The sequence below is a fragment of the Phacochoerus africanus genome, chromosome 7 (genome assembly GCF_016906955.1).
Source record: "Phacochoerus africanus isolate WHEZ1 chromosome 7, ROS_Pafr_v1, whole genome shotgun sequence".
NCBI classification, from domain to species: domain Eukaryota; kingdom Metazoa; phylum Chordata; class Mammalia; order Artiodactyla; family Suidae; genus Phacochoerus; species Phacochoerus africanus.
Genome location: NC_062550.1, coordinates 63,590,179 through 63,712,074, shown reverse-complemented (window position 1 = coordinate 63,712,074; position 121,896 = coordinate 63,590,179). Strand labels below are relative to the sequence as shown.

General features: G+C 43.9%; 1 protein-coding gene across 4 annotated transcripts; it reads right to left on the bottom strand.

The window, feature by feature from the left end:
• Positions 1-1,489: 1,489 nt before the first annotated feature.
• On the bottom strand, positions 1,490-93,780 carry DUSP16 (dual specificity phosphatase 16). 4 transcript variants are annotated; one of them, XM_047787518.1, is made up of 7 exons: positions 93,653-93,780; positions 48,049-48,639; positions 46,920-47,058; positions 27,771-27,934; positions 13,036-13,195; positions 7,437-7,560; positions 1,490-5,249 (listed from the first exon to the last, which is right to left on the bottom strand). In XM_047787518.1, the coding sequence occupies exons 2-7, from the start codon at positions 48,274-48,276 to the stop codon at positions 4,109-4,111; spliced, it is 1,956 nt and encodes a 651-aa protein (XP_047643474.1). In that variant the 5' UTR covers positions 48,277-48,639; positions 93,653-93,780; the 3' UTR covers positions 1,490-4,108. The 4 variants fall into 4 exon arrangements, with proteins under 4 accessions (XP_047643474.1, XP_047643476.1, XP_047643475.1 ...); XM_047787520.1 differs by lacking the exon at positions 93,653-93,780 and adding an exon at positions 92,574-93,218; XM_047787519.1 differs by lacking the exon at positions 93,653-93,780 and adding an exon at positions 92,371-92,566.
• Between the last annotated feature and the right edge of the window lie 28,116 nt (positions 93,781-121,896).

Here is a 121,896-nt window from a genome sequence, read left to right as displayed (position 1 = left end):
GGAAAACCCAGGCCACGGCTGAGCTAACCGTCCCCTATTTATCCTGTTTGCCTCCAACTACAGGGTCACATTCGGTATTTCCTATGGGAAAGCATTTCGGACTGACTCTAGTGTGTTAGCCAAAACCAAAGGAATGAAACTGGTGTTTACGTAAACCCAGTGTGACATCTGTACATAAACTGCAACAATAAGACTGACTGACGTGTAAACATCTTCCAACATGATGCTGTAATTCTCCAGTTGATCTTGCATCATTTTACAGATATAACCAAGTGTAATTTTGCTGTACAGGGATGAATGGTCCCCAGAGACTGCTAGAAATAGCTAGCTTCCCTCTTGCATTGATAGAGGCAGAAGGGGAAGTCAGAGAAGAGCACCTAGCCCGTGATTTTATTTACCAGACCTACAACATTTCAGCCTAGTGTCAGAAAACCAAAACCACCAGACGGGCAGGCGTATGTATAAGCTAAAATGACAGTGAGGGTTCCGAGGAGAACAAGCTCCCGTCCACTAGTCCCAGCACACACGCCCCACCTCGGCCTCCACACCGTCCCTGTGTCCCCTTAGCCTGAGCCCTGGTCTGATGGTGTCAGATCCAAATGAGTCCTCTGGCACCCGCCTGCTGTGGCTGGTGGTCCCCAGAAGGCCCTCAGACCTATGTTTTCGTAACTGGCTTGACGGGAAGGCCTTCCAGTGTCTACAGCTTCTCATCCAGGAGCTCTCACTGAGATTCCTGGTCCCTCCTGCCACCTTTCAGCTTGAGGCAAATTTATTTAACACGCCCTTTATTTCTCTATCCCATCCCACCTCCACATTTCTGGCAAGGTCCTAGCCAAGACACGTGTTTGGTCTTGACTCGCCCAGTCCAATCCTGCTTGCTTTTAAAGTTCTTTAAATCTAACTTCAACTCAGAAGCCTTTCACAACCAAACAGCGTCACCTGTGATTCGGTTTCTTGTCCCTATTCCATCTGCTTGTACAGAAGGTAAACTTTTTATTCCTTTACTGCATGATTCTTTATGAACAGCCTGATGAGGCTAAGTTTCTAGCCTCATATGTCATCATGGGCAGTGTCATTTATAAGCAGAGCGGTGTTAGGATGTACTTGGCAGGGATGGAGAGGAGATTTTGGAATGACTCTTCCTTCCTTGGTTTTTCCTACAAGAATTAATAACCACCCACACACTACAATATACTGTGGATGTTTATGTGGTTTTTCTTCTTCCTACCTTGTACCTATTTTGCATTCAATCCATCAAGAGACCTTTACCTGAGGTTGCCTGAGGTGCTACACAGCAGTGTGCATCTGGCATTCGAGCTAAGATGTGTGTTCCCTGCGAATGACGGTAACACAGCTGACAACCTCAGCGCTTCGCTTTGAGCTGGATCCTCAGTCGGGCAGACAGAACAGGCCCCACCACTGCCTCCTTTCCCGCTTGGACGTGCTGCTCCCACCAGGTTTACTGCTGCAGAGAGAGGGCCTTTTCATGTTTATGTATAAACAGGTACCAGTTTTGATTTTATTTCATCGTATTAACATTCATGACACATCAAAATGAGAAATGCACGATTTAACCATTCAGCAGCTTGCCTTGCTCCAAAAGAACACTCTATTCATAATAAACATTTACACACTGCCACCAAACTTTACAAATGTCCTAAACCATTTCCCAGCATTTCTCACAGAGAAGTCTAGTTCTGCTCTTTCCGATCACCATTCTGTATCATCTGGTATCATCCAGGGCTCCCCTCTCTGACCCCACCCTGCAGAGGGCCAGCCACCAACCCGCCAGCGCTGTCCCTGCTGCGCCGGGGCCGGCCTGAAGCTGCCCGTTGGGCAGGGCCGTCTGGACTCCAAGGACTGCTCATTCGCTGTTAGCCGTCAAAGACTAAAGGCTGTCATGACCCCATCAGTCACAGGAAGGAAGGGGACCACGGCCAAGAGAAATCCCAAATGTTGAAAGGCCGGTTTTCCCCCAAACATCTCTTTAAAACCAAGTCCCGCCACCGTCCTGAAACATCCACTGGAGCCACTGCTTTCATTGCTGAAAAATGTTCCACGGTTGTGACCAGACTCTGGAAGTACATTCGGTGCATGTGTACAAAACACATCAAAAATTACTGTCAAACCTGGATAACGTCTGATGACATCCAAACTTAAATGCATTTAGAAAAACGAAATCACCGAACAGAACTTTTCCCACATGGTAGTGACGCACTCCCGCCACAGTTGACTCCCCCATTTCATACCCCGTCACTGCCCGTCATAAATTTATGAGTAACCAGTTATGTTCTATGAAGCGTGTAATCGTCACGATCAAGTCAGTTTTGAATCATGTCATTCTATGCTGGTTTTAGCTGTCACCATAGGAAACATGAAGTCACATCCTACTCAAAGGACTGTCCATTTCTCACACATAGAAAAACCTGAGATATGAGTCAGCAACTAGCTACACTTACAGTAAAGAACAACGCCGACACCCACCCGCCACCCTAAAAAAAAAAAAAAGCTGCTGACGTGAATTAAGGCTTCAAAACAGGACCAGACTGTAGCTGACAAAACTCAAGCCAATAAGTTTCAAAGCAGGTAAGTACGGCCACTTGTGTACTGGTTCTAATCACCTCCTATTTTCAGCTGCCAGGATTGATTCCATACAGTGATTGTAGGTCACAGACGGAGACCCCTTGGTCCCGCTCCATTTTGATATGTCCCTTCTACTAAAAAAAAAAAAAAAAAAAAATGCTGAGGATAGTTTCTGAGAAGAGCTTGGCTGTGTCTTTCCCTGTGCGTGCCACGCAACAGAATCCACCGTCTTCTCCTCCCCTTCCTGGCTGGTTCCGACCAGGCCTTGCTTCCTCACCCAGGCCTCTCTCAGCCCTAACGGGGACTCTGGAAATCCAAGGAAATCAGAGAAAGACCACCCTCATCGCGTGCTGACGGGAAAAGCCACTGAGAAAAGAGCAGTTTCCTGCTTCTCCTCAGCAGTCTGACCGTCTCTAATCCTTGCAGTTTTCTCCCTCTTGGTCATTTCCTATAAAATTCTACCTCATCGGTCCATTTTCACAAAACACATCTGTGCAGGGGAACCGAAACAGAAAACTCGTGTGTCTGGTGTGGCTAAGAACTCGAGGGTGCTGCTGCTCTGCTACCCCATAAATTCACATCTGGCTTGAAAGCTAGTTAATCCTTATTGAAAGGATTAACAATCCCAGCTCGAACAATTCTTTGATTTATAAAGAGGGAGGTAGACTTGTTTAGCCTCCCGACCTTAGCTTAGATCACGCCGCCAAGACTCCCGGCTGTCACCTTGAATCCTAGAGAGCATCCCTTTCTTCACAAAGAGAAGGAAGGAAGGAAGAATGAGCGACCTCCATCCAGGCCCGGCTGGAAATGTGTGCCCAGACGGTCGGAACTGGTCTGAAAGGTGTGACTAGCTACTCACCTACTCACAATGCCTAGAAACCGGGCCGCTGGACCTGGTAGTGGTGAACGCCCCCACTTTCTGCCTGAGGTACTGGGTTTGCTCTAAAGTTAATGTTAGCAAGGCCCCTGACGGTCGGTCAGCAGAACGATGCTCGCATCGCTTGGCTATCTTAAGGTGAGCTTGGATTTGTGAATCAGCTTGGGAGATGCTCGCTGCTCTCAGATTTACCATTAGGTTCTGGTCCTAGTAGGGTCTCCCCACCTGACCCACAGGCTGGCTCAGTCTCAGCGCTAAGGTGCACTGCGGAAGGGACTGGACAGGACTAGTGTCTGAGATCGCTCTGTAGCACGACAAGAAGACAGTGGGGGCTTCTGTCCCCTCACACCCCAACACAACTCGATTCACTACGACCAGCAGGATGTGCAACCCGCTGCACAGAAGTGTGTCACCTGTCGGGGGAGAGCGAGCACCTGCCCTTCCGCTGGCGTTGAGAGGAATACCAGCTGCGCTCTCAAATGCAGATGTTGGAAAGGACAACGGTGCTGATCCATCTTTTGCTTTTACACCAGAGCTCCATTTTCCAAAAATATATATGTATGTACATATATATATTTCAGATTTACAGGGAATAAGTTTTGTGAACAAGGACAGAACGGTCCAGAGAAGTCGCAGGTGCCTTGCTTCTCAGGAGACCTCGATGATCTCCATGCTGCCTGAGAAGCTCGACTGGCTGCCCACCTTCCCCAGCTCCTCCCGGGACCGCTTGTCTGACAGGATGCTCTCTCCAAACTCCATCTGGCAGCTTCTGCGTTTGAACTGCTTTTCAAAGGGGCTCTCCTCGTGCCAGCTGCGCCGGGAGTCGGCCCTGTCGCCGGGCTTCTGCCGCCTGCGCACGGAGTGGCCTGGGTCACCGCCGGTGGGCAGCTGGCTGCAGCTGTAGGCGGGGTAGCCGGTGGGGCCCCCGTAGACGGCCGAGGTGGAGTAGAAGCGAGAGGGCTCCGCGGCGAAATACCAGCTGCTGCTCAAGGCAGGGGTGGAGGTCGGGGCGGCCAGGATGTCGGAGTGCCAGCCCTTGAGGCCCAGCCCGGCGGCCGACGAGGCGAGGTGCTGCTGGCTGGCCGAGAGGCCGAGGAGGAAGCCGGCGTGGCAGTTGTCCTCCACGCTCCCGCTGCGGTGCAGGGGCGAGAAGAGGGGCCGCACCGGGTGCAGCCGCTTGCCGGGACCGTCGGCGGGCCTGGGGGGCTGCGGCTCCTGGGGGAGGCCGGCCTCCTCCTTGTCGGGGCTGGCCTCTGGCGTCTGTTCCGACACCTCCTGCACTGGGGAGAACTGGCACGGCTTGCCCGCCCCGTCCAGCGCAGAGGGCGGCTTGTAGTACTCCAGGACCTCCTCCGTCGAGGGGAAGCCGTGCAGGGACGCGGCCACGCCGGCTGAGTACGACAACGACTTGATGTCCAGGGAGAAGGAGCGCTTGAGCCGCCCGCTGTCCTCTGGCCGGTCCGCGGGCAGGTGGAGCCCGTTGAGCGCCTGGACCAGAGGACTGTCCTCGGACGGTGGGGGCTGGCTGAGGGTGGGGAGCCCAGGCCGAGGCCCGGCCGCCTCTGAGGTAGTGGGGTGGGTGCAGGGCGGCCCAGGGGTGGGCTCGCCTCTCTGCCCACTGTCCGGGGGCGCGGGGCCGGGCTCGCTGGGCTTCTCCAGGTGCAGCAGCTTCAGTCTGCTCTTGGACCCCGACGTGCCCGGCTGGGTCTTAATCTTCTTCTCGTAGTCCAGGAGCTGGCCCAGAAAGTTGAAGTTCGGGGATATAGTCGGTCTTTTTTCTTTCACAAATCTGTGACGAGAGGGAAAAAACAAAGACTTGAATTTGATAGCCACCTTTTATCTTTAAGGATGGATGTTACTAGAGTTTGGCGGCAGGGGGTGGGGTGGGGTGGGGTGGGCAGTTCAAGAGCTGCCCTTGTCGCTGCTGTGGTGTGGGGTCGATCCCTGGAGGGGCAACTTCTGGATCCCATGGGTGCCCCCCACCCCCAAAAGTTATTAAGCTATATCAAGTGAATGGATGACATGGGGATTATTAGATCCTCCCAAGACCTTTGGAAGATGACTGGTTTGAAAGTCCAGGGAAACCATCAAGGAGGAGAGAAGGGCCTCTGCATGGGGGGAGAGCTTTAGAGCGTGTCCCTGGAGATGCCAGAAAGAGGGGAGCCAGGCCCCTGAAGTTCTAAGGTTAGCCCCACTATTTTCAAGGACCCAAACTTCCGATGCAACTGGTAAGAGATGATTCTTTCCTCCCTACCTGGGACATCCCCACCCCCACCGACACTCCCATCACAAGGACAGTTGAAAGAGTTCCCTGGTGGCTGAATGGGTTGAGGAGCCTCCATTGTCACTGCTGTGGCTCAGGTCGCTGCCGTGGCATGGGTTCGATCCCTGGCCCAGGAATTTCTGCATACCATGGGCACAGTGAAACAAAAAAAAAAAAAAAAAAAAAAGTAGAGCTGAACAGCCATGCCCCACCTTCAACTTGCCAGTGTCAAAGTCCCGTGTGTCACTTCAAGACAGCTCACATTTTAAGTTAATGACCCAAAGAGAGGGTATCAGGTGGCCAGAGCATCAAAGCATACCCTTCTGAGTTCTTTCTCTATGCATTCAATGTGACAGCCAGCTAGGTACAAAGTGGCCTCTGTCTGCTAAGCATTATGCTAATGAGGCAACTGCAGTGTTTTCTCATTCGACCTTCAAAACTATCCTCTCTGTCCGGTGGGTGTAACTATCCCCATCAGAGAGGTACCCAAAGTCCTTAAGTGACTTGCCCAAATCACAGAGCTACTAAAGGATGGGGATGGGATTCAAAACCAGCTCTAATGCCTGGGTTCCTTTCTGTAACCACCACGTTACACAAGAGTCATCAAGGGATCAAAACTAGTAATAAACAACTTCTTATGCTTCATGGTGGCAACAAAGACCCTGAGAACCAGTAGATTAATTCTTTAGTGGCCCCTGACCCTCGTGGACACTCCTCAGCAGATGTAGGTGTGAAAATATACTGAAAATTTGTATTTGAATAAGGAAGGAAAGAGAAAAATCAAAAATAAGCTTCCTGGAAATCAAAGTAACCTGAAGCAAATGAACAAAGCCAGAAATAACAGGCTCAACTATGACGAATGTAAATACAGGGCCCTCGTGATAAGACCTTGTAACAGGATAAACGGGTGCCTTTGTGCTGGTCTACAGGGCAGGGGGACCTTGGGGATGGGAGCCGGGGTGGAGGAGGCGGAGTGATGCAGGCACGGAGGACCTCCTTCCTCGAGGGAGAAGCTGTTCAGGTAGCTCGTTTCTTTTGTCCAAATTTTCCAACTTGAGAAAAAAGTCCATTTGTTACAACAAGCCTCCGTGTGCCTCTATTATTGATGCTTTATCACAGGTGAACTAACCACCCCTATCCAAGGAGACACAGAGGGCTCGGATTCAATGAATCCCTGAGTAAACCCAGCGCCTGGTGCTGCTGTCACTGCCACCTTCTAGTGGGGCGACCCCAGGAAACTGAGACGCTGTGAAAACCTGGCATGCAGGAAATTCTCCTTCACAAATGGAGTTCAACAATGATTTGGGCTTTTTCCTCACAGTAAAAGAGACTCAAGGTTTAAAGCACAGTAGGAATTCTATCATGAGTATTCTGCAGCATTTTTTTCTCATAGATAAAAGCAGAACAAATGATATTTCCCCAGCTAGGGAAAGATATAAACTCACCTAACAGGATGGAGAGCTCCAGATTTGTTCCTAAACTTAAAAAGCAGCTGAGGATGAATGTGATACATGTGAAGGGACAATTAGTGCTAAGTTACAAAAATGCATGTTTCTCCAACCTTGGAAACACCTTTTAAAAAATCCCCAGTACCTATAAAGCCTGTAACTAAAATCATCACAGTCTGCTTTCACGTGGTGACCCAGCCTCACGTCTCCTGGTGTCTCAGGTCCAATGAGAAGCTGGTCGCACAGGACGCGTGCCTGTCCTCACCTGTAAGCTTCATCCAAGGACATGTCCATCCTCTTCATGATGTAGGCAATGGCGATGGTGGCGGAGCGAGAGATCCCTGCCAAGCAGTGCACCAGCACGCACCCGTTGGAGGCTTTTGCTTTCTCTGTATGAGTCCAATTCAGAAAGGATGGCTAAGCACAACATTTCTCAGCAGTGAAATCTTGTTTCCATTTACTCACACAGTTTCTTTCAGCTGTCAACTCAAAGCCCGACTCTGTACGTGGTGTTCCTTTCAATACTCGTTTAAGGAGGGAGGGGGAGATGAGTTTCCCACCATTTCCACAGAGAACTATCAAAGTCCAAATGTAGGAATAAGAAGCCATTTGTCCCTAACTCAGGTTGCCTCTTGTTCAGTACTTCCACTGCATATGTTCTTACATTATGTATTATTACTTTAATACTGTACATTGTGATAACATGATTCTACTTGTTTAATGTAGAAAACCTTAGAAATAAAAAATATTGTAAAGAAAGTAACATCCCAAATCCTAAGACTCAGCTAATATTTTGTTTACCCAGTTGTCTTTTTTTTCTCTTTTTTCTTTTTTCGCTTTTAGGGCCACAATGTGGCATATGAAAGTTCCCAGGCTAGGGGTCAAATTGGAGCTGCAGCTGCCAGCCTACACCACAGCCACAGCAATAGGGATCCCAGCCACCTCTGTGATCTACACCACAGCTCATGGCAAGGTCGGATCCTTACCCAGTGAGCAAGGCCAGGGATTGAACCCGCATCCTCATGGATACTAGTTGGGTCCTTAACCCATTGAGCCACAACGGGAACTCCTCCCATGTTGTCTTTCTCATTACGTAAGAGATATTAATTTTTTTTCCAGTTTTGAGATATCATTGACATATACATTGTATTTTAGGTGCATAAAAATGATTTGACATATATGAGATATTAAATTTCTTTCATTTAAACATGTGACACACATCACTATGTAAAAAGCATGGGGGCGGGGAGGGAGAGAGACCTAAACACAGTGACACCACCTTAGGACACAGCAAAAGCCAAGTCGAGCTACCTTTAAAATGCCAACTCACAAACCTGTCTACCGTTTGCCTATTTTTCTTCGGGAGAACTTCTGGATGTGAAACGTCAGTACTATGACGGCATCAATTCTGAAGAGTCACAGGTGTGCTCACCGGCTCTGCTTCCATGAGCTACATGCTTCCCTTCTCGTCTTGTTTTTGTGGACAGCTACCAAAAGTCTACCCTACCCAGCCTTATGTTAAAAGGTTTGCAGTGAAGAGATATCCCAGGAGTCTGTTCTGGCAGCTGAATAATAACAAGGTGACTCCGATGTCACCACCTCTGTCACACTTACTACAAATTTCTAACGTGTAAGGCTTACTGTTTGTTTTGTACAGAAGACCGCAGGGCTTTGAGGCACTATGTGAACAATCAAGCAGCCTCCCTTTGGACAGGGAAATCAAACACAATAAAACAATAGCAAATGAATACCAAACAACACTGAAACAAAGAAAGAAGGACACACTACACAACACGACAGCACATGAACATATGTAGATCAAGTCCATGCCTTCCTGGGCCCACATACCTCTCCTCTTCCTCTCACCCATCTGCACTTAGCACTTCAGCCTTGGCTGTGAACAAGCTCAAAGCTGAGTTTTTCATCAATCCCAATTGATAACTGTAATTCAGATTTTACAGTACCTTTCCAAGCCCCACATTACGTGGTTCCTGCCCTTTTATCCCGTTTAACGGGTATGGGTGTGGATGTGTGTTACCTTTTGAGTCCAACCTCTTAGGGTCAGCTGCTTCAAATTCTTTTTTTTTTTTTGTCTTTTTAGGGGATGCACCTGCGGCACATGGAGGTTCCCAGTCTAGGGGTTGAACCAAGGCCATAGCCGCTGGCCTACACCACAGCCACAGCAACGCCAGATCCGAGCCGAGTCTCTGACCTACACCATAGTTCAGGGCAATGCTATAGACACTTAACCCACTGACTGAGGCCAGGGATCGGAACCTGCGTCCTCATGGATACTAGTCAGATTCATTTCTGCTGAGCCACGACGGGAATGCCTCCCTCAAATTCCTATTGGAAGTAGGCTGGATTTAAATATTTTTCAATGTTGACAGTATTCTCTCATTATTTTTAATAATTATCTCAAATCTAGACTCTCGAGACCTAGAAGGATCTTGCTTCTAACATTCCTCCAAGGGTTTAACCCTGGGCACACAGTCTGAACTCAGTAAATGCAGGCTGGCTGACCCATACATATTTTTTTAAAGGTAGTCTTTATAAAAAAAATCTGAAAAAGCCTGGAAGGAAATAGAGCAATGATGATAACAGATGTGTTAGGATGTTGAGGTTTTCTCTGTTTTTCAAATTTTCTGTCTGATACTTAGACTGTTTTTACAATTACAACTGTCTTCATGATGTATTTCAAAAACCGAATTAAAAAGGGATTATACTGAAGTGGCGTTCGTTAGAACACATTTCTTGGCAGAAGCAAGTGCTAAGCTGAGTCTCTGAAGACAGAGGAAGTAATATACCTGTAGGCTGGTGGAGAGAAGAGGGGAAACATTTGAGAAAGCCCCGCAGTGGGGCTGCACAACTGCTCAGAAAGCAGTTGGCCGTGGCTGGTGGGCGCTGGGCAGGAAGTGACCAGGAAGGAGGTTTCAGAGATGCCGAGCAGGTGCTGGAGAGTCTGAGAATGTCAGGCTAAGGACTCGAGGCAATTAAGGAGCCTCTGCAGGTTCCTAAACAAGGGACAACAGGAAGGCAATGATTGTCAGAGTTCCCTGGTGGTCTAGTGGTTAGGATTTGGTGTTCTCGCTGCTGTGGCCTGGGTTCAATCCCTGGTCTGGGAAGTGAGATCCCAAATCAAGCCTCTCCAAGCCATAGCCAAAAAAAAAAAAAAAAAGACATTGATTGTGAAAACTGGAAATTTAAAAAGCAGTTCCTGTGGCTCAGCAGCAATGAACCCTACAAGAAGTCATGAGGACTCAGGTTCGATCCCTGGCCTCGCTCAGTGGATTAATTATCTGGCGTTGCTGTGAGCTGCAGTGTAAGTCACAGACATGGCTTGGATCTGGCGTTGCTGTGGCTGGCATGTGACCCCTAGTCTGGGGACTTCCATATGCCACACCTGCAAACCCACCCCCCCAAAAAAGGCAGGCTGCCACTGCAATGATTCAGGGATTAAAAAAGATGTAGCTACTCTTTCCATTTTATGTATCTTTCAGTTTTTTTATATTTTACCAATTCTGGTTAAAAGAGAGGATAACAAACAAAATGGGTAGGAAGGAGCCAGTGAGAGAGAGAGACGTTACAAAGGCTAAAAAAAAGGAAGTAATAACTGAGGTGACAGAGTACAGCTCTAAGAAAAAAAGAAAAAAAGGCTTCTTGGATAATTTTTAAAACAGCTACTATTTATTTGCATTTGCAAGAGTATTTTGCATACATCATCTATTTTAAGCCTGACACTATCCCTAGAAGGCAGATACATTATCTTCAGTCTCCAGATCAGGAAACTGAGGAAGAGACAAGTTTTAGGCAACTCACCCAGCATCACTTAACTGATAACCAAGGGAGGAACGACTCATACACAGTTTGGCTCCAAAGTACATCCTCTTAATTACCTCCCCATACTGCCTACAAAAGCCCTGAGGCTGACGTGGCTGAGGTGGGGCAGGAGGCCAGGCCAGCAGCCGGCTGGGCCCAGGGCCCTCGTCAGTGACCCACAGCACAAACAGGCCAATGCGCTGACGCTTGCTGCCGACATCAGCTATAAGGAAAGGCAACACTCCCTGAAAACCTGAGTCCTTCCAACAGACCCAGAAACTTAATGAAATGAAATATGAATAATAAAAAACGTGAACCTATTAAGTCCTGGTTTGAGGATATGTTTTCAAACGCTCTTCTCGGCCATGACTAACCATGGCTTAAAAGGGCAGGCACCGCGAGTGAACACAGGCCGAATTCCCGTGGCTGCAGGTGTTGCCCTGAATTGTCTGGGTGGGGCAGGGACGGTGTGGCCCTAACAGTAAACAGGGCCGAGCAAGGGACCGACTGATAAGTAAAAATATCTTCAGCTATACAAACAAATTACGCTATATATTTGGGTGTGTGTTTCACCAACTCAGAACATGGGAGAATTCCTTCTGTATGAATTCAAAGTGGCCAATACCTCCCATGAAAGAAAAAAGAAAGCTGGGGGCAAAGTTATTCATACTCTGTCTTTCCTACCAACCCTCCTAAAGCTTAGACATTGTCATGACTTAACAGGTTCTCTTCTAAACAGGTTCTGGAATTGCACTTTAAGCTGAAATTAGAGCCGGTGATCTCTCATTGATGTGACATGCAATGCGAACATTAACCATAACTGTCACCTTTCAAAGGGGCAAATACTGAATGATATACCGACTATTTCCTAGGAGGAGCGTTGTGGGAAGGATTAATTTGGGGAGTTTTGTTTGTGGTTATTTTAATGTGAATTATCTAAGCCATTTATCTTCAGATGTTCCATAGAATGCGTCCTAATTAAAGAGAAAAAGTCTTCACAACCTAGAATCTTGAAAAAAAAAAAAAGAGAACTGTTTCTGAATTACCCAAAGTTTCAAAAGCCCTGTCTAGAAAATTCCCCTGCCAGATGAAAGGATATAGTGAGGTCTCCATTTACATAATTTCACTGTAAAAAGGAACTAGTTCTTTTCTTTAAACTGTCGATAACCAATTCAGAGTATTATGGATAAGGGTGCTCTAACCTGGGTGACTAGGGACAAAAACAACGAATACTCCTCACACGCACATCAAGAGTCACACCTTCTTATGTTGCTCAAAGCACAACACATGCATCTCCTCCATTCTGCCACCTTCCACTAAAATATATTTCACATACGTGCCATCGACTTCCTTCCAGCAGAGCTGATCTTGAGATACCAAAATGTCACAACAGCACCCAGGGCTGGGAGTCGGGGAGGCTCCAGGGCTGACGGACCCAGCGAGCAGAACCAAGTCTGCTCCAGACCAGATCCTGTCATGGCCAACATCAAGGAAATGACCACACGAGCGTGTGTGGGGGGGGGAATTTCATTAGATCTACCACTGCTGGAAATCACTGGCAAGTGGACTGAGGCTTAGGAACCTTGTGACATAAAGACTTTAACGGGATTTGTTTTCACAGGATGTGACTTTTCTCTGGGGAAAGCATAGCAGCAAGGCAGAAGCAGTTTTAAGGAATGCCACCACCTTTTCCAAATCTTTTATAGGATTTGAAAAAAATGGGTAAAAATTTAATCCCCCCAATTTAACTGATTCTCAAACACTTGTGCATACGTACTCACAGGCTCACCCTTGGTAGTGTTAAAGTTTGCCAGAATGTCACAAGGCTCGCACCTTGGAGACAACATGGCACACACACGTCACCTTGGCCACTAAAGGAGATACGCAGCACCACGTGTTGTTTTCAGACTTTGCAGTCTGTGAAATAGGTTCCTTTTCTCTAATGGAAAAAAAAGGGGGGGAGGGTGGTGGGGAGGAGAGGGAGGGGCACACCTATACATAAGACCGTAACCCCAAGAACGTGTAACAGTACTTGACCTACTTACCAATGAAATCTACGGATTTGTCCAGCCACGGCAAAATTTTCTCACAAAAGTTATCATTCACAGGCACTCGCAGGAAATGAGACTCGGGGATAAAGTCAGGCTTGGGACAGGTATTGCTGGCATTTAACACATAACCAATCCCGTTCTGTTGCATCAGCTCCTAGGGAGGGAAAGAACAAATAAGGTGATTAATAATATACCAGCATGATCATTTTCAAAGAGAAAAGTTTAACATGATGATTTAAAACAACTAGTTTCCTTGAAGTAATCAGAGTTCATTCAATGGGTGAAATCCAAAAACCTAGCACAATGACATGTAAAGACCAGTTTAAAGCAGAACTTTTTTAAAACAGAAAACCTTTTTATTCAAGTCTAGTTGATTGACAGTGTTGAGCCAATTTCTGCTGTATGGCAAAGTGACCCAGTCATATATATATACACATTCCCTTTCTTATGTTATCTTCCATCATGCTGTCGCCCAAGAGGCGGATGTAGTTCCCTGTGCTGTACAGCAGAATCTCGTTGCTTATCCATTCTAAACGTAATAGTTTGCATCTACTAACCCCAAACTTCTAGTCCTCCCCACTCTCTCCCCCCGGCAACCACAAATCTGTTCTCTATGTCTGTGAGTCTGTTTGTTTTGTGGATAGGTTCACTTGTGCCGTATTTTAGATTCCACATGTAAATGATATCATGTGGTATTTGTCTTTCTCACTTCTCTTAGTATGATACTCTCTAGTTGCATCCATGGCATTATTTCATCTTTTTTTTCTTTTTTCTTTTTCTTTTTTTTTTTTTTTTTTGGTATTTTGCCTTTTCTAGAGCCGCTCCCATGGCATATGGAGGTTCCCAGGCTAGGGGTCGAATCGGAGCTGTAGCTGCCAGCCTTCTCCAGAACCACAGCAACTCAGGATCCGAGCAGCATCTGTGACCTACACCACAGCTCACGGCAACATTGGATCCTTAACCCACTGAGCAGGGCCAGGGATTGAGCCCGCAACCTCATGGTTCCTAGCTGGATTCGTTAACCACTGAGCCACGACGGGAACTCCTTTTTTTCATTTTTTTAAGTTTTATTGAAGTATAGTTAATTAACAATGTTGTGCCCTTTTCTCCTGTACAGCAAAGTGACCTCATTATACATACAAATACACATTCCCTGTCTTATATTATCTTCCATCATGGTCTATCCCAAGAGACTGGATATAGTTCCTGTGCTTTTATGGCTGAGTAGTATTCCATTGTATGTATGTACCGCATCTTCCAAACTCATTCATCTGTCAGTGGACGTTTAGGTAGTAAAGCAGAAAATTTTTAAATTCAAGTATAGTTAATTTACAATACTGTTAGTTCAAGTGTTTTGACTACTTAGGGTCTTTTGTGTTTCAAATTAAAAATTAAATTTGAAACACAAATTTGTATTTCAAATACAAATTTAAATAAGTTTGTTCTAGTTCTGTGAAAAATGCCACTGGTAATTTAATAGGTAAAATTAATTGGTAATGTAATGCCACTGGATCTGGAGACTGCCTTGGGTAGTGTGGTCATTTTAACCATATTTAATATTGACTCTTCCAATCCAAGAAGATGGTATATCTTTCCACTGTTTGTGTCCTCTTTAGTTTCTTTCATCGGCATCTGATAGTTTTCAGAGTACAGGTCTTTTGCCTCCTAAGTACGTCTATGCCTGGGTATTTTATTCTTTTTTGATAAATGGTAAATGGGATTGTTTCCTTAGTTTCTATTTCTGATATCTCATTGTTAGTGCTAGATTTCTGTATGTTAATTTTGTGTACAGCAACTTGGCCAAATTCACTAATGAGCTGTAGTAGTTTTCTGGTAACACCTTCTCCAGATTTTCTATGTATAGTATCATGTCATCTGCAAACAGTGACAGGTTTACTTCTTTTCCAATTTGGATTCCTTTTTTTTTTTTTTTCCTTCTCTGATTGCTGTGGCAAGGACTTCCAAAACTATGCTGAATGAAAGTGATGAGATTGAGCACCCTTGTCTTATTCCTTATAAGAAATGCTTCCATCTTTTCACCACTGAGTATAATATTAACTATGGGTTTATCATATACTGTCTTTACTATGTTGAGGTATGTTCCCTCTATATCCACTTTCTGAAGTTTTTATCATAAATAGATGTTTAACTTCATCAAAAACTTCTTCTGCATCTACTGAGACATTCATATGGTTTTTATTCTTCAATTTGTTAATGTGCTGATTCATAATGACTTGAAGGTATTGAAAAATCCTTGCATTCCCTGGGATAAATCCCACTTTATCATGGTGTAGGATCCTTTTAATGTACTGTTGGAGTCGATTTGTTAGTATTTTTTTTTTTTCTTTTTGGGCCATCCTATGGAGTTCCCAGGATGCAACATGAGCTGGAGCTGCAACCTATGCCACGGCTGTGGCCACCCACTGCACCAGGCCGGGGATCAAACCCACATCCTTGCAGCTGCAGAGACACTGTCAATCCCACTGCACCACAGCGGGAACTCCGATTAGTTAGTATTTTGTTGAGGATTTTTGCATCTATGTTCATCAGTGATCCTGGTCTATGATTTTCTTTTTTTGTGATACTTTTGTCTGGTGTTGATATCAAAGTGATGGGGGCCTCACACAATTACTTTGGAGGTCCTCCTTCCTCTGCAATATTGTGGAATAGTTTCAGAAGGATGGGAGCGTGTGCACACACAATGAGAACATTTTCTTCCCAAACTGAACATGCCGGCTGTTCTCTAAGATACAGTCCATCTTCTCACTCTAAATACTCTCTCTGAAAGTTGACTCTATTTCACACACACACACACATCCACCTCTCTTCAATTTTCAACCCCTGTTTGCAGCTGCTTCCTAGATATCCCTAATTTGAATGTTCCTCGGGACCTTCAAACTCAAAATGTCTGAAACAGCACATTCTCTATCTCCCTTCTCTGCTCCAAATTCGTGTTTCTTCTCTATAATCCAAAATTGGTTTCTGGTAATAATATCCACCTAGAAAGAAGACCTAGAAAATGGGATCATTTCACCCTGTTTCTCCTCCTCACGACCCCATCCAAATGTTGCCACATCCTTCTGGTATCACCCCTCCTGTTCACCTTTTCTCTCTATTCCCAGAGGCTGCCCAGTGGTCAGCCTGCACGACGGCCACAAAAAAGCCAGCAGGGAGCTCTTGAAGTTTGCAGTGTTTTCCCCTCCAAACCTTATGGTGAACAAAAACTAGAGTAATCTTCCTTGTCATTAAACACGTGCTAACTGCTTCATCCACACACAGTTTCATCGAGTCTCACTGCTCCCTCCTGTCTCCTACAACCTCCAAATCCCCCATGCCAGGTACATGTCCCCTTCCTCAAAGCTCTTCACACCATTTCTGGGCTCAGGGGGCCTGTTCCTCTTCCTGATGACTCTTTCACTTTTTTTTTACCTTAAGTTAATCTTCCTATGAACCCCTCCTGCTGGAGCATAATTAACCATTCCATTCCCTGCCCTTCCAAAGGACTTTGGTCATGCTCCTAGCATACTGTGTTATCACTAGCAGTTAATTCTTGTTCCTCCTATTATTAAGTAGCGAAGCAGTGAGATCTCGGGCTGATTCGTGCTTGTTTTTCCACTTTCGACACCAGGTACATAGTTGTCCTCTGTACGTGTTTGTTCAACTAACATCCCGTCTACCATTTTCCAGGCAAGCCTATACAACCCGTTTTCATTTAGTCATCCGTTGCGGCCTCTCAGGAAATGTTCTAAGCCTGAAATCATTCTCATCTAAGCCACTCTGGTCGCTTCCTCCTTTTCTTGGAATGCTACCTCCCCTACAAATCTTTTCCAACTTCAACTATCTGAAAGACAGCTGGTCATTTTCTTCCTCTTTTAGCCTCCTGCCAACTCCCTAATCCCTTCGTTTACCACACTTGGCACAATAGATACATTTCGTTTTACAAATGTAGACCTAGCAACTCCAGATCACGCATGCAGCCCTCTCAACTCCACATCATGTGTTCAGACCATGAGAGGGCAACGTCAAGAAAGAGTTTTTGGAACTAGGTGAGTGTCTTCGGATGAGCACCCTCCTCTTCTGATGGTCCCGTGGGCTCCTGTTAGGCTTGAAGATCTTGGCAGCGTTTACTCTGACAGCTTTGAAACTCTTATGAGCAAAGGTCACATTGTTTTTATGCTGCAGTTGTCTTCCACTGTCTGGTCACCCGAGTGTCTCTCATACAAAAATAGCACCGCCACTGGTGGTTAAGTCTTTCAAGCCTTTCTCACCAATGCTCCTTTAAGAAAGAAACCTTTTTTATCTTTTCTTCTCCTTTCCATCAATGGTGCTACAAAGACTTATTCAATTAAAAGTAAAAGGAAGTAGCAACATCTCTTTCCATTCAGTTCAAAGATAATAAGATGCAGAAGTTTCTGAGAAGAGACACTTCCAGTGTTATACACACCACGCAATCAAAAGACAACAGGCAAATCTAAGAACAACATGTGTTACAAGCCAGTGGTGAGTGTCCAAAGAGATTTCCCCATAGAACGACTAGAACAATGGACATGTCTGACAAATAGCCTAGTAGCCTACATTTTGTAGAAATGACCACTTCACCTAAATTCAATTTAAAAAATTTGTTGGGTACCTTTGCTTATAGGCCTATTAACAACACACTCTGATGACACCAGGTACACATTAATAAAACCACATCTAACATTCACTGACTGCCTACTATGCACCTGGTATGGTGCTAGGCATTTAAATGGACTATCTCATTTAATCCTTACAACCGCCCTTGGCCATAGGTACTGTGATCCTCCTTTTAAAAATGAGACAACTGAGGCTAGGAGGGTTTATGTGATGTTTCCAAAGTGACACAGCTAACAAGTGGTCCAGAGTCAAAATACAAAGCCAAGTATCTTTGTTTCCAGAATCTGCTGAACTGCTCTATTGAAGTTCGTATTAAAGCAAATTTGATGGAGCAATAAAGTAACTGGCTTACATACACACTTTTTTTTTTTTTTTTTTTGCTTTTTAGGGCTGTACCCATGGCATATGGAAGTTCCCAGGCTAGGGGTCGAATTGGAGCTACAGCCACTGGCCTACACCACAGCCACAGCCACACGGGATCTGAGCCGCATCTGCAACCTACACCACAGCTCATGGCAATGCCAGACCCTTAACCCACTGAGTGAGTCCAGGGATTGACCCCGAGTCCTCATGGATACTAGTCGGATTCATTTCCACTGCGCCACTACAGGAACTCCTAGACACTTTTTAATCTAATGAAGTAACAGAATATGAAGTTTTAATTTCCTCTTTTTTCTTCCTTTCTAACTGTAACAAATGTGAAGGTAAAGAAGCTCCACTCTGGGTATGGACTTCTCTGAGGAGCACCTCAGAGCAACTCAGAAAAGTGGTAGTTATTATTACAACAGTGGAAAAAATAATATAAGGAGGAAATTGTTAAAAAATTTTACATATATACATAAAACATTTTAACTTAAAACAAATGTACATTAATTCACTAATTTCTTTTTTTTCTTTTCTTTTTTTTTTTTTTTGCCTTTTAGGGCCATACCTGCGGCACATGGAAGTTCCCAGGCTAGGGGTCGAATCGGGGCTGCTGCCAACACGGTTCAAACCTCAGTTGTTCAAGGGTTGACTGTTTCACACCTGACCACAGAATTGAAGTTGGGCCAGGAAGGAAGGACAGATGTCATGGGGATGCAGGACAGAGCCAAGGCAGCTGGAGGGGCTCCAGGAGTGGGGGGCAGTGTGAGAGAGGGAGCTGCAGGGAAGGACGCGGGTCCTCGAGTGGGTTTGGGGGGCGGTGAGGGCAGGGCTGTGGTTCTGGGCAATGGCAGAGACCAGACCAGGCTCCTGGGAGTAAGTGCTTAAGGTGAGGAGTCCAGAGCACTCAGAGGCCCAGATGTCGGAAGGATATTTGAAGGCCAGAGACGAGTGATTATTTTATCGCTAGAAAACATGTATTAGCTGACGGGGCACAGAGTTGAGCTAAATATTAAACAGTATAGGATGCCTGCTTTCTGGAAGCTTAAGGATGATGATGTTTAATTATGGGACATGTGATAGTCAGTGTGTGTTTTACGCAACACACTGAAACAGAACTGAATGAATAACATACGTTTCTGTTTATAATTTAGTAGGAAGTCACAGACATCTATCTCTGAGTAAAAGCTATCATTATCCTGTGCAGCAAAGCCATTCTTCACCCTTGTAGTTCCATGCCAGGTCCCCTGTCAGAAACATTGACATAGATGCCCTCCTAGCCACTTACATGCAGGGTCATAAAAATAATCAGGAAAGCAAGGTAACAGAAGAGTCATGTGACACCTTGGCCAACGTCATCTGCCCCCCTCACCCCCACCCCTCTGCTGTGCTGCCCTCGGCAGGTGGACACCTGGCCCCTCAGTAGTGGGCACCTGGCCATCCCCAGGCTGCTTCCCCCATTTGAATAGTTGCTCACCAGGAAGCAATTGTGTTTGTTCTCAGACCTGTTTAGGCCAATGTACTTGTTATCATAATGATGCACATTAATTAAAATATTGCAGACACTGATGAAATATGAATGAGGGAAGAGAGTTGTTTTTCTATGACCTAAGCTAAATGTTTTCGAGAGCTTCAGGAAGGACAAGTTGTGCTCCATTTTTTCCTGTCTAAATGAGGTAGGGGAAGGCAGCGGTAGAATATTTAGGGGACAGTTATAATCTAGAAGAGTCTCTGCCGATATTTCACTAGTTCTTGCTCTTTAAAGAATGGACACTATAAGTGGCTGGTGCATTTGGCTGTGATTTAAGAACTCTAATCAGCTTGCCTATTTAAAAAAAAAAAATATATATATATATATGTATATACACACACACACCATAGTCCTGCACCAGAAAATACTACAGTATTACAGGGTCTGTGGCTGGTTGGATCCATGGATGCAGAGGCTCTGCAGAGAAGGAGGGCCAAGCATGAATTACACAAGGATCAGCCCCCGCCTTTTGGAGGGTCAACTGGAATTGCTCCCTCGCTCCCGCCCTCAATTCCTGTGTCCCTCTGTCGATTCTTCACATTCTTGTGGCAGGATCACAGCCCTGGAGAAACTGGTTCGCCACGAGGCTGCATCTGCACCTGGACAGCTGAACACGGCTCGAGAAAAGCACTCAACAACGTGCGGGACCACCTCCCTGTCAGGCTCCCTCGGCGTCACTTCCTTCCCCTGGGCTTCACCTGGCCTCTCACCTAGACGCCACTCCACCCAGTCCTTTTTCTCCGAGTTCTCTGTCTCTCCTAGACCCTTGTCTCTGCTCAGAGATGACCCTGTTTTCTACCACACTGAGAGACAGAAACCACCAGAGGCAGGTTTTGATAGACTTCCTCCACCACGTCACCCTTCTGCCAGCACAGTATCTTGAAATGCCACCTCCGTCCTGTTAGCTGTGGATGAACCCTGTGCAGGACAAGCACACAGGAACCAGCCCGGGAAACAGAGAGCGTGTGTGTGGCTGAGCACATGGCTATTCCTTACCTGAATGACCTGGGGGGGTCACCTAGCCTCCCTCAGCTATGGTTTCCTTCCTTGTGAATGAGGGCTAATGAGGTCTATCGTATAAAGCTATCATGCAAATAAAGCGACTAGAGCATGAGTCTCATTAAATGTTGGTTCCCTTACTTTGTTTTTAAGAGTCGGCGGTCCTACATAGATATTTCTCCAAAGACGACATACAGTCGGACAACAGGTGCATGAAAAGATGCTCAACATCAGTAATGATTAGAGAAATGCAAATCCAAACTACATTCAAGTTCCACCTCACACTATGGAAAACAGTATGGAAGTTCCTCAAAAAAATAAAAATACAACTACTGTATGATCCAGCAATCCACTCTGGGGCATGCTTCCAGACAAAACTGCAATTCAAAAAGATACATGCACCCTCATGTTCACAGCAGCACTGTTGACAACAGCTAAAGCATGGAAGCAACCTAAACGTCCATTGATAATGATAAGGAAAATGACATATATATATACATAAATATATATATGAATATGACTCAGCCATAAAAAGAATGAAATAATGCCATTTGCAGTAACATGGATGGACCAAGAGGTTAACATACTAAGTGAAGTCAGTCGGCAAGAGAAAGACAAATACCGTATGATATCACATAGATGGAATCTAAAAAAAAAAGATACAAATGAACTTACAAAACAGAGACTCACAGACATAGACAACAAACTTACGGCTACCAAAGTGGATGGTGGAAGGGGGGGTAAATTAGGGATTTGGGATGAACAGATACCTATTACTATACATAAAATAGGTAAACATCAAGAACCTACTGTACAGCGCAGGGAACTACACTATTTGTAATAACCTATGTTGGAAAAGAATCTGAAAAAGAATATATAGAATGGAATCACTCTGATGTACACTTGAAACCCATACAACATTGTCAATTAACTATACTTCAATTTAAATAATTAAGAAAAAACAGTTTGTGGGAATGTAAACTAGTATAGCCAGTATGGAAAACAATACGGAGGTTCCTCAAAAAACTAAAAATAGAACTATCACATGATCCAGCAATTCCACTTTTGATTATTTATCCAAAGGAAATAAAAACACCAACTCCAAAAGACATATCCACCCCCATGTTCCCTGCAGCACTATTTACAAAAGTCAAGACAGGGAAACAACTTATATGCCCAATGACAGGTGAATGGATAAAGGCGGCACGGTATTTATACAATTTATACAATGGAATTTTATTCAGCTTTTCAAAGGGAAATCTTGGTGTTCCTGTCGTGACGCAGTGGAAATGAATCCGTCAGGGAACCATGAGGTTGCAGGTTCAATCCCTGGCCTTGCTCAGTGGGTTAAGGATCTGGTGTTGCCATGGCTGTGGTGTAGGCCAATAGCTGTAGCCCCAATAAGACCCTTAGCCTGGGAACCTCCATATGCTGTGGGTGCAGCCCTCAAAAGCAAAAAAAAACCCTAAAAAATAAAAAAGGAAATCTTGCCACTTGTGACAAGACAGATAAACCTTGAGAGCATCAGGCTAACTGAAGTCAGACAGAGAAAGATAAATACAGAAGAAATAAAAACTGAACTCATAGATGCAGAGAACAGACTGGTGACTGCCAGAGGTAATGGGAGGAGGCAGGTAAAGGTGGCCAAAAGGTGCAAACTTCCAGTTATAAAAAAGTTACAGAAATGTAATATACAGCATGGTGACAACAGATAATATTACTACTGTACTGTATATCTGAAAGTGGCTAGGAGAGCAAATCTTAAAATCTCTCATCACAAGAAAAAAAATTCTAACTATGTGTGGTGAATATTAACTAGATTTATTTCAGTGACTATTCAGCAATATATACACATACTGAATCACTATGTTATATACTTGAAACTAATATAGTGTTTGTTATACGTCGATTATATCTCAATAAAAATAGCTTGTAAATCATATGGTACATGAATTATCTCTCAATAAAGTTGCTGCTCACCTTGCCCCCAAAGCCTGTAATGTGTATTTTGCACTAATACAAACTGTCCTTTCTCCTAATTGGCCTTATGGAGGGAAATTACACTGAATGCAGCAGGCTGGGTATAAAAAAGGGTTCAGCTGTGAAGTAGAAAAGAGCCCCTCCCCCAAGAATTTTAAAAATAGATTCTAGTTTCAATATACAACTAAGAAAATATTAACAACATGGTATTTGTGAAGAAAAAATAAATCTTAATTTTAGCATTACGACTTGGCATTCATTCTTTTCCCCTTTAAGTTTCTTTCTCCTAAACCATGAAATAAACTTTCCCTTGTAGTTGGGCTAGTTTCTAAATATGGTCTCTATGCCCTGTTGATAGACTGGGGAGTAATATGTGGAATCCAGGTTAATATATGGCCTTAATAAAACTCTCTTTGGTCAAATTTCCCACGTTTGCCCAGGCTGAGGACAGAGATCCCATTAAAGCATGTAGGTACCGCAAATCTGGATTAATGGACTTGTCACATTTTTCTTTCTGAAGTCGATTTAATGAGTAAGTTTGTACCGGCCACTCCTTCCTTCAAAATTTGACCTACTTCTTCCATCTAGCCTCCCTCACCAGCCACACCCATGGCATCTCCCACTCACCCTGGAACCTTGCACTCTGCTGCATGGTGACAATGGGAGTACCCTATTAAACCAGGAACTGCACTGGGTACCTGGCATCATGCCACGTCACTGGACTCTCACATGAACACTACGAGGGAGGGATCATCTCAGCTGCACGTGAAGCATCAGATGCAGTAACATGGCTCGAGTTCTGCTGCAGGTGAGGTGGGACCTGGGATTGAATCCGGCTCTCACTCCCGCCCTGAGTCTCCTTGCCTTGTGAATTACTGCCTCCTGAACAAGTCAGGTCTAACCAACCTGTGCTCTGTATGGTGTTCTACACAGTGGACAGTGAATAAGTGCTTTTACTGCTCATTTTGACAATGTGACCTTTTGTCTTCCTAGATCACAGAAAAGGCTGAAAGCAGTACTTGCCTTGATGGTGTCCAGGCTATTGTCTGACTCATAAGAAAACACAGAGAAAGTGGCAGTCGTTCTGGTGACAGGCAGAACAGCACAGATGCACAGGAAATCCAACTTTGCTTGTTAAAAGACTAAAATAAGGAGCTACCCAAAGAATGCTGACAGCATGCTATTGACAATGGGGCAAGAAGAGTTCCCTGGTGGCTCAGTGGGTTAAGGATCCAACATTGTCACTGCTGTGGTTCAGGTCACTGCTGTGGTGCAGGTTTGATCCTTGGCCTCTGGAACTTCTGCGTGCCACAAGCACGGCCAAAAAATATATATATTAATAACAATAATAATAATAAATAGAAAAAGACGAACAGGACTGCTTTAGTGAAGAGGCTAAAGAGGTTTACACAGATGCCTCCTGGCTCAGGAACTACTTACAGTAGGTAATTCCATCAGATATACCCTGCAAAAGCATAAAGCAAAAGTCGATGTGAAGGTTTAATTGATAAGGGAGGAAAAAACATCAAGAGCTCTTGCCTTTTATGTTATAACTAGAGATTCTGGTTCAAATCCCACTCAGATGTGAACTGGGCATCAACCAAATACTTTTTGCCTTTTTTTTTTTTTCAGGGTGAACCCACAGCATATGGAAGTTCCCAGGCTAGGGGCTGAATTGGAGCTACAGCTGCTGGCCTATGCCACAGCAACCCTGGATCCTTAATCCACTGGGCGAGGCCAGGGATCGAACCCGAGTCCTCATGGACACTAGTCAGGTTCGTTACCACTGAGCCATGATGGGAACTCCTCAACCAGATACTTTCAGTGTAATTTCTGTTCCTGTTCCAACTCCAGCACAAAGCCCAGAGGAGGACAGACTGCGGGGGACAAAAATGTGACCATTAGATACACAGCAGATTTCAAAGACCTACTACCAAAAAAATGTCAAGCGCTAGTAATTCTTTGTATTGATTGCATGTCGAAATGGTAATTTTCTAAATGGTGAAAAATGTTATTAAAATTAATTTCACCTGTTTTATCTCTTTTTAAACAAGGCTATTGGAACATTTTGATTATGTACGTGGCTTGCATTATATTTTTATTAGGATGTTGCTGGCTTAGAATATGCTGTAGAAAAACCAGGGGTAACAAATCTCAGTTGTGTTTCAACAGACTATTAAGATCTGTCACAGTTCTTTATTAACAGACAGTTCTAGAGATTCCATTTTCCAGAAGATCTTCATCTTTCTGCTGTTCGATAAATATAGGACCAGATCCAGACTACTTGGGTTTGAGAATGATCTCTGCCCCTGACCAGCTTTGAAGTCGGTGGCTTTCTAGCCACAAAATCTTGGCTAAGTAAGTGACATAACTCAAATCCTACCTCCAAATCCTATTATGAAGGTTAAAGGCAGTAACATAAAGAGCCTAGCATTTTAAATGGTAACTCCATAAGAAAATTTCGGTGACATGCTTTTAACATATTTAAAATAAAGAAAGCAGATGACTAATAAAACTAGTGGTCTTGTGGTTGTTGCTCTTAAAGACTTCAGCTTCTAAGTTTGACTAAAAAAGAATTTAGTATTAGGAAAGGTGATATAATCTTCATCTTTGGAGATCTTCCAGAAGAAGAGAGCCTATTATTTCTCCTGGAAAGTTTAGACCAGAAAGAATGTGGAGCAGGAACATGAGTCTGTCCTCTGTGAAAGAGAGGCAAGTCTCATTCCCAAACTCATCAGCAGGGTGATGTTGTAGAATTCATTTAAAATTTCTGGAATGACGATGTTTTTTTCAGGGCCTCACCTGTGGCCTATGGAGGTTCCCAGGGCAGGGGGTGAATTGGAGCTGCAGCTGCTGGCCTACACCACAGCAATGCCGAATCCTTAACCCACTGAGTGAGGCCGGGGATGGAACCCGCATCCCCATGGATACTAGTTGGATTCATTTCTGCTGTGCCACAACGGCAACTTCTGGAATGACAATTTCTTCTCTATTGAATGAAAGAGGCTGACTGAATGCTCTGTAAGATCCCCTCCAGCACTAAGATTCTTCTCAACCATGAATTTAGGAGTTCCCTATTGGCCTAGTGGTTAAGGATTCAGTATTGTCACTGCTGTGGCTTGGGTTCCATCCCAGGCCCAGGAACTTCTGCATGCCATGGGCAAGGCCAAAAAAATAAAAATAAAAACCCAAAACAATGACTCTAGAGGATTTATACACAGAAATTTCTACTCGCCACTTGGAAAGCATTCTTACTGACCACCACCCCTTCATCTGCACGTAGGTAGATTCTAAAGCAGCTTTCTCACAGTGTTCCAGAAAAACTCCTTGTTCAAGCTGTTTCCCCATGAGCTTCCACAGACCCATTCTCCCCCTACAACCATTTCCTCTCAAGGTATCTTTGTGTGTATCCTGTTTAGCATACATACATTCAGAAGCAAATTAAAAATAGAAAACCACCCTCCTGCCCTTTGACATTTGTTAAATCTGGAAAAGGTATGTAGCAAAATGAATGTAACCATTTCATTTAATGTCCAAAGTAACAAAAGTGATCTGTAACACAATTTGGAAAATCACCTGCCAACTGACTGCTTAAGTTTTACTGGAGGTAATTCTGAACCGGATCCTTAAATAGGCATTTTATTTCACTTTCTGATCTGAGGATTAAATAAAGCATCTCCAGCTTTGCCCCAGGAATGCATATGATTTTAGGACATTAATTTTGCTTTCTGTGACATGGTTTGCTTATCTCTGCAAGAGAATTAATAATAACCACTTGCTCAAAGACATCTCGACCCCAACAAAAAGGCTCAGTAAAAGCATAAACTATCAAATTTCAAATTCCTCACAGTAAGAGCAGGCATATCAACAAGTGTCCCAGCAAAACTGTGACGAGGCTGGAGTTTTGAGAACAACCACCACAAAAAAGAATGCCTCGCTGCAGCCCAACGGCAGGGTGTTTTTCTCTTTCCGCATGCTAAAGCAAGTCCACCTGGACGCTTATTTTATAATCAGCTCAATTCTTTCTGTGACTCAAGGAGAAACTGTTAAGATACCACCCTTCGTAGAGGAAAGCAGCACTTGTAAATTGCCAGCAGGTGAATTAAGACCTCTGATTGCTTTTTCAATTAGAGGTGATGTAAATAAGAGGTTTTAGAGAAAAGCACTTTCCAGGCAGTTAGAGCACTGTTTTCTGGCGCCCATGGTTAAGAGCACATCAGCTGCACAGACAGATCTTAGGTCTGCTGCTGCTGTGTGTGAACCATTGTACACGACAGTCTCACTCAATCAACACGGGCGCCTCTGTCAAGCGCACCTTGTCCCATGTGGCTCACGTCTTTTCCATCAAGGATCCTTGCTCTTCCCTCTTCTTCCCCCACCAAACTGCTTCAAAGAGCCTCAGTGGGGTACCTGCAGGGCATTGTCTCAGTGCTGGTCCTCACCATCGTCTTCCCTCCAGCCTAAGTCATCAGATCTTGGAGTTCCCGTCGTGGCTCAGTGCTTAACAAATCCATGTGGTTGCGGGTTCGATCCCTGGCCTTGCTCAGTGGGTTAAGGATCCCGCGTGGCTGTGGCTGTGGTGTAGGCCGGTGGCTACAGCTCCGATTCAACCCCTAGCCTGGGAACCTCCATATGCCGCGGAGGCGGCCCAAGAAATGGCAAAAAGACAAAAAAAAAAGTCAACAGATCCTCAATCCAAGCCAATCTGAGTCTCTTTCTAGTTGCTGGAGTAAATAATTTCTTTCTTTGTTGTTGTTGCTTTTTTTGGCCATACCCATGGCATGTGGACGTTCCTGAGTAAGAGACTGAATCTGCACCACAGCAGCAACCTGAGCCACTGTAGTAACGGCAGTGGATCCTTAACTTGCTGAGCTACATGGGAACTCCCAATAAATTCATTTCTAAGTGTGAAATAATTTGGGAAGTATCAGCCTTCCTGAGTGTGCCCAACGGCTATATACAACAGAGCTCAGCTTCTGGAAGACCCTGTCCTGTTGCAGGTCTCTTGGACCTTTGAGGAACAGCACACGTGATGACGACTTCGGTTTCCTATGTGATTAGAACTTCACAGCCATCAGCACTGGGGAGGATGTGGCTGCTGGCGGGGAGTCACACCGAGAACAGGGAGCGGGTGTGTCCAAAGGACAGCCCGCCAGTGACCAGTGCTTCTCCAGCTGCTGACAAGAGACCCTGCGACGAAGGAGATTTTCAAAGCACCCACCTTGTTGAGGACGTCGTGCTGGCAGCCAAGATAGAGATTGGGCAGAATTCGGGTTGGCCCAATGTTGGCAACAGGCAAGCAAGGCTGAGAAATGCAGGTGGGGACTAGAGCGGATTTTCCTTCACAGAGGCCAGGGAAACAGCGGGAGAACTCGGCAAAGCCACCTAGGGACAGACATCGTACAGTTAGGCCGTGCACAGAGATAAAAGCAGCCCGCTGACCGCGCAAATAAAACTGTCTTCAAAGAAACATCAAATCCCACAGATGCAAGTGGATCCCACTACACAGAGAGCCCTGTCAACACTGCTGACTGCCTCCAGCTGGTGTGTGCTCCAGCACCCAGTCCTGGCCCGCAGGGCCACGAGGGGGCACTTAAAGTGCCTTCACCTCCGTGGGGCCTACATTTTCTCCCTGCTCCCCATCCCCCATAGCGAGGCTTTTGTGTGTTAACTTAAAGAGGATTGAAAGTAAATAGCAAATAACCAAGCCAAGACAAAAGCAAAATGGGGATATAAAAAATTGTGAATGGAGGCAAGAAGTTATTTCTTCAGAATAAAATTGATCAAGTTAAGTGATCCTAGGATGAACTTTTTTTTTTTTTTTTTTTTTGAGCCACCTCGTGGCACACGGAGTTCCCAGGCCAGAGATCTGATCTGGGCTGTAACTGTGACCTCAGCTGCAGCTGCTGCAATGCCAGATCCTTAACCCACTGTACCAAGCCAGGAATTGAACCTGTGTCCCAAAGCTCCCAAGACACTGCCGATCCTGTTGACCGCAGCGGGAGCTCCCCTCTTAGAATGAACTTCAAGTCTTCCCAGGACAGGAGCTGTTTCATTGCAAAGACACCACGTACCCCCCTACTCTTACCAATGTCCTTTGTATTAAGGGTCACATAACTACCCCAATTCGGGGTTTCCTGTTCATTCGCTGAGCATTGGAAGCCAGGGCTGGCAGACCCTAATTGCTCAGGGAAGCCTTGCGCAAGATTCCCAGGCTCAGCGGAATTCAGTTTTTCTAGTCCTGTCCTTATAAAGACCGATTCTACAATCTTCATTAGGTCATGATCTCGCTACCTTTTAATGAAGAGAAATCTGTGGACTAAGGAGACACTCTTAACCTACTTTGGGAAAAGAAAAAAAAAAAAAATGAGTATGGCCTTCACTGGGTTTTCCAACCTAAATACTCCTTGCTACCCAAATCCAAACCCAGGAACTACATATATTCTGAGATACTTTCTGATAAATCCCTTGCTGTCCAGACCCTCACTGCTCACTACACCCAAACTCAGGAACCAGAGATTTGAATTACAGGGAGTGTGTGTGTGTGTGTGTATGTGTGTGTGTCTGTGTGTGTGTCTGTGTGTGTGTGTTTGCCACACCCATGGCCTATGGAAGTTCCTGGGCCAGGGATTGAACCCACACCACAGCAGTGACAACATGAGATCCTTAACCACTAGGCCATCAGGGAATTTCTTTCTTGGTAGGGAATGTGTGTATATTTTTAATACTATTAAATTAAAAAACAAATTTATAACATTAAAAGTATTTCCTCTGGAATTATTTTCATCATATTACTGAGACTATAATATTATGGGTAACTCAGTGGAAATAAATAATTCACTAGCAAGTTAAAGAAAAACAAACAGGCATTTCTGTCGTGGCACAGCGGAAACGAATCCGACTAGGAACCACAAGGTTGTAGGTTCGATCCCTGGCCTCGCTCAGTGGGTTAAGGATCCGGTGCTGCCATGAGCTGTGGCACAGGTGGAAGCTGTAGCTCTGATTTGACCCCTAACCTGGGAACTCCTATATGGCGCAGGTGCAGCCCTAAAAAGCAAAAAAAGAAAAAGAAAAAAGAAAAAAAGGTTGAAAACAACAAAAAAAGTTAATTTAAGAAGACAAAGCAGCAGAACGGCCCAATTTTTACCTCTTCATCAGGCCTTAAATAAGACTTTAAAATCTCATGAAATTTTTAACTCCATTTCTTTGAGCTACATTCTATTAGCCTTTCCCCCCACTTTCAGATGCATATAAAATACGCCCTCAAAGCCTGCAGAAGTGCAGGGAGGAGTTCCCACTGAGGTGCAGTGAGTTAAGACTCCAACTACACTGGCTCAGGTGGCTGTGGAGGCGAGGGTTTGAGTCCTGGCCCAGGAACTTCCATATACTGTGGGTGTGGCATTAAAAGAAAAAAAAGAAAGTGCAAGGAGTGGATGCAGGGCAGGGGTGGGGGGGGGGAGTGGCACCCCTTATTATCCGCTGTGTTATGTGCTATGTGCCACTCCAGCATGATCCTCTGGACTCCGGCGTCCGCTGTCTGTGCTCAGCATGGGGTCCCCAGTCCGAAAGCTGGGTGAGCAGGACAACCACACGCTCCCTGCAGAATGTAGGTGTGCCGCCCTAACCTCCGGGTGTCTCTGCTGTCTTTACTCAGGAGCAGTTGGCTAACTAAAGTTCTTGAGGTGACAGAGGCGGCCCTGGGAATCTGTACCCCCAACAGCGCTATGGTTTCACTTCCTGCCGTTTCCCAACATGCCCTCCAGCCACACGAAAGTTGTCACCATTTCACACCTTCACACTGTTCTCTCACCACCAGCCTGCCCTGTGCACAGGCGTGCGTGTGCACACATACATACACACACACACACACCCCCCACGACACAGTGGAGGGAGAGGGAGCACAGGCCCTGTACTCGAGTTCTGTCCTGCCTTTACCATGGTCTCCGTGTCCCATTTCCCAAGTCACTTACGCCCTCTGGCTGTTAGTTTCCTGTCTGTGGAAGGGGAAGAGGGATCACACCCATCTCACAGAGCTGTCAGGGGATGGAATTAGTTCACATGCCCCAGTGCTCTGTGCCCACACAGGGCAACCCCTCAATAGGACAGGATTATGCTGAAAGCACAGTGATGCAGTTCCCAGCCTCGTCTGCAGGTCTTCCTCCACCCCGATCTGCAGCTACTCCTCCGTAGAATACACGTGAGACAAAGTGCAAGAAGCAGTGCCCCTAAGGCTCCATTTCCCTGTGTGCTCCAGAGCCAGCATCCCGCATCCGGCAGGAAGTTGACAGGAGATAGTGGTCCAAAAAGTAAGAGAAAGGCTGCATATCATCACATCTCCCTGGGAGACTTGAAGCACACATGAGCATATTAAAAGCTCTGAAAAGTATCTCTAAGGAAACTGGTTTACTTTCATTTAATTCAAGGTTCCTAAACTTAGTTGACCATGGAATTTCCCCTCCCACCCACCCCCCAATCTATTAATAGCCGGGGGAACTCACACTTAAGGAAGTGCTATGCTGGGGCCATTGCAACTCCTGAAATGAAGTTAGAATCTCTATACCTTTTAAAGTGTAACCCAGAGACAATCTCAAAACAGGGGTGAGCTATATTGGCATTTGTATACACCTGTTACTGTTTAGGATTTATGATTTTGTTTGTATTAATATTTTGCCCTTGCCAGTCTTTTCATTGCATAATGCGGTTATTTAAGACGAGTTGTTTTCCCCAAAGTAGTTCTTGTAATAATAACGTTAGAGTCTCAACATTCTTTGACGACCTTACATCTACCTAACAAGGTAACTGACAGCCACTATTTTGATTATAATTTAATCGGGTGTGTTTAAATTTTAACTTCTACTACCTTTTGTGGTTCTGGTATTTCTCTGAAGAACTGTCTTCATATTTTTTCCTATTCTGGCTCCAAAACAGTCCAGAGGGTGGTCTTTCATTTAAATCCAATAAAATAGAGAGTCCAGGAAATGTTCTCAGAGAACAGAGAAACTAGATAATCCGAGGAAACTCAAACTTGAACTTGTAGGTCATCATTTATATAAATAATGCAAGTAATCACAGAGATACTGAACATTTCCTATGGGAAGCATCGCTCTAATCACTGTAAGAGTATTCATTCAGGCTTTACAACAGCCCGAAGAGGTGGTGCCTTGATTATGCCCATTTTACAGATGAGGAAAGAGAGGTTCAGAAAGATACAGGGTGGCAATTGGCAGAGCTGAGATGGGAGCCCAGCAATCTCAATCGCTGTGCTAAAACCATGTCTCTACACACCACAGAATTAACTGCAACGCTCTCTAGGATGTGGGGACATCCCTGCTGACACCTCTAGGGTCCTGCCCTCAGTTCAGCCTTATTTTACCAGGCTCAGAATGGCCACGAGCCTCTCCCAAACGGACAGAAGAGTCTTTCTTTTTCAAAGCCACATGGTGCCAAAGCTTCAATGAGGGAGAGAAAAGGCAAGGAGGGCTGGCCTGACCAGAGATAGCAGAGCTCTGTAAGTGCATTTCACATGAGACCAGAAACGAAGCTGATGGATGAACTACTGGAGAGAGGAACACGGTCCCGGGCCCTTCATGATCCCTGAGTTTGCAAATCAGTGGTGAGGCTGATGCTGCCTCTCGGGGACTTTCAGCCTATCCCCCACTGAACTATGCTCAGAGGGACGAGACTCTCTGACAACCGGAAACTGAAAGCCTGCTAGCCTGGGCTGTTCAAAGTCCAACTTTGGTGGTCCTAAAAAGTAAAATGTAAGCACGGCTCTAGAACATTCTAAGACAGAGGAAAAAAAAAAAAGTAAAAACCCTGAAAGCAACCCACTATTCAGCCTCAAAACAACCCCCCAAAGCAAACAAAACAGCAATAACACGTTGTAAAACACATTATAAAACAAACAGAAACCTTTTTTTTTTTAACCAATTTTTTTTTTCAATTAATCTCTAGCACAAACCCAAAGAGCCTGAAAGTATTTAACAGATTTCGTTGAAATCAGAGGATCCATTTAGTGCTCCGTCTGGCTTGAAATGTCCCAAACCCACACTCCTTGTCACTTCCAAAAGACACCCCCTCGGCCAAAGAGCACATTTTCCTGATCTTTCTCTCGGACAATGTTCCACTCTGCCGACACCCTCTCCTTTATTGACAGTTTTTTCCATTCGCTGACCTTTCATTCATCGGTGGACTCTAGTGCCCCCAGTTTCACTTCATTAATTCATAACAGATGAGACTGCCTGATTTACCCACACCCCTGAGAAGCTCTCTGTGGCCTCCTCTGCAAATCAGTTCTGAAATATGCCTATAATGACCCTCTTCCTCTTACAAACTAGATCCACCCGAGAAGAGGAGTTCCATCCATCTACGTAAACTTGCTGTTGCAAACAGCTGACAGGTGGAGCATAAAGAGTCCTGTCTGCCCTTGTCCTCATGCTGCTGTCCCCGGATCCCACGTCAGACCCCACTGCCAGAAGATGCAACCTTAGCTCTTTATCAGCCCCTTGGTTTACTGTGAATGCTGCACTGAAAAACTGACGTGCTTTTTGTTTTTTAAGATATCTTTTAAAGCTGTTCAAGGACTTGACTCACCATCCAGTATTGCCAGGTTTCCTCTGTCCCTAGATTTAATGTGGCTAATCATCTAGGAGTGGAGGAAACAGAATGCCAGACAGCCCATATGTGCTTCCCTAAGACAGACCTGAATCTCGGAACGCCATGCCCACCCTGGCCCCTTGTGCTAGGCATTAGTTTTTAAGAAGAAGGAAGACACATAGGCAGACATTGCTGGCCTCTACAGAGCTGGATGGACAGGCAGACAAATTGCAGTGTTAAAATCCGTATTTCTGTTAGTCTTCCACAAATCCACCAGAAGAGTGAATGTTTATGAACAAAAACATACATGTTACTTTGGACAGAGAAAACATTTGGTGTAGCTTAAAGGCATTGATAATTTGTCCATCGCTTTATTCTAATTCAACCAAGAAACACCTCTTCCCTTAAGGGCACCCCCCTGGGTCCACAATTCTAATCATAAATATAACTTTCTATAAAAGTCAGTGTGAACCACTGATCCATTCTCAGAGGGAAAAAAATCTGCCAGGTTAAATAAAATACATATAACATGGAGTTCCTGTCGTGACGCAGTGGTTAACGAATCTGACTAGGAACCATGAGGTTGCGGGTTCGGTCCCTGGCCTTGCTCAGTGGGTTAACGATCCGGCGTGGCCGTGAGCTGTGGTGTAGGTTGCAGACGCGGCTCGGATCCCACGTTGCTGTGGCTCTGGCGTAGGCCGGTGGCTACAGCTCCGATTCAACCCCTAGCCTGGGAATCTCCATATGCCGTGGGAGCAGCCCAAGAAATAGCAAAAAGACCAAAAAAAAAAAAACAAAAGAAAAAAAGAAAAAAGAAAAGAAAAAAAAATACATATAACATGGAGTTCCCATTGTGGCTCAGCACATTAAGGATCTGGCATTGCTGCAAGGGGCAGTGCAGGCCAGCAGCTGCAGCTCCAATTTGACCCCTAGCCTGGGAACTTCCATATACCTTGGGTGCAGCCCTAAAAAGACAAAAAAACAAAAAGCAAAAAACCCATATGATAATAGCACTAAACAATTCCAATTAGTCACTTTTTTCTTCCCTCTGATCCTTGCAATCAGTTATTAGCCACAGTGTTGTTTCTTAAAATGAGAGAATATTTACGTAATCTGGAGTTCCCGTCATGGCGCAGCAGAAACGAATCCGACCAGGAACTATGAGATTGTGGGTTTGATCCCTGGCCTTGCTCAGTGGGTTCAGGATGCGGTGTTGCCATAAGCTGTGGTGTAGGTGGCAGACACGGCTGGGATCTGGCATTGCTGTGGCTGTGGTGTAGGCCAGTGGCTACAGCTCTGATTGAACCCCGAGCCTGGGAACCTCCATATGCAGTGGATGCAGTCCTAAAAAGACCAAAAAAAAAAAAAAAAAGAAGGAAAGAATACTTACGTAATCAACAGAAGTAGCATTGTATTACAGATTAATGATGTTAACTTTAAGATCTCCATTCTAAAGATGTATTCCTAGCCTTTTAGTCAAAGCAGAGAGAAAGGTTAGCTCTGTCACTTTGAAAGCAATTCCCTGAAGGAAGAACCAAGGGCTGATCCATCTATGCTTCAGTTCAAATTGGTAGTGAGTCCTAAGACTTGGTCAGCTGACAGAGCTGCCCAAACTGGAGGGGGCTTCAAGGCCACCCCTCCCCTACTGGGAAGGATCCCATGGCTATGAACACAAGTCTACTGACACAGAGCTCTACTTTATGCAAGACTTTTTTCTAAACCATCTTACGCAAATTTAATTTCTGTACATTAAGAAACTATATAAACTGTGAAAATGATTTAGTTTCTAAATATAGTCCCCATGTAGTTGAATCCTTTTGTAAAACAAAGACCCCTTTTTGTGACCTAAGCATGTATTACAGATTTGCTTATTTATCCTAGAACGTATGTGAAGGACTTCAGTGGAATATTCCTGCACCTGTAGAGAACAATTCCCTCCATTAGAAAATAAAACCTGTGCTCTGCTACAGCACCAAGGAGACGAGCCTAATATTAAAAATACAAATGTTGAAATGTGTACTTTGGAAGTATTTTAATTGCTCGCAAGAATCATTATTTTGTGCTTTGGTCTGAAGTGACTGATTGAGGCAACTCTATTCTCTAACCATTTAAAAACACTCAGGCCTGGTCACAATTCCTCTGGGGTCAGGAGTCGGTACACATGGAGGTTGAAACTAGTTAAATAAAATGAAAGGCAGCATGGTTTGGCACCTCCAAAGAAAGCAAACAAAGGCATGTAACCGTACAATGGACACGGGCTGGCCTGGGTCGGCCAAGCCTCAGATTCCATCAACCATTTCTGGGAGGGTGGAGAGCGTGGCGTGTTGTTCTCAACCACATCAGCGGTGATCCTGTCTCGCCTCATGGGCTCTCCACCGAGCAGCGCTGGAGAAAAACCCCCAATGACACGGAGCCTTCATTTTCAACTCTTATTTCATCCCCTTCATCTACTAGAAAGTGGGTAGATATGCATTTCCGTGGAGCCTCTTCAGGGAAGCCTGAGAAGCAGCCCCATACATGACTCCTCCAGAACAGCTCACTCTGTAAGAAACAAGCTAACACCTGGCACACCTGGGGAATGAGAGATTTCTAATTCTCGGATTAACACAGTTATCACATACACAATAAACAAATTCAAATTTTTCAAAGTACTAGCTGAAAAAAAAAATCACTAAGTACTAAAATAATGCAACTTGGAGGTCCCTAGTGGTTCAGTGGGTTATGGATCCCGTGCTGTCACTACTCTGGTGATGGTTTGATTCCTGGCCCAGGAACTGCCACATTGTTGGGGGGCAGCCAAAAAGTAAATAAGGAAATAAAAATAAAATAATGCAACTTAGAAATTCTGTGACTCGTAATGTCTAAATCTTATAGTCCTCACAATAATGTTATCTCGTTCAATTCAAATGGCAAAATCCAGAAGTGCTGTTGGCTAAAGACTTCTCAGATGTAGAGGGATATTTTTTACTCTTTCAGTGATCTTTTTAGTTGGCAATACAATCACTATGGCCAGAAACTCTTCCTCTCCTCCCTCTCCCCACACCCTGCCACACACAGAAAGCCAGGCAGTCAGGATGCTTAATAAGTGCCCTCAAAGATGGTTCTGAAAAGTACAATCAGAACAACCAATCCAAAGGAATACAGCCAGAATCCACCACTTGGCTGAAGAAAGGTGACAAGTGCTGTAAGCGGTGAGGGAGGTTTAGAGGCCGCCTGACTGGCCCTCCAGTAACCTCAGGATGTGAAGACACAGCCAAGTGAACAGCACCGAGACATCCTGGGAGAGGACGGAGGAGGCCTCTGCTTCCATCAGCAAGGAAGAGGAGGTTATTAAAGAGATTACATTTGCTCCTGTTCACCTGAAAATCAAAGATCTCTTGAGTCTGCATTTAGGGGCTGGATGTCCCAAACTCCAATCTTCAATGTATCCAACTTTCTTTTGATCATTTTCACTTCAAAGACTTACTGACACCTTTTAAATAAATGCAAAGCCAGAATCCCACTCTCTTTCGCTTTGTATCCCTTTTCGAGGCAGCCCCGTCTGCCCGTCATTCACTAGAGGTGCCAACATGCAGACTTCCCTTGGTGACATCCATCTGTGTGTCCCTGCCCCCCCACTCTTGGCCACCATGCCTGCCACGAGCTCCGTGCCCCACTCTTAGGTAAATTCGGCAACAGCTCTCTCCAATCTGCCTGTCCCTTCTCCAACCTGCTTCCACTCTGCTGCCAGATTAAGCTCCTAACCTAAAGTTGTGATGTATCCTCTGCTCCCAAACACCCACAGAATAAAATTCAGAACTTCTGGTCAGACACGTAAGCTGATCCCAATCTACTGTCCAACCTCATTTTCCCTACTCCACCCTCCACGTCACGGGCCAATTCATCTTCTTATTGTTTTCCTAACACCCCTGTGTATTCTCATCTCCAGCCTCTGGCAATCCAGACCTCACAGTCCATTTCATGTCTCCTTCCAACCAGAGGCAAGCACAAGACACAGCTTGACTACTGCAGTATGTTCCACAAATTTTTTACCACAACCAATAAAATAATTTAAACTTTTTTTTTTTTTTTTGGTCTTTTTGCCATTTTTCTTGGGCTGCTCCCACGGCACATGGAGGTTCCCAGGCTAGGGGTCTAATTGGAGCTGTAGCCGCAGGCCTTCACCAGAGCCACAGCAACTCGGGATCAGAGCCTCGTCTGCAACCTACACCACAGCTCACGGCAACACCGGATCCTTAACCCACTGAGCAAGGCCAGGGATCGAACCCACAACCCCATGGTTCCTAGTCGGATTCATTAACCACTGTGCCACATCAGGAACTCCAATTAACCTTCCAAATATCCACATTTACTCACCACCTGAACGAAGTTCATGATGGAGTTCCCTTGAGGTGCAGTGGGTTAAGGACCTGGCCTTGTCACTGCAGTGGCTCAGATCACTGCTGTGTCTCGGGTTTGATTCCTGGCCTGGGAACTTCCACATGCCATGGACGCAGCCAAAAAAACCTCCAAAAATTAGTTTCATAATACAACCCTCCGTTACTACAGAGTTGCTCTCTAGTTTCAATTCTATTTTGGTTTTTGGGGGGGGTTTGTTTTTGTTTTTGCTTTTTAGAGCCACAAGTGTGGCATATGAAAGCTCCCAGGCTAGGGATCCACTCAAGAGCTACAGCTGCCAGCCTACGCCACAGCCACAGCTACGCTGGATCCTTTAACCCACTGAGTGAGGCCAGGGATTGAACCTGCATCCTCATGGATACTAGCCTGGAACTTAACCTGCTGAACCACAACAGGAACTCCCTTTTGTTGCACTGTTTAAACAAGTCTGCTGCATTTTTCAAAAGTATCTTCCCTGACCGGTGTATCTAAACATGGTCTTGCCAACTTAGAACGTCTATAAAATGTACAGCCGTCACACGGCGGTATTTACCACCACCCTGGTCACTGTGAATTACCTTGCGTGTGTGTTGTGACCCCTTACCTCTCTGGCGATTACATGCTGAACTGTCTGTGGATATGAACTGGGTCGCACCTCCTCTGGAATCACCTCCACATTTAGCACAGTGCCTGGCACATAATTAAACATTTACTGGCTCCTCCCTGGTTACAATGGAGAGCTGTTGATGGACAGAAGCCTTGTGTATTTTTGGCGTTCAAAAGGATTTCCTGATCCCATTCGAAGCCAAGAGTTCTGCTGGCATGCTGGGAGCCAGAACTTTCTTCCTCCTCCTCGACCACAAGGCCCCAGAGGACTCTCAGAGTGAACGGGGCAGCACAGGGCAAGGAAAACATTTCTCTGCTACAAAAGGAAGAAAGGTCCCATCATCCAAAAGCCACAGGGAGTCCTCGCTGTGCAGGGAACCTTCCACGAAAGGCATGAGGGAGGAGATTTTTCTCAGTGTCCCTCAGTGGCTCAGGTTTCCATAATGGTCTGGAAGGTCCCTGGCTCAGGGAACCGGGGGCACAGCCCCCAAGAAGCAAACTGGACCAAGTACCATCAGACCCTGGCTGAGGCTGAAGTGGCTGCGGGATGTGCCGGTGGTGACCGTCAGGGGCACAGCCTTACAAGACCAACAGCCTTATGAGACCAACAGGAGGCGACCCTCTGAGTCAAGAGGAAAAGGGAACATGAGTCTGGTCTCTGAAGAATGACTCCGAAGGGTCAAATCAGCCTGACGTGTAACCTGAGTCACTGCACAACTCACTTCTCGGGCTTTCCCTGTGAAGCTCAAGGCTCCTGACCCACACTAAGCAGCTTCCCCGTGAGCTCGCTTCCATGTGGTCACTCTGGCCAAGGGAATGTGTGTCACAGAGGAAGCCCAGGAGGTGTTCAGTCGAGCAATGGGGAAGAAAGGGCTCCCTGTTCGGAGTTCCCGTTGTGGCTCAGTAGGTTAAGAACATGACATAGTGTCTGTGAGGATGTGGGTTCAATCCCTGGCCTAGTTCGGTGAGTTAAGGACCCCGTGCTGCTGTGAGCTTCAGCATAGGGGCTCGGATCCCAAGTTGCAGTGGCTGTGAAATAGGCTGGCAGCTGAAGCATGATTCGACCACCAGCCTGGGAACTTCCATGTGCCACTGGTGAGGCCCTAAAAAAAAAAAAAAAAAAAAAAAGAAAGGACTCCCTGTTCATCAGCCCAAGGACACTGGGGACTACGGGGGTCCACACGTGGGTTCAGAGACATTTCATGAGCACCTAATGTGAGCTGGATGTGGTGCTGGGTGACGGGGACAGAGGTGACTAAAACAGAGGCCTTCTCTGGAATTAACTATTTAGTGGGACAAACTTTAACCAAATAATTAGGCAAATAACTCACTAAGTACGGTGGGTGGCCAGAGGAATGTGTGTACAGAGGCAACTCAACTTTGCAGGGAGCAGGGAAGGCTTGAGACACGGAGGTGAGGCGGAGAGGAGAGCGCCTCTGGGCTGTAGGCTTAGAGCAGCTGAGGTGAGACTCAAGAGCTCAGAGACACGCAGCTCCCTGAGGGTGGAGAGCGAGTGGCATGCGATGAAGGCACAGAGGGAGGTGACGGGGTGGGGGTGTGTCAGTCACTGCAGGGCCTGGGGAGTCAGTGTAAGGATTCAGAATTTTTCCACAGAGCACTGATGCACATTCAACTGTGGGGTGATGTAATCAAGGCTTCCTTAAAAATAGAAAATATGGCATTCCCGGCATGGTGCAGCAGAAATGCATCCAACTAGGAACCATGAGGATGCGGGTTCGATCCCTGGCCTCGCTCAATGGGTTAAGGATCTGGTGTTGCCGTGAGCTGTGGTGTAGGTCACAGATGCAGCTCAGATCCTGCGTTGCTGTGGCTCTGGTGTAGGCCGGTGGCTACAGCTCTGATTAGATCCCTAGCCTGGGAACCTCCATATGCCGCAGGTGTGGCCCTAAAAAGACAAAAAGATGGGGAAAAAAAAAAAAAACCCAAGTCTGATGGTACTTGGTCTGGTTTGCTTCCTGGGGGCTGTGCCCCCGGTTCCCTGAGCCGGGGACCTTCCAGACCGTTATGGAAACCTGAGCCGCTGAGGGACACCAAGAAAGGTGTCAAGACACCGCTGGAAGGTAGCGAGACAGAGGGTGTGAGAGAGCAGGGAGGAGGCTTCTGGGGCAGGTCAGAGAGGGAGGATGCTGCCTTGACGGAGCTGGAAGCAGAAGAGCAGAGCAGAGAGGGCAGAAGATCTGGGGCTGAGAGGTGACCATGTCGCCAAGTCTCCAGGGGCTCACCAGGCCACCACAGCAAAGAGCAGACTCATCCTTCCGGCCTGAAGGGCCCGCACCAACTGACTGCACTTCCTCTCACTTCTCATTCCTCCCCTTCAGCCCCCTAACGTCTGTGTTCATTCCTGACTTCAAATCCCTTTAGCTAAACCTCCAGGGACCCTCCCCACCTTGATCTGCCTCATCTTTCAAGGTTTTTGTTGTTGTTGTTGTTTTGTCTTTTGTCTTTTTAGGGCCACACCCTCGGCATATGGAGGCTCCCAGGCTACGGGTCTAATTGGAGCTGTAGCCACCAGCCTACGCCAGAGCCACAGCAACGCGGGATCTGAGCCGCGTCTGCAACCTACACCACAGCTCATGGCAACACTGGATCCTTAACCCACTGAGAGAGGCCAGGGATTGAATCTGCAACCTCATGGTTCCTCGTTGGATTCGTTTCCGCTGCACCACGACGGGAACTCAAGGTTTAATTAAAATTCTACCACTGCCATTAAACCTTCCCCAATTTTTGCAGGTGACAAGCAGTCATCCCTTATCACAGATCTATGCACCCTCACATGCTTCTATATTTCATCGACTTTGGATGTGCTGCCCCCAATTCACCACAGGTTTTCCAAGGCTGGGGCCCCACCCACTGAGAATCCAGCTGAACGGACAGGCCTGGACCAGGCATCTCTCCTGAGATACAGATGACAGGACTGGGGCAGGGAAAGACTGATGTCACCGCTGTCACCCGGGTGCTCCTGGGCGGCCTGTGCAAAATGTCAGGATGAGGAGCTGGGGAACCGTCTCTAGTCTGGTCTGCAGTGCATCTGTTAAACAGGCACAGACTTGGGTGTTACATCTGAGGCACTGCAGCTGGGGAGAGACACTGCTGGCTTACCACACTGGCAGGTGGCAACTGCACCAAAGATGGTCCAATTCGGACAACCTCGTGCAAACCGCGGCTGAGACACAGAGCCAGCCAACACATGGCAACTAGGGGACAACATGGCACCTATTTTTAGCGGCTCTCAGTCACTGCAGCTTTTTTAAACACAGAAGAGCCAATTCCTGAATAACTGCAGTGCTCTGACTGACTACTCATGTCAATCTCTTTTAGCAGCTACTATAGGATCTGAAATGGAATGATGGAAGAGTTCTCTTCTTGAGGCACAGGGACAGAAGGCATGGCACACAGGATAAGAGACCTGACAATGACAACAGCACCCACGGCAGATCTGAAAGCGGGAGGATCAGGTTCTGCTCTGTTTCTACCAGGAAGGATGGGGACTGGTTCCATTAAACCAGAGACACACAGTTATTGCACAGAACTGCCAACGGACTCCACATCCCGGTTAAAATGAGCAAAAATGGGTAAAGAGTCAAATACACCTGCATTCGCTCCTGGCTCTAACTGGACTAGCAAATCCAACTCAAAGAAATATGTTTGGCCTCTAGCTACAGCAGACATGAGTCTAAGACCTTGGCTATGTTCAGAGATGAAATGTTTCTCAGAGCCCTTAGCGCTGCACCTGATGCAGAACCCGATGGTGGGCACCTTCTATCATCTTTCAGAGCCAGACCTCAGCACAGACCAGAGTACACGTTTATGGGATGATCCCCCCCGTGAAATAATTTCATGCTTAAAAACTGTAATATACAGTAGGTTTTTATACGCTGCTTCTCCCCTAACATGTGAGATAAGACTCTGCCTCTGAAATCCACCAAGGGGCTGAGTGAGAACTACCACAAAAAGGACGAGCCTGCTCTGAAACTGGGCAGCCCTGATTCTCAGTCCAGCCTCCTGAGGGAATTCCAGAAGACTCAGGAACTAGAGCAGACATGGCGCTGGGCACACAGAGAGGACAGGGAGAGGTGGGGAGAGTCACGGGGAAGGGCCCTGTTATTTCCCTCATTTGTAAATGAAAGGGCTGAGGTCTGTGATTCACTTAGGGTTTACTGCTACAAGGCTAGTCCGGGCCTCATCACAGGACAGAAACAAGTGCTAGAGAATCAGCAAACTGCTATGGGTCCCTTTTGCTTTTCACCCAGAGTTACAACAAGGAGGAAAGAGAAGGAAATAATAGAACAGCATTTTTATCTGTAGGCTGATCTTTATTTCTACTACATTAATCCATTTATTTTCTCTATATTAGCACAAAACCAATTCTGTGGGTTTTCTTTTTTTCTAATGTTTATTTTTAATTTGTCACCCTTAGAAATACGAGATAAAGGCAAGCAGAATAAAGCAACATGATAAGTGATTAAAGGCCAAGAAACAAGATTCTTTTTTAGAGGGAACTCCTTTTCTGAAGGTTAACAGGCCCAAAAATGTTGCTCAGTAAGTCAATGGTGATGGAGAACTTTCCAAAGGGATCCAAGTTCTTCCTTCTTGACTAAGATGAATCTAAGGCTCCCAGTTAAACCCCTTAATCCTCTGCAGGTGAAACCATGCTATGGTTTGGTTGGGCTTGGTTACTCACTCACTAAAGTATTCATTAGGTAGAATAATCAATTTACTTTCAAAATACATGAAAATTATCTCAACTAGCTGATAATTCATATGGACCCAAGGGCTTATATCTCGCTATGAGTGGCACTAGTTTTTCTAGAGCTGTTAGCTCCTTATCAAAGTTCAGTATTTCAGCATTGTTTAATTGTAGTGGTGTTTTTATTAGATCTTAAGAGCATGTTTAAACCTACTTATAAATAGATGGAAACCTTTTCACATTAACTATTTTTCCCATTACAGCTATACTTGTGCTCTACCTGCATAAAGACAATTTGCAAACCATTTATTTCAAAATGTCCTCGTTTTTGCTCCCCATTAGAGTGTATTAACAGTAATGAAACTAATCACATATTCTAAACGAATAAAATAATTCAGAGGAACTACAAATGGTACAAACCCAGATGTAAGCAAATTTATATATCAGATACTTGCTGAAAACTGAAGTGGTGCTAGACCTTGCGGGGAACACAAGGGTGTACAAGACATAGTCCTCAGCTTGAAAAAAAAAGAACCCAGTAGGGGAGGGATGCTAACACATGAAAAACATAGGTTTAAATAGGATTTTAAGGTAATAATCAGAGAAGGGTGGTATATGACTACCAAATATTAATCATCTGGCTTAGAATACTGACTGGGCTTAAAAAGAGGGACAGCTGGTCAGGCAGGGGTCAAGGTCCCTGGCCGAGTGGGGCCACAGATGTGGTCAATCTAGGCAGACTTCCCAGCAGAACCAGGTTCTAAGCTTCAGGATCAGAAGGCTCGAGACTCTGGTCTCATTGATAATCAACTGCCAACGTGGTTTAACCGAAACCCTGTCCCTGGTGGGAGCTAGTCTACAGGACAGCCCGTCCCAGGGTAGGACTTGCTCTTCCATATGGAAGAATGAAGCCCACTATGCTCCAGGGGAGCCCCCCACATCCACCTGTTCCCCAGGGGAAGCCTTTCATGTATTTCGGCTGCGCCCGGGGCATGTGGAAGTTCCCAGGCCAGGGACTGAACCCACACCACAGCAGTGACAATGCCAGATCCTTAACCTGCTGAGCCACCAGGAAATGCCTGACAACCTTTTTATTTTTATTTTTTTGCTTTTTTAGGGTCACATGGGCAGCATTATGGAAGTTCCCAGGCTAGCGGTGGAATTAGAGCTGCAGCCAGAGCAACGTGGGATCCCAGCTGCGTCTGCAGGTGAAACCATGCTATGGTTTGGTTGGCTCACAGCAATGACGGATCTTTAACCCACTGAACTGAACCAGAGATGAAACCTGAGTCCTCATGGCTACTAGCCTAGTTAATTACCATTGAGCCATGATGGGAGCTCCCAGGAAAATGTTCATTTTTAAATGCCCATGTGACTAGGTCCCACAGGTAAGTCTGAATCTCCTCCTGCCTCAGGGGAAAGAACGCGTTAAGATGCTTCTTCTCTCAGTCCCTTGGGGAGGTTCTCCTGTTCCCCTTCTCCAAAGTCACTTTTCTCTGGGTAAGGTGGCCCAGAGAAGGTGAGTGGAATTCGGGCCACAATTCTTCACTCCATATTTAATGACCATAAAAAAACCATCTCACATATCTGATACTTTCTTCCCAAATAATCTGAGAGCAGCTGAAAGCTTTAAACTGATGGAGAGATTACTCTAAGAAACCCCCTTTTCTCTGTCTTTCAAGGTCAACAGGCATCTCTTAACTGCTGAAAGCATCACAGCAGTTTGTAGTGAAAATCGTCCCCAGTGACCCTGTCATTTCCTGCAGCACCTGTGGGATGCTGGCGTGCTCTTTCAAGGTCAGTTATCCCCCCATCCCACCCCCACCCTGGGCAAAATAAGAATAAGAAACACGTGCTGATATGTCCTTCTACCCCACATCCCTGGGACATCCTCTGAACAGCTGAACCTTGGCAAAAACAAAATAAGACAAACAAACCAACTGGCTGCCAAGAACTGCTGACCATGCCTTCCCCAGCACTCTCTTCTCTAACTTCAATGTTCTGTCTACTCTGAGGAACGGACTCACTAACCAAAAGAATTTCTACCTGGTCAGAGGCGTTTGGATGGCTGGGGAGGCTTTTAACCATCCAGAACCCTCCCTGAAGTGTTCTCAGAAATCTGGCTGCTCAGAAGCTCCCAAACAAGGCCATTTAGTCCTTGAAGCCACTTCCCAAGCTAAAAGAACTACAGGACTCTAGGGTGTGGATGCTGACACAGAGCTGTCGATGCACGTATTTGGTTCTTGGTGCTGCCCTAATGGACTTCGTTTAAGCCTGGGACACATCCCCTTTGTGAAGTGGGTGCTAGGGGATTCTGATCCAGCATCACCCCACGTGTCCTCAGGGCTGATCCAGATGCTCAGATAGAATGAGCCCTTCGTGTTCCTTAATGCCCATCTGCCCCTCCCAAAGCTGCATGTGGCTGGTAAGAACCTTCCAGGCAACAGGGAGGTGCTCCTGATAAAGGGGAGAAAGTTACTTGAGTAACTGAAGCTCAACATGAACGCATTCCTCCAGGGAGTGGCTGCCTGGCCAAGCTGTCAGGCTGGAGCCCCTACAGGGAAAGCGTCTCAAACAAGAATGAAGTGGGATCATCACTTTTCAGGGAGCCACATATTGCCTCTTGGGTGCCATTCAAGAGGACTCTGGGATACAGTCCCTCATAGTGGCTACAAGAAGCATGAGCTGAGTTCTTAAACTCAGCAACCAAGTCAGTGGATCTCTAATAACAGTTGTCACATTTATCAGAGTTAAACTCCCAGTGAAAGAATGTGCCCACCTACAAGAGACAGAACCTAATACTACAACTCTCCATGACAGAGTTCTCGGAGCTACATTCTGAGACAAGCTGGCTTCATTTAAGGACAGAATCACAGCACAGATGAAACACGTGGCAGCAGATAACCTGAAAGAGATAGGAAACTCTGCTTGTTGAGAACAGGAGCAAAAGCTGATGAGAGAGGACCCGGGACAGGGAAATCTTATTTAAACCTGCAGACAGTCTACCAGGTGATAACTCACCAACAACCGATTAGCCCTTCTCCCTTACAACAGAACATCTACACTGCTAACCATCAATTGCCAGTAACACCAAGCTCGCTGGACCCTCCCCACCACATAAGACCAAGAGGGTGAAAATGAGAATAACTATTACTATTTTGTTTTTCGTAAGATCAGAGTTTTAAAAGTAGCACTCTTGCCAATCACCATGGCCAAATCTGGTGGACACACTGGCTTTGTGGTAAAGGTTACTGCGAATTGCCAAACTGCGAGCCAGTGTGCGTGAAAGGGCTTTCGTACCATCTGCAAAACAGGAGAACCAAGGGAAGGACAATCAGCTCTGGAATTTGGTGAGTTGGAACCCTCACCAAATCTCACCCTCCCTTAGGGCAGATATAAAATATTTAGTCCTTCCCTCGCATTTTATAAAGCGATCGGGCTGCTTATTTAGCATGTGCAAGTTGAGACATTTTTTCGTTGTGAAAACAAAACAAAAATACCTAAGTTAAATTAGCTTTAAAACATTCCTCATAGTTCTTATAGGAATTCTTCTGCACACATTCCCTCCCTATCTCATTGGTCCCAATGTCCAGGACGGGTGATCTTATCGCTGGAGTCCACTTTAACCATGAATGTTTCATGGTGGGTCACAGTGAACACTGCTGGGCTCTTGCTGATGAGGGAGAACCCGAGACACGGTTCTCGGTGCTGCCCTAATGGGAACGGAGGGCAGGAGCTGAGGTGGACAGCATTCGGTGTGCATGGCTCACAGGTGAGTAGAAAAGCCCTGGACAGAAGCAGCTGGCTTTGAGCAACCTATACAGGCACACAGATGTAGGTGGCACTTCTGGCTCAAGGTCACATGAAGAGGCATTTGAGCCAAGTCAAAAATCACTGACCAGTGGGGAAGAACACAGTGGTATTCGAGTTATGCAGAACAGTTACGTCAATCAAAGCCATAAATAAATCATTTTTACACAGTGACCTCAAAGCTGCATCCACTGCGTGTTCTTAGAGTTGGTTGTGAAATCCTGCTTACTCCACAGGGCTCAGGGAGGCTTTCAATCCTTCTGCAAGCCTTACCTGCAAGCAGGTGGACAGAGCTGAAGCTCTTCTCCAGTTTACCCAGGAGTACAGTGAGAAAACAGTCTGAAGCCAGACAGCCAACATCTTGGGAGCTTTGATCGTAAACCACAACCTTCTGACTGCAGTCAATGTCGACCTAAAATACAAACGGGAGGCTTTAGGAAGGAAGGTGAGAAAAGGAATCCCACAAACCTCCACTGCTGAAGCAAATAACTGCTTCCTGTCTTCGTAACAATCGGAATAAAAATGAGATGTCTCATTTTCAGATAAACCAAGCTTTCAAATGGTCTAAATGCTTGTAAAGATCATGTTTAAAAAGGCAAACTTGATGCTATTTCTGTGTAAATGTGCTAAATATTCTTTGGTTTTAAATCCTTTACACTATAAAAGGGTTAAAAAAGGTACAACAAAGTAACACGCAAACGAAACATAATGATCCTTGAAATGAAGGAACATATTAAAAATAGCTTCTACATAGTTTTTCCTAAATCAGGTGCTTAGTAAAATTAAAACATGAACTCATTTTTACTCCTGAACAAAAGAAACAACCTTACCTACCACAAATATGACACTTTGACATCATAAGAACAACTTTCCTTGACGATCATCCTTAAGTTCTGTTCCCTTACCTTCCCACAAAGAAAAAGCACTTCCTACAGAATTAGTTTCTACTTTCTTTTCAAGGCACTTGGAAAGAATGATTTCCTTTTAGCACATATGTAAACAACATAAAACAATGTATTATGTATTATTAATAATACACGGACATTATATATACTATATATAATATTATATTTTTTTATCGTTACTAATAATTGAGTATAAATTATAATTTTTGTGTTTAAGAAAATTTTAACAGGCCATTGATAGGAAAAATTAGCACTTGAACACGTTAAAACAAGTTAACCTTTCTGTGTAGTTAGAAATATTCTTAAATGTAACAATACTTATGATCAGTAAATTATTTTGAGGTGTATCCTAAAGTACCAAAGTTTAAAAAAAAGCCACTCAAACTTCTTCAAATTACTTTCACCCCTTAAAAATGAAGCTTCATTTAAAATTATGCCCCATACAGTGTGTCCACTTATTTTAAAAAAGAAAAAAAAAAAAAAAAGCAAGCATGTACCTTATGTTTGGCTGAGTGCTGGATGAGCTCTGTAATTAACACTTTGTCCTGTTGCAACCTTCGCTTCATAAGCTTGGAGCAGTTGATATTAATGGCTTCCAAAATGTGGGACGTATTGTATTCCACAAATGGCCGGCTATCAATTAGCAGCACTTTTTCCGTTCCACTTTCCAGCAGAGCCACCAAGCTCTCAGTAACAATTTGAGTTCCAATCATCTCATGGGCCATGACAACAATAAGTCCTCTTTTCCCACCTCCTCCTTTAATTTGCCACGATGATGTAATGGTGGTGCGCTCAGAGGCTCAGCCACTCCATTGTACTGAAATGTATGAGGTCAGGCCGGTGGCCACTGGCAAGCAGAGAGTTAAACCCATTTTCAGCAAGAGCCCTCCAAGTGAATGTCTCTTTCTCTTGCTCGTTGATGTGCTCTTGCAAAGGCCTCCTGCCACAAAGCAGCCCCTCACATTTGATTCATAAAGAGATGACTGGAAAAACCATTCCAACAAAAGATGCTTTGGGGCGGCCAGCACATTACATCATTCTTTACCTCTGCTTCCTCGCTCCAACAGCTTTACACGGGGCTGAAAAGCCTACACGGAGAGAGAATGACAGATGGAAAACAAAACACGGGGTCAAAGAAAGAAAGAGCATCAGATTAGAGAGAGTGTATGATTCATAATATTTACTCCATTAATCTAATTCCATACTTGATGCACTGTTTCCTTTGAACAAACAAACAGAAAGGACAAATAGGTACGGCTTCAGAAAACACACTAATGATAATTCAGTTTCACCCCAAAATATACCAATTCAAAGACGATAAAACAAGACAGAGTCATGAATTACAATCACCTGGAGACCCAGAATGACTTGACTCACCATATGAAATTAAAAGAGCTATAAAAAAAAAACAACACCTGAAGTATTTTTATTCCATTCTGTTTGCTTATTTCTTGAAAAGAGCACAGAGAACAGAAGCCTAGGATCAGGTTAGCAAACCCACATTAGCAGGACAAAAAACAAAAAAACCCTTTTCTGATGGCTTGAGAATTACTTAGATGGCAGAAGTGTGTGTGCTATGAACATCCCTTTAAACTGCCCTCAGGAAGAAGAGGCAGCCATACCAATGGGATGTTCTATACATTTCAGCAGCCTTCTAAGGAAGGAGAGGGACAAAAATGACGGGTATGCTTGTCATGCCAAGTGCAGAGCTAGCTGCTGCGACTGTGACTTCCCAGCTCCCCGCCCCTCCCCGCAGGCTGTCTCACAGTGAAGACCCTGGCCCAGGTCTCCCCGCTCCTCAGTTTCAACCCTCACAGGCTCACTCTTTTTCTTGTGCTTCGTTCTTCAGAGAGAGTCACTGACTCTCGGCTTCAGAAAATCTCACACCTTAACCCAGGGCTCTGGGTCAGCAACCCAGGCATACAGAGCCCTCAATATTGAGCGTGATGCTCCCCTAACTCCTCGGAGCGACCATGACCTGGTTAACACTAGTTGGAGTTTTGTGCCCATAGCTGAGCCCTCACCCTGACTGACCTTCAGTATTCTCACGTTCCCATCTCCCCGGGCCATCGCTGCTTATAGGAAACGCTCTACTAGATGCCCACGTCTGCTGGCATTCAACTTCGAGAGGATAAACTATTTGATGGCAGATGTTTTGTGTTATACTTCTTACCTCTGTGCTTTCTCTGCACATAAGACACTTGATTTACAGTTACAAGTAGGTAAAATCCTCCTTGTTCTGAAAAGACTTAAGATACGGAATAATTCATATCTAATTAAGTGGTTTCAGATCAGGGAGGCAGACCCCTCAAATATCATTGGGACGTACTTCCGAATCTCAGAGTGACAAACCAGAACCTGAAGCCTAGAGAACTGGGTGAAGGGATGGGCAGGAGGGACAGAGAAGGGACTCTGCCCTTTACTTACTTAGGAGAAATCACATTAACCCCTCTGAACCACACTTTCCTCGTCCGTAAAAATGCAGATATAATATTGGCCTTGTTTCCTCACAAAGTTTGATTTGAGGACAAAATTGTCTAAGTTGTCTGAAGTGAGTAAGAAAGCAGCCAGTCATCCCAGAGAGAAAGGAGGGGAAATGCTGTCAAGATGCCAGTGGGGAACAGAGCTGCCTTGCAGCTGGAATCTGAAAGGCATCGCTCGGCAGATAAAGATGGAGCCGGTCCATCCTCTGAGAGTCCGGCTTCAGTCAAGCTGTGCCCTCGCTCACAGAGCCAGACACACACCTGAGAAACCACCTCATCCACCCTGACTCCTTACATTACTTGATCATTTCTTATGGTCATTATAAGACTGCATTACTCTCTGCACAGCGTAACGGCTGGCAATGAAGCACACCAGCCACCTGGGCAGAGCATTTGTTCTCGTCAAATGCCAAGCACCTACCCAGGACGTTTAAGCCCTGACCCGAGAACGGACTGCCTGGGGACACAGTCCACAGCCACGCAAGGTCCCACACTTAGACTGCCTGACCCCCTCCGCAGGCTCATACTCCTGGGTTACCCTGTTTTCCTACGAACCTGTTCCCACAGCAAAGCTGCAATGAGACAGAGTGATGCGACCTGTCCACACAGGAGCCCAAATGACACAAAAGAGGAAACTGGAGAACAGGAGCAAGTGGACTGGACAATGGCCCGAGTCTCCGGTCCGATGGGCTCCTTTCAATGGCAAAAGCCAGATGGGACAAAGCAGTTTATCTGGGTTAGCAGATCAAGGGACAGAGGGAGGGAGAAGGCAGCAAACATGCAAACGTAAGTTAGAAAGTTCCGGGCTTGGCTTCCCTTCAGCCAACTCTCAAGAGCCCAAACCACTGAAACCAAAGGCGGGCTATGGCCAACAGGTCCACCAGGAAGAAAATGATCATTGCTAGTCCTCCCCAGAGAACCAGAAATACAGAAAGACCCTTTCCCGGACCAAGAAAAGGTTGGTCAGAGTGACCCCAACATGAGAATGTAACTGCAGCACGAGAGTGAAGGTGAACTGAGGATAAAGTTACCCGTTGCAATGAGGCCAGCTGGAGCCCTCCCACGGCCCCTTCATGACGTCTGATTGTCCCTGGCCCCAGCAATCATGGGAGAGGCCGAAGCTGCCAAGGGGGCCTGGAGGGTGAGGTAACAATAGCCTTAAGCCTCGTTTACTTGCAGCTAGAGAATTCTGGGGAAGTCCTCATCCTGACTACAAGTGATTTAGAAATGTCTCGGCATTCACTGTTCCTTCTGAAAAACATCTATTCGTGGAGATTAGGGACACATCTGTGACACTTGCATCCTCAAAATCTTTTACATCAAGTAGATTTAAAAGATGACAAGAGAATATTTCATTGCTGGCAACACCAACAAGCAACGCTTACTTGAAATCTCTACCGGAAGTCAAAAGGAATAAAGATTTTTAGATGGAACACGGGCCCAAGTGCATACAGCAAAACCCAGGCCAGATTTGCTATTATCTCTTAACTTAGCCAATTTTTAAAGTTTTAATTAGTGTATTTCTATTTTTAATAGAGAGTATATTCACATGGCTCAAAAAAAGAAAACTGTATATATCCCAAATGTACTTTATCCATCCAATGTTTGTCCATTATACTTGCAATAAAGCTGTTAAAATTGCCACTATATTGGAGTTCCTGTCGTGGTGCAGTGGTTAGCGAATCCGACTAGGAACCATGAGGTTGCAGGTTTGATCCCTGGCCTTGCTCAGTGGGTTAAGGATCCGGCATTGCCGTGAGCTGTGGTGTAGGTTACAGACGCGGCTCAGATCCCACGTTGCTGTGGCTCTGGCGTAGATTAGACCCCATGCCTGGGAACCTCCATATGCCACAGGAAGTGGACCTAGAAAAGGCAAAAGACAAAAAAAAATTGCCACTATATTGAAATTTCAACAAATGCAATTTAAAAAAAATGCATTGCCCTCCCTCTGCTCAGGTCCTCCTCTGACCTCAAAATGATAACCACTCTTAATGGTTTCTTCTGATTTCTTCCAAAGATTTTTTGAAATGAGTATAGATTAAAACTTTATATATTCTTTTCCTTCTCTGTTCAGCTGGTTACACATACATGTACAGTTGCATATCCTGCTTCTTCTTTCACATAAAATACTCCAATTTGATTTTTTTCCCCCACATTTAATCAGAATGTGATACAACCTATATATCCATGAGTCTTCCATGCATGCTCCTTTGGAAATCTAATACCTGTAGAAATACTTAACCTTAAAAGAAAACTCTCTACCCTTTCCTCTAGCATCATACCTACTCAATCAGCTGTTCACCTGAGGACCAAAAAGCTGAGAAGTAATTCATGACACTGGGCTCGAAGGGTCAGGAGCTGCTTTACGTCACCCTAGTTGGGAAGTATCCTCTGGCATGATCCTGACTTAAAAGAAATTTAAGATATGACATGCATATTTCTGGAAGTATGAAATCCTCTCTTCAAGGACACCTTGATGCAATTCAGACTATTTCCACCCAAAGAGAGGGAGGCACCGTGAGCTCCCTGCATAGTGGCCACGGGGCCACTGAACGTCAAGAGGCTACCGGTGCCGTGGCTAGACAACTCCTGCGAGAGGCTGAAGGGTTTCAGCCACGTCACTCCGCTGCCGCCCATCCCTGTGGACCCCGAGGAAGGTGTTCAAGGCCTCCCTGCTGGACCTGGAGATCCTGCTTAGGGCAGGGGGCCCTGGACCACACTGATGCCCAAGACATGGGACTGGGGCAGCAAAGAGACTCTCTTCTCAAGAGGAAATGATGGGGCGTCCCAGTCCACCATTGAGGAAGGCCCCTCGGAAGACACCGGGATAACTTTTCTATGTAAATACAAGAAAGTTTTCTATTTCGGGGAAAAAAAAGTCAATAAACTAGTATTTATCATATTGAAGACTAGTAAGCTTACACAGGGCTGCTAAACAAATATTTACAAAGTATCCCAGTTCCAGAAATGAAGAATTTAAAAGACTTTATGTACCAAGGGATGGAGAGAAGGCAGAGGCAACATCCTAACAAACCTCAGAGATCAGGGGACAAAGTGGGCAGGTCTCCTAAAGAAGGCTCATGTGTGGCATAGTTTACACTGCAGGAATCAAATTACATTTCATAATTTATAACATTTAATACATAAATTGTGTAAGAAACGTCCCCCTTTATATATCATTTTTCAAGTTTTTCTGTGTAATTTATGTTTTAGCTTCTGTTCGGTTACCTATGGAAAAGTATCTGTGACTTTATAATGGAAATCAGCGGAGTTTTGGTCATTGAGATTCACTCTACACCCAACTTTGCGAGAATAGCAATGGAGGAAAGAATACCACTGGATCCGCTATGTCAGAGAACCCTAAGTCTGAGGCTATTTTGATGACAAACCTAATTAAAAGAATGATGTAAATTCTGACTATATAAAAACCAGTATTTGCTGTTAGTTAGCTGAGAGGAAAGCATTTTGTTTTGATTGCAGCCTTTACTTGTAAACTTTAAAGCTAAGGCTCAACCAGAAAATCTTTTAAAGATTAAGGTTTGGGTTGGGGTTTTTTTTTAGGGGGGGTTCTTTTTAGGGCTGCACCTTCAGCATATGGAGGTTCCCAGGCTACGGACTGAATCGGAGCTACAGCTGCTGGCCTAGGCCACAGCCACAGCAATGCCAGATCCAAGCCATTTCTGCAACCTACACCACAGCTCACAGCAATGCTGGATCCTTAACCCAGTGAGCAATGTCAGGAATCAAACCCGAATCCTCATGGATACTAGTCAGGTTCGTCACAGCTGAGCCACAATGGGAACTCCTTAAGGTTGTTTTTAAATGACTCTATTAAGCATCTCTCCTCTCTTCTCTTCTCAGATGAGGCATTGCTTTTTTTTTTTTTTTTTTTTTTCAACTTCCCAGACACAATCCTGGCTTCTAGGATCATACTGCACTGGGTCTATCCCACCAGGAAAGCGGTGAGGCCACGCACTGCTGCCCTACAGCCCTCATCAGGGCCCACGGGTGGGTGAGAGACAGGCTCAGTGAATTCTCTGCTGGTCTGAAGAGGGGGACCCAGGAGAAGGCAGGGGCTGCGTCCAGAGAGACACATTTCCATTTTACTTTTTTTGGTTGTACCTGTGGCATGTGGACGCTCCCAGGCCAGGGATCAAACCTGCACCAGAGCAGCAACCTAAGCCAATGCAGTGACAACACCAGATCCTTTACCCACTGTGCCGCAAAAGAACTCCACACACTTGCATCTTAGATGCTTTCTTTCACATGGGCATTCTCAGGAGGGGGGAAAGGAGCCCACGGCTGTGCCTGCTCGGTTCAAAAAGGAGAGGGACTGAGCCCTGTTTGGCCGGGCTTGAGCTCGAGTTCAGATTCTCAGAGAATTTATAGAAAGGACATAATCAGGTGAGAAGTTTACTATTATTAAACTACAAGCTGGTCTTAAATTTTTTTTTCCTCCCATAACAGAGGCGACAAGACACAGCCAACAGCCTTTCCGCAGAGCCTTACACACAGACGTTCAGTGAGAGAACAAATCAAAAGGGGGGATTGCAGGCCACGCCGTCTGGAAGCAAGAGCATCCTGGACTTTGGCCATCTTCATACTACTTGGATTAAAGCAACTCTGCCTCACAGGCTGCGGGTTAATCCTGATAGAAATTCTGAGGTCTGATATTTTGTAAAACATATTCAATAGAGAAACAAAAAACTCAAAAACTACCCTCCCCAAGGCCAAGACGACAATACGAGATGATTGTGTTTTTCAGTCACCTACTCACGCCCTGACCACATTTTCTTATCCCACAGCTGAGGACGCAACCTGACCAGTGGTGGTGGCAGTAACGGCACCGAGAATGCTCAAATTAGGGTCTAGACAGAACCAGGCACAGGGACAAGACTTGTCAGCAGCATAAAGTCCAACCACCCTTCAGGAACTCACAGCACTGCTGAAGGAACCCACTCTTAGCAGAGGCTCAGGTTGGTTGCATGCATCTCAAAGATCCACAAGGCTGGCAGAGGAGCCATCCTCCGAAGACTAAACATAAGGCCTTTGCTTCACACAGGCCTGCCCGGGTGGAATCCAGATCAGCCAGAAGCCTCCCCCGTGCCTCTGCTAAGGAAGAGCAGTGCGCTCTCGGTACTGGCTCCGTGGAAGCCTCCTGTGTACCGTCACCTGTTCCGTCAGCTTTCCCCTCCCTGACCCACCCTGACTCTCCCCCCTCTGCCAACTCCCACCCTCCTCTTTCCTTCTGCCTCACCAGGTAACCCTCCCACACACACTCCTGCCCCAGGGCTCCCAAATGCCCTCTGCATTGAAGGCCTCCTCCTGGCACTCTGCCTGAAAACAAAGGACTCAACCTCCTGGGGAGGTGGCCTTGAGAGACTGGGTCCCGGGGATGGAGAGGCTGGGCGAGAGAAAGTGTGGCCAGAGGCGGAGGAGAAAGCATTTTGGAAGGATACCTGCAACAGAGAGGGGCTGGAGGCAGCTGCGGGGAGATTCAGAACAGAGGTTTGATGGGGACTGTCTGGTACACCCTGGTTTTCCTAAGCATCTGTCAAGGCCTACGCAACCCGCTCGGTCAACTAACAAACAGTCATCGGGCAGCTGAGAAGGGCCAGGCACTGCTGTGGACATGCGGCAAAAATGAAGGATGCAAAAGCTCTTGTCCGCCTGGAGTTTCTATGATGAGAGACGCATAAGAAGCAGCAAGAACAGAAACAAAGCATGTTGTATGAGAAGTGCTGATCTGCGCTTTGGAGACAAAAATTAAGCAGGGAAGGAAGGCAGAGAGTGGAAGTGGGGGTTATTAAAGTTTTAGACAGAGTGTCAGAGGAGGTCTTGTTCTGATGGTTAAGGAAAGACCACGAGGGAGGTGAGTGATGGCGCGGGGATGCCCGGGGGACTGGAGTTCTCTATGTCAAGGGCTTGGGGCCAATTAATATACTGACCAAGGTGATGCCCAACTGGGCAGATGTCAGGAAAAGGTGTGGCAAGTGTTCAGACTTCCTTTAGAACTGTGGTAATATCTAGTGGAAATGCAGCTTTTTAGTACTTGAACTTTCAACCGAAGTGTTTCTACAATTACCTATATTTTAATATATACACCCGAGAATGTTTAGTATAGTTTCTTCCTCAAAACTTACAAAGGAAGGAGCTGTGGTTCCTAGATTACGCATTACTTGACAAAGGAATGAAAAGAAATACTGTAATAAGAAAGAGTACTGTTAATGCTAATTTAATACAATTCTTCCAACTCTACAATGTGTCGTACCTCCTAAGAGAAGCTTGGCTTTAGGGTATAGAACGCAGTCAAACATCAAAGACATGTAAAACGAGACGTATGCTTGAATAGATCTAAACAATCAGGAAGTCATGCAAAGGAGCTTTACGTTAAAGAAAAATACGTTCAAGACATGCTCCTTGTCAGAAGGTGTATCGAATACTTACCACGAGGCCTTTGGAAGGTAGTTAACTGTATTCAAAGGGGTGGTAATATGCATACAAATTTATAATCCATATCCATGCACCACATTTGGCCCACCCTTCCCCCAAACAGCAAAACTGCACTACATAAATTCCTTTTATGAAAGCTGTACTTTCCAGACGAAGAGCTAAATTACTAAAGATATTATGACCACAATAAACATGACCGACAACCAGAAGATGAGCTTGATCTATAAAGCAAGTCAAATCAAAACAGAGACAGTAGGTAAAGCACAACCTCCAACACCCACATACATTCAAACACATGAACATATATATTCAAAACTGTCATCATGGTTTTGCTGGGCTAAGTAAAGGTAACATTTATCATATCCTTCCTTTCCCATAACCTTGGCAACTGCAGGGAGAAAAAGGAAGAAAAGGACAGGACATTCACAGAGAGCCATGACTGGTGGCTCTCACGTCCTCCTGGCCAGCACTGTCGAGGAAAGTGTGGGTTTGTGAGGCAAGAAGAGGAACAAATTCAATCAGGGAAGCTGATGTTTACCTTCAAGGTAAAAGCTGAATTTCTACCTCAAAAAAGGACTTAAAAAGGATTATTTTAATAACAACAATGTTTGGGGGAGGTGGTGAAAAAAAATTAAATTTTAAATAACACACTTGTGACTACTACAAACATTGACTTTTTTTAAAAAAGAGGTCAGCTGGGGTGTAACTCTTTTTAATATAGGCTTTTTCTGTATACAAAGTATTTACAGCTAGCTTTTAAAAAAAAAAAAATCATCTATTCCCTAACACTCTTAAAGTTGTATTTCAATTTATAGTTTCCAAGATAAACCTACCTAAGCATCGCAAACGAAACACAGTGTGACTTTTTACTTCTCTCCCTGGAAAAGCACAAATTCTGTTAACAGCGTCTCTAAGTGGCCCCGTCACTATCCTTAGCTCCTAAACAGACAATGTGCAGGCACTACAGGACTTGAACAGATTCCAGGCGTGGCCTTCAAGCCTGGACCACACCTGCTTCCAAGGCCCTGATGCTAAAAATAGCCAGGGGGCCTCAAAAAAAAAAAAAAAAATGGGACACCAGCCAGGCCCAGGGGTGGCTGTTGGCCCCCCCGCTCAGCGCCACTGACAGTAAAAGCAGGAACTACAGAGCTCTGCAATCACAAAACCCTCCAGCACAGGCTCTTGGCTGTCCCTCTGTGCCACCCCACCTCCACCCAAGGCCTGCTTGTTTCTTTTTCCCCTGATGCCAAAACTAGCCCTAGGAACTAGGAAGTTTTAGTGCGGTTTTATGGTGTATTTTTTGTTGTTTTTTGTCTTTTCTAGGGCTCCCGTGGCATATGGAGGTTCCCAAGCTAGGGATCTAATCGGAGCTATAGCCACCAGCCTACGCCAGAGCCACAGCAACGCGGGATCCGAGCTGTGTCTGCAACCTACACGGCAACGCCATATCCTTAACCCACTAAATGAGGCCAGAGATCGAACCTGCAACCTCATGGTTCCTAGTCGGATTCATTAACCACTGAGCCACGATGGGAACTCCTATGGTGTATTTCTTTCTAAAAAAAGAAAAGAAACTGTGGACCAGGATGCAGGAGCGCTTGTTCCTGATTTCAGCCCCTCTAGGATGATGCTAAAATGTGACATCCTCCAGCCTGCTGTTTCCTCACCTGTCATCACATGACACCTACGGATTCTCTAAGAATACATCAGTGTACCTCAGGTGCACTAACACGGACAGAGTAACAGGGCTGATCTGACCTTGTTAAGGAGCTGGGAGTTCACAACACACATGTTCAGGTGGGTAACCCCTGGACAATGGCTCCACAAACAGCACGGGAAGCAGAGAATTTCCTTTGTGGTGGGGGGTTTCCAAGGTCTGCTCCGAGACAATGGCTCCCAATTCTCTGCCAGCCCAAGTCTGCAGGATTCCCCCTGGGGTTGTTAGGCTACCAGGTAAGAATGAAAAAAGAGAGGCCAGAGGAGGGGCAGAGGAGGCTGTGGCAGCAGCGTCGCTGTCCCCTCCAGGCTCCCGGGCTGGGCTAATTTAAGTCACTGCATCTGTCTTCATGCTCCCCCTTCTGAGGCCCAGGAGTCACTGGTGAAGCTGCACTGCAGGGCAAAGGGGGTGACAGGGCTGGGGCCTGGGCTGGGAGTCAGACCACCTGCTGCTCCCATCCTGCAGTGGCTTTTCCACTTTGTCCTTTCTACCAGCTACCTTTTTGCTACAACGTGGCTCTCTCACACATCACCTAAGGGTGCCTTCTGTAACCTTGTTTGTTCTTAGAGGCTTTGATGCACCCCTCTCCCCCTCTCATCACAGTCACCTTAATTTCTCCCCTCATAATTAAAACCAAGCCTCATTCTTTCCCAGATTAACCCCTTACCATTAATCCATTTTCTTTTGCTGGGGGGGAAGGAGAGGGGCTGCCAAGGCCCTGTATGTGTTGCTGTAATAATGAGTAATCATAACTGCTCCAGATGGCTCTGAGACAGTCATCCACCGACTCTGGTGTTTTGTCCACCTTTAAAATCAGTGTGTTGGGAGTTCCCGTCGTGGCGCAGTGGTTGACAAATCCGACTAGGAACCATGAGGTTTCGGGTTCAGTCCCTGACCTTGCTCAGTGGGTTGAGGATCTGGCGTTGCAGTGAGCTGTGGTGTAGGTTGCAGACACAGCTCGGATCCCGCGTTGCTGTGGCTCTGGCATAGGCCCGTGGCTACAGCTCCGATTAGACCCCTAGCCTGGGAACCTCCATATGCCGCGGGAGCGGCCCAAGAAATAGCAAAAAGACAAAAAATAAATAAAAAGATAAAATCAGTGTGACATTTCATACGTGGTTATACTGAGTAGAGGTGGTGACTATGGAATCTGACATTTTCATTAGCCCTCAATTGCCCTGATGATCTAGATACTGAAAGTTAAATCCATATCTAAACCTCAGAGGAAGACGATACAAATTCTTAATGTTTTCCCACTAGATTATTCAGCAACTAACAAGATCTGACTTATTCTGTAATGGAACACTCGGATCAGAAGCAGGAAGCAAACGCTGTCCATGTTGCCAGAGTCGTCTTCGTCCAGAGTCTGGGGGACCTGTGTCAGCAGCCTCCCCACCTGCCCTGCCTGCTCCCTCCTCCACCAGCCTCCGGTGAGCACAACTCCATCGAGAAGATGTTCAAGGAGAAAAGAAAAGGCAGAGAGAAACACCAAACAAGTACAGGCCCCTTATCTCGGCTCACAGTAACTCCACTGGCTAATGTTTTAAAAGGGATTTTAGGAGTTCCCGTTGTGGCGCAGTGGTTAACGAATCCAACTAGGAACCATGAGGTTGCAGGTTCGATCCCTGCCCTTGCTCAGTGGGTTAAGGATCCGGCGTTGCCGTGAGCTGTGGTGTAGGTTGCAGACGTGGCTCGGATCCTGTGTTGCTGTGGCTCTGGTGTAGGCCAGTGGCTACAGCTCTGATTAGACCCCCAGCCTGGGAACCTCCATATGCCATGGGAGCGTCTCAAGAAAAGGCAAAAAAGACCAAAAATAAATACATACATACATACATACATACATACATACAAGGGATTTCACACAGATTTGAATAGCAAAATAAAGAGTAATGGATTATTATAGTAGGACCTCATTGCTTATAAGTAAAAATGAAAAAGAAAAGAGTACTGGAGTATAACCCACAGAACAAATATCCATGAGTTCCAAAAAGAAAAAGTTTCCCGCAGAACACTTGCTCTATGATGGAAGTCTGAGAGGACGATGTTTCTGCTACTTTTTCTTTTTTAAGAGGTTCTTCCATCTTCGGACAGTACCACACTTAACTCCCTCTATAAATTCCACTGTGATGTCAGTGGGGTTCGGCCACGCCACATACAGCAGGGAGCACCTTCCTATCAAAGTCTCAGTTTCCCACACTGAAAAATACCAATGTCTGTAATGGTTTTAGTTCAGCCAACTTCAACTGGGGGAAAAACAGAATAGATGGCAGGTCCCTGACATTAATGAGTTGAGTCAACAATTGAAAAATGGCATTTGGACAGACACACAAAGATAATGTGCTGGCAGGTGTAGAGCAAGTCAAAGGGGAAGGCTGCCTAGGGGGCTGAAGGGACACGAACCGCCAGAGAGAAGAGGGCAGAAAATTCCAGGTGAAGGAAATGCAAGAGTGAAGGCAGAGGGGCAGGCTGCGTGCAGATTTCCCGACCAGAGCACAGACAGTATCAGTGAGGAACCAACAGGCTGGTGAAGTAGGAGGGGCCCCTGTGACACACCTGGATGTCCAGAGCCACCTAAGCCCCTGCAAGCTTGAGGAACAGAACAGGAGAACACTGCAGAAGAATGTCTGCCTGGGAGCTTTCTATAATTGACATGATGAGAAGATGGGAACGAGGAGACTAAGCAGTTATAGCCCTTACAGTTCTAGTCATCTCAGGATGGGCTCTGCCTAGGATGGTGACTGTAAGATCAGAGAAGAAAGATGAGAGATGGGATGGTCAAAATCCAGGGCAGTGTGCCAGGTACAGAACACACCTTTATTAAATAACAGACTTCCTGACTCCAAGTGCTCTTGAAAAGGGCTGTTTTAATCATTCCACCCATAAGGGCATCATCTGAAAATATCTCCTTACCCATTCTGTCCCTGGTTCAGATGAACCAATATCAAGCAAAATGAGCAATATGTACAAGTTCAAGTTTTATTAGTCAGGGCCTTTTGATAACCAAAAGAATGAGGCACAGTAAAAGGTCAAAATAAAGCAGAATGTAAACAGAGGTCAAAGTCTGATGTTGGCATTATGAGTGACTTTCTTCTACATATTTTTCACTTATATACCAAATTTCCATTGTGTGCGTGTATAAAACTTTTGCAACAGAAAACTACAACTAAATTATACATATGTATACACACACATATATATACATAGTTTTAATCAGTCATAACTCATGTCATGCCCGTGATCTTCAGAGAAAGAAAGATTTGGGAGTCGAAGCACTGGAGCCTGTTCTCTGTATTAGCTAAGTAAAAATTATTTTATAGGAATCATTAACCAAAATAAGTTTTAATATGGAATCATGGGATTTATCCAACAGGGACTTAGTAGTCTGAAAAAATTAATTATTTTTAAAATGTAATTACCTATCCCTATGACAACCACGCTCCAAGGCCACATGGCATTCAAAAGCATTCCACACAAAGCAATATAAGAATATATGGTTTAGTATAGGGCAATGTTCCTTTCCAAACACAACCTTCAGTATCGAGGACCACATATTCAAAATTAAAATGACTAGCAAATCATACCAGATATAGTAAGCTTCCCACAAGTGAATTTAGTATAAAGCAGATCACATGACTGTCTATTAAGAAACTCAATGACGTAAAGCTCAAAATAGCCAATTTCACCATTTCACCTAAAACACAGTCCATGGCATAAATCCTAAGAATGATGTTCATAGAGCTCTAATGTTTTGTCCCACTGCCCAGATTCCCAGTTAGGTTTAAAAGAAACCTATCACCATTTGCTATCAACACGTAAGCATCACAGAACACTAACTACAATGCAGGCAATGTTCAGTTTTTTTCTCCTGAAAATAGTGTCTGTTCTTCTGAATTCTAGGATTGTGGACCTTAGCAGATCTGTAAAACTACAGGAAGAAAAAAGTAAATGTGTTAGTGGAACAGACACATGTTCATTTATTGAGCACCTACTATATTCAGTTTCCTAGAGAGCAACTTCCCACTTCTGTCTAGTCACAAGAATTACTTAAGAATTTGACGTCTAAAATATGATTAAAATAGGAGTTCCCCAGTGACCTAATGTGTTAAGGACCTGGTTGTTGTCACTGCTGTGGCTCAGGTCACTGCTGTGTCATGGGTTCGATCCCTAGCCCAGGAATTTCTGCACCGAAAAATAAAAAAGATAATCACCCAGGCTCCAACCCTAAAGATTGGTGTCTAGAGTGGAGACTGTGAATTGCATTTCTGACAAATGTTCCAGAAGGTTCTTTTTTTTTTTTTGGCCATGCCTATAGCATGTGGAAGTTCCTAGGCCAGGGATCAAACCTGTGCCAGAGAAGCAACCCAAGCTGCTACAGGGTCAACTCCGGATCTCAACCCACTGTGCCACAACGGAACGTTTTTCTTTATCCTTTTAAAGTACATTTTTAAATTTGAAAAACACTGTCCTAAAGACATGTTTGGGGAGTTCCCAGAACCTAACCCAGTCTGGCACAGTGGGTTAAAGAATCCACTGTTGCTGCAGCTGTGGTGTAGATCACAGCTGTGGCTCGGATTGAATCCCCGGCCTGGGAACTTCCATATGCCCCAGGTGCAGCCATTAAAAAAAAAAAAAAAAAAATCACTAAAGACACGTTTAATTCTCTCCGTGTTCATGTTTAATGTTTTCAAGACTGATTTTTCTGCCTCTCTCACCTGCAGGATATAAAGGTGTGAAAGCTGTGTCTGAACTGAACAAAACAGCAGCAGGAATTGCCAATAATAGAGGGATGGGCAGTTAGCCAGAGACCATTCAACTCTCACAGCTGAAGCAGGACCTCCATTTAGTCCAGCGCATGCCTTCTGGTAGGTTAATAATATCCCTTTTACAAAATGTGAAGTATTTGCCCAAAGCACACAATTCATCAGCGGTAGAACAGAAACTAGAGCGTCTCTAGAACAGTGCTTTCCCAACCCTTCAGCGGTTACCAAACATTCCACCAATTTTAATAGGTTTCTGAAAGGCCCAGAAAGCCACGGATTTCAAAAGATGAAAAATAACACAACCCTTTTAAACACCTGATGTGTGTCTGTGAAGAGAAGTGGCCTCACCAAAGGCCAGCCCTCCATGCAGAGACACATAAATAGCCATGTACAAAGTCAAGAACAAAACGATGAGGCAACCAGCCCTCCCAGAACTCCCATGAAGAATGAGGAAGCCGGGAAGCAGAAGTCTGTCTTGAGAACACAGCAAGTGCGTGGAAGAACGCGACTCTCTACATTGGAACATCTGCTAAAAAGCTAACAGCTTAATACAGGATTCATGGAGGAGTATGTTGGCTAATCCAGCAGTCCTACACCTTGGCTGCATATTAGAACCACCTGGGGAATAGCCTGATCCACCTTAAATGTCCTGATGTTTCTCAGACCAGTAAATCAGAATCTCTGGGGAGCGGGACTCAGGCAACAGTATTATTAACACCAACAGGTAAAGGTGGATTCTTTACCTCTTTCCAAGTGTCACACAAGACAGGCCACTTGGAAGACAAGAGTTTAAAAGGGAGCAAAGGAGGAATCTGGGGACGCACACGGTACCCCCGACCCACATCTTGAGATATGTGCTTTACAACGTCTGCTGGAAGCCTGGGCTTCTGGAGAGTTTATCAAGTAATAGATCAAGTTCTCAATGTCAGTTTCTCTAATCCCATTAATAACAAAGGAGCACAATTCACTCAGGACACCCAACAAAAGGCCACAAGAATATGCTGGGGCCCAGAGCCCCACCGTGGCTTAAACAGTTTATGGTTGAAGCAACCCAGTTTTCCATCTTTTTTTCACTGTGTTTTAGATGTTGATGTATCAAGAAAAGGTTTTTAAAGGCTGGGAGGAGACAGGATAGATCTCAGTGTTCACCTGTCTCCAAATGCCAGTTAAACATCTCTACCCAGAATTTCCCATCACTAAGGGCACATCACCACTACCAGGGCATAGAGGCTTTTCCATTCCTCCCACTAAGCTCATCCTGTAAAGCTTCACTTAAACTGATCATGGAAACCAAGATTTGGGCCTCCAACCAAACAATCTATATATATTACGTTAAATAAACAACATCCCCACCATTCTCAAGGTTGTGCCAGCAGTTTCTTTAAAAGGGGGGGGGGTATTCAACCAAAGTCAGGAGTTTTTATTCATAACACACATTATTAACATACAATAGGAATTCCCTGGTGGCCTAGTGATTAAGGACTTGGCACAGTCACTGCTGTGGCTCAGGTTGAGTCCCTGGCCCAGGAACTTCTGCAGGCCTTGGGTGTGGCCAAAAATAAATGAATAAACAATAACATACAATAGAAGACAATAGGCTGCAAAGTGCTCACAGCCGTCTCCCTTGAACAGTGGGTCTTCCCTGTGGCTCACTCACTGAACAACTGCTTTTGAATATCCAGTTTGTGCCGGCCTCTTTGCTCAGGTACCTCAAGAGAACCCAATTTAAGACAATACCATAGAAATAAAATTTGTCCACAGCTATTGGCCAGGCTCAGTGAGATGGGAGTGTTCCAAGAGGAGGTTTTCCAGTGGCACTGCCTGCAGGTCAGCGAGGAGGAGGAGATGAATATCACCAGCATGTATTTACTCTGGATGCTCTCCTACCCCCGCTCCGAGGATGCTGCACCAGCCACAAACCAACCTCTAGCCGAGGGAAGTTTGGGGGAGTGAGGACGTCACTAGCCAGCAAACCGTTCTATGAATTCTAGATGCAACTTCTTTTCAGCTGGTCCCCCAAGGCTGCCTGCTTCCTGCCAGGAAACACTCAAACACAGATTCATCTTCAGGAGGCAGACAGGTTGCTGGTTCTCACTGTGGCACTGACTCAGCAGAGGGAAAAGGGGAGGGAAAGGCATTTCCTTCCCAGGTACACATGGTCCCCTCCCCAACACAAACGCAGCACTAAGAAGAGAAGAATGAAAGGGAGGTACTGCCTTTGCAACTCTGATCGTCATCTGATGAGATAACAGTGACATTACTTTTGCCCAACAGCATCTCCTGCAAAGTACAAGCAGGAAGAATAAAAGACCTCTTATTAAAATTAGTCCATTTTATTGGAAGGCCTGTTCTATTGGTAGGTTCCTCAAGAGCTGGGCCATCTAAAGAGACAGGAGAAGTTAGCTGTCTAGACCCATGGTCCCCAGGCTTTTTAGTTTACAGACCACTTCAAAATAGCAAAACTGCCTGGTCCATGTCTCCCTAACAACTGTTTCTCCGACTACAGTCATTCCTTGGTAACCATGGGGATTGGTTCCAGGAGGCCCCATGGATACCAAAATCCTAGAACGCTCAAGTCCCTGAAATAAAATGACATGGTACAACGAATACAATCAGCCATCCATAACCACGGCCTCTGCATGTGCACATACTCATGGTCCATTAAGACACTAGAGGAAACGATGGCCAAGAAAGTTCCGCAGAGTGTTATAGTGAGACAGGAAGCCTAGAACAGAATTTATATATGAGACTACTGAAAACATGCATACACAAAAACTTGTATAAGAATGTTTGTAGCAGCATTATTTATAATGGCCCCAACATGCATCAACTGATGGATGATCATGCAAAATGTGGTTATATATCCATACAGTGGAATGTTACTCAGCCATTAAAAGGAATGAATTTGATACCTGCTACAACCTGGATAAACCCTGAAAACATTAAGCTAAGTTAAAGAAGCCAGACATAAGGAGGGAGGGAAGGGTGACAGGGAGGGACTGGTAATGTGCAAAGTGTTTGTCTGGGGGTGGGGGGTAGTGGTAAAAATGTCTGCGTTAGAGAGAGGTGATGGTTTGCACAGTTGTGCTGACATACTGAAACTGTGGATTTGTATACTTTAAAAGGATAAATTTTACAGTTGTGAGTTATATCGCAATTTCCTTAAAAGATAAATTTTATGGTATGTCAACTATATCCCAATAAAGTTATTTTAAAAAAAAAAAAGACAAAGGCCAAGGGAGAATGCCAAATAAAAGGAAACTAAAAGGATACCTACATGGCAGGTAAATGCAGTATCCAACCCTACTGGGTCCCATACAAGAAGAAAAAATGCTGCAAGGAATCTTGTTGGGTAACTTTACAAGATGGAAATACAAATGGTGGACTGAACAGAGGTATTAAATCCATGCTAGGTTTACTAGGGAAAAATCACATCACGTTTATCTGTGAAGGGAGAACAAGCAATACAAACATCTCGGTAACTTTGTATCAAAAAAAACAACCCAATCAAAAAATTGTCAGAAAAACAGCAAAAAACCCAACAACCAACTGAAAAATGGGCAAAAGACTTGAATAGACATTCTCCAAAGAAGATATACAGATGGCCAACAAGCACATGAAAAAATGCTCAACATCACTGATTATTGGGAAATGCAAATCAAAACTACCATGAGGTACCACCTCACGCCAGTCAGAATGGCCATCGTTAATAAGCCCACAAATAACAAGTGCTGGAGAGGGTGTGGAAAAAAGGGAACCCTGCTGCACTGTTGGTGGGAATGTAAATTGGTACAATCACTGTGGAAAACAGTATGGAGGAACCTTAGAAAACTAAATACAGAACTACCATATGACCCAGCAATCCCACTCTTGGAAATATATCCGGACAAAACTTTCCTTGAAAAAGATATATGCACTATGAGGTACCACCTTACACCGGCCAGAATGGCCATCATCAAAAAGTCTACAAACAGGAGTTCCCATGTGGCACAGTGGAAACAAATCCGACTAGGAACCATGAGGTTGCAGGTTTGATCCCTGGCCTCGCTCAGTGGGTTAAGGATCCGGCATTGCCGTGAGCTGTGGTGTAGGTAGCAGACATGGCTTGGATCCAGCGTTGCTGTGGCTGTGGTGTAGGCCGGTGGCTACAGCTCTGATTAGAGCCCTAGCCTGGGAACCTCCATGTGCTGCGGGTGCGGCCCTAAAAAGACAAAAGATTTAAAAAAAAAAAAAAAAAAAAAAAAGGCTACAAACAGTAAGTGCTGGAGAGGGTGTGGAGAAAAAGGAACCCTATTACACTGTTGGTGGGTCTGTAAATTGGTGCAACCACTGTGAAAAACAGTATGGAGATTCCTCAGAAAACTGAAAATAGAATTACCATTTGATCCAGCAATCCTACTCCTGGGCATCTATCCAGAGAAAACCATGATTCTAAAAGACACATACTCCAATGTTCATTGTAGCGCTATAAACAATAGCCAAGACACGGAAACAACCTAAATGCCCATCTACAGAGGAGTGGATCAAGAAGATGTGGTACATATATACTCAGCCATTAAAAGGAAAGAGATAATGGCATTTGCAGCAACACGGATGGACCTAGAAATTATTATGCTAAATGAAGCCAGTCAGACAATGAGACACCAACATCAAACGCTATCACATGTGGAGTCTAAAAAAAGGACACAGTGAACTCTTTTGCAAAATAGATACTGACTCACAGACTTTGAACTACTGATGGTTTCCAAATGAGACAGGTTCAGGAGTGGGGGGATGCACTGAGGGTTTGGAATGGAAATGCTCTAAAATTTGGTTGTGATGATTGTTGTACACCTATAAATGTAATAAAATTAAGAAAAAAAATTTTTAATTAACATACCAAAAAAACAAAAGAAAAAGATACATGTTCCCGTAAGTTCACCACAGTACTAGTCACAACAGCCAAGACATGGAAACAACTTAAATGTCCAATGACAGATGAATGAATTAAGATGATGTGGCACATACACAATGGAATACTACTCAGTCATAAAAAAGAACAAAATAATGTCATTTGCAACAACATGGATGGAACTAGAGACTCTCATACTAAGTGAAGTAAGTCAGAAAGAGAAAAACAAATACCATATGATATCACATTATCCAGAACCTAATATATAGCACAAATGAACTTTTCCACAGAAAAGAAACTCATGGACTTGGAGAACAGAATTGCAGTTGCCAAGGGGGAGGGAAAGGGGGAGGGGGAAGGACAGACTGGAAGTCTGGGGTTAACAGATGCAAACTACTGCATGTGAAGTGGATAAGCAATGAGATCCTGCTGTATAGCAGAGGGAACCACATCCAGTCACTTATGATGGAACATGATGGAGAATAACGTGAGAAAAAGAATATATATATATACATGTATGACTGGGTCACTTTGCTGTACAGTAGAAATTGACAGAATACTGTAAATCAACTATAATGGAAAAAATTAAAAATCATAAAACAAATTGTCAGAAGATCTAAACAAGAGTTCCTACTGCAGCACAGTAGGTTAAGAATCCAACTATTGGAGCTCCTGTCATTGGCACAGCAGAAACAAATGCGACAAGGAACTACGAGGTTGCAGGTTCTATCCCTGGCCTTGCTCAGTGAGTTAAAGGATCTGCTGTTGCTGTGAGGTGTGGTGTAGGTTGCAGACACAGCTCGGATCTAGTGTTACTGTGGCTCTGGCGTAGGCCAGCAGCTGTAGCTCCGATTAGACCCCTAGCCTGGGAACCTCCATATGCCATGGGTACGGCCCTAAAAAGACAAAAAGACAAACAAATAATACTAATAATCCAACGACAGTGGCTGGGTCGACAGACTTGTGGGTTTGATCCCCAGTCCTGCACAGTGGGTTAAGGATCTGGCATTGCAGCAACTGTGGTGTAGGTTGCAATTGGCTCAGAACTGATTCCTGGCATGGGAACTTCCATATGCTGCAGGTGCAGCAACGAAAAAAAATTTTTTTAAAGATGTAAATAGGTATTTCTCCAAAGACATACAAATGGCAAAAAAAAAAAAAGATGCTCAACATCACTATTTATTAAAGAAACGCAAATCAACACTACAATGAGGTTATCAACTCACACCAGTCAGAATGGCCATCATCAAAAATTCTATAAACATGAGCTCCCAATGTGGCACAATGGGATCAGCAGCATCTTGGGAGCCTCTGGGACAGGGGTTCGATCCCTGCCCAGCACAATGGGTCAGGGATCTGGTGTTGCCGCACCTATGGCTTAGGTTGCGACTGTGGCTCCAATCTGATCCCTGACCTGAGAGCTCCATATGCCAAAAATGACACACACACACACACACACACATACACACACTCAAGTCTTCAAACAAAATAAACACTGGCAAGGGTGTGGAGAAAAGGGAACCCTCCTATACTGTTGGTGGGAACGTAGGCTGGTGCCACACTGTGGAGAGCAGTGCGGAGGTTCCTTAAAAATCTAAATATAGACCTACTACATGATCTAGCGATCCCACTTCTGGGCATATAACCAAAGAAAACCATAATTTGAAGACACATTCACCCCAGTGTTCACTGCAGCACTATTTACAACAACCAAGACCTGGAAGCATCCTAAATGTCCATCGACAGAGGAGTAGATAAAGAAGAGGAGGCACATATGTACACTGACTATTACTCAGCCACAAAAAGAATACAATAATGCCATTTAAACAACATGGATGGATGACCGATATTAAGTGATGTCAAAGACAAATATCATATATCACTATGTGGACTCTAATGAAAATGATACAAAACAACTTATTTATACGACAAACAAATTCACAGATTTCAAAATTCAAACTTAAGAGTTACCAAAAGAGAAACCGGGTGGGGGAGAGGGGTAAACTGGGAGGATGGGACTGACACATACACACTACTATATATACAACAGATAACTAATAAGGACCTACTACACAGCACAGGGAGGTCTACTCAATGTTCTGTAATAACCCATATGGGAAAAAAGATCAGACATATGTGTATGCATAAATGAGTTACTTCACTGTAAACCCGAAGCTAATACAACACTGTAAATAAACTACACCCCAATAATTTGTTTTTAAATTAATACCTTAAGTGAAAGAGAGCAAATGATAAAGGGAGCAAACTGTTAATAGTAGGTACTGATCTTTTATCTTCTCTGGAAGTACAAAATTATCTCCAAACAAAAAGGTTAAAATAACCTCTACATACTGTAAGATCCAAAACTTCTACTTTCAATAAATTATCCTATATAAATATTTAATCAAGAATATTTTATGTGAAACATCGCTCACTGAAACATGTCTGTAAATATAAAAAGCTGAAAACATAAGAGTTCCCATTGTGGCGCAGCGGAAATGAATCAGACTAGGAACCATGAGGTTGCGGGTTCGATCCCTGGCGTCGCTCAGTGTGTTAAGGATCTAGTGTTGCTGTGAGCTGTGGTGCAGGCCAGCAGCTGCAGCGCCAATTAGACCCCTAGCCTAGGAACCTCCATATGCCACAGGTGCAGCCCTAAAAAAAAAAGTCGAGAAAACAATCTCAATGTCAATGGATGACAGATTGGCTAAATATATTATCAATGTAGCATTGTTCCATGTGGCTCTAAAAATGTCTATCTATATGCAGTGATACAGAATGCTTTCCAAAAATATTCTTTTGTGAAGAAGAAAAAAAAAAGGGATACAGGAAGAATGGGTTTACCCCAGCAACGAAAGCAATAAAAATAATTAAAAATTTTAAAACTCAAGAAGCCTAAGAATGTCTTGATTCAGTTAGGAAAGAATTTAAGCCTATTCTCTATATTTATTTATGGAGCTAGTTATTTATTTGTATCTGTAGATACAAATAATTTTCTCTTACAACACTGGTATTATGAACTTTGTTATTAAAAAAGAAAACTAATACAATCTTGGATGCCATTCATGCCTATGACTAAATCAAAAGATTTAACAAATTGTTTCATTCAAATATAACATATATTTCAAAAAGCATACAAATCACAGATACATAAAGAACTTCTAAAAAGTTAACTCATTTAACTACCATCCTAATGAAGTCATAGAAGACTCTAGAAGTTAACCTCATATACCATCCCATCAATCTCCCTCCCTAAAGGTAACCACTATCCTGACTTCTTACCCATATATGAGTTCTGCTGGTTTTTGAACTCTTTTGTGTCTGAACTCTTTTACTTAACATATACTTGAGGCCATGCCGTTGTAAATAGCATCCGTTTTTCCTGTTGGCTGCTCTATGGTATTTCTCCATTCTTCTACTGATAGACCATTTGGGTTGCTTCCAGTTATTATCAATTATGCTATGAACGTTCTTGTACCTGTGTTTTGGTGAACATAAGCACATGTTGGATTTGCGGGATCAGAGGCACGATGAGTGCTCACACAGCTTCAACATAACACTATTCATTTTCCAAAGCGGTGGTGCTGATTTACAATTCCACCGTCAGTGTTTCAAAGTTCCAGCTGTTCTACATCCTTGCAGACACTTGATATTTTCAAGGGGTTTTTTTTTTTGGTTGTTATTTGGGTGTTTTAAAATGTTAACAATCCTGGGTCCATGTGTAGTGGTGATTCACTATAGTTTTATTTAACATTCTTTGAAGACTATTGTATTGAGCACCTCTAGAAGCTGTTATTTTAACTTCCTGTATTTAGATCTACAATTGACCTGGAATTTATTTTTATGTATGATGTGAGGTAGGGGTCAAAATTATGGAGAGGCAATTGGTCCAGGACCATTTATTGAAAAGATTTTTCTTTCTACATTGCTGTGGAATTCCACCTGAAACACAAATTAAGTGTGTGCTTATATGTATATATACATATGAACTCAGATACATATATATAACTCACACACACACATATTTATACATAAATTGTGGGTCTTTTTCTGAACTCTGTTCTATTCCATTGATCTAGTTGTTTATTCTACAATGCATATCCAATAGTGTAAGTCCTGCAATTTCGTTTTCTTCAATACTATTACCTTGACTACTCTTGCCATCTGTGTTTCCACATAAATTTATTTTTAATTTTACGACTGCCCTTGCAGCATATGGAAGTTCCCACGCCAGGGGTCAAATCGGAACTGCAGCTGTGGTCTACACCACAGCCACAGCAACATGGGATCTGAGTCACATCTGCAAACTACATCACAGCTTAGGGCAAAGCCAGATCCTTAACCCACAGAGCAAGGCCAGGGATCAAACTTGCATCCTCATGGATGCTCTAGTCAGATTCATTAACCCCTGAGCCATGATGGGAACTCCTAAATTTACTTTTTACAAAACATCTTTAATTTATAAAACATACAACTCCTGGGTTTTGGTATACAATTCTGTGAGTTCTAATCAAACGTGTAATGTAGCCACCATCACAACCAAGACAGAACTTCTATCACCCCCAAAATTTTCTTTGTGCCACTCCTTTGTAATCAACTCCTTCCCCCCACCCTCTAACCCTGGCAACTACTGACCTATTCTCCATAGCTACAGTTTTGCCTTTTCTAGAATATGACTTAAATTGAATCATATACTGTATCACCTTTCAACAGTGGCTTCTACTCAAACTATTGCCTTTAAGATTCATGTATGTGGGAGTTCCCATCATGGCTCAGTGGTTAGCGAACCCAATTGGCACCCATGAGAATGTGGGTTCTATCCCTGGCCTTGCTCAGTGGGTTAAGGATCCGGCATTGCCGTGAGCTGTGGTGTAGGTTGCAGACGCGGCTCGGACCCCGAGTTGCTGTGGCTCTGGTGTAGGCCTGCGGCTGCAGCTCCACTTCAACCCCTAGACTGGGAACCTCCATATGCCACAGGTGCAGCCCTAAAAAGACAAAAAAAAAAAAAAAAAGCATGTTGTTGCATTTGTCAACGGTTTGCTTGTAGGGATGTACCACCACTTCTTCTTGTATCTTCATTCACCAGTTGCAGGACATTTGGGTTCTCTGTACTTTTGAGTGATTATTCATTAAGCTGCATAAACATCAGAGTACAGCTTTTTGTATGAACCTGTTAAGTTTCAATTTATCTTAAGTAAACACCTTAGAGTATGACTGATGAGTCATATGGTAAGTGTACTTTCATCCATATAAGAAACTGCTGAACTAGTTTCCAAGACAGTTGTACCATTTTCCACTCCCACCAGCAATGGAGGAAAGTCCCATTTGCTCTCTATCCTCAATGGAACCTGATTTCACGTTTAGGAAGTCACTGTTCTTGTTTGATAGCAGCTTTTTTTTTTTTTTAAGTCATGAACAGATATTAGATTTTGCCAAACAGTTTGTCTGAATATGAGGTAGTCATATGACTTTTCTACTCTTTTACACTTAATGGGATGAATTATACTAACTGACTTTGAATACTATCAAAACATTTTTGGAGTTCCCGTCATTGCTCAGCAGTTAACAAACCTGACTAGTATCCGTGAGGACTCGGGGTCAATCCCTGGCCTTGCTCAGCGGGTTAAGGATCTGGTGTTGCCATGTGCTCTGGCGTAGGTCACAGACATGGCTTGGATCTGGTGTTGCTGTTGCTGTGGCGTAGGCCGGTGGCTACAGTTCCAATTAGTCCCCTAGGCCTGGGAACGTCCATATGCTGCAGATGCCGCCCTAAAAAAAGAAAAAAAAATTATTTACACCGTCCTTATTTAATTAGAAAAGCTTGGAGTTCCCGTCGTGGAGCAGTGGTTAACGAATCCGACTAGGAACCATGAGGTTGCGGGTTCGGTCCCTGCCCTTGCTCAGTGGGTTAACGATCCGGCGTTGCCGTGAGCTGTGGTGTAGGTTGCAGACGCAGCTCGGATCCCGAGTTGCTGTGGCTCTGGCGTAGGCCGGTGGCTACAGCTCCGATTCAACCCCTAGCCTGGGAACCTCCATATGCCGCGGGAGCGGCCCAAGAAATAGCAACAACAACAACAACAACAAAAGACAAAAAGACAAAAAAAAAAAGAAAAGCTTGCTTACTTATTACACAAATCATGATTAAATCCAATTACTAAAAGATAAAAAGGTACATAGATAAATGAGGTCTAATGATACTCTAAACACTACTATCTAATCAAAACTATGATCCCAGAGTTCCCTTATGGGGCAGTGGGTTAATGATCCGGCGTTGTCACTGCAGTGGCTCAGGTTGCTGCCGTGGCTCAGGTTTTGGTCCCTGGCCCAGGAACTTCCACATGCCGAGGGTGCGGAAAAAAAATTATGATCCTAACAACAAGGACTTACTGTATGCCATAGGGAACTATATTCAATATCCTGTAATAACCTATAATGGAAAATAATCTGGAAAAGTATATATAAGTATATATAAATACATATAAAATATATATATATAACTGAATCACTTGGCTATACGTCTGAAACCAGCACATTGTAAATTAACTAAATTTTTTTTTTGCTTTTTTTAGGGCCACACATGCAGCATATGTAAGTTCCTAGGCTCAAGGAACTGCAACTGCCAGCCACAGCCACAGCAGATCCCAGCTGTATCTGTGACCTACCCGCAGCTCATGGCAACACTGGATCCTTAACCCAGTGAGCCGGGGATCAAACCCACATCCTTATGGATACCAGTCAGGTTTGTTACCAATTAGCCACAACAGGAACTCCCTACTTCAAATTTTTATAAAAGGGGTTTAAAAAATAAATTAAATGGTTGCGGGGTGGGGTGGGGGACACATGATCCTTTCAGTCACATTTCCTGGCAAATCTTTCCCCACCAAATAAAGCAGACCAGAGAAATGGTGACCAAATCAGTCCCAGAACCATACGTACCATGCCAACGTTTAATATGTGGATTCAGAAACATCCAAAAGGAAAAAGAACTTCTATTACAAATAATATTGATGTTGTAGTAATAATAACACCATATACTTTCAGAAACCAAAAATGAAGGTATACAGAAATAGGTTACATTTCCCATGTACCATAAAGGATGAATCATGAAAACAAGACAGTTTTACATATTATAAAACATATGAAATGCTATTATTGTAGGGAAAACCTTACACCCTCTTGATAGTGATGACAATGATGAATTCTGACCTACTGATTACCAATGGTAAGTTAGTTTTGTCTTTTCACCTTACCTATGCTTTTTTTCATAATTAAATGACTAATCTATGAACAGAGGGATGGTGATGAGGAGCCCCACAGACCCAAGATAATCTTTTGCAGTGAAACCATCATCATGTTATCAAATGCATTTTCAATCCTCGAGTTGACTGTATAACCTAGATTAAGAATGACATCAGGAGTTCCCGTGGTGGCACAGTGGTTGGCGAATCCGACTGGGAACCATGGGGTTGCGGGTTCGATCCCTGACCTTGTTCAGTGGGTTGAGGATCAGGCATTGCCGTGAGCTGTGGTGTGGGTCGCAGACGCAGCTCGGATCCTTCGTTGTTGTGGCTGTGGTGTAGGCCAGTGGCTATAGCTCCGAATGAACCCCTAGCCTGCGAATCTCCATGTGCCGCGGGAGTGACCCTAGAAAAGGCAAAAAGACAAAAAAAAAAAAAAGAATGACGTTGGACGGCTCTGAACATTTTCCAGCTTCTCACAAGGCAGCTTTCTGAAGTTGCCTCAGTCCCTTACATGAGTTCCCCGGTTCACACACCTGGCTATATTTAGCATTTTGGCAAAAGAAGGGACTGGTAATGCTCCATGGAGACCTGACAACATGCCAGAAGGCAACGTGGATGCCACAGGAGGTTGAAAACAAAGACAATGCTGGACTCGACATCTTGAGTTCTACTGCAAGCACTACCAGCAACTCACTCTTTCCGAATCACCAAGTGAACACTCCTCACCTACTCACATGTGGTTTCCTGGGTTCTGCCTGTTTACCTTATAATACCTCACAGGATTCTGTAAGCATCAGAGAGTCACAGTGCCATATGGTGACAGCACAACTCCACATAACCAAGATGAACTCCCTCAAGACTGGTTATCTGTCAGACACTATCTATAACATGCAAAAATTAATAATATCAAGCACTTGGAATCTGAAAGTGATTCTAAACACATCGTGATAGAGTCCATGTACCCTTCGACATCAACCACCGCAATCACAGCACTGTTTTGGTTTGTTTTCTGCTTTTTAGGGCTGCACCCGCAGCATATGGAGGGTCCCAGGCTAGGCGGGAACTGGAGCTACAGCTGCCAACCTACACCACAGCCACAGCAACATCAGATCTGAGCCACATCTGGGACCTAAACCATAGCTCCCAGCAACACCGGATCCTTAACCCACTACCTCATGGTTCCTAGTCAGATTCCTTTCTGCTGCGCCAAAACAGGAACTCCTGTTTTTTTAACTGCTACCAAAACATCACTATGAAAGCCAGGGACAGGGAATAAACCAAATCAGTTGGGTAATATTTCTGTAAACCTCGCATTTAACACAAAAATATATCAAGTCTTACAGAAGAATAAGAAGTCACTGAACTTGGACTAGTTCTGTTTGCTCTCTGTGTTTAAAAGAACAAATACACTGTCCAATGAACTTTGGCTTCTATTTCCTCATGGCCGTGAGTAGGTTTAAAAAACAACTACTGTATACCTCCAGGGAAAGTACAAGCTCCAGCACTCTGCCACATACCCGCGGAACGACTTGTGTGAGGCAACAGTTAAAGTGACCACTAGGCCCAGGATCTGAAGGTGACGCTGTACCATAAAGAGCCAGATGAGTAAAATTAAAAGCAAGCAAACTAAAGATCCATCCCATGGAACTGTGGTGGAGCACTTCTCACCAGCCATCAACAAAGATTTCTTAGTCTAGGAATCAGATTATTACTAAAGGTCCAAGGAAATTTTTGGTGCCAGAGGTCACTGGGGAAAAGCCAATACTCTAAACTCAGTATTTTAGAGCTGGAAGATACCTTGGTTAATCATCTTGTCCATCCACTTTGTTTTATAGGTAGTGAAGAGGAGGGGGTGGAGGAAAAGGACGACGCACTGGAAGCCTCAAACCCTCTCTGGAAGTATAAAACCTTGAGTCAAACATGCTGCACAGATAATGGCTACAGATGGGGGAGGTAACTCTGCAGCAACTATACCCTGCTGGCTCCATTTCTGTATCCTTGCACCATATCACACCTCATCTGTGAGCGGTTCTATGTGGCTAATTCTTTTTCATTTTTAAATTTAATCTTATTTTATATTTTTATGGCTATGCCTGCAGCCTATGGAAGTTTCCGGCCCAGGGACTGAATCCGAGCCACAGCTGTGACTATGCCAGCTCCTTTAAACCTGATTAATTCTTTTTTAAAAAGAGAAAAGGGCATCTTACAAATCAACAATAAAAAATTAAATAACTGATCAAAAATGGGCAAAGGACTTAGGTATTTCTCCCAAGATGATACACGAAAGGCCAATAAGCAGGTGAAAAGAGTCCCATCCTTACTAATCAGCAGAGAAATGCAAAGTAGAAACACAATGAGGTATCACATCAAACCTGTTAGAATGGCCTTCTTAAAAAAAAAAAAAAAAAAACCTAAAAAAACAGAAAATAACAAGAGTTGCCAAGGATGTGGAGAAATTAGAACCTCTGCGCACTGTTGGTGGGATTGCAAAAGGGAACAAGTGCTGTATAAAATGGAATGGCTTTTCTGCAAAAAATTAGAAATACAACCACCATATTATCCAGGTTTTCCACTTCTGGGTATTTATCCAATAGAACTGAAAGCAGGGTCTCCAAGACACAATTGTACATCCATGTTAATAGCAGCATAATAGCACTATAGCCAAAAGCAACCCAAGTGTCTATCAACAGGTGAATACACGAGATGTGATTATACATACAATAATACAACAATATTCAGCTTTAAAAAAGGAAGGAAGGGAGGGAGGCGTTCCCATCATAGCCCAGCAGAAAACGAATCTGATTAGTATCTGTGGGGATGCAGGTTCGATCCCTGGCCTCGCTCAGTGGCTTAAGGATCTGGTGTTGCCGTGAGCTGTGGTGTGGGCCGCAGACGTAGCTCGGATCAGGCATTACTGTGGCTGTGGCAAGGCCAGAGGCTACAGCTCCAATTTGACCCCTAGCCTGGGAATTTCCATATGCCACGGATGCAGCCCTAAAAAGACAAAAAAATAATAACAAAGGGAATCCGGTCTCATGTTAACGACATGGATGAACCTTGAGGACATTATGCTAAATAAAATAAGTCACAAAAAGATAAACGCTGTAGGAGTTCACTTACATGAGGCATCTACAAGTCATTCATAGGAACAGAATGCAGAGTGGTGGTCAACAGAGGCTGGGTGGGGTAGGGGGAAGAGGTCTTTGCTGTTGAACAAGTACAGAGTTTCAGATTTGCAAGATGTCAAAAGTTCTAAAGACCTGTTTCACAACGATGTGAATATACTTACCACCACCAAACTGTACGCTTAAAAATGGTTGTGATGAGGAGGTCCCGTCGTGGCGCAGTGGTTAACGAATCCGACTAGGAACCATGAGGTTGTGGGTTCGGTCCCTGCCCTTGCTCAGTGGGTTAACAATCCGGCATTGCCGTGAGCTGTGGTGTAGGTTGCAGACGAGGCTCGGATCCCGAGTTCTGTGGCTCTGGCGTAGGCCGGTGGCTACAGCTCCGATTCAACCTCTAGCCTGGGAACCTCCATATGCCGCGGGAGAGGCCCAAGAAATAGCAACAACAACAACAAAAAAGACAAAAAAAAAAAGGTTGTGATGATAAATTTTATGTTGTTTTTAACCACACTGGGAGGAAAAGAAAAAAAAAGCAAATGGCAATAGATCTCTTTTTCTGCATCCCTCCCAACCTTTCATACCCTAAAGAGCCAGAACTTCCCCAGGACACTATCTTCCTTCCCCCCAAACTAGCCCACAGCAGAAGCTGGTGAGTGAGAAGGGGAGATGGCCAGCAGAGGACTGCCACCACTGACCTCCACTTTTCATTGTGACTTTGTCCCTCAGCCCAGTGGAGACTTGTGTGCTCGACCCCCAGCTGAAGAGCCCTGAGGGCACAGAATATCGAGTCTTTCACGTTAAACCATGAAGAGTAGATAATCAAGAGATGCTGGCGATAAGTATAAACTCCTTGATGACTGGAGTTCCCAGTAGTGGTAATGAACCTGACTAGTATCCATGAGGATGCAGGCTCGATCCCTCGCCTCGCTCAGTGGGTTAAGGATCTGGCATTGTTGTGAGCTGTGGTATAAGTCGCAGATGTGGCTCAGATCTCACGTGGCTGTGGCTGTGGTATAGGCCAGCAGGTGCAGCTCCAATTAGACCCCTAGCCTGGGAACTTCCATATGCCATGGGTACAGCCCTAAAAAGGCAAAAAACAAACAAACAAACAAAAAAATCAGCCACTCAGTAATACTTGTTGATGCCGATGACCATGACATGCTGATAACCACTGGAAAAAAGAATGGAAGTTCTGTTCAGAAAAAAAACGCCTACCAAACTAAGAAGGTAAAGTGCTTCTTTTAGGAAATGAATTAAGATCATTTCAGTAATAAAAATCTCCATTGATTTCACAATAACTTTTATTAAGAACTTAAATAACACTCCTTTTTCCTGGATGGTGGGTATCATCCTGCCTCACATTTGGTACTTGGAAATCCCCACCACCGCCAAATACTGCATGGCTTTCAACTAACATCCCGTTAATGAGATTCTATGATGTGACGGCCACTGGCAGCATCTTAGATCCTGCCACATAGGTCATTTCTTCGCCGGAAAAAATTGCCGGGTTTTTTTTTTTTCCCAGTTGGGACCATATTCAAGAAGGGGTTTTCCACTGCACATGATTTTTATTGTTGACTATAAACCCAAGAATATATAAAATCAAGGTTCCTGAATATTTACATTAACAAGGCTCTGAGTCATTCACATAATGAAAAATGAAAACAATTTCTTTAATTACATAGTTAAAAGGGCTTCAGCAGAAGGGAAAGTTTCTGATATTTGGATAATCTATGGTAATGAAATTAGATGCTGCCTCTAGGCTGTTTAAAGCAGCTGTTAAATATGTATACAAACACCTACTTTCTTCTTAAAAATACATTCCAAATTGCAGAGGCCTTTTGGCCCGTTTAAATGCCACAATTAATAATGTTTATCTCCAGATCTTGCAATACTGATAAACCACAATAAATTGCATTGGGAACCTTCTATAAGATTTTTGTTGAATGGAAAATTAATACTTTTCAGGTTAACATCTAACAGCCTCTTTTGCAAGCAGTGTAATTGCTCTGTAATTTGTTAGAGTCGGGAATATGGCTTCCTATTCACCGTATATTCAAGGTCATATATCTTGACGGAATTCTATATGAGGAGTGAGATCAGAACCCTCTCTGAAACACAAGCACAATCCTATTTCAAGACATTTGAAACATCAGAGGTTTTGCCTCATTCAAGTCTAGTTGCTACAATGCATGCAGGGAATCACCTTCCTTTAGCTGACCTTTAATTTTATCTAAGGCAAATAAGCAGTGCAAACACTATTACAAATAAGAACAAACATGCAATCAGCAAAAGGGGGTGTTCCACCAGATTTTAACTAATAGCACTTAAAATGCTTCCTCTGCTGGGACAGGTAGCGTTTTCTTATAACATCATGCTGAGGCTGTTTTGATTATAGATTATACACATATGTATATGTTCCCCTATTAAAATAAAAGTGCCATTAGTTTTCCTTTTTTTTTTTTGGTCTTTTTTGTCTTTTCAGGGCCACGTCTGTGGCACATGGAGGTTCCCAGGTTAGGGGTCTAATAGGAGCTGTTGCTGCCGGCCAGAGCCGCAGCAATGCCAGATCCCAGCCACATCTGCAACCTACACCACAGCTCATGGCCACACCGGATCCTTAAACCCACTGAGTGAGGCCAGGGATTGAACCCGAAACCTCATGGTTCCTAGTTGGATTCATTTCCACTGCGCCAAGACAGGAACTCCCAGTTTTCCACTTTTAATGGAAAAATGGGGCGTAAGTATTACTCAACTGCCAAAAAGCCAAAACCCAATTAACTTCAGCTTTAATCTTCTAAATCATCAAGATCTTTATTAGCGATATTGCCCAGCTATCAAGATGACTATATAATACCACCTATATTTAGTCCTGTCCACTTTTTTGATTAAAAAAAAAAGGATGTTAGAGTTCTCACTGTGGAATAAAGAGTTAAGAATCTGACTACAGCAGCTTGGGTCACTGCAGAGATGCAGATTCAATTCCTGCTAGTGCAGCAGGTTAAGGATCTGGCATTGCCTCAGCTGAGCACAGGTTGCAGCTGCAGCCTGGAGTCAGTCCCTGGCCTAAGAACTTCCATGTGCTGCAAGTGTGGTCGTAAAATTAAAAAAAAAAAAACGTGAATGGTCAAAAAAGGAAAAAAAGAAGAGACAAGTTTTTGAACCAGAAGGTTCTTCAGAGGTTATCTAATACAACATTCTTATTTCACAATTGAGGAAGTTGAGACCTAACTATCTCTAAATTAGCTCTACAGCTAATTGGGATACAGATCTCTGTAATTTTCCACTAAAATTAGAAAGAAAAGGGAACACATAAGAAGGAAACACATAAAATAGTCTCCAGATGAGAGGAGAGTTGTAGCAAGCTGCTTAATAACTCTCTGCTTTCCTCTCTTTCCTATTTGTGAGAGACACACCCAGCCAGCCACCCAAGAGATATTTCTTCCCCTTTTGCTAACTGAGGCCCAGTTGGTCCTGGGCAGCCAGAAACGTGCCTAAGCCTAGGAAATGCTACATGACAGGCGCTACACCAACCCTCGGGCCCCTTTTCCTGGGCCAGATGCTCATTTGCCCAGAATCTCCTGTGAAGCAGGGGCAGGCTTGAGAACCCATTCAAGCAAATGAGAACTTCAGAGAAAACTGGACGGAAGCTTCGGGGGAGATTTTGTTCTCTGTTGGGCAAACCAAGGAGTAGGGCTTACTTGTTCTGCCTACTTCTTCCTCCTTGCCTTGAAAAGGAATGTGATACCTAGAGCTGAGGCAACCGTTTTGTGACCTGGTGGCAATAAGTGACCATGCAAAAGATGGCAGAGAACCTGGGGCCCTGAGAACACCACTGAGCAGCTGAACCATTTGAGACCTCTGACCTCGGAACCGCATTAATAGTGAATAGCTTATGTTTAAGCCCCTGCTTATAGCTTTCTGTTAACTACAGCTGAGAGCAGTACTAAATTTTTTTTAATTTCTGTGTCCTGCCACGATTTTTCTGCCCAATCCTTCCCATTACAAACATTTATTCTGCTCTTACTCATGCAACTAAAAGTGACAATATTATATTTCTCCTGCACAGGTAATAGAGACCAATTTAATTACTTTATAGTTACAGTACCTCAACTATATGACCCTATTAAAATAAACATCATCAATAGGCAAAACAAAAGGGAAAAATACATGACTTAGAATCATGTCTGTTCTTGATTATTGACTTTTGATCCTTCCTTCTCCTATCTCAAATCCTTTTTGGAAGTGAGTACCACATAAATAACACACTGATAAATGATCTCTCTCTGGACTAAACTCTTCTATCTCCTTTAATCATAACTGCCTGTTAGAAAAAAAAACAAATATTAAAATTTCATTCTTGAATTTGCAGCCCCAAACCTGGCCCAGGCAATATTTTCACTTACTGATGCTTGGTAACCAAAGCTTAGAGACTTACCAGCACTACAGCAAATTCTTGGCATTGCTGTTTTCTTCTGTACAGGTTATAATAATAGAATTTGAATACTGGTATTACATTAAAAGTCAGAGTACCCAGTACAGTTATTTCACTAGTTATTTTAACTGTGTTTGAATGGACATATTTCAAATATATGTTCACCTTCATGACTCTAGTTGCATCCATCTCTGGACACCCCTGGGCCCCATCTGTCCTGTGTCCAGCATATGGGAGAACTCAGTGCACCCCACACTCTTCCTCTGCCCCTCAATGCTCATCTCCACTCTCTGGTCACAGCCCACTTCTGCCTATAGTGGGTCCCATGATCACGAAGGTCTACTCCACTCCCAGCCTCCCTGGTCGGGAGAAAAGAACAACAGCTATGAACACCTGTTTGCTGAAGTGTGTAACCATCCCTCCCCTGCTGCCAATCAAGGAAAAAAGACTGAGTACCCTGGTTCTGAGCACAGACACAAATGGTTATGAATGAATATACACACACACAAATGATACATGTGAGCCCAGTAGCTTTGTAGCTTAAAAAAAAAAAAAAAAAAAGAACACATGCTCGTTTTTTGTTAAGCTGCAAAGCACTTCTACAGACTCCTCCCTTCTGTCTACCTGTACACAGCATCTCTGAGGTTAAGGGACCTTCCACCATTACCGTCTCTGGGTCACACGGCTCATCTCATACACTAGGATATTTCCTTCTACCTGACGAATCAAGGAGCTAAGATGGAAACATTACTTTATTGATATAGATGTCTATGGGAGCCTGCTCTAAAAATATGTTAGGACACAGCACCAACTTAGATCAGCATTTTCCCTTTTTTTTTTTTTTTTTTTTTTTTAAGGGCTGCAGGTGTGGCACATGGCAGTTCCTGGACTAGAGGTCAAATCACAGCTGCAGCTGCCAGCTTATGCCACAGCCACACCAGATCCGAGCAGCATCTGTAACCTACACTGCAGCTTAAGGCAACGCCAGATCCTTAACCCACTGAGTGGGTACAGGGATTGAACCCGCATCCTCATGGATACTAGTTGGGTTCGTTTCCGTTAAGCCACAACAGGAACTCTTACATCAGCATTTTCAAAGTGTAATCCAGGGACCCCTGGGGGGAATCTGAGAGCTTTTCAGGGAATCTACAATGTCAAAACAATTTTTAGTAATACAAAGATGTTATCTGCCTTCTTCACAATGGTGAATCCACGCTATGTGACGATAATGTATCATTCTGACAGCTAATGAAACACATGCTTGTACAGTCTTGTATTTAAAATGTTCTAGGAAAGCAAGTTTAAGGTATAAATGTGCATGTTTTCAAAAATTAACTCAGTGTGTTTTCAGCACCCGTACGTTCCTAGCAGTAGTAATCTTTGGTTGTATCTGCTATAATTTCCACCTTGTTATCATCCAATGAATTCATTGTAGATTTAAAGAAAAAGAAATCGAATGTTTTCAACACTGACATGATGAACTCTTTAGAAAGCCAAAGACTGTCTCCAAATTAGAAATGAAAAAGCCACAGAAGCATCATGCCACGTAAATTATCAGAAGGCACCAGTTGGAGCAGCGTACAAGATAGCTGAGCAACTAATAAACCTTTGCGTGGCTGGCACTGCTGAATATCTGCTGAATGAAAAGTAGTAAGAGAAATCAGCAATGCCACTTGCCAATGATGCAGTAGCTCATTACATCAAATGGTAATATCTACAAGTTATTACCTCACCTAAAGGACTGTAGTTTTGCTTTATAAGCGGACAAATCTGCAGACATGTGTGGACTTACTGTTTTGTTTTTATTATTGCAGTATCCACACCAACTTATCAGCGAAGGTCTTCTTTTATGTGAGTGCTTGACAAGAAATACAAAAGCTGCTGAATTACTCAAAGTATTAAATAACTTTTGGGAGTTCCCTTCGTGACTCAGTGGTTAATGAACCCAAGTAGGATCCATGACGATGCAGGTTCGATCCCTGGCCTCGCTCAGTGGGTTAAGGATCTGGCGTTGCCATGAACTGTGGTGTAGGTTGAAGATGAGGCTCAAATCCTGCAATGATAAACTCTTGAAACTCATGATTTATTCTGAAACAACCATGTTGAGATCTGCTCTATTGGTACAAAAGCAATGGAGGGCAAAACTGCTAACACTTTAGCATGAGTCAAGATTGGGGTACAAAACTGTACTAGCAAAAATTGTATCCTTCACTGGCTTTCAATCATTTCTAAAAAGCCAGCTTGAATTACAATGACCTTGATAAAACAATAAAAGTTATTAACTTCATTAAATTTTATTCCTGAGAACTTGGTATTTTTAATAATCTGTGTGATGAAATGGGAGACACACAAAAAGCATTTCTGCATATCTAATACGACAGGTGTCTTGAGAAAAAGCATTTATGCAATAGAGTTGTGAGCTCAACTATATACTTTTTCAAGAATACCATTTTTGCTAAAAGAATGACTGGGAGATAATTTATAGTTATTCAGACTTAGGTACCTGGCAGACACTTTCTCTAAAATAAAGTGTGAGCCTGACACTTCAAGGAAAAAACTGACAATATCTGCTGATGATAAAATGAGAGCTTTCAAGAAAAAAAAAAAAAAAATCAGAATTTTGGAAAACCTGAACTGGATGCCAAAATCTTGATTGCTTCCCACTTCTGAGAGACTTTTTGGATAAGGTTAATGGTCATATTAATGAATGTGGTTTGTCAAATACTGTGTAATCAAATGAGTCAAATATTTGAAAGATCTACAGAACTCAGTAAATCATTATTTTTCAAATGACCAATGTACGATGTTATAAAATCACACAGATGAAAGATCCATCCAAAGTGCAAGATGGACCAATAGACGTTTACGTTAGAGTACAAGGAATTCATTAATAAGGTTTCAGATTCAACATTGCAACTAACCCCTAAGAATCCACTGCTTGCTGGGTTTTGAAACATCAAAGAATATTCACAACTACATGAAGAAGACACTGAAATACTATGTATAGCCGGATTTTTCTTCCTATACTTCAAACAAAACATATCACAACAGACTGACTATAAAAAGCAGTTATGAAAATCCAGCTGTTTTCTACTAAGCAATCCATTAGGGAGAGTGGCAAAATGTAAAATCATCTCATGCCTCTCACTGCATTTTTTGTTTTGGAATACCTTTTTCCTAAAACTATGCTATTTATGTTAACTCTTAACAAGTTTGTTATTTTTAAATAAGTACTGTAAACATTTCCCAGTTTTAATTTCTAATAGGTCAAATAGTGTTTAGATATAGTCAACATAAACAAAAGATCTTTGAGGCCTTGATAAAATTTTTTTTTTTTTTTAGGGCTGCACCTGTGACATGTGGAAGTTCCTAGGCTAGGGGTCAAATTGGAGCTGCAGCTGCAGCCTACACTACAGCCACACCAGATCCAAGCCAAGTCTGCCACCTACAACACAGCTCATGTCAACGTGGATCCTTAATCCACTGAGAGAGGCCAGGGATTAAACCCTAATCCTCATGGATACTAGTCGGGTTCTTAACCTGCTGAGCCAAAACAGGAACTCTTTTGGGGCCTTGATCATTTTTAAGAAGGCAAAAGTGTCCTGACACCAAAATGCTCGAAAAACCTCTGGCTTTTAACACCACAGAAAAGAGCACTTAGAAGTATGTGTAGGGAATTCCCTTTGTGGCGCAGTGGTTAACGAATCTGACTAGGAACCATGAGGCTGCAGGTTCAACCCCTGCCCTTGCTCACTGGGTTAATGATCCGGCGTTGCCGTGAGCTATGGTGTAGGTCGCAGACTCGGCTCGGATCCTGTGTTGCTGTGGCTCTGGCGTGGGCTGGCAGCTACAGCTCCGATTGGACCCCTAGCCTGGGAACCTCCATATGCCGCAGGAGCGGCCCAAGAAATGGCAAAAAGACAAAAAAAAAAAAAGAAGTATGTGTAGAAAAGAGAATGGGCACCTGAGAATGAGTCTAAGATCTCGGCTTCAGTCCCACTGCCACTTCTTACTTGCTGAGGGATTTGCATAAACTAGTTAGTCTCTCTAAAATCTTAGTTTCCTCATCTGTGAAATGGGCAACTCTTATCTTGCCCTGAAGATAAAAGACAAAAGAGGAAATTAACATTACCACATCTCAAAGAGAATTTTAATCTTGTGACCACATTTCCACAAAATCCTCCTTATTCTTAAAATCTGTTCACTAAAAGCAGAACTTATAGAAAAGTGGAGAATTTTTGATTAGTCAATTTGCTCAAATGTCCACCACATAATTTTACTACGTTAAATTTCATCCTCTACAGCTATAATTGGTAATGCATTTTAACTAATTATTATGGATATTTCCAAATACACACAAACGTACAGAAAATAGTAACAAACCCCAATGTACCTTCAACAAGTATAAAAAAATCTGCCAATATTTTTAAATTTCCCATTAGCGCCTGTGCCTATCCTAAATTTTTTATTTTTATAATTTTCACTTATTATTTTGTCCATGCCTATGGCATACAGAAGTTCCCAGGTCAGGGATCAAACTTGAGCCACAGCAATGACAACACCAAATCCTTAACCCACTAGGCCAGCAGGGAACTCCCTATCCTGAATTCTTTAAAAACAACGATGAGGCATCATTTCCTATAAATATTTCCACATGTAACTTTAACAGCTGAGAATTTTTTAACATAACCACAATACCATTAATATAGATTAAAAACTCTACAGTTATAATTCTTACATATCATCTAATACACATTCCATGTTTCGATTTCCTAATTGTCTCCAAAAAAGTTTTGTTTTCAGTCTTTTGTATCATCAAAATATCATTCTTATCAGTTCATTTACAAGTGAATACAAGATTTTTAGCTAAAGCTAGGAAGGAAGAGGAAATAATAGCATGCTTTATATACCATGCACAGTTTACAAAACAAAGTCAAGAACTATTTTCCTGAGAAATGTGCTTCTCCCTCAACAAAAGAACAAACAAAAATAAACAAGAGGAACCCACTACAAAAGAAGCCAGACTGGGGACACTTCGGTATTTCTGAGCAGTGTCCAGAAGAGGCCACAGCTTAGCTGCTCAGGAAGGGAAGGAACTGTAGGAAACCACCACCTGCCATTTCGGAAATGATGAGGTCAGGTCAGCCACAGGGTCGGGCAGGCTGGAGGTGAGGTCAGGGTCCAGGTTCTAAAGGCTCAAACAAGCCCTGTGCCCAACGCTGGAAGGCAAGCCTCTGCAGGTTTCAGCTCCAAGCTCAAAAAACAGTGCTCTAAGCTTGAGACAGAATGGAGCCATCATCAAAAGCAACAGTTTGTGAGAATTCAATTTGTTCAGCAAACTTACCAAAAGCCACCTCTACCAGGCACTATCCTAGGACATGAGCATAGGTTGTTGTGTTTTTGTAATTCATACAATGAAACAATAAGCAGCATGTACTTCTCCACACAGGACTTTCCCCACTAATTTTAAGGGGAAGAAAGGAGCTGTTTAATAGTAATTACCTTGCCCTATACCATTATAATTTACAGCACATCTTTTTCCTATCAACTGCAGTTCGGCCTGTCCTTCGCCCAGACATTAAAACAAACCTGAGTTCTGCTGTCTTTCCCAAGTATTTTTGAAGAGTACACATCACAGTAGATTTTATCACGCACATCACGGCACCAAGCATTTGTAACTACAATTCATTCTTTATTAAACAGAGTATTTAATTTAGAAGGAAAACCAAGAGAATGCTAAAGAACATTGTTTTCTTTGCCATAGGGTTATCCCAAGCGTGTCAGAATGTACTGTAGATGAAAACTGGTTAGGTGCATGCAGAGATATTTGCAAGAGATGAGGTTCCATAGGCACACACACCCAATACAAATCCTTCTTGGAATCCTTTATCTTAATTTCACCTACACACTTTTTTTAAGTTAAAAAATACAGAAAAAGCAGAGGAGAAAACACAGAGAGCTTGAGAAGTATTTCATAAATATGTTCAAAAACGTATAAGAGTCAGCAAGAAACTTTCAGCTGACACTTTGTAAGACATCTTCTCAACAACAACAAAACCTGGCAGTCATAACCACAGTAAGAAGCCAGACTTCCCCATTTCAGAACTGACATGTTTGCCTCAGGTTTTCTACTCTCTGCAGAAAAAGAGTAACAATTCTAAGTTAAGATAATATTTCCAATGAGGCTACTGACTGCCCTACCAATCTGTAAGGAAAAAAATCATTATGCACACAGCACAATGCTGCCCAAATTTACCATATGATTCCTGCACCATGTGGACGAGACTAGGAGGGGTGTCATCCTTTACCTGCCTTTCTGGTAACTAAGCTAAAGAGCTTACCTATACTTTCTGTACATCTTTTGTCTTCTGTGCCCTCATACAAGGTCCCATCCAAACAAACTGCCCTTGGAGTTTAGCTCCACTTTATAGCACTGCTGTGACTATCATTTCTAATGGGGAATCTAATCTAAGAACACAGCCCAATACCTCACAACTCTAAGTACCCTGTAAACAAAGACAGTAACCTCACTGCAAAAACACGAGGTTCTTAGCAAACAGCAGCAGCAGAACTGAAGATAACTTAACAAGAAGTTAAAAACTCCAAGCCTGAAGGCTTCAGTCTACAAAGTATTACGTAAGCTTCTTAAAAAAAAAAAAAAAATAGGTTAAAGATGAAGTCAATTAAAGGGTAGACTTCTTTCCAAATTGGTTTGGACAGCAAATAAAAATTAAAAAGTTAAATCATTAACATTATTCGCCAGGATATCATAGGCAAAACAGGTCATTCACAGAATAAGTGGGACTATAACTAGCATGCTGTAATTTCCTTGACCCTGATCATGACTTATCTCCACATCACTCTGACATCAGATTTTCCACGGAGTATCTACTTGTTTACTGTTCTTTTGTCTTCTCCCACCAGAATGTACATTCCATAAGGCCAAAAACTCTTCTTTCCACTCTATCCCCATTAAGAGAACAGTGTCTAATAGCAGAGGTTCCAAATAAATTTGCTGAATGAAGAAATGGATGAATGCCCCCGCCTCCACCTTGGACCTCCCCCACTTCCTTTCCTCCATATCCTTGTTAACCATCCTTTGAAGCCAGGGTCAAATTCTATTACCTCTAGGAAGATTGCCTCGCCCATCCCCCAATCTCTTTCGCCTTCACACCAAGAATTTGGCCCTTCCCCGCTGTCTGATAATTGCTTATATTTGCATATGTATGTAGCACCCTTAAAATTCTTACCATCCTCATTAAAGGCATGGACCTGTGTCCCTAACTTTTGGTATCCACCAAAAGGCTGTGTAAATAACACACCACTAATAAATGATCTGCTTGACACATACGTATCTGCAGTTAATCCAGAAATCAATTTAGTTAGTAGTGTCAACTTTTTATAACCTATCCCTCCCTTTGCAACTGCAATGGGTCCCCCTTTTAAAATTCATCTTTGGCAATTTCAAGTTTTACATTCTTATATACATAATTATAACGTCTGCTCATAAATTACTTTATCCATCCCCCTCCGCCAAGATTAATTTTTGTTCAAAAATCTTTTGACTGTCATGATACCTCTCATGAGGTATCTAACTCCAATCAAGAAGGTGAACTTTCATTACTCTTTTCCTGCTGCTGAGGTACCTGTTGGAGGGTATTTTTCCTTTTTATGCCTTTTTTCCCTTTCGTGTCAAGATGTATCCCATTTTCTTTTTCACCAATCATGGCTCAGGCAAGCTTTTACTATTTCTCTGTACCTGTTCTTGTTAATCTACTTTAGAGCCTCCTTTCCAAGCCACTCCTATATCCTCCAGTCATTTACTTGATTAAATTTCAAACTCCCTTTTTCCCAGTCTCAGTATGAGACTGACTCTCTTCTTAAAGCCTGAGCCTGCTCCTTTAAAGGTGGTCAAACTTTATGAACCTTCCTTCACAAAGCCAACCAACCCTTGGCCATCTGGGCTAAATGAAATGTACAAAAATATCAGATTGTCCACAAGAAAAGCAGAAAAACTTTGACATCTGGCTTTGGAATATATCCTATGTGGCTTTGGGCAAGATTTACTTTTATAATTATGTGTTTGCTTGAGCCACCATTAGTAACATTTTCTTTTATTATGGTGGATATATGCCTTGGTTTTAAATTTTTGATTCAGTTAATTTAAAAAAAAAAGCCAATCAAGCATCAACTGTGGTTTTTCCTATGAAGCCTTTTTAACTAGTTTTTCAATCTGTTGAAAAACTGTCATAAAATCTGGTTTCTGTTTCCCCTGATTGATTTCCTCCCTATTCTTGGGCTTCTGATCCAAATTAGCTTACCCTATATTAATTTACTTCTTGAATTTAAAGTACCATTGGCTTGAGAAAGCAAAGCATATAAAAAACATTAAACGTCCAGTGAATTTTTAGTCCAAATAACACAGGATAGAAAACGCTGCCTTTTTTTTTTTTTTTTTTTAAATTCTCCAGGAAAAGTTGGGTTTCAAGGATAAATTACACCGGTAATTCTAGCAAATTATATTTAGTGGGCTATTATGATTGGCTGAAAAGTAGAAAAACATTAATTTTGAACAGCTATGTAAGTGAGCTTCCTCAACATGTAATCCCATAGGCCAGAAAATCTATGGAATTTAAATTCCCAATACAGGCATTTATAGAAAAGAACATCAAAACACCAACCCTGGCCCTTCCAATGACCCCAGACTAAACTCTGCACTCATCTCAGACTTGATCTCAGCCTCACTTCCACAAAAGAGTTTCTAATGTTTAAGAAAAAGGAAAAGAACTGGGTTAACAGGATCTTCTCTTTTGCCCCCTTTTCAGTTACTCCCATTAAGCTTTTGGCCAAAGAGATCCCAAATCCTCAATTTTACATGACTAGTTTACAGGTATTCAATTATTTTTACATCTGAATGCAGGTTTATAGTGCTTGAATCTACTTTTTTTTCATGTTATTCACCATACCAGCAGAATTCAGAATAAACTCATTTTTACCTTTTTCCCCCATGTAGAACTTTGATAAGTACATTTTACCTAAAACCAACTTTGCGGCTGATTTTTTTACATGAACATGTTAACTGCCCCCAATGTTTTTTTAACAAGATTTCACACAGTTATCAAACTCAGTTAAATTCCAGAACTTGGAGTTCCCGTCGTGGCGCAGTGGTTAACGAATTCGACTAGGAACCATGAGATTGCGGGTTCGGTCCCTGCCCTTGCTCAGTGGGTTAACGGTCCGGCGTTGCCGTGAGTTGTGGTGTAGGTTGCAGACGCGGCTCGGATCCCGAGTTGCAGTGGCTGTTGTGTAGACCAGCGGCTACAGCTCGGATTCAACCCCTAGCCTGGGAACCTCCATATGCCGCGGGAGCGGCCCAAGAAATAGCAACAACAACAAAAGACTAAAATAAAATAAAATAAATAAATTCCAGAACTTTACTTATACAAAAAAAAAAAACACCAAAAAACAAAAACAAAAACAACTTTCACAGTGCCTAGTCACGTTTTGACTAAAATACCTAACTCCCAAGCTCTTAGTTTTTCAATTTACCTTCTCCAGGTTGCTACCTTCACCAAAACCAGAATTCCACAAGTCTCAATTAACTACAGCCTCCCAAGCTGTCTGTCCACCAAAATACAGGATTCTCAAGGAAAAGTAAATAATTCACAAGTGACTGATTCCATTGCTAAGAATTCGCTCCTTTTAAAAATTTACCTTAACTTCAAAAATCTTTGTTCTTGATGCGGTTCGGAATAGCATAAATCCTCTGAGGAAGCAGTTGTCACTTAACGTGCACTTAAAGATGAGTGGCTTAAAGATCTGACAGTCTAAGTTCCCCAAATACTAGTCATAAGGTCTTTCATGGATGGTAAATTTCACACACACAAACAGCCCGGAAAGAAAGCAAAGAAACATACCTGGTCATTTTCTAAACAGGTTTGATAGGTTTGGTTCCCTTGTAAGAGCACAGTATTTACTTATAATCTTTTAAAGCAGAAGTGGCAGCCAGAACACTGGGTAAATAAAAACTTCAGAGAGTTTAAAACACCCTGCATCTTAACTCACTTCCCCTTGATGCAAGGGGACGGCACTGCAAACCCCCGGGCAAATGAGATTATGTAACAGGTTTTTCCTCTCCACTTTATTCATCACAGGCTGGATGGAGGTGTGCTTTCTCCAAACGATTCGAGGCACTCGGGATTTTATTTAGGATCTTTGCAGCGGACGGTTGAGAAACTTCTTCAGGATTTTGCCATATCCATTCATTTTAAGATCTCCTTATATTTTCTCAAGTTAATTCCCGGGTTGTTATTGTTGAAGTTTTAAAGGAAATAAGCCCGGCAGCACCTGAAATCTTCAGTCTTGCACAAATATTTTCCTCCCCGGTGTTTCATTACATGAAAAGTACACTCGATACACAGACCCTCGGTTGTCTCCCCGGGCTTTTTCCTTTCTCACGTTTTAGGGTTAGTGTAAATAAAGAAGTCACTGGCACACCGAGCCCCCAACACCCTGCCTGTGTAGGAGGGCGGGGGCAGCGCATGAAAAGCGAGTTGGTGGAAGAAAGCGACCCAGTCACCACCCAGGTGGCCCCGCTGCTTACACCCAGGGCGAGTTGGGGATAATGGGAACCGTCAGGCCGGGGCCCCACTTGGCAGGCGTGTTGTATAACAGTCGCGCCTGGAAGCGAGCGGCTTCGCCCGCGAAGCGACCGCGGCCGCCGGCGGCTCCTGGCGGCGGGACCCGGCCGCTCGGCCCCAGCCCCCGCGCCGTCCCCCGCCCCCTCCCCGCGCGGCCCCCCCGTCCCCCCCTCCGCTTCCCACGCGCGCGCCGCTCCGGGCCGCGGTCGCCCCCACCCCGCCCGCCCGCCCGCCGACCCGGGCCCGGCCGCCGGGAGGGCAGAGCAGCCGGGGCGCGCGAAGGAGCGTCCATGCTGCCGGCGCGGCGAGCGCCCGGCCCCGCGCCCTCCCACCCCGCCGTCCGCGCGGCCACTTACTTGGGGAGCTACCGACCTCCCGGCTCCCTCGGGGGGGAAATGAAAGTTGTCACGGCGTCTCCCCGCGGGGCCCCCTCGCCTCCCGGACCTGCGAGGCGCCGCGGCGGAGCCGGGAGGGCGGCTGCGCTCCTGCTCGTGTCCGTCCCGTCGCGCTCTCCTCCTCCTCTTCTTTTCACTATATTATCTTCTCCTGCTTGGAGGGGCGGGTGGGGGCGGGAGGCTTAGGAAGCGAGGAGAAGTTTGCAACTTTTCTTCACTCTTTCTCTCCCCCCCACCCCCGATCAGCCTTGAAAAAACACTGCTGAAAGGGGTGAGGAACCTGGGGAGGTGGGGGGGGGGCGGCGGGGGCAGGGAGAGGTGATGATAGTCGTTTGAAAACTGATCAGAGCCCCCCAAACAGGGACACCCAGAAAGAGGGGGAAAGGCGGGGGGGTGGGGTGGGGGTGGGGGAAAAGAGAAAGAGTCGCTGGTCAGGAAACTTCAAGCGCGGATGAGGTCATTGGTTTAAAAATAAAGAGATGGCGTCACTTGAAACCAATCCCAGTGAATGAACTCAGCGGAGCCCCGGGGAAAGGAGGAGACAGGCGAGGGCAGGGCGGTGGGCGCCGGGCGGGGCCGCGCGCCCGCCCGAGTCCGGAGCGGGGCTCGGCGCCTGGTCGCGGCCGCTCGGGGAGGGGACGGGTCACGTTCCGTTCCGGGGCCCGGCGGCTCCGGGGCAGGTTCCGCGGGCGCCGCTGGGAGGAGCCGGGCGGCTGGGGGAGGCGGCCCCGCGGCCTCCTCCTTCCGCGCCCGCGTGCCCGCCGCCCCCTGGGGCCCCGAACCCCGACCTCCCTGCCTGGTCTCGGCCGCGCGCCTTAGCGCCGCGCCCCAACAGGTATTTCAGGGTCGCACCCCCCACCCCCCACACCAGCGAGGAGCAGAACCTTTTCCTCCTGGTTGGGCTGTTTCCAGCTGCCTCCCCAGCGTGAAGAAACGCAAACAATGATTTGAGAGAATTACAATCGCTCTTTAAAAACCCAAAATGCAGGGCACCGCCGTCTCTTAGGAAAGAGAAGTAACAGGTACTTTAAGAAAAATCACATTCAGGTGGTCAGGTACTCAGCTGCCTCTCTGTGTCTGTCATTGAAAGCCCCCTCCTGAATGCTCCTAATATTCATTATTTTACTTTCATTAAATTTACTCAACATTTCCTATTTACAAATGTAATGGGAATGAGCAGCCTAAAATGCTCTTTAGAGGTATGTTCTATATCGGGCAGCACAGAATCATCTTGAAATCAAAACAGAGGTTCACTGCCTCTTGAGAGGTGCAAGACCCCATTGATTTAACTTCACACACTTCGTGCATTTTTTTATTTGGACTAATTAAAATAGCTTTGTTTTGAAACTACGTTACACACTTGGGGAAACTAGAGACCTGAGGTGGTGACAATCCAGGACTTGGAATCACTGACTAGGACAATCAGATCTTTATTCTAGTGTTCTTTGAGCATTTGAGCATGAAGCTGCTTCAGCTGAGAAGTACTCACGTGGATATCACATAACAAAGATGTGATTAATGACGGAAAAGCACACTGTGAGTGACCTGCTCCAGGAGCCAGAATTTGTAGGCAGGAATAGTGTATCTCCTCAAGTGTTCCATTTGCAATGTACTCAATTTGGGACCTTGGTCCCGAAAGTCATCTTTGTTCGGAAATGTCCGTTTGGACACTTCCAGGGGCTTTTGTTTGCTTGTTTAATTGGCAAAAGAACTGAGAAGCAGGTTTGGAGTGAGAAAGCTGAAACATCTCCACACTCCTTTTCTGCCTTTAAATCATGCAGCTAAAGCGCATTTGCTATTATAATCATTTCAGGTTAGTATTATGGTAAGCCTCTAGGAGCTTCCAGCCCATGTTTTAGAGGAGAAAAAGGAGTCCACCTGGAGATGGGAACTCGCTGAGCACATCAGGCAGTCACTGAAGCCTGAAGGCCATAGATTTGACCTCTTTAAGACTTCTATGGAGGGGAAGCAATTGCTCCCTGCGCCCTGTCCTCTGGTGGCCACGGGTTGTTACTGCTTGTGCTCTTCCGGGAAAGCTCTGATAATCGACTGACCACAGTCCTGCTGTTTAGAACAGTTTCTAAAGGGTAGTTGAGGAGGATCTGCATCTCCAATCTGCTCAGCTGGAGGAGTTGGGATTTGGGGGAAGGAAGGAAGAGAAAAAATCCTTGTCCTAGCAGGGATCTTGCCAGCATAAAAGACTCCACAAGAATTTGAGTTCTCTTTACATGCTGCAGCTCCAGCAGCCTTACCCTGGCACATCTTGAAGCCTCTCTCTCCTTTCTTCATTTATGCAATGAAATTGGAGTGTCTTCCATGTATGTGGTGCTATGATAGCTATTATGGAAGCCTCCCCAGTGTATATCATCTAATTAGGGAAACAAGACACTGATTAAAACTAATTACAAATGAAGTTAATGATTGAGTGGCATGCAATATTGGTTAAGAGTCCTGCGGAGCAAAGGAGCCAGGTAGGCTGGGGTTGTCAAGGAAGGCATCTCCTAAAGGGCTTTGACCTCATCCGTGGAGGATAGTTAAGCTTTAATTTGGGGGAAGAGGGGTCAGTAAAGAGACTCTTCTAGAAGGGAAATGGCAGAAGCAGAGACATCGAGATGGAATGGACAAGGGATGTTCAGATGAGGGACGAGTAGACCCTTCTAATAGTAGTGGAGGTTGGGGTGTCGCAATAAAGAACAAGGCTAAATTTGAGATTTAGAGGCATGTTACAGAAGTACATGTATGTTAGGATAAATAGCTTGTTACTAGTCCAGCAAGTAAGCATTGAACACATTTACTTCACTCAAAAGCACCTTTCTCCTTGTTCTACTGAAAGAGCTTCTACATCTGCCAACAACACACAGGTAGGAACAAACTTGAAACACTACTGGTACAATTGCTCGAAGAATATGAAATATTTAGGTATATATAAATCTAACAAACTATGTCCAGGATCTGCTTGCTGAAAATTATAAAATGCTGATGAAATAAATAAAACCTAAATAATGGGAGTGATTTACTATATCCATGGATTGGAAGACCCAATAGAGTAAATAGGTCAGTTTTTCTCAAATTGATTAACAGATTAAGACAATGCCTATCAAACCACAGCAAGTTTTTTTTGGTAGTCATAGGCATCCTTAACCTAAAACTGCTTCCAGTATGTCTAAAGGATGGAGTAAGTGCTAGATTCCCCAAAGGTGGACAAAGAGCTCACATACTTAGGACACCAGCAAAGCAGGGGCTCTAAGGTCTTACAATCAGATAATCTAAAAAGAAGCTATTTTTGTTTCAATACCTGTAAGGGTACAGTGTAGTATTGCTTTCAGAGTTAAATGTGAGGGAGGAGCACCAAGTTTCTAGCTAGAATTAAAGATGAAGGTGGATGGAGCACCATAATCTTAATGCTTAGACCCTCTTCAGGTTTCAATCCATCCCTCGTTCTGGGAATATAGTTATCATGGAACTAATGTTCTAGTGGGGAGAGAAGATTCAAAACAACAGCCAGGGCTGTGACAAGATCAACTCTACAGGAGAAAAAGTGGGTGTTGTGACAGCAAATGAGTGAGGGTAACTGGGGGAGGCATTCATCGGAGGGGGGCAGGACATTGGAACTGAGACCTGAAGGGTGGCAATCAGGGCCGGGTCTGGGCAGAGGCAGCAGGTCACTCTGAGACTGTTCAACAGAAACAGAGTGACTTATAATAGAGAGTCCATGTGTTCCCAGAGCAAAAGGGAGGCCCTCGGGGGCTCAGAAGTATAAAACGAGGGTGAGCAGGAGCCAGACCATACAGGACTTTATAATTGCATGGTAAGGAATTTGCATTCTACTCTGAAAGATTTAAGCAGATTAACACATGACCTGATTTATGAAGAAGATATTTATAAGTAAGCATAATAGTTTAGTTTTGAAGAGAGTCTTAATAATATTTTATAAACATTCATTTAATTTAGCAGCTCCCTTTTCCAATAGGAAGGAAACACTTTTTTCCCCATTTTTAAAACTTTTATTGTAGTTGAGTTACAATGTTGTGATAATTTCTGCTCCATAACTAAGTCATTCAATTATACAGGTATACACCGCCATTCTTTTTCAGATTTTTTTCCCATATAGATTATCACAGAATACTGGGTGGATTTCCCTGTGCTATGCAGCAGGTGCCTGTTGGCCAGCCATTCCATGTACCTCAGTGTGCATATGCCCATCCCAAACCCCCAGGCCATCCCTCTCCTGCCACCTTTGGTAACCATAAATTTGTTTTCAAAGTCTGTGAGTCTGTTTCTATTCTGCAAATAAGTTCACGTATGTCCTTTTTTAAGATTTCACATATAAATGATATCATATGAAGTTTGTCTTTCACTGTCTAACTTAGCAGGATAATCTCTAGGTCCACTCAGGTTGCTGCAAATGGCAGTATTTCATTTTTTATGGCTGAATAATATTCCGTTGTATGTATGTACCACATCTTCTTTATCCATTCCTCTGCTGATGGACATTTAGGTTGTTGAGAAGGAAGCACTTTTAATAATTTGGTTAATCTTTAGGGACCTTTTTAATGTCTCTTAGCCTAGGATTCATGGATTCCTAGGGAGTACGTGGATGGGCTTCAGATAGTCTAGGAGGCTCCTAAAATTTTGTGCATATATGCTTATATATACTATTACTATTATATATATTATTTTTTCCGTGAGTGTGTCCCTAGCTTTCGACAGATTCTCAAGGCATTTTACCAATACGCACACAAAAAACGAACAGGACCCACTTTACCTTTAGGTCTTGGCTATGTGATTTCAAGATCAAATATATGGTTACTAAAGGGGAAACCATGGAGGGGAGGGATAAATTAGGCAGATGGGAATAACATATACACACTACTATATATAAAATAGATAACTATTTTATCTATAAAATATAAAATATGGGTCCTTGTCCTATAGTTAACAAGGACCTGCTGTATGGCACAGGGAAATATATATATAGACTCACTTTGCCGTATACTTGAAACTAATACAACATTGTAAGTCAACTATACTCCAATAAAACATTTTAAAAGTCTTGGTTCTGTTTTTTGGATGATAGTTGCTGCTGCTATTCTCCTAGGGCTCATGGTACCATACAAACAAATCACAGTTCTGGAAGTAAGCAAGTTCTGCCTCAAATAGGTGACACTGTGTTGGAGGAAAGCAGTACTTTTGGCAGAATAGGAGGGAATATTCCAAGAGTTTTTCTCTGAAGGAAGTTTATGGAAGAAAATTTTACCTCTGTGATGAGAGAACTAGAAGATATCAAAGATTTCACTTATTTATGTATTTGTTTACCTTTTTGAGTTTTGCACCTGCATATGAAGGTTCCCAGGCTAAGGGTCAAATTGGAGCATCAGATTGGAGCTGCAGCCATGGCAACACCAGATTGGAGCCGAATCTTCAACCTATACCACAGCTCATGGCAACGGCAGATCCTTAACCCACTGAACGAGGCCAGGGATCAAACCCGCATTTTCAGGGATACTAGTTGGGTTTGCTACCACTGAGCCACAACAGGAACTCCCTATTCACGTTACAAATAAGAAGGCAAAGTTCCAGAGAGGTTGAGCGGCTTGCCCAAGAATGCATAGCTAGTTAGGGGCTAAAACTGGGATTAGAAATGTCTCCCATCTTTCAGTACAATGCTCCATGCTCCTCAGTGGAAGGTTTACAAAGAACCTGGACCAAGTATAGGGCTTAAAAGTTTAATGGAAATGAAAGTGTTCAATTTCATCCAATTAAATTAAACACATGCTCCTCGTAAGGAAATGAAAGGAAGGAGGAAGTAAAGGGGTTCAAAAGCATACAATCCCAGCTCTGAAAGAAATGGAAAACCTCAATGTCAAATTAAGACATACAACCAAGAGAGAATAAACACCACCACCACCACTGTTACCAGTGTATATCTGATCTGTGGGTGTGGCAAATATGTAAAGAGACACAATAAGTTACAAAACTAGATGATTTTTTATTTATCAACTTGGCAAAGGTTTTCAAAACGTGAGGTAATCCCAGGATTGAGTCAAGAGTGTGGAGACCCAGAATGGTAGAAAGAAAAGCAATGGGCATGGCTGGTACAGAAAGCCAAGAAAAGAGAGTTTTGAGCAGAGAGTGTTTATAGCAAGTTAGTGGTCAGAGAAGATAAGGTCTAAAAGCCTTCCTTTGATTTAGCAATTGAGTGACTGTGGAGAGGGTGGTTTCACCAGAGACAATCTTGCAGAGGCAAGAATGTGGTGAGTGGAAGAGAGAATGAGACGAAAGGAAGAAAACGGAGATAGTCGAGTACAAACTACTCTTTCAAGGAGCTTGACTCTTAGGAGCAGAACGAAAGGATCCTACCCAGCAACAGGCAGGTGGCAGGTGTTTCAACCCTGCAAAGATCCTAAAGACCTGATAACCAGCCTGTTTGTTTTCTTTTAATCAAACAATTCATAACAAACAGGTCTTCGGGAAGTACCTGGAGAAGTGGGAATTTCTCAGTGGCAATCTCAGGAGAGCTGCAGGTAGACTTTTGCTACCTACAGCCCAAACTTTATTTTCAGTATCACGTGGAACACACATTTGGAGTTTTTGTCAAGGTTGTTTTGATGAGTCTTTTAATAACTGAAATAAAATATCAGAATAAAAGAATTCTCATTTCTAACATTAGAATTACGTATCGTTCAACAGGCTGAAGAGTTCTTTTATAAATGATGGTGGGGTAGGGAGGAAGGTCAATAAATAAAAGGCTAGAAAAAATTTTGTGAATTTTGCTTTTCATCTGACTCTAAAAGAAAATAATTGGAATGAATACAGTGATATCCTTTTTTCTCTGATATAAGTAATATGAAAAAATGGTGTTTGTTTTTGTAGAAGAGTGATTTTTAAATTTTTTTTTTCATTTTCCAAGTAAGTGTAGGTCTCACTGTGCTCATTGGCTTTCTGGACTAAAAAGGACAACATTCAATAATACCATTCGTGTTTATAAATGTAAGCATTACCTTTAGAAACTATCTTTAACCAGCAACTAAACTTCTTGTCCAATGTTGGTTAAATAGCAAGATAAAGGACATGCTGACCAAATAGTGAAATGCTATGTTGATTAAAATTTTTTTAAAATTTGTGTAAACTGTTGGTAGGAATGTAAATTGGTGCACTCATTATGGAAAACAACGTGGCGTTTCCTCAAAAAACTGAAAAATAGAGTTGCCATATGAACCAGCAATCCCACTCCTGGGCATATACCCAGACAAAACTATAATTCAAAAAGATTCATGCACCCCTATGTTCATAGCAGCAGTATTTACATAGCCAAGACATGGAAACAACCTAAATGTCCATCAACAAATGAATGGATAAAGAAGATGTGGTACATTTATACAATGCCATTAAAAAGAATGAAATAATGCCATTTACAGCAACATAGATGGACCTAGAAATTATGCTAAGCAAAGTAAGTCAGAAAGAGAAAGACAAATATCATATATCACTTTTACATGGAATCTAAAGTACAACACAAGTGAACATATCTACGAAACAGAAACAGACTCACAGTACAGATGTGTGGTTGTCAGGGGGAGCAGAGGGAAGGATTGGGAGTTTGGGACTAGCAGATACCAACTAACATATACATAGAATGGATAAACAAGGTCCTACTGTATAGCACAGGGAATTAGATTCAATATCCTATAACAAACCATAATAGAAAAGAATATGAAAAAGAATATATATGTATAACTGAGTCACTTTTCTGTACAGCAGAAATTAACACATTGTAAATCAACTATATCTCAATAAAATTTAAAAATTAAATTTATATAAAGTCAGTGATTTTTGTTTTGTTTTGTTTTGCTTTGTTTTGTTTTTGCTTTTTAGGACCACGCCTGTCGCACATGGAGATTCCCAGGCTAGGGGTCTAATCAGAGCTACAGCTGCCGGCCTACGTCACAGCCACAGCAATGCCAGATCCAAGCCACATCTGTGACCTACATCACAGCTCACCACAGCGCTGGATCCTTAACCCACTGAGCAAGGCCAGGTATCGAACTGGCAACCTTGTGGTCCCTAGTCAGATTCATTTCTGCTGCGCCATGACAGGAACTCCTACTAAAGTCAATGTTTTAATGTGTTAAAGAAAAAGGTCTAATCCTCTTTAGGTCACTGGTTTTTAGGAATATCTCAAACCACTACTATAAAAGAAGCTAAAAATTAAATGGAATTTGAAAATAGTATCACCATGTTAAATCAAATACGGAAACATCAGCTCTTTTGTACAAGGTATATACCGGGTTTTTAACTTTCATAACCACTGGAAGAATTAAGTATAGTTATTATCTTTCCTATTTTATGGTGGAGGAAATTGAGGCTGAGAAAGTTTAAAGAGGTGGCTCAGAGACACTGACCTAGGAAATCGCAAGTTAGAACTCAACCCAAGTTTTCGTACAGGTGGTTTTGTTGAGGAGATAAAGAAAACAAATACAAAGTACAAGTAGATCGAAATAATACTGCAAGCAGGAGTTCCTGTTGCGGCTCAACAGTAATGAACCCAACTAATATCCATGAGGACTCGGGTTCGATCCCTGGCCTTGCTCAGTAGGTTAAGGATCCAGTGTTGCCATGAGCTATGGTGCAGGTTGAAGACGAGACTCAGATCCCGTGTTGCTATGCCTGTGGCATAGGCTAGCAGCTGCAGCTCCGCTACACTCCTAGTCTGAGAATTTCCCTATGCCTCGGGAGTGGACCTAAAATAATAATAATAATAATACAAGCAGTGCCACTCTCTTAGAATGTGCTTCTGTGATTATTGGTCAAGCTTACTCAGATATGTGCTACAGAAGTTGGGAAAATGAGAGCTCTCTGAACTGGGGCAGGACAGCCAGCTGCAAATTCCAGCTCTGCCACATACCAGCTTTGTAACTGGAGGGAATATTAGTTTCCCCATCTATAGAATGAAGATTACACCAACCATCCAGAGCTGCTGTAAGGTCCAAGTGAACACCAAGGAAAGCGCCAAGTGGAGTACGTCATTCCACACTCAATACTCACTACACACTGATTCCTTCCTTTTTAGGAAAGGCAGCATGTAGAACTGACTTAGATCTTGCACGCTAGGCTAGATTGGACTGGGATACTAAAAGAGAAAGGGAAGTTCATTCCAGGAAGAGAAAACACACATTGGAGACACAACAGGGATAAGGTGGTTCAAATAGTTTAACTGAAGCAGAACATTTGTATTCAGGAGTATATAATAAGCCTAGAAAGCATTTAGGGGCCAGATTATACCGCGCCTCATCCAAAAAAATTAGCCTTTATATTATAAGTAACAGGGAATGATTGATAGTTTGGTTCCTTTTTTAAAATTATGCTTTATTTGGAGTTCCTGTCGTGGTGCAGCGGAAACAAATCCGACTAGGAACCATGAGGTTGCGGGTTCAATCCCTGGCCTTGCTCAGTGGGTTAAGGATTTGGCATTGCCATGAGCTGTGGTGTGGGTCACAGACACGGCTCAGATCCTGCGTTGCTATGGCTGTGGCGTAGGCCGGCAGCTGTAGCTCCAATTAGACCCCTAGCCTGGGAACCTCCATATGCCATAGGTGTGGCCCTAAAAGACCCAAAATAAATAAATAAATAAAATTATGCTTTGATTTGCCCTATTTTCTATTATAAAGCAATACATGTCCCTTGCTAAAGCCTATAAATTTCAGAAAATATAAAGAAGAAAATACAAAACACCTTATTCAATGGAGAGAGAGAAAGAAAAGTTTGTTATTGTTATATCCTTTGATGGTATTTTGATTCAGTTTTTCCTTTACCATGCACACTTGTTGTTTTACTACCAGTAATAAAGCTTATAAACATAGGGTAACATTGATCACATTTATATAAATTTTTTATGCAAAGTTTGCTTCTGAAAAATGGAACTGCATATTTGGAATGGTCAGAGGACCAGTGAAAGCTCCTCAATGTTGGAATAAATGAAGTTTGACCAACACACTTCTAGGGTACAATATTTGCTTATCTTATTACGTTTCTTGCCCTATAATTTCAACCTACAGTAGTAGCAGTGAAGTTATTTAATTTTAAAAAATGGTACCCTCATTACACTGTCCAAGGATAACCTTTGGGGATATTTGGATGTATCTTCTCTGGTTTAAAGGTTTGAACTTGGAAATGGATGAGATAAAGATGAGAGTTTAGGTGGCTTGGTCTGACCAAAGCTAATTAAAATGATCCAAGGAAGGGGATCATAGAACAAGAGAGACCATGTTGGGCTGTGGCAACAACTCAGGCGTAAGTCAAGAGGAACCAAGACTGGCCCAGTGGCCGTGGACATTGAAAGAAAGCAACAAATGCATGAAACAGTACAGAGGGAGGATTGAGAGGACTCTGTGATTCATGAGTTATGCAGGGCTAGGGAGATGAGTCATTAAAGGTGATGCTAAGGTGTCACCCTTCGCAACTAACATAAGCTTCAATTTCCTTGTCTATAAAATAGGGTTAATAATTGTGCCTTCCTCAAAGGTTGCTGGGAGGATTCGGTGGATGACATCTAAAACGCTTAGCTCAATAACTAGAATGTATTTCCAGTAGATATTAGCTGTTGCTGTTTTTATAGCTGCTGAATTCAGATGACTAGGTTAATAACAAAATTCTTAAAAGAAATAGGGTGGAGGTCTGATCAAGGTGGGGGAGGTGGGGTGGAGCTATAACTTAGACATGTGAAATTTAGGTTTATGGTGGACAGTGAACTTCAAAAATGTTCGGTAAGAAGCCACCAGTGATGGCCAGGGATGTTTACGACAACAGGTACATCCCAGGAAGACTCCGCATTCACAAGAGGCAGACATAAAGAGAGTGGATGCCCACTGCAAAGTATTAACTGCACCTCTCCCTGCAACCTCTATTTATTAGAGAAATTACCTTAAATAATGAGCAATCTCTACAAGTATTGACTTCCTGCTTGAATGGTTCTCTAGGTAAAACAGATATCAAAACAGTGAAATACCTAGATTTTGGAAACAGATCTGTGAATCTCAACTCCTCTACTTTCTATTATCTGATTTTAGAAAAGTTAACTCTCTAAGCTCCAGTTTTCTTGTTTATAGAATGGAATAATAAAATAATAAAAAATAAAATCATAGAGTTGGTGAGAGGGTTAAATGGAAATAGTAAATGAAACCCATTTTAAATTATAAGATGTGACATAAATACCAAGTAAGGTTATGAGTTGTATTTACCATCCCTTATGGTGCCAAACCTGAGAAGCACTCTCTATTAACAGCTGAGCCCTTTGCTCCTGACATTGGTCTTCCGTCTCTCCTTGTGTCAAAATTCCTTTGCGAATTTTGTTGCCCATGATTGAATGAAATCCCAGGAGGTCTGTCAGCCTTTGTTTGGAAAGACTCTCTGTGTTAATTGTCTATTGCTGCTGTTAACAAATTGCTACAGACTTAGTGGCTGAAAACAGCACAAATTTATTATCTTATAGCTCTGGAATTCTAAAGTGGATGTCACTGGGCTAAAGTCAAGGTGTCAGCAGGGCTATGTTCCGCTCTGGAGGCGCAAAGAGAAAATGCATTCCCTTGCCCTTTCTAGCTTCAGAGATGCCTGCATTCCTTGGCTCGGGGTCCCTTCTTCCATCTTCAAAACCAGCCGCACTGGGTTGAGTTCTTCTCAAATCACCAACCCTCTCCCTGCTTCCCCCTCTCCCCCCATTAAGGAGACTTGTGATTACACTGGGCCCACCTGGATAACCCAGAATAATCCCCTTTGGTTAAATCTGCTAATTAGCCACTGTAATCCCCTCCTCCCCTTTGCTGCGTAGCTCAAGGATTCTGGTTCTGAGGATTAGGACAAGGACTTTGAAGGACCACTCTTCTGCCTACCACGACTTCCTCAAAGGAAACTTCAGAGACGTTTGGCCCTGCTTTGTCCCTTTGCCTTGTAGGACTTGACCCACTCCACAAATGAGCTGCCAATCACAATTTGAGAATCTAACAGTCACAGTTAGGAGGTATTTCAACCTAAGATTTTCCCTGGGGTCTAATCCTAATTCTGCTCCATAATGAAAGATATATTTTCAGCCAAACCGTGCATATTAGCGAACGAAACACTTCCAAAGAAATAATGATCCCAGTGAATATGCTCCAGGATGGGAAAGAAAGCTTTATCATCAACCATTAGTTTTTGTAAATGATACAAATGTCTATTTCATTTCTGAGGCTAAACCACCCCTCAAATCCCGCACGGTCGTTACCAATACAGTTTTATTTCTTTAAAAGAACTTCGACAACCATGTTTTCATTTTAGTTCCAAATGATGAGTAATGGACAGCAGAGTATATCTTAAGAAAGACAGGTGAAAAATATCAAATTGCAGAGCAAAACATGTAAACATATCAAAGCCTGGAATTTTTGTTGAAAGGGGTAAAAGGCCACCAGTACTATTTTTAAAGTACCAGGAGTTCAAACACTGTAGCTGGAAATACCTTCGAATTTCACTCTGAAATTCAGTATTACTGTCTTTTAAGTTCTTTTATCCCCGAGGCACATAAATGAGCTCAAACTAAATTGGTGCAAATCCCCAGTGAAAGTAATTTTTTTTTAATTTTAATGATTGATCTTAATTTTTCAGTAGGAGGCTAGCCTTAGTATGTAATTGAAAAATCACTTAGCTTGAATAACAGGAGAGGCCAGCACTGAATAGTTTTATGATTTTGGGCAGGACAGTGGAGGAGGGAAAGGTGAGAGAGCCCACAAGCATTGAGCATCTCTATTGCCAAGCACTCATTGCCCATATTCCCTCAATTCTCACTCCCACCCCAGGAGGCGGGTGGTGTTCTCCCATTTTATTTTGTTTTATTTTATTTTTGCCTTTTTGCCTTTTCTAGGGCCGCTCCTACAGCATATGGGGGTTCCCAGGCTAAGGGTCTAGTCTGAGCTGTAGTCACCGGCCTACGCCAGAGCCACAGCAACTCAGGATCCAAGCCGCGTCTGCAACCTACACCACAGTTCACGGCAACGCCAGATCCTTAACCCACTGAGGAAGGCCAGGGATCAAACCTGCAACCTCATGGTTCCTAGTCGATTCCTTAACCACTGAGCCAAGGCGGGAACTCCTGTTCTCCCATTTTAAAGATGAGGAACTTGAGGCTCCAAGACGTGACAAGGTTCTCCCACAGTCACACAGCTACAGAGTGGCAGCCCTGGGACTCCAGTCCAATCCTCCCTGACGCCAAAGCCAGTACATCCTCTATCCACCCCCCCTCAGCTGCTCTTCCCTGAGCTCTGAGTTTCCTCATCTATAAAATAAAGGAACTGAGTTGGACAATCTCTGATGCCTCTCATCGCTCTCACTGTATGGTCTTCATGGGTGGGAGGGGAAGGGATTCGGGATGGGGTCTCAGGCACTGGGTGGAACGTCTTTTTCTCCAAGGTGGGAAAGCAATGAACATGTGTCCTACCTGTACTGTCAGGACTCCCTGACCTACGAAAAGAGGCTGCCGCTGCTGCTGACAGCCATGCCCGTTAGGACTGGCTCCCCCTGCCCACCCCTCCAAAACAGAAACGGGTCTTCCAATTCTCCTTGTGGAGCCACTTTCTATGAACCGAGTTTCCAAAAACAAATCCTTCAACACTGTGGATAATCTTACTGTGCCCACCACTGAGTTTAATTGTATCGAGAGGCTCGGCAGAGGAACAACAAAGAAGAGAGTCTGTGTTCTTAGGGGACTTACAACTAGCACAGAAAGCCGTTTCTAGAATTCCATCTATAGGAGTTCCTGTTGTGGCTCAGTGGTTAACGAATCCAGCTAGGAACCATGAGGATGCAGGTTCGATCCCTGGCCTTGCTCAGTGGGTTAAGGATCTGGTGTTGCTGTGACCTGTGGTGTGGGTCGCAGACACGGCTTGGATCCCGCGTTGCTGTGGCTCTGGCGTAGGCCAGTGGCTACTGCTCCGATTCCACCCCTAGCCTTGGGGCCTCTATATGCCACGGGAGGGGCCCAAGAAATAGCAAAAAGACAAAAAAAATAAAATAAATTTAAAAAAATAGAATTCCATGTATAACCCAACTGAACCATGTAGTCCAGGCAAATAGGTAGTGCAGGAGTCTGGAGACAGGCATCGCTGTGGCCACAGAACTCAAAGAGGGCTTTGTGAGAACTGGGGCAAAGACAATGTTCTTAACCTTGCCTTCTAGACTGGGCTTTCTTGGCCTTCTCTGTCATTGCGAAATCCTGCCATGAACCTTTCACATAGTTCAAAGAGTCTCGGTTTGGGAGGCCACAGTTGTGTCCTTCATGGCGCGTCATCTGTATGCCGCTTCATCCTTACTGGCACACACGGGAGGGGTAAAACCCCAGCGGTATGCAAACACCGTCATGGATACTTGCTCCAAGCCATGGGAGGTTTCGTGCAAAACCAGTTTCTCAATAGGGCAAATGTTGTGCAAAAATGTAAGAGGCTTGAGAAACTGGTTCAAGGCAAAACCTGTCACAGCAAGAACCAGATTCGAATGGGGACACTTTCCTGCCTGTGTCAGCCATGGTCTGCCCCACCTGGGCCTTAGCATTTCTCCAAGACAGAGCCCACAGGAGGCCATAGGTCCCACCTCATAGGAGCCCTTCCCCTCACCCCCTCATCTGCCCGCCCTCAGGTGTCACACTGTTGATGAGAGACTGCAGGTCTGAAAAGCCTTTTCAGAATTCTGGATCCTTCCTCATCCTCAGAAGTACATATCCCTTTCTCCATATTCCACCCTCAGTATAATCTGAGAACGCATACGAGATAGTTAGAAGAGATAAGGTCGTCTAGCAGGTTAAATATTCATGATACTCACTGTGTATTCCAAAATGATGCTGAGGAAGATTTTTCAAACTAGTTGAGGACATAAACTATATTTAGATGTCGCATCTAAGTGCACCCAATGCCCGATCGAAGGGAACTGGTTCAGAAAAGTGAGACATCAATAAGCACCGAAGTGATGGAACATTTTGTGGAGGCCAGGTTTAGGACGGACCTTAAAGAATGCGAAGAATTTGGGAGTTCCCGTTGTGGCTCAGTGGTCAACAAATCCGACTAGAAACCATGAGGTTGCGGGTTTGATCCCTGGCCTTGCTCAGTGGGTTAAGGATCCGGCATTGCCGTGAGCTGTGGTGTGGGTTGCAGACACGGCTTGGATCCTGAGTTGCTGCGGCCCTGGTGTAGGCCGGCAGCTACAGCTCCGACTCAACCCCTAGCCTGGGAACCTCCATATGTGCTCCAGAAAAAGACCAAAAAAAAAAAAAAAAAAGAATCGGAAGAATTTGGATAGTCAGAGGAAAGAAACTATGACAATCTAGAAAAGAGACATACCATAACCAAAGGCAAGAAAAGGGAGAGATATATTCATGAAAGGCCTGGGTAGTCAGCCTGCCTGGAGGAGGAATGGCACAAGAATGTGCCTAGCAAAAATTCATAGGAAATGAGATTAGTTGGGATAAGATGAATTCATCAACAAACTTCTCAAACATTTATCAAGTGCTAGTTAGATGTCAATCAATGTGCTAGGTCTCTTGCACATAGTAATGGCTTAGACCCATTAGATCTTCATTATGTCAGGCACTCCAAGAACCTTACATGGATTATCTCATTTAATCATCACTACAGACCTATGATGAGGTAGGCACTGGCTGTGTTGTCATTTCAGAAATGAAGAAGAGGAGTTCCCGTCGTGGCGCAGCTCCGATTCGACCCCTAGCCTGGGGGCCTCCATATGCCACGGGAGCGGCCCAAAGAAATAGCAAAAAGACAAAAAAAAAAAAAAATGAAGTTGAGAAGCCCAGAGTGGTTAAGGAACTTGCTCCAGGTCACACAGTGACTCGAGTGACAAAGCCTGGCCTGGAACCAATGAGTCAGCTCAAATGTGGTTTCTGAACACAATGTTAAACTGCCTCCACACACATTCCCTCATTAAATCCTCATAAAATTCCATGTGACACAGGCACCATTATCCCCACTTTGCCCATAGAGATCCAAGGCTCCAGGAATCAGTGAGTTCCTCCAGGCGGTTCTGCTGGGATTTGAAAGCAGGTCCACTAATTCCGAATCCATTAAACTTTCCGTTCTGATATAACTGGCTGGCAGAAGGATTGTCCAGAATGGGATCAAATTAGGGGAAATTTAACACCCTGATAAGGGAAGAAGCCTATAGGACAGGAAATAGGGAAAAGCTTCAGATTTTTTTTTGTTTTTTTTTTTTTGTCTTTTGTCTTTTTAGGGCCGGACCTGGAGCATATGTTAGTTCCCAGGCTAGAGGTCTAATTGGAGCTGTAGCCACTGGCCTTACACCACAGCCACAGTAACGCCAGATCCGAGCCACATCTGCGACCTACACCACAGCTCACGGCAACGCTGGATCCTTAACCCACTGAGCGAGTCCAGGGATCGAACCCACAACCTCATGGTTCCTAGTCGGATTCGTTTCCGCTGCGCCATGACGGGAACTCCAGCTTCAGGGTTTTGACTTAATTAACTAAGAGAGGTCTGGCCTTGGCCTTGCACAGGGACAGGAAAAGAGTGGACATGAACAGTAGATGATACTAGCGGTGGTGATGACCTAGAAATGGGCACGGGGATGCGGGGGGAGGCGTGGGAGGAAGGGAAGGATAGAAACAATGATCAATATTTGGAAGAAAATCTGATTGTTCTTGGGGACTGAACAGCCGAGGGCAATGAAAGGAGATTAGATCAAGAGGACTTTGCTTTTCATCTAAATGACAGACTGTTGACAGGGGCTGAGAGGTTATAGGAGCAGCTGGTTTGTGGCAAAAAATGAGGTTTGTTTTTGGATATGTTGCAATCTGCTTGGCAGAACAATGAGGGGCACATTCCAGAAGAAATGACCAGTAGGCAGTCAGGGAGGTGGGACTGGAGCTCAGGTAGAGAGCAGAGGCAGGGCATCCCATCCGACACAGAAGCCATGCAGGACCCCTGAAGGGGCAGACAAGTCAGATTCCAGGGAGAATATAGGTTTTGCATAGTTGGCGGAATAAGTCAGGAGTCCGCAGAGAACAGATATGTAGTACAACAAAAGAAAACAGGCCCAAGGGTAAGCCACGGGTCTGGACAAGTTCTTAGGGCCAAGACAGAGATAGCAATTAAAGGGACACAGTAGCAAATGCCATCTCACCTGTATCACAGAGAAATGACCACTGGAGAATTTCCTGAGATGAATGTGGTGTTTGGGGGCATTCTTCCACTGCAAGAGCCAAACCCACCTTAGCCAAGGGGACCCCGAAGTCTGACCCTACAGGACAATTAGGAACTTTGGTAGCAGAGTTCACAATCTACATCAGCAGAAGGAGAGAAGGGAAGTCATCAGAAAAGCCCTCCCCACTGAATGATACATTTAAAAATGGGGACAACAGTAAATTTGAGGTTCTGCATATGGTCCCAGAATAAAAAAGGAAAATCTCTCCCCTGAAAATACAAATGTCTACAGATCCCACAAAAATCTCCAAAAGCCCAACTAATTTAACATTTCCTGGACTTACCCCTTCTTGTCCGAGGTTTTGATTTCCTTGCCCAAGTCGGTGGCCATGCTGCTGAGGGGATGAAGGTACAGAGGCAGCCAGGGACGCAGCAGCTCCCTGGCTCCCGGGTCCTTCCAATCTGGAAAGAGAACAGAGTAGTCCGCTGTGGTCCCTTTGCAGCGGATGTTCCTCTTCTGGCCTTTCTGCTACCTCTCTCTTTTCCCAGAACACTGGGGACATGATCTATTGGCCATAGCCCCACTCCCTATGGCCTCTTCTGCTCGACAGCATGAAGAAAATGAGACAGGGAGCCACTCAACTAATACCTGGGAGGGACTTACTTGAGGCAGGAATCGGGCCGTCCAGGGATTTCAGTTCTTGCTTATTGCCCTTCGAACACTTCAGTTCCAGGATTCCTCTAACTGGCTTCACCAAGTTTACCTGCAAGCCTATATACGACACCTTCCCTTCTTAGTCTGTGACCTACCTGGTCCTCGGTTAGGGGTGCGCTATGAAACAGGGCTGCCAAAAAGGACTCCTACACTCTTGAAAGTAGCAAGATGGGGTTCCTCCTCATTTTACAAGAGAGGAAACAGGGGCCTGGAGTTGTTGAGTGGCTTGCCCAAGGGCATACACCTGGTTAACTGCAGAACAAGGAGATATAGGGCTTTTGATCCATGCTCTAAATCTCTTTTAGCTACACAAAGAGAACCCAGTGAAATATTTGGAATTCTATTTTTATTAAAGCTTTGCTTTCCCCCGTGATTGTTCTCTTTCACTGCCCTTCTCTCAAAAGATGTTGAAAATGCTTAAAAATGCCAGATGAGGGGGTCCAGAAGAGAACGGAGTGGGGCGCTCACTGGTTGCCCACAAAATCATCACAGGCTGCCTGTTATGCTGGGATCTATGGCCTCCTCGGCGTAAAGGCAGCGGAACCCAGTAAGGGCACCTGTGTACTAGGGATTTCTTGTCCTTTTTGTCATGGTCCCAGGTTGACCTTGATCTCTGTTTCTGAAATCCTTGATTACCAACGTCAATGAGCAGCCATTTGGCTTGGGAGGGGCTCTCCAAGGCTATGGCAAGATAGAAGAATGACAGCACAGCTCATCATAAACATATTTATCAGGCAAACTTCAGGAAAAACTGGTTGCTCAAGTTTGCCACCTCAAGAGAAATAGTTTTGTGCAAAGTTTGACCCGGTGCAAACAGATGTATGCAATTTTGTTCCATTGTCACATGCCCTTCAGGAGGCATCTGGGGGTCACATCAACAAATAGAGAAATGGACTATGTTTTCATCAAGCCTATATATTCTTTCTGTGGTCACTTCCTGAAAAGGCAGAGATTTAAGTTTAGAATGTTAAAGTTATAGAGCGGTAGACTCATAAAATAGTCGAGCTGTATGGGACTCAGAAATCATCTCATCCAGACCCTAATTTTGCAGATGAAGAAACTAACGTTTTTCATTATTAGTATATTGTACTTCTACTCTGCAGCCTGAGATTACATCCATTTTTTTACAAGCCAAAATTGCACGTTTAGCTCCAAGGAGCCAGTGGTTCACATGAAGTCCATGGTATTTCTCCTATAAACCATTGTTCAGCTAGATTTTCTTCCCGGTCCCAGGTTTATAGCATATATTTCCTAAAATTTTGTTCAGGAATTTGTTTACATTTTCCCTCCCCTTCCATTTTGCTAGTATAATTCCATATTCCAGTCTATGATTTGGATTTTGCTCCTGGAATGGGGAAGATCACGTGTTAAGATGCACTTTACAGTGTGCTTGCCAGCTCATATTTAATAGCTAAATTGTACTAAATAAAACTCTATAAAAATCATTTAATTTGGAATACCCCCACCTAGTTTTTCAGATCCTTAGGGAAGATAGATAAATTTTCTCCCTTGTAATATGAAAAAGCTCTAGAATGGCCCTTTCCTCCACAAGGCAGAAGCATATTCTCATAGCTTGTCTCCTGCTGGAAGCTGGTGAGCCTGAGGTAATACAGTTAAAAGGCCCCCCATAAACCCCAGAGTCCAGGAAGGTTGTTTGTTTTGCTTTTTTAGGGCCTCACCTGTGACATATGTACGTTCCCAGGCTAGGGGCTGAATTGGAGCTGCACCTGCTGGCCTAGACCACAGCCACAGCAATGCAGGATCCAGCCGCGTCTTCAGCCTATACCACAGCTCACACAGCAACACCGGATCCTTAACCCACTGAGCAAGGCCAGGGATCAAACCCGCATCCTCATGGATACTAGTCAGATTCATTACTGCTGAGGCACAAAGGGAACTCTGAGGAGTCTTTTTATGTCCATTTTGATATATTATCTTATATTTTACCTTCCATTAACCATGAAAGCTGGGGGAGTTAAGAAATGCAGGAGTGAGGAGGAAAGAAAAGTGTTTCCTAATATCTTTTGTATGCAAAAGGCTATCTGCTATATTCAAAAGGAGAATTAACTTGAGGGAAATATTTGTGATTATATATTGTAATTAGAAACCTAAGAATCACCCCCTTGATCTTCTTCCTTTCCTCATCCCACATACCGAATAATAAGAATGGCTAACATTTATCAGGCACTTACTATGTACTGTTCTAAGTACTTTATAAACCTGACTGATTTCATCCCCACAAGCAGCATGATTTTATAGATGACAAGATTGACACTTCTTTTAAATGATTTGCTTGAACTCACTTATCTAGGAACGGTGTGGCCAGATTCACACCCAGGTTATTGTGACTCCAGAGCCCCAATACTTAGCCACCATAAGTTTAGTTCAGGTTCTCTGGCACAACCATCAGACCATGATGCAGATGCAACCCTTCTGTGTCATGGAAGGAAGAAAAGAAGGAATGAACAAAGGGGGAAGGGAGGGAGGTTGGTTGAATGGAAGAACCTTAGACTGCAGGGCAGTTCTAAGAAAGTTCAGCAAAGCTGATGGAACCTCTTAGAGCAAAAGTTGCGCATTTCCTAGGAATGGGGCTTTCTTAGCATCCCCACCCCCCATCACATACTCAGTCATGATTTAGCTTTTGGGAAATATGCCCTCAGTAAGAAGCAGTGATGGTTTTCAGAGCACAGGAGCCGGGGTTATCTGTCAACTGTGACCCTTTCTGAGAGGTACATTTTCATTGCTGCCACATTATATGAAACCACCCCTTTTCACAAATCTGCTGATTTTATCGTCAACAGTTGCCTCTACCTATGGTCCTAGTTCAACCCTCTGTCATTGTTCACCTAGACAATTCACAAAGAATTTAATTTATTTCCCTGCTTCCAGTCTCAATACCCTTAAAACCACTTCTTGCAAATTTACCAGGACGATCTTTCCAATACATAAGTCCAATTATGTGATAATCTAGTGTAAGAAGCTAAGAGAAGACAACTTTATTTATTTATTTATTTAGTTTGTCTTTTTGCCTTTTTTTTAGGTCTACTCCCATGGCATATGGAGGTTCCCAGGCTAGGGGTCAAATCAGAGCTGTAGCTGCTGGCCTATGCCAGAGCCACAGCAACGTGGGATCCGAGCCACGTCTTCAACCTACACCACAGCTCACGGCAATGCCAGATCCTTAACCCACTGAACAAGGGCAGGGATCGAACCCGAAACCTCATGGTTGCTAGTCGGATTCGTTAACCACTGAACCACGATGGGAACTCCAAGAAGACAACTTTCTGTTAATATTAGAATGATATGATAATCCCCTTAGTGTACAAATGACAAGAATCTCACCAACTTTCATTAATTAGGCTACTTTCAAAATTGCCTTACATTCTTTTTGGTAAGGACATCACTATGATATTTATATAAGGGGCTATCCCAGTTACCATAGGTAACATAGTAAGACAAAACCCAACCTGCTGCTTCTTCTTTTTTTTTTTTTTTTTTGGCCATGCCCATGGCATGCAGAAGTTCCTGGGCCAAGGATCAAATCTGTGCCATAGCAGCAACCCAAGCCACTGCAGTGACAACACTGGATCCTTAATCCACTGAGCCACAAGGGAACTCCTTTTCCTTTTTAAACCCAAGCTTCTTTTTTTTCTTTTTTTTGTCTTTTGTCTTTTTGAGGACAGCACCCGTGGCATATGGAGGTTCCCAGGCTAGGGGTCTGATCAGAGCTATAGCCGCTGGCCTATGCCAGAGCCACAGCAACACCAGATCTGAGCCGCGTCTGCAACCTGCACCACAGCTCACATGGCAACACCGGATCCTTAACCCACTGAGCAAGGCCAGGGATCAAACCCACAAGCTCATGGTTCCTAGTTGGATTCGTTTCCGCTGTGCCACAACAGGAACTCCTAAACCCAAGCTTCTGATCATGGTTCATCAGGACCCCCAGGACCTGGCCACTCCCTACTTCTCACATCATCCGTGTCACTTTTTACTTGGCTTTTTTTTTTTTTTTTTTTTAATGGCCACACCTGAGGCATATGGAAGTTCCCAGGCCAGGGATTGAATCCAAGCCACAGCTTCCATAATGCTAATGCTGGGCCCAGGGTCGAACCCACACCTCCATAGCAACACAAGCCACTGCAGTCAGATTCTTTTTTTTTTTTAGGGCCACACCATGGCACATAGAGGTTCCCAGGCTAGGGGTCAAACTGGAGCTGCAGCTCCTAGCCTACCCCACAGATAGAGCAAGGCCAGATACCAGCTGCGTCTGCAACCTACACCATAGCTCACAGCAACACCAGATCCTTAACCCAATGAGTAGGGCCAGAGATTGAACCCACATTCTCATGAATACCAGTCAGGTATGTAACCCACTGAGCCATGATGGGAACTCTTTGCAGTAAGATTCTTAACCTACCACGCCACAGCAAGAACTCCTTACCTGGCATTTAATACTATGAAAACACAGTTTTGAATTATTTGTAACTCCTGCTATGCCTTTGATTATATTCTTCCCTCTACCTGGAATGCTGTTTTCTCTTCTCTCCCTTTTGTGCCTCTTTGAATCTCATTTTTTTTTGGTCTTTTTTTTTTTTTTGCCATTTCTTGGGCCGCTCCCGTGGCATATGGAGGTTCCCAGGCTAAGGGTCTAGTCGGAGCTGTAGCCACTGGCCTACGCCAGAGCCACAGCAACGTGGGATCCGAGCCATGTCTGCAACCTACACCACAGCTCACGGCAACGCCAGATCCTTAACCCACTGAGCAAGGGCAGGGATGGAACCCGCAACCTCATGGTTCCTAGTCGGATTCGTTAACCACTGCGCCACAATGGGAACTCCTGAATCTCATTTTAGATTTGGCTCAGCAGCCACTTCCTTGGGGAAGCTTTCTATGTCTCACACACAGCCCAACCCAAGGGTCTTTCAGTCCATTCTCTAGCCCAATTCAGGAAGTCTGTCTAAGGCAGAAGGTCATCAAAGGAAGAGCCCATGATTTCACAGGGTAACCAGCTCTACTGTTGTGTGGTCACATAAACCAGTTAAGGCCACTTCTATTCTGTTTCATGAGGGAGTCTATCAGTTCCTATTTCCCAGGTTTTCTGTGGCTGGTAGTTAAAATAGTATCCACCTACAGCTTCAAGATGGAGCATTAGAAGTTAGGAGTCTAGGAGTTCCTGTGGTGAACTGGACGAGCATCCATGAGGACATAGGTTCGATCTCTGGCCTCACTCAGCGGGTTAAGGATCCAATGTTGCTGTGAGCTGTGGTGTAGGTCGTAGACATGGCTTGGATCCAGTGGCTGTGATATAGGCCGGTGGCTACAGCTCCTATTAGACCCCTAGACTGAGAACCTCTATATGCCTTGGGTGCTGCCCTAAGAAGACAAAAAAAAAAAAAAAGTTAGAAGCCTAATTGAGAAACTTCTCTTGGCAGGTCCTACAGAGGCGATGCCTAGCTTTGAACTTTCACATCTCCTCTGGGAGAGGGAGTAGGGGTGAAAATGATGATGGGGAAGGACAGAGTTTGCCAACAAGCCATTGATCATTTCCTTCTCACTGTAATTTCTGAACTTTCTGGCTTTTCATTTCTAAACCTTCTACCCGTGATTCACTTCTTTCAAGAAAACTTCAAAATGCCTGTGGATGTCAAGAAAGAGAGGCAGGGAGTTCTTTTGTGGTGCAGTGGGTTAAGGATCCTGCGTTGTCACTGGAGTGGCTTGAGTCACTGCTGTGTCACAGGTTCGATCCCTGGCCCAGGAACGTCGAAATGCCGTGGGTGCAGACAAAAATTTAAAAAAAAAAAGAAAGAAAGAAAGAAAAAGAAAAGGAGGAAGCATAGTTAAAGGAAAGGATGTAGTCTCTGGTAAACCACATAAGGGTTAGAATTCAGCCATCATGGCTACACTAAGTAAGATTCCAAATGTTTCCTTAATGCTTTTGGTAAATCCCTCTTTCTCCAAGACTGAAAAGTTCTATCTCTAAATACATAGATAGGAGATCCCTGATATGGAAGAAAAGATAGTAAAGGCTGATTCTGGGACCCTGCCCTTACTGAGCTTGTGGGAAGAAAGGCATGATGACATGAGTTTTTTACCCACATTCTAGCTCAGGTCTAGTGTGTTCAGTTTTCAATAGGCACTGTCTGTTTTTATGCACTTTAAAGGGTTCGATATGGTAACTGAATAAACACTGGGACACTGTCATGTAGTTCTCAGCCAAAAATTTATCTTGGGGAAGCACAAGAAGGAATTATCATTTGTGTGAACAAATCAGAAAAATAGATAGGAATCAAAGTTGTTTCCACTGCAATGCTGGAAAGGACAACAACAATAAAAATCATAGCAGCTATTGAGTCAAATTATCTTACCAGAGAGTTCCCATTGTAGCTCAGCGGAAACGAACCTGACTAGTAACCATGAGGTTGCGGGTTTGATCCTTGGCCTCGCTCAGTGAGTTGCTGATCCGGCACTGCCGTGAGCTGGGGTGTAGGTCACAGACGCAGCTCAGATCAGGCGTTGCTGTGGCTGTGGTGTAGGCTGGTGGCTAAGCTCCGATTAGACCCCTAGCCTGGGAACCTCTGTATGCCGCGAATGCAGCCCTTAAAAAAAAAGGCAAAAGACAAAAAAAAAAAGAAAAGTTACCATACATTGTTATGTTTACAAACACAGCATACAGTTAAATTTTTTTTATTGGCAGTTGAGTACAGACCTGGAAATACAAGAACAAGAATAGAGTGGTGAGAGAAAATTGGTTTGGTTAGTTTTAAATTTACTTTTACTTTTTTTTTTAAGGCCGCACCTGTGTCACATGGAGGTTCCCAGGCTAGGGGTCAAATTGGAGCTACAGCTGCCAGCCTACACCACAGCCACAGCAACACCAGATCCGAGCCACACCTGTGACCTACAGACCTACACCACAGCTCACGGCAATGCTGGGTCCCCCTAACCCACTGAGCGAGGCCAGGGATCAGACCTGCGTCCTCGTGGATTCTAGTCGGCTTCGTTACCGCTGAGCCACGATGGGAACTCCCTACATTTACTTTATTTTTAAAAAGACTTTGTTCTTCTAGAGCAGCTTTAGGTTTTTAACTTGAGGGGTAGGTACTGAGATTTGCCACGTATCCTGACCCCCACACATGCATAGCCTCCCCCACTGTCAATATCACTCTCTGGAAGGGTATCTTCCTTTCTTTCTTTTTTCTTTTTTTAACCAAGGATGAACCTACATCGCCACATCATAATCACTCAATGTTCATACTTTCTGTATCTCAGAGTTCAATGGGTTCGAACAAGTGTATAATGACATATATCCATCATTATAATATCATGCAGATTATTTTCACTGCCTTAACGCCATTAGATTCTTAAACATCTAAAGCTACATTAATTAATAGTAATGCTGAAATAGGCAGATCAATGGAAGAAGGTAGTCAGTCCAGATACGGACCCAAGTGCAAAGTTTATACTAAAAGGAGCATACAAAACAGGAGGAAAAATATTCAAAAATCAGTGTTGGGATACATGGTTAGTCTTTCAGGAAAAAGATAAAAGCAGAGCTATATTTTTCTCTGCACATTAAAAGTAAATTCCAAGTGGACAAAAAGCAAACATAAAAATGGAATCATCGGGAGTTCCTGTCATGGCGCAGTGGTTAATGAATCCGACTAGGAACCATGAGGTTGTGAGTTCGGTCCCTGCCCTTGCTCAGTGGGTGAACGATCCGGCGTTGCCGTGAGCTGTGGTGTAGGTTGCAGACGCGGCTCGGATCCCGAGTTGCTGTGGCTCTGGCGTAGGCCGGTGGCTACAGCTCGGATTCAACCCCTAGCCTGGGAACCTCCATATGCCGCGGGAGCGGCCCAAGAAATAGCAACAACAACAACAACAACAACAACAAAAGACAAAAAAAAAAAATGAAATCATCGGAGTTCATTTTGTGCCTCAGCGGAAACGAATCCGACTAGGAACCATAAGGTTTCAGGTTCAATCCCTGGCCTTGATCAGTGGGTTAAGGATCCAGCGTTGCCGTAAGCTGTGCTTACGGTCACAGACGAGGCTCGGATCCCAAGTTGCTGTGGCTGTGGCGTAGACCAGAGGCAACAGGTCCGATTAGACCCCTAGCCTGGGAACCTCCATATGCCGCGGGTGCAGCCCTAAAAAAAAAAAAAAGAAAGCAAAAATAAATCCATAAATGAGTAAATAATCATTAAAGTACTAGAATAAAACAATGAATTTTTATATAATCTTGTCATGGAGGAAGATTTTCTAGGTATGACTTAAAATCCAGAAGTTAAAGATCAATAAATATGACTAAAATGGAATTTGCTGATTAAAAAAATCAACAAAGTCAAAGACAAACAATCTGGGAATAAATGGTTAATACATATGATGTCGGCACTAATTCCTTTAATATATGTGGAACTTTTAGAAATCTATAAGAAAAAGACCAATCATGTATAAAAAAATGAACAAAGAATATGAACTGGTAGTTCAGAAACAGAAATATGAACGTCCCACTGCATATGCAAAGAATACTCCACCTCACCGCTAATTCAATAAGTGCCAATTAAAATATCGACAAGATATCATTTATAATGTATCACATTGGCAAAGCTTTAACAATCCATATTGTCTGGCAAGTGGGGAAACATACACTACTGGTAGAAATACATATTTTGTAACTCTTTTGGAGAAAAGTTTGGCAATATCTGCCAAAATTCAAGTACACATATACTTAAGCTAGAGGTTCTTCTAGGAATCTCTCCTATAAAATCATACAAGCACAGAAAGATGTATAATCACTGTTGTGTAGCTTTGCATTGTTTAGCTAGTAAAAATAAAAAGTAAAACAAAAAGTAGACTGAAAAAAGAAAAACAACACTGAAGGAAGGAGAGTGTTCCATATACAATGATTTGGAACTTAATTCCAGTACATACTGCCAATTGAAAAAAATGCACAACAGTGTGTGTCATTTAACACAAATTGTGTAAAAATGAGAGTGGGATACCTATATCCTTGTTATGCGTCCCACATTTCTGGAAGCTACACAGTGGTTGACTCTGGGGAGTAAGTCCAGAGGCTTTACTTTTTATCTTACAACCTTCTTGCTGTGGGAATGTCTTACCATGGGTACATATTACTTCTGAAATTAAAAAGCCACTTTTTTTTTTTTTTAATTTCTACAAGTGAAAAAGAGAAATTCCATCTGGTGAAGGAAGTTTTCTGTAGACAACATCGAATTTTCTTTTTCACCTCTCTTAAATAATACATGTTCAACTCTATTGAATAAATAGAAGATTCTAAATTTGGTCTCTCTGTCTAGCATCCCTCCATCTGCGCATCCACCTGTTCTTGATATTTGTTATAGGCATGGCATGGGGAACGGAAGGCACTGAGAATTTTTAGTCTGTCACCTTGCGTAAGACATAGTCAAACAAATTTGAAAACAAAAAGCTTCTCTAGAGTGAGTTCTATGTCTCGCTAATATTTTGAAACTTGATGTCCTTTCCCAGAGATATTACAATGGGTTGAATGAAAATTCTGGGTGATGGAGGGATTAAGAAAATTTCTGGAACCAGTATTAGGCATTGTCATGTGGCTGAAATGCACACCTATGAAGACATCCCAGTAGCTCCTGTCACCTGCTGCTTGTGTGTGATAGACAGAGCTGGCAGGGAAAGGGAGTCCAGAGGCTTGGCCTGTGGTCCGGCCAGGATCACTGGCATCTGAGCAAGAATGAGAGACTGTGTTAGTCTTCATCTAGTTATCAGATATTAGTAAGAGCTTAATATATGCTAACCCCTTAGACTATAATATTAAATTCCACATACCAATACCATACCACTGTATAGCATGAATATATTATGACATGATATAAAATACTACAAAATAAAATAAAAGATGCTGAGGAGCTGCCACCTGCATGAGAAAAAGCCAAGTTCTCCCAGTGGTTTTTTTTTTTTTTTTTTTTTTTAAGTCACACCCATGGCTTGCGAAAGTTCCCAGGACAGGGATAGAACCAGAGTCACAGCAGTGACAATGCCAGATCCTTAACTGGTTGGCTAACCTGCTTTCTTGGCAAATTGATTAATGAGGACATTACTCAATATGCCTGGTTGTACAGCATGTCCAATAACATTGTGTTGATGGGGCGTTGGGTAAAAATATCCAGGAATTTACTACCAGTGGTGTGACCACCTGTTTGCTGAAAACATTAAAGAGGGAAATATGGGGAGGCAGCTCCCTTGAAGAATTCCATAACCAGCCTCTCCCCCGCCCCAGCAAACTGCCTCTTCTAAGCTAG

Coding starts and splice junctions, on each gene's coding strand:
- DUSP16 (XM_047787518.1), bottom strand. CDS start 48,276: ATGGCCCATGAGATGATTGGAACTCAAATTGTTACTGAGAGCTTGGTG. Junction 27,935..46,919: donor CTCTGTCCACCTGCTTGCAG/GTAAGGCTTGCA, acceptor GTCTGTCCCTAG/GTGGCTTTGCCGAGTTCTCC. Junction 7,561..13,035: donor CAAATCCGTAGATTTCATTG/GTAAGTAGGTCA, acceptor GGACTCATACAG/AGAAAGCAAAAGCCTCCAAC.